Source organism: Delphinapterus leucas, chromosome 15 (assembly GCF_059928025.1).
Source record: "Delphinapterus leucas isolate spDelLeu-1000000601 "Yukka" chromosome 15, BTC_Dleu_Yukka2, whole genome shotgun sequence".
In the NCBI taxonomy this organism is placed as follows: Eukaryota; Metazoa; Chordata; class Mammalia; order Artiodactyla; family Monodontidae; genus Delphinapterus; species Delphinapterus leucas.
The window spans coordinates 35,800,405-35,933,245 of record NC_143143.1 but is presented as its reverse complement, the minus strand read 5'-3'; the positions used below and the strand labels follow the sequence as shown (position 1 = coordinate 35,933,245).

The following is a 132,841-nucleotide window of genomic DNA, read 5'->3' as shown; positions in this document are numbered from 1 at the left end:
GCACCTGTGGCGGGGGAGGGTGGGGGAGCACCAATAACGAGGGAGGGGCCAATGGCGAGGGCTGGACCGAGGGTCGGGGAGGGACCAATGGCAAAAATGCTGCGCCCTCAGGGATGCTGGGCGGAGCGGAATCAGTAGCTTTGATGAGCATACTGAAAGTTCTTCCCTCTGCTCGCTCAGAAGAACGACGGAGACGATCGAGGCCTTTAAACAAATGCTGTGACTTCCTCTGCGCGGAGCCGAGGTCAAACACTGGGGGAGGTAGGGTGGTCTCAGTTAAACCCACCCCCCTTGTCCTGGGAGAGCCCCGCCCAAAACTCGAAGTCTGGCCACTGGAAGGCTGAACCCCGCCCCCCGGGGGCCACTGCCCAATAACGACATGGTCCTGCCCCCTCGCGAGCCCTGGCTCCGCCCCCGCGCGGGATTGGTCAGGCCGCCAGTTCTGCCCCGCGAGGGGAAGACCCGGAGAAATCGAGTTAGCCCAAGGAATGGGCCCCCCACAAGCCCTGCTGCGCATGCTCGCTCCGTGACCCCAGCTTGAGGTGACTGCCCGAACCCAGACGGGGGCCCCAGGCACGGAGGCTGAGGGACCTGCCGCGGCTCGGTCTCCGGAGAGGGAGGGCCCCGCTGCCGTCGCCGCCCGGCCGGTGCCCGGTGAGGACGGGCCCCAGCGGATCGGGGAGGGTCTCGGGTCCCTGCCGGGCTCCTCTGGGGATCCCCAAGGGCTGCTGATGCTGGGGGGTGCCCCCCAGCTCTGCATATCAGCGCTCAGGCCGCCTCCTTGTCCTTCACCAGCGATTCAGCTCTTCTCCTCGCTCGTCCTTCCCCAACCCACCCTACCCCAGGACTGAGCCCTCACACCCCAAGTCAGGGAGCCCCACATTGGTCTGACTTTCCTTGACCGTGTCCGCCCCGCCCAGTACTGCCCCCGCCCTGCACCCATCCCCAGTCCTGTCCCATCCTTGTGGCTCTAGAGATGCTCGCAGGGATGGCAGTTGGAGGTCTGAGATGTTGGGGCGGGGGAGGCACTCCGGAGGCTTAGGAGGTGGCGGTAATGATGCGAGAGGAGAGAGGCGGGGAGCAGGGGCCATTTGGGCGCAGCAGAGACAGGTCTTAGGACAAATTGCAGTGGGTAAGGAGGAGTAAAAGTAACTAAGATTCCAAGCCATGGTGATTAGGGTAAGGAGGTGCCATTACATGAAATTCCCACTTTGGGGAAGCTGTTCCCTGCACTCTATAGAGTAGCAGTTCTTGACCCATTCTGGGTCTTACTGCTGCTTTGAAAATCTCTCTGTAAGGATGTGTACCTGCATATCTAAGTGGGTCCATCATCCCACCAGCAGCCCTCCAAGAACCACATGGGACAGCGATTATAGAAGGGGCATCTGTCAGTATCATTGGTAACTTGAAGACTTCACCCTTGCCTGCCTGCCTGCCTGCCTGCTCTTGAGAGCCCCTGCGAAGTTCACCACTACTCCCATTACATAGGTGAAACAAGCCCAGAGAGTGTAAGGGGTTGGCCTCTTAGCTGAGAATGCAGGTGTTGGTGGACATTGATGGTATTTCTCTCCCATACATATGAAGGTAATGGTAATTCTGTTAATCCATCATCAGTTTCCAGGCAATGATCCTGGCTTTCTTTCTTTTTTTTTTTTGGCCACGGCATTTGTGGGATTTTAGTTCCCCAATCAGGGATCGAACCTGCGCCCTCGGCAGTGAGAGCAGGGAGTTCTAACCACTGGACCGCCAGGTAATTCCCATGATCCTGGCTTTCAGAACCTCACCATCAAGGGATTGGACCTCGTATTAGTTACCTACTGCTGCCATAACAAATTACCACAAATTTAGTGGATTAAAACAACACAGCTTTGTAAAAGTCATGCAGTGCTGGAGGTCAGAGGTCTGACATGGGACTCACTGGGTTAAAATCAAGGTGTGGGCAGGGCTGTAACCCTTCCAGGGGACTCTAGGAGAGACAGTCTGTTTCTTTGTCTTTTCTAGAGGCCTCCAGCATTCCTTGGCTCATATCCCCCTCCCTCCACCTTCAATGCCAGCAACATCGAATCTCTCCTCTCGCTGACCCTGCCTCCATCATCACACCACTTTTTCTGACTCTTTTACCTGCGTTTCCTGCTTTTTAGGATCGTTGTGATTGTGATGTAACCACCTGGACAATCCAAGATAATCTCCTAGTTTAGTAACCTTCATGCCATCTGCAAACTTAATTCCCCCTTTGCCATGTAAGGTAACATATTTACAGGTTCCAGGGATCAGGACCTAGACAGCTTTAGCGATGGGCAGCGGGGAGGCATTATTCTGCCTCCCAAGGTGTCTAAGAGGCTCCTGCCAGTTCTTAACATTGTGTGGTTTGGGGTTTACACTGAGCCATCTTACAATATCATGACAGCTGGCTAGGGTAAATGGGTGACTGGAGACCCATAGCAATATCAAACCATCCGACTGGGGATGCAGGTGGAGGGTGTAAAGTGAGTGAAGTAAGGTAAACTATTAAGCCTTTTGATCTTTTTAATTCATTTCTGCTTCACTTCTAAAAATTCTGTTAATTCAATGAACTTTTATTGAGTAAAAAGTTAATTTTCAAAATAGATGTTTTAGGCTTAAAATAGCTGCCTGTCAACTCTTCCATTCACATCTCAAAAATAAATTGCTAGAAGGTTAGGGATGAATCCAGAAAAGAGACTGATCCAGCCTGAGGAACTGTCCACCCCTGTACATGGAGTGGTGGAAAAACAGTTCAGCTATGAACTAGAAATTAGAAACTTCTTAAACAGAGGGCCCATGGCATCATCCATTTTTCACAAAGTATCAGAATCAAATAGGGTACTGGTAAAAAAAAAAAAAAAAAAAATGTAGATTCTCAGGTCCCTCTCCAGACCCACTGAGAAAGAAGTCTGGGGGTGGAGGAGTCCAGAACTGTGCATTTTTAACAAGAATTCTGGGTGATTCTTAGGTATCATGAAGTGGGGAAACCACTGATTATAGACTTAATTTCTCTTTTCTCAATACATAAGTTTTATTGAGATAATTTACATACCATGCAATTAACTCACTCACAATGTACAATTCAATGGCTTTTAGTAAATTCACCAAGTTGTGCAGCCATCACCACAATCAGTTTTAGAACTTTTTCATCACCCCAGAAACCCCATACATACTAGAATTCACTCCTCACTCTTCTGGTCCCCATCCCTCCCACCCCCAGCCCTAGACAATCACAAATCTACTTTCTGTCTCTATGGATTTTTCTACTCTATAGATTTTCTATAGACTCCAGGTCATTTTATAGAAATGGAGTGTATAATATGTGATCTTTCATGACTGGCTTCTTTCACTTAGCTAATCTTTCCAAGGTTCACCCATGTCGTGGCATGAATTTTTTTAATTATCAAAAAATATTCCATTGTGTGGATACATCACATTTATTCATTTATCTGTTGATAGATATTTGGGCTGTTTCACTTTTTGGCATCTATGAATAATGCTGCTGCAAATATTCATGTACAAGTTTTTATGTAGACATCAGTTTCCATTTCTCTTGGGGATACACTTAGGAGTGGAATTGCTGGATCATATGGTAATTCTATGTTTAACCTTTTGAGAAATCATCAGACTGTTTTCCAAAGTGGCTGCACTATTTACATCCCCAGCAGCAGGGTATGAGGGTTCCATTTTCTCCTCATCCTCACCAACACTTGTTATTGTCTGGTTTTTTTGTTTTGTTTTATTAGATCCATTCTAGTAGTGTGAAATAGTATCTCATTATAGTTTGATCTGCATTTCCCTCATGACTAATGATGTTGAACATCTTGTGCTTACTGGCCACTTGTATATTTTCTTTGGAGAAAGGCCTATTCAGATCCTTTGCCCATTTTAAAAATTGAGTTATTTGTCTTTTTATTACTGAGTTATGTGTTCTTTATAAATTCTAGATACAAGTCCCTTATCAGATGTATGATCTGCAAAAATGTTCTCCCATCCTATGGGCTGCCTTTTAATTCTCTTGATGGTGTCCTTTGACTCACAAAAGTTTTAAATTTTGATGAAGTCAAATTTTTGTGTTTCTTTTTTGGTTACCTGTACTTTTAGTGTCGTACTGAAGAAAGCTTTGCCTAATCCAAGGTCAGGAAGATTTACTCATTTCTTATTTTTTTTAAGAGTTTTATCACTAGCTCTCATAATTAAGTCTATGGTCATTTAGAGTTAATTATTTTTATGATGTGAGAAAGGGGTCCAACCACCTGGAGTTTCATCCCTGGACCACAGAGGTGTGGGCTGCTGGCCAGGGTTGTACACCAGGCCAGTCAGGGTGTGGGGGCAGGGTCCTGTGGGTGGGGCTTCCCACCATAACCCTTTCCTGCCCAGAGTGGTTCTCTGGGTCGTGGTGGGGGGGGGTAGGCAGTGTCTTTTCTGCTGGGCCCCATGTCCCCCCAGGTCCCAGGTACCACCATGTTGCCTGCCCTGTGGGGCAGGATGGGCAGAGCTGGGAAGGACCACATGGGAGGAGTAGGGGTTAGCTTATCCAGGGGCTGGACCAGGGACAGAAGGGATAATGAGACATCAATCCCAGGGGTGCCTGTGGTCAGGTGACTTGCTACCAGGAAGCATTTACCTGAGGCTACACCCCCTGGAGGTGGGGGTCCTCCTCTGTCGCAGTTGGGAGGTCTCTGCTTTCGTGTCTAGTTGTCAGGTCTCTGCTTTCATGTCTAGTTGACTGAGAAGGGGAGCTTGCAGGGGGCAAGGCACCCCAACCATGCACTGGCCTTGCACCTCAGGCTCCTCTCATGGATGAAGGGGTCTTCGAAGACTTTGGGGTGCGGGGCATGGACACCTCAAGCCATGTGCATTGGAGGGGCCCAGAGAAACACAACTAAAAGCCAGGTTGGAGAAACAGGTCTAGGGGGCCAAGTAAGAGTGTACGGGCCTCGGTGCTGCCTGAGTCCTGGACAGGGAGGGTGAGATGTCTGCCAAGGCGGCAATCTTGTTTCTGGGCTAAACTGGAAACTGAGAAAGACCCCGCCATCTGCCCACCACCCAATCACCCCCAACAGACAAAACAGCTAGCCCACACTGATGCCCCAGAGCCCCGGTCTCCAGGCCAGCGCTGCCCCTGTCATCCATTTTTTTCTTTTCTTTTCTTTTTTTTTTTGGCCATGCCATGTGCCTTGTGGGATCTTAGTTCCCTGACCAGACGTTGAACCCGGGCCCCCGGCAGTGAAAGTGCAGAGTCCTAATCATTGGACCACCAGGGAATTCCCTGTCATCCATCCTTTCTGCTTCTCCAGACCAGAAGCCAGGGAGCCCTCAGTGACCACGGATTCTCTGGACACCTCCACAGCCCTGTACCCACTCAGCTGAGGCAGAGCTAGCACCAGCTCAGACACAAGGTCACTGCCCTCGTGGGGTCCTAGTGTCCCCTAGCACTGGGTGCCCTGGGGCCTCTGGCCTGGGATGGGGGCTGGATCTAGTTGTAAATCTGGAGAGCTCTGCCTCCCAGGGCCCAGCCCATGTTCCTGGTGACACAGTGTCAGGGTGAAGGGCACCGGGCATTCTGGGAGTATCAGTGACCTGAGCTCATGTCCCCAAAGTACTTTTCCCTGAAGACTGGTGCTCAGGAAGATGGGTGTCCATTATCCTGGACAAGGTACCCCAGGTGCTGTACGGGCGGGCTCTGGACCCACCTCGACTGGACTCCCAGCTCTGCCTTCATGGCTGCATGCCTCAGTGTCCTCATCTGTAACCTGGGTCAATGAGAAAGATCAACTTTCATAACATGGGGGCTGAAGGTTAAGTGGAAACACCTGTGGAAGCACTTCACCCCGTGCTCAGTACCTGTGGGCCTGGATTCCTAGTAACTCAGCTGTCAGCACCTTGGTCACCCCAGTAACCCCTTGAGAGCCCTGTTTTGGGCACATTTTGTAGATGGGAAAGTGAGGTTTGGCTGGGGGAGGTGACGGACCCAAGGCTACCAAGAGAGCAGAAGCACCAGCCCAGGGTTCTCTGGCTCCATTCAGGTCCTTTCCCGGGGGCACCAAGGCAGCCCCATCTGCCCCAACCTCCAGCCCAGATTCTTCCTGAACCCAAGCCTAAGGGCACCTCCACTGATGAGATTTTGCCTCCTGCCTTAGGACAGAGCTCTTGAACTGCTGGGTTCCTTCCAGGGAGGTGGAGGAGAAATCCATCTGCTGGGGCCTGAGCGTGGCCTGGGGGCCAGGCCATCGGTCCCGGAATGCCCCTGCCCGAGCCCAGTGAGCAGGAGGGCGAGAGCGTGAAGGCCGGCCAGGAGCCCTCCCCTGAGTCCCCTGAGCCGGGCACAGATGTCGTCCCCGCAGCCCCCAGGAAGCCCAGAAAGTTCTCCAAACTGGTGCTGCTGACGGCCTCCAAGGACAGTGCCAAAGTGGTGGGGGCCAAGCGCAAAGGAGTGCACTGCATCATGTCCCTGGGGGTGCCCGGCCCCGCCACCCTTGCCAAAGCCCTCCTCAAGATCCATCCCGAGGCTCAGCGGGCCATCGAGGCCGCCCCCCAGGAGCCCGAGCAAAAACGCAGCAAGCTGGACACAGGTGAGGCCCCAGCCCAGCGAGCAGGGCGGGAGCAAGACCTTCCTGGGGCCGAAGTCCCCTGTCACCTGGGCAGCCAGGGGGACAGCAGGCTTGGCTGGCTCAGGGGAGTATGTGTGTGCTGTGAACATTTCTGCGTGCATCTGTCTACATTATCTCAGTGTGAATCTCTGCGTGTCTATAGGCCTCCGTGTGTGTGTGTGTGTGTGTGTGTGTGTGCGCGTGCGTGTGTGTGTGTGCGTGTGTTTCTCTAAGGTTCTGTCTCCCTATGTGTGTATTTGCCTAGGAGAGTAAGTTTGTGTGGGTTCTTATATGTCTGTGTTCCTGGGCCTATTTCTCTCCGTGTCTACTCTTATGTGTTTTTCATGAGATAGGGGCATCCCCAGCCACAAGCCTAGAGTTCTCAGGGGACCTGAGGGACCCCTCAGGCTCCATTGCCTGCTGGAGTCAGGGACCCCAGAGCCTGGAGGCCCCTCTGCAGTGGGCCTGGCTCACCCTTGAGCCCTTCCACCAGCCTGTTCTGCTCCAAGCGCCTCCTCATGTCCACCTGCCTCTGCCCAGTGCAGAGAGGGTTCTGTCCTCAGTACCTGTGTGGAGGCAGGGCTCAGAAGGGCCAAGTCACCACCCTGAGGCCACCAGCTAGCTCACTGCAAAGGATGGGGGGGGCCCCCTCTGGCTCAGAGCCCATTCTTCCAGCTGAGCTGGATGGGACAGGCCATTTCTACCCCAACTGAGACCTCTGCTCACTTCTCAGATCAGGCAGGCTCTGGGGCCATATGGACCCCACCCCATATGGCACCTTTGTGAGAATCAGGACAAAGTCACCCTTCCTCAGATGGAGAGATGAAGAGCGGAACAAGGGCTGCAGCTTGGCCCCATGGGCTCCCCTGGGCAGGTGCTCATGGGCAGTCAACACCTCTCAACCTGCCTCTCTGTCTTTACCTCCAGACCTGTCCACGGCCCTCCCCACCTCCTGCCCCGTCCTGGGCCAGGCAGCGGGGAGGGAGCAGCAGCTTCCTGATGCTCAGCCCAGATTTGGCCCAAAGTTTCCTGGAAACAGCCTCTGTGTCCCTGGGCCAGTGGCCTTTGGGAGCATGTCTCTGGAGTCAGCAATCCCTGCCCCTGCTCTGGCAGCTGGGACCCCCAGGTTTGCCCCCCACCCCTTCCCCCTTTTCCTTTGACAACAGCCTGACCCATCCCCTTCTCTTCCAGACGGAAAAGAAGATGGAAGGTTGGCAGGACAGCCTGCCCCCAGTCCCTTGGTGGATGGGGAGGAGTCCACCATGGGCCCCATCGTGTCCAGGGAGGACCCGTAGCCCTGACAACTGAGGGTGCATCCTGGCTGGGTCAGTGAACTTGGCTGCAACTTCTACACGTTCCACTGGGCTCCTGTCTGCGGCCCAGCCGCTGACTGATTTTCACTTTCAACATTGTAATCTTTTTCTGATCAAGCATAATTTACTTTTGTAAGCAGAAAAAAATAATTAAAAAGAGAATAAAAGAAGCTGTACACTAGATCCCACCACAGGTAGGTTTTTAAAATTCCATGATTCTGGGTCCTTTGAGGTCCCAGCTCCAATCCCCACCCCCCTGCTCCTGGGCCTCCCCAACCCCCACCAGCCCTTACCTGGCCCTGCTCCAGGGCTTCCTGGCCTGGGCCATCTCTCAGGCCCAGGAGGGCTCTCCAGCGGCCTCCATCCCCCAGGGCCTCCTCAGCCTGGAAAACCCGACCACTGACTCAGAGACGAGGTGGAGTCTCTGAGGTTTCCACTTTCTGCTGCCTTTGGTGTCCAGCCCTGAACCCCTGGGAAGCCAATCCTGCCCCTCCCTGGCTCTCCTTCCAGGGCCAGTTCCCAGGAGGCCTCAGCCTGCTTCTTCCTGCTGGACCCTCATAAAGGCCACCTCCTCCAGGGAGCCACACAGGACTGACAGCCCCTGTGCACAGGGGCCCTGATGTCCATGGCAGCCCAAGGTTCTGCTGAGGAGGTGAACCTGCGGTGTGAGGGGGCACGCCTGACAGAAGTGTATTGTGCCCCTGCCATGTTCCTTCTGGGTGGTTTGGGGGCTGAGGGAGATTCCTGGGAGCCTGAGCCCCTCCTCAGGTCCCCTGGGTGCTGCCCTGCTGGAGGGAAAGATGAAGAAACACTGTTCCCCTCCTTCAACCATAAGTCGGGGTCCCCTGAGAAAAGGCATCGGCCTCAAGTTGCTTCAGCCCACGTGGTCCTCATCATTTGAAAACTGCCTTTGGGCAAAAGGAAATGGATTATTTTTTAAAAGTAGAGTTTAGAGGACTTATGTTTTCAAACATTTTCCAAATTTAATCAGTATCTGTTGACTCCCTCTTGGGAAAAGTGAGTTACGCAGCACATCCGCAGCGCCCAACTCTCCGTTTTGCTGTTATTTTTACAGCATGGTTGTCTGTAACAATTATATTCTGTAACCATAACTTGAAAAGTTGTTTTGTCTGAATTCTATATTTAAATAGATTCCCATCCCCCACAAGATTTCTCCTTTCCTGAGGCTCTGAGTCATCCTGGAGGGCTGGTTCTGTCAGTTGAGGAGACCGCCTGAGGGCTTGCTCTGGTTTAACATTTGGTGGTGGAGGAGGCATGGAGTAGAGGAGGTGGGGAGAGGGGCTGGCCAGCCTTGACCCCTGCCACTCATCCTGGACTCCAGGCAGTCCTGGCCTGGGCAGGGTCACTGCGGGCGTCCACTCCCCTGCATTTTGCTGTGGCACCATCGACCCCTTCTGCAGCTGCCATGGGAGCCTGGGGCGGGGGTGGCACTTGGGTCCCCAGTGAGGGGGCCTGGTTGACTAGGTGGCCCCTGGAGGCTGGGTGGGGGCACAGGAAGGGTGTACCTCCCTCCGGGGGCTCAAGCGGCCTGTGGTGCCTGTCATTTGCCAGGAGGGTGGGAAGCCACTGCCAAGCCAGGCAGGGAGCTCATACACTGGATCCGGAGGTGTTAAGCTTTTCTTATTTTTTAAATTTTGAAACATTTCAAACTCCCATAAAAGTTGAAGGAACATGCAGGCAACACCACATATCCCTCACCTAGATTCACCCTCCCTCTCCCTCCTAGTCCTGCCGCTTTCTTGCCTCATCACTTCTTGAGGACCTTAATGTCTGCCCAGGGCAGGGTACACAGGACCTAGTGGTAAACAGGTCACAACCCCAGCCTCCCAGAGGTAGACAGGAGACACAGGACGTCCTGCTGATGAGTCCATGAAATCTGGGGCTAAGGGCTGCCCAGGAGAGGACCAGGAGCTCCTCAGCATATGACAGGTGCCTGAGGAAGCCCCGTGGAGGGAACTGAAAGGTGAAGAGGGCGGGCTTAGGAGGAGTGAGCCCAGACGGAGTAGGACAGGAAGGCCACGAGGCAGGAATGGTTGGCAGAGGCTACTGGCCCAGGGCCTTGAGGCCACAGGTAGGTTCCAGGCTCATCACGGGTAGTAGGAGGTTGGGACGGATTTATGCAGAGGAGGAATGTGGTCAGTGTCGTTTTACAAAACTCCCTTGGTGCCCTGAGGAGAACAGACTGGAGGGGGTCCCAAGTGGGAGCGGAGAGGCCGGTGAGGGCACCACCACAGCCCGGGGGAGAGAAAAGGGAGGGGAGATGGGAGATGCTAGAAGGGGACTGAGAAGGGCTCAGTGAAGGCCTCTTTTGGGGGACAGTGTTTGAGGGAAGACTGGCCTGCCCAGTCTGGGATGACAGTGCCATCCACCAGGAGGAGAATCCAAGGGGAGAAGGCAGCTGGGGGCAAGTGGCCTTCCAGTTCACACAGTTGGCATCCTGCTGGACGGGTGTGTTCCTGTCGGTCAAGAGTGGTTCCCACCAGTGTCAACGGAGCAGAAATCCCTCAGAAGTGACAGATTGATACCAGTTCTGAGTCTCTGCACTCAGTGAGTGGTTGGGTGGGGGCATTAATTATGATGGGGATAAAAAGTAAATAGGATGACTACTGTACACTTATTTTTTAAATATTTATTTACTTGGCTGCACCGGGTCTTAGTTGCAGCACATGGGCTCCTTAGTTGTGGCATGAATGTGGGATCTAGTTCCCCAACCAGGGATAGAATCCGGGCTCCCTGCGTTGGGAGCGCAGCGTCTTATCCACTACGCCACCAGGGAAGTCCCTACACTTACTTTTTTAAAATATCTTGCATTGGTCTTTCCTTCAGGCTAAAAAACAAACAAAAAAAGGTAATTCATGGTCATGAAAATAAACAGAAAATATTGATTATGAAAAAATATTACAAAATCTACAATAATTCCACCATCTAGAGATAAGTCTATGATAAATATTTTTTATATTCAGAAAATTGGGGTGATAAAGTGCCTTTTTTTTTTTTTTTTTGCCGCACTGCGTGGCTTGCGGGATTTTAGTTCTCGACCAGGGATCAAACCCCGACCCCGGCAGTGAAAGCACGGAGTCCTAACCACTGGACCACCAGAGAATTCCCTATTTTTTTCTTAATGTATTACAAATGTCTCTCCAGCGTCCATTTTACAACGTACCACTACAGGGGTGGATCATTTATCCAACCAGTCCTGATTGTTGGACGTATCCGTTGTTTCCAGGTTGGTAACAATCCTTTCAAAAGCCTTGGGTGAGATTCCTGCACACGGGTTGGACACAGCCACTATCATTCCACCCGCGGCCCGTGAATACCCGGCTCTCAGGCATCCTTGCAAACATCCGGTAATATCATTAAGAAGAAAATATTTAAAAAAAGAAGAAGAAGAAGAAAATATTGATAACGCCCCGCGCTTCATCTTGTGTGCACAACCTCTGCGTGCTTTTTCCTGGGGGTTGCATTTTCCTTGGTTAGCTTGGAGAGCTGGTCCAGGCACGCCCCGGTTCCCCCAGCCGCCGCCAGGCTCAGTGCGGCTGATTCTCCTGGAGGCCGGGAGGAGGCGCGCGCGGACGCCGTCAGGCCCAGCAGATTCCGGACGCCCACCCAGGCCTTTTGAGGCCCGGGCACCGGCTCTAACTTGCCTTCTGCAGGGGCCAGGGATGATTCCTCAGTGACAATCCGGCAGATGGCCGGCTATCCGAAGAACGCGGGTGAGATCCGTACTCCTCGTCATCCTCAGACACTCCAACACAAGTCGCAGCCTCTCCTCCTCCCTGTCTGATTGCCCCACAGCAAGTACCTCTTCTAAGAGCCCATGTGACTCATTGTTTATTATTATCTATTGCTTCTCCCCAACCCACCCCCCATAACGTAAGCTCAACGCCACCACGGCAGGGGTCTTTGTGGACTTGGGCTCCTAAGGTGCCCAGGGTGGAGACCTGGCAGGGGAGCGGGCGGAGAGGCGCAGGGTGCGGATGGGGTACGGCACTCGGAGCCCAGGCAGGGGCAGAGGTGCGGGGACCCAGAGCGCGCAGTCGGAGTTGGGCGGAGCGTAGGTGCGAGAGGAAGGCGCGGAGGATGAGGCAGTGGGAGGCGGAGGACTGAAAGCAAGGATGGGAAAGGGGGCGGGAGAACGCGGGAAGGAGGGGATTCGACGGAGGATGCGGAGAACGTGGAAATGCGGAGCGGGCGGGGGACCAGGGCAGGAGGGCCCCATGGGACCTGGACCTGCACCTGCCTGGAGCCCAGGGGCAGGGGGGCGGCGGGGACTTCCAGCAGCAGCTTTAGAGCGAGAGGAGGAAGGCGGAGGGGAGGGGTGTCAGGGTAGTGGCGTTTTCTAGAGAGGAGCAGCGTCTTCACTCTGCCAACTGGGAGACTGGGGGCTCCGGCTGGGCAAAGGAGGGCGGGCGGAGGGAGGAGTCCGCGGGGCTGCGGAGGGTCGCGGTGAGCTGAGGGCCCGGGGCGCCCTGCAGGAGGGGAGGCGGGGGCGTCGTCGCGCCTGGGCAGGCGAGAGGCAGGGCGGGTGTCCGCTCGGAGGATGCTGGGCCGCTCCGGTCGCCACCCGCCAAGTGTCCAGGAAAGCAGCCCCCAGGCCCCGCAGCTCCCCGCGCCAGAACAATCCCGGTCCCCACCGCGCAGGGTGATCAGAGAATAAGTGTGCAGTGATTGTGCGCTGTGAGAGGGGGCTGGACCGATGGGCGAGGGCTGGATAGATGGGCAAGGGTTGGACCAGTGCAGAAAAAGATGCTTTCCCCGCACGGAATCCCCTCAAAGGGGCAGATTTTTTTTTTCTGACGTTTTATTTTGACATAATTTCACACCTACAGAAAAGCTGCAAGTGTACAAAGCATGCCTATATACTTTTCACCCAGGTTCCCCAAAAGTTAGGAATGAAGCCAGCCACAGCAGCAATAGTGAAATTTAGAAACGTGTCCACAACTGCTGAGCCCGCGTGCCGCAACTACTGAAGCCCACGCTCCTAGAGCCCGTGTTCCACAACAAGAGAAGCCACCACGATGGGAAGCCCGCACACCACAATGAAGCGTGACCCTCACTCGCCACAACTAGAGAAAGCCCTTACGCAGCAACGAAGACCCAACGCAGCCAAAACTAAATTAATTAATTTAAAAAATGCTTAAAAAGTTTTTTTCTTCAAATTGAGTTGGAGGATTCTTCTGGTTAGAAATTCTATATCAGATCATGTGATCTGAAAAACGTTTAAATGTTTTCCCTGAATTTATATGATGTATTATGATGGAAAAAAATGAGATCTGGGCATCTTATAAAATACATTTGCCTATAAAAAAAGAAACTAGTGTCTAATAGGAAAATAACTAAACTATGTAGCCAGCCATATGTAAATACGGTTATAATATGGGGGCGGTGAGTTTTACAATATACAGTTAGGTGGAAAAAGCAGGAATACTTGAAAATAATTGCCATGGAGTGTGTTTGCAATGATGTAAAATTTAAAAGAAGATTCATTTTCAAAAAGATTGACAAGAAAGATGACAACTGGAAACTCAAGGGACCCAAAACGAAAGGGAAAGAACGAAGTTGGAGAATTCACACTCTCTGATTTCAAAACTTACTGCAAACCAACAGTAATTGAGTCAATGTAGTGCTGGCACAAAATAAACACAGACCCATGGATAGAATTGAGAGTCCAGAAATAAACCCTCACATTTATGGTTAACTGTTTTTCAACAGGGGAGCCAAAATAATCACAGAGAGGAATTAACAGTCTTTTCAACAAATGGCACAACTCAGATATCCATATGCAAAAGAATGAAATCAGAGCCCTACTTTGCCCATAAAAACAAACAAACAAACAAACAACTCAAAATGGGTCTAAGTCCAAAATGTAAGAACTAAACTATAAAACTTTTTAGAATACATACAGGTAAATCTTTGTGAACTTGGATTAGGCAGTGGTTTCTTAGATGTGGCATCAAAAGCACGAGCAACAAAAGAAAAAACAGATAAATTGGACATCATCAAAATTAAGAACTTTTGTGCTTCAAAGGACACCATCTTAACTGGGAACAATAAAGTGAAAAGATAACCCACAGAATGGGAGAAAGATTTTGTAAATCATATATCTGACAACGGAAGTGTATCTAGAATATAAATATAAAGAATTTTTAGGCTTAATAATAAAATGACAACTCAATTTTAAAATGGGCAAAGGATCTGAATAGACATTTCTCCAAAGAAGATAGGCAAATGTCAAATAAGCACTTGAGAAGAGGATCAACATCATTAGCTATCAGGGAAATGCAAATCAAAACCACAATGAAAAGCCACTTCATATCCATTAGCATGGTTGTAATCAGAAAGACAGATAATAACAACTGTTGACAGGGATGTGGAGAAATTGGAACCCTCACACACTGCTGGTGGGAATGTAAAATGGAGTAGACCCTGTGGAAGACAATCTAGCAATTCCTCAAACGGTTAAACATCCACCCAGCAAATCCAATTCCAGGTGTATACCCAAAAGAATTGAAAACATCTGTCCACACAAATTTGCACATAATGTTCACAGAAGCATTAGTCATAGTAGCCAAAAAGTGGAAACAATGCAAACGTCAGTCAACAGATGAATGGATAAACAAATTGGGGTATATCCATACAGTGCAATACTATTTGACGATAAAAAGAATGAAATACTACTGGCACGCTACAACATGGATGGACTCTGAAAACACTAGGCTAAGTGAAAGAAGCCACACACAAAAGATATATGATTGTATGATTCCATTTAAATAAAATGTCCAGAATATGCAAATCTATAGAGACAGAAAGATTAATAGTTGCTTAGTGTGGGAGGATGGGGGACTTGGGGGTGATCGCTAAAGGTTTCTTTTGGAGTGATGAAATTGTTCTAAAACTGAGTGTGGTGATGTCCGCATCTCTGTGAATCTATTAAAAACCATTCAATTGGTACACTTTAAATGGGTGAACTGTATGGTATGTGAGTTATATCCAATAAATCTGTTACCAAAAGATACAATAATAAACCCTTTATGTGTTAGCATAACATATTTTTATGAAAATCACTATATTTTCCAAATCAAAGAAATTTTATAAGAATGGCGTTGTTCTTTTTTTTTTTTTTTTGCAAATCTCTTTAATGTAGGCTTAATGGAGGACTACAGGTTCTCATCTGTGCTTTGGCATTCAACCTGTTACACGTCATGTAACCTTTGGAATATCCCACAGGGACTTCCAGGAACCCCAGACTACACTTTGAGGACCATTTGCCTACTGTAAAATTCATATTTTTCCTCTTGTAATTAATAAATGTATTGTGGGGAAATATGTACTTTGGGAATATGTAAATACTAGTTCCTTGTTAAACTTCCACCCTCCGGTCTTAGCGGCCATTGATAATTTTTGCCCGAATCAATTATTACTTACGATGGTCGCCAAAGGGTGATTTTCCGCATCCTTCCTTCTGCATCTATTAGTTGGCATTCTACTGTAAGAGCTTTCCCATCTCCCCATTTACTTACTTACATCACTATCGATCATGGCTTCTTATTTTACTCAGTTATAATCTGTTATTATCATTATTTAGTTTGAATCAAATTGACCCAGCTTTGGGGTAGGTCATTTTAAAGTTTCTGTGAAGTCCATAGGAAATTTCCTTCTGCTGGCTAACGAAAGTGACGGGCCTAATGATGCATTTAAATGACCGCTTCCGTAGTAAGTCAGAAAGAGAAAAACAAATATCGTATATTAACGCATATACGTGGAACCTAGAAAAATGGCACAGATGAAACGGTTTGCCCGGCAGAAATAGAGACATAGATGTCGAGAACAAACGTATGGACACCAAGGGGAGGAAGTGGCAGAGGGGTGGTGGAGTGGTGGTGGTGAGATGAATTGGGAGATTGGGATTGACATATATACACTAATATGTATAAAACAGATAACTAATAAGAACCTGCTGTATAAAAAATAAATAAAATTTAAAAAAAAATTTAAATGACCGCTTCCGGGTTTCCCTGGTGGCGCAGTGGTTGAGGGTCCGCCTGCCGATGCAGGGGACACGGGTTCGTGCCCCGATCCGGAAAGATCCCACATGCCGCGGAGCGGCTAGTCTCGTGAGCCATGGCTGCTGAGCCTGTACGTCCGGAGCCTATGCTCCGCAACGGGAGAGGCCACAACAGTGAGAGGCCCGCGTACCGTAAAAAAAAAAAAAAAGACCGCTTCCGTTCAGTGAGCTCAGACTCAAATCCTGGATCAGGTTTGGGGTTCTCAAGCCCCCCAAATCTCTTCTTCTCTGAGGGTCCACCGCCCCGAAGGCCACCCCCCCGCCCCCGCCCCCGCCGTCCAAGCCTCAGGTCAGATCAAAGCTCGGTCCCCGGCTGCCGCAGCCCAATCCTGGGCTTGCCCCGCCTCTTTCGCCAGCCCTGGCCCCGCCTCCCAGCGCCGATTGGTCCGGCCGCCAGCTAGGCACCGCGCACGGAAGACCCGGAGAAATGGTGTTTGCCCAAAGAATGGGCTCCCCGAGGCCCCGCTGCGCATGCTTGCTAGGAACTCTCTAGTGCGCTCCTAGAGGCTGGCTACCCCGCGGGGCGGTGCGCGCTCCCTACGGCCAGCGGGGCGGCGCGCGCGGCACGGAGCTCGCTCCCGAGAGGGCAGGTGGGGGCGGGGAGTGGGCACCCGGGTTGCGGTGGCCGGAGGGGCCTGGGCCGCGAGGTCGGCGCCTGTGGCTGCGGCGGCCCGAGGCCAGAGGACCCGCCGCGGCTCGGTCGCCGGAGAGGGAGGGCCCCGCTGCCGTCGCCGCCCGGCCGGTGCCCGGTGAGGACGGGCCCCAGCGGGTCAGGGAGGGTCTCGGGTCACTCGGCGTAGCCGCGCCCCCAGCCGGGCTCTCCCGGGGGTCCCCAGGACTGCTGATGTTGCGGAGGGGGGTGTCCCCGGACTCTGCGTCTCGGCGCTCAGGCCGCCTCCTTGTCCTTCACCTGCAATTCGCAGCCTCCTTTCTCCTCGCTCCTCCTCACCCCCCTCCACCCACCCGACCCCGGGACTGAGCCCTCACACCCCAAGTCAGGGAGCCCCACATGGGTTTGCCTTTCCTTTACCGTGTCCGCCCCACCCAGTACTGCCCCCGCCCTGGCATTCACCCCAGCCCCATCCAGTCTTTGTGCCTCTGGAGGTCCCAGTGACCTTGCACTTTTTGCTGTTGTTACACCTGCTTCCACTCCTGCATACCTAGGTTACCTGTTGGGGCTTTCAAACTTTTTTGACTCAACCTACAGTGAGAAATATATTTTACACGCCTGTAGATGCAGATTACTGAGCGATAAGTTTAAAGGGAGATTTTTACCCCAACCTCACATGACGCAGCCAGATCTACTCTACGTGGGTTCTAATTCCAACCTATCCTATCCTGTCCTGTCCTGTCCTATTCTATTCTATTCTGTTCTGTTCTTTCCATTCCAAAAGTCTGTTGCTAACCCATTAAACTGATTTCAGGACCTAATGAATCTGCACAGTTTGAAGCCCTTGCTTTAACGACCAGTCTTTTACTTCCGTTACCCCTTACCTTTGGAGGATGCAGAGGTCCAATAACAGATAATCACGTGTAAACTTAAATTCCAAAGAAAGGGTATATTTTTATTATTTTGACATTAATGCTTTTCGGGGCCAAAATCATCTCCAGGACTTGGTGCGATTCAGGCAGGTTTACCTTGTTCCTCTTCCCAAAAGCTCCTAGTTGGACTTGGGGAAGAGTTCGTATGTGGAGGCTAGATTATAGAGCGTTTATAATGGAGACGGACGCTACTTTTATTGGAGAGGGAAATGTTTCAGCTTTAGGAACTCAGCACTGCGTAGGGAGAATCGGAACAGCTGGATGCCGGGCAGAAAAGCCATTTGGGAGGTGGTGGGTATCAAAGCCTTGAGGTAATGTGGGGTGGGAAGGCGTGGAAGATGGTGTGACCAGGTGCCCAGAGATGTGAGGACGAATTAGGCCTGATATGGGAGGCATGGAAATAGCCACGATTGTGCTCTAGGGGCGTTGGGGGATCTGGGGCTGGGAGTACTATTAGCTGGAATCTCCCTTTCTGTGTCCTCTGCCTCTAGTTGCTTTGGAGCAGTGGTTCTCCAGGGACATGCAGCAATGTTGGTTGTCAGGATTTGGTGGCTGCTACTGGCATCTCGCAGGCAGAGGCCAGGGATGCTGCTAAACATCCTTCATTTCACAGGACAACCCCCCACAACAAAGAATTATCTGGTGCAAAATGTCAGTGGTGCCAAGGTTGAGAAGCCCTGCTTTGGAATATAATTTTTATTTTATTTTATTTATTTTTGGCTGCCTTGGGTCTTCATTGCTGCGGGCGGGCTTTCTCTAGTTGTGGTGAGCGGGGGCTACTCTTTGTTGCGGTGCGCGGGCTTCTCATTGCAGTGGCTTCTCTTGTTTTGGAGCACCAGCTCTAGGCACGTGGGTTCAGTAGTTGTGGCTTGCGGGCTCTAGAGCGCAGGCTCAGTAGTTGTGGCGCACGGGCTGAGTTGCTCCGCGGCATGTGGGATCTTCCTGGACCAGGGCTCAAACCCTGTCCCCTGCACTGGCAGGCAGATTCCTAACCACTGCGCCACCAGGAAAGTCCCTGGAATAGAATTCTTAATCTTTAGGGAGATCACTGCCACCTTCACCTCTCCCAGGACTAATGCCTGTATGCACACTCAGAGACTTTGCACATAATGGTAGGAGGGTCCGTGAGCCAATCAGTGTGCACCTCTAATTTTCATAGCTTGCTGGGGGTGGGGGGCGGGGCAGCTTTTGGAATCATCCAGGAGCTTTTTCAAACATCAGGATATTCGCTCCTCCCCCTTCCACTATTCAGAACCTCTGCTGGGCCTGGACAAAGTACTCCTTGTTCTTACATGATGATTCACAGTTTATGGAAGAATTTCACATACAGTATCTCATTTGCCACTTTTCCTGTTTCACAGATGAAATCAGCCCAGAGAAGTGATGGGATTTGCCCCAGGTCTCCCACCCAGCAAGTCAGCGCTAACGACGGGTGTTGGCGGACAGTGATGGTGGTTCTCACTCTTGTGTATGAAGGTAATTCTGTTGATCTGCCATCAGCTGCTGAGCGAGGCTCTGCCTTTCAGGATCTTAGGGCTTGGACCCACTGGTGTCTGAGAGGCACCTAACAGTTTGTAATATTGTGTGTGTCTTGGGTGTTGGGTTTATTTGAGCAGGCAGTCTGAGTATTGCACTCAGATTGCTCTGTACCTCAATTTTGGGGGAGGGGAAACAGCATAAGAGAGTGACCAACTGTAAACTGTGAGGCTCTCCTACTTTCCATTTACATCTGCCTGACTTAAAAATATTCTAGCCAACTCAATAAATCTTTACTGAGTAAAAATGGAATGTTATGAAAAAACATATTAGGGCCCAAGTATTTACCTCAAAACAATGATCATCCAAAAATTTAAAAATACATTTAAATCCACTAGAACAAATATATAAATTTATTGCAAATAGAAGTTTCATAAAATAATGCTCACTTCTGTTACACACAATGCAGATTGGTTATTTCCTATGTAATTTTTGAAATTGCTGCCTGGAACCCAAAGATTATAAGAGCAATGACCAGGGAGATTTGAAAAGCAGAGGCTTAGACCAAAACAAAGAAAATAAAACTCTTTCATACAGATACTAAATGAACACGTGTGTAAGCTTTTACTTAACTCATCAATCAAGGAAGCAGTAAGATCTTACAACCAGTTTGCAGGAGACTCCAAAAAAGATTCTGGAAGACTGTAGATTAGGCATATTGACATGAATGTGCAAATGGAGGCAAAACCAGAGAAGTTACTTACTTATCTGTATTTATTTACATGGCAAGAAAGAGAGAACGTGTCTACAGAATAGAATTATTTTACCTTGTTCCGTTATCTGTGCAGAGCTGCAGAAGTAGCTCAAAGGCAACAACAGGCTAGAATCGTATAACCTGAAAGGCTGTGTTCTAGACAAAACCCAGTTCTCCATTGAAGCACAAATTTTCCCTATGGCCTCATAATCTCAATGAAAGATATTTTTTGCATGAAATAAGGCTGGTCCAGTAAGATTGGGCCTGATTATTTACATAGGTGTGGCAGGCATGCTAATTCACCTCGTAGGCCATCTTGAGTTTGTTTTGCTGGAAGTCTCTGTGAGGAACCTCAGATTGGATTTCTAAAAGTCTGGTATTTGTTATCCCAAGGTACTAAAGCCGTGCCCAACGAGCTTTCTCCCCCAGATTTCACCTGTACTAAAAATTTGGACAAATTCCACTCTTCTTGAGGTCCCCAAAATATCCTAAGGTGTCTGAAACTTGCTAAATTGTTATTAAAGGATCATTTAAAAAGATGCAATCATGACTCTCCCACCGATATAAAATAAACAAATGTTAATGATTCTGTTTAATGCATTAATGAGGGAACCTGTACAATGTGACAGATTAAACAAGGTAATGTATGTGAAACACTTCATGTGTTGCCCTGCATAAAGAAAACCTCAAATCCTTATTAAGTTGGTCACTTAGCCTCTGGCCACCTAACCTCAAGGGCATCTATTCCAGTGTTTCTCAAAGCCAAGTCCATGATCCACCAGAACCAGGGTCTCAGGGGGTACTTATTAAAAATCCAGATTCTTGAATTTTGCTCCAGACGCACCATCAGAATTTTGGATGGGAAATCCAGGCATCTGATTTTTTTTTTTTAATATCAGAGAAAGGGTTATTGCAGGGCCAAGCAAGGAGAATGGGTGGCTTGTGCTCAAAAACCCCAAACTTCCGATGATTTTCAGGGAAAAGTTTTTATAGGCAAAATTTAGGGTGAGGCTGCAGGGTGTGTGATTTTCTTCTGGTTGGTTGGTGGGGAGGTAACAGGGAGGGGCTCCAGGAATCCTGTGCTCTAAGCATCTACATTTTTACCAAGTGCCCCGAGTAATTCTTATGGAGACCAGAATTACGTATACAAATAATTGAAATAAAGGCTTCATGAAAACTGTACTTAACCCCAGTATATGGGTGCACTCTTTCTGTTCTGTTTTATTTTTCAAGCACTGCTTTTAAGCAGGTTTCTCAACCTTGACCCTGATGCTATTTTAGACCAAATCCTTCCTGGGGAGAGTGGGGGTGGGGGGCTGCCCTGGGCACTGTGGGATGTTGAGCAGCATCCTTGGCTCCCACCTACCAGATGCCAGTAGCCTGCCCCACCCCCTAGTTATGACAACCAAAAATGTCTCCTGACCTGGCCAGATGTCACCTGGTGGGCAGATCACCGTGACTGAGAACCACCAGTCTTAACCTACTGCGTTGATTCCTATGGGTTGGAATCCTCAAATTAAAAAGAACCATTTTAACTTATATTAAGAGTTTAGGCCCTGAAAACAGACACAGGAGTTTTGAATGCTGACTCTGTCCTTTAGTGGCCTGGCTCTAGGTCACAGAAATCTAAGAGTGAGCCTTAGTTTCCTCCTCTGTGAATGAAACAACAGCAGGCCTAATGGATGAGGGTATTTGGGAGATAAAATGGAATAAAGCATGCAAAGCCCTCGCCTAGTGCCAGGCACCTCATTGGTATTTGGTGAACATGAAATGTGTGATCACAGTCCTTTGGACTCTTGAAGCATGTGTGATCAGAAACCATCTGAGAAAACAGAAACTACCGTAAGGTTTCACTGGGAATTTCATTGCTCTCCCTGGTGGTGGAAGAGCTGAGAAGCCACATGGGAAATGGTGAGCGACCCAGGGATTAGCAGTGGTGGGATGCCACCCCCACAGTGAGGCCCGGCAGAGCAGCCAGGGTGGCAGGCGGGACCCAGCAGAGCTGGAGCAGCCACCCCAGGCAGGTCGCTTCGGGGACACCCTCCAGTCTCCCATGGTGCCTCCGGTTGGCCAGATCAGCTGGAAGCCACAGTGCTAAGCCATAACATAGCTGGTTTGTAGGGCTGATCAATGCAGCTCTGAAGGCCTGACTCTCACTACCCGTGTGGTCCTGGGCCACTCGCTTCAGGCCCGAGCCTCAGTTTCCCCAGAAGCAGAGCGGGGATGATGGTGAAGGGAGATTGTTGGGTCCCCATACTTGAGGTACACGTGATGTTACAGGATTTTTGTTCCTGGCTCAGGTGCCAGCTTGAGGACCAACCACATGGCTCTGGGTCAGAGAGTATCCCTTTTGTGTCCCCTCCTCTCCTCCCCGACCCTTCCACCCAGGAGGCCTATGGGTCATTTATTTTCTCTGTCAACTTTCATTGTGTCTGTAAGTTTGAAACTTGGGTTTTCAAAATCCTTTTATTTTGAGTTAATTTTAGACTTTTTTAAAAATTGCAAAAAAAAGTACAAAGAATTTTCCTATACTCATCACCCAGTCTCCCTGAATGTCAGCATCTTACCTAACATTGTGCAGTGAGCAAATCTGGGAAATCCACGTTGGTACAAAACCATTAACCTAAACTATTGACCGTATGCAAATTTCACCAGCTTTTCCCCTAATGTCCTTTTTCTTTTCCGAAATCCCATGTTGCATTTTGTCCTTGTGTCTCCTTAATCTCCTCCAGTCTGTGACAGGCCCTCAGCCTTTCCTTGTCCAAGATGACCTTGACACTTTCAAAGTGTCCTGGTCAGTTGTTTTGTAGAATGTCCCTCCATGTGGGTTGGGGGTGCCACATGGGGGTGTGCGTTCTGGGCAGGAATATCACAGAGGTGTTGCTGTGTCCTCCTTGGTGCATCTTATCAAGGAGGTCATGGTGTTGATGTGTTTTATTACTGGTGAAGTTGACCTTGAGCACTTAAGGCTGTGTATGCGAGATTTCTCCCCTGTCAAGTCATTATCTTTCCCTTTGTGGTTAATAAATATCTTGGGGGAAAGGTCTTTGAGGCCATGCAAGGCCCACAACACAGACTGCAAGGTACTTGATTTTCACTTGTTTTTCTGTCCCATTATCTATATCACTCTTTTTTTAAAAATTTCTTTGGATTTTATTTTATTTTAATTTTTTTTGGTAGTACACGGGCCTCTCACTGCTGTGGCCTCTCCCGTTGCGGAGCACAGGCTCCGGACGCGCAGGCTCAGTGGCCATGGCTCACGGGCCCAGCCGCTCCGCAGAACGTGGGATCTTCCCGGACCGGGGCATGAACCCGTGTCCCCTGCATCGGCAGGCGGACCCCCAACCACTGTGCCACCAGGGAAGCCCTGGATTTGATTTTATTTTATTTTTTGTCTGCACTGTGCAGCATGTGGGATCTGAGTTCCCTAACCAGGGATCAAACCCATGGCCCCCTGCATCGGAAGTGTGGAGTCTTAACCACTGGACCATCAGGGAAGTCCCCTGTCTATATTACTCTTTATTTTCCTGTATGACACATCTTGCATAGGACTGGAATCCCTACTCTTCCTGAGAATTATGGAGTTAAAGAAAAAAATTACCAAGCAAGGAGATGCAGCTTATCTTTAAAGTGTTTACTATTTTCCCACTGTAAACTGTTCATGCACCTTGTAAACAATTTTGAGAAAACAAAAGAAATTTAAGGGAAAAAATTAATTGCTTTCCTTACTAGTTTTAACATTTTGAGATATTTCCTCCCAGTTATTTAAGGTTTTTTTAAAGTCACAAATACATACAATAAAGTTAGTCAATAAACAACAAATGTGACCAGACTTGAGACTTGAGTTGAGACAGAAGAAATGAAGTGGATTGAGGTCTAGAGGCAGTGTCATGGTCTAAGGAATATTTTGGTGGTTTTTTTTTTAAACCTTAGCTTAGAAAACATACTCTTTGCCGATATGTTAACTGGATTTTGCTTTCTACGTAATATATTTTGTAAATACAAACGTTTTCAGAAGTCTTCCTGAATTATTTGTCTGATATGGAAAAACTCCCAAATTCTAGTTTTTAAACGTTGTGATACGTCTAATTCTACCAAGGATGCTTTACGTGCATTTCAAGGAGCAAGATTGCCATCTTGTGGTCATCTTTTGGTATTACTGAGGATTTAGACTTGTGTTCATGTTAGGGGCCTGCGTTAGGTAATGCTTTGGTCCTTCACAAGGGCTCCATCTGGTCTGCAGGTGCGGGCTTCCCACTCTAAAGAGGAATAAAATAGCAAACATGTTGAACACATGTGTGTGCAACAGAAAATTAAGTGTATATTAAAGGCACTAATACAAGAATGGAAACAGCTGTGCATGTGAGTGGCAGGCTCCTGGGTGATTTATGAGTGTCAGTTCTCAACATTTTAAAATGTTTTCTATGTAGTTTTTACAATATGATCTTAGCAACTTACAAAATATCTCAGTATATAGTCCATGCCACCCCTCTCCTTTGGTGAGGAAACCAGGCCCAGGAGTGAGAAGCCTGTTTCTGATGGAGAAAACTGTTTTTTATCCAAGTGACCCTGGGGACATGAGTCATACCTATGAGGATTTTTTGTTTGTTTGAGATCTTAGTTCCCTGATCAGGGATTGAGCCTGGACCCTGGCAGTGAAAGCACCAAGTCTTTTAACCACTGGACCACCGGGGGATTCCCTATAAGGTTTTTTTTGGGTTTTTTTGCGGTACGCGGGCCTCTCACTGCTGTGGCCTCTCCTGTTGCGGAGCACAGGCTCCGGACGCGCAGGCCCAGCGGCCATGGCTCACGGGCCCAGCCGCTCCGTGGCATGTGGGATCTTCCCGGACCAGGGCACGAACCCGTGTCCCCTGCATCGGCAGGCAGACTCAACCACTGCGCCACCAGGGAAGCCCTTACAAGGTTTTTTTTAAACAACCTTATTAAGATATGATTCACATAGCATACAATTCCCCCAACTAAATTGTATAATTCAATGTTTTATTGTATTCACAGCCAATTTTATAACATTTTCATTACCCCAAGAAGAAACCCCACACGCCTTAGTATCACTCCCTAATCTCCTCCTCCCTCCCCTCCAGCCCCTGACAACCACTAATCTACTTTCTGTCCCTATGGATTTGCCTCTACTGGACATCTCACTTAAATGGAATTATACCACATGCTGACTTTAGTGTCTGGCACCTTTCACCGAGCCATACTGTCTTCAAGGTTCATCCACATGGTAACATGTATCAGAACTTCATTCATTTTTATGGCTGAATAAATTCCACTGCATGGATAGACCACATACAGGCCAGAGCAGGTATTTCAGAGGGAAACACGGATTATGGATTGACCCAGCAGGTGCTGATCCTGCACAGTGGCCCAACAGGAGAGTGGTGTCTGCAGAGTTGGGGGGCAGCTGCCAGGCGGCCTGGGTGAGAAGGAAGGGGTATGGACTGTTCCTGCAAAGTCTAACTGTTGAGGGAAGGAGAGAGTCTTGTGAGGTTTTGTTTTAGGATATAAGAGACCTAAGAAGATTAGGACCTGAGAACTCTAAATGCAAAGACCCAGAGGAGGCAGAGAGGTTTGGAGACCAGAGAGAGCAGGATATGAATGATGGAGAAAGGGCCCCCGGGGGGTGGAGTGCCAAGGGAACTGGACGGGACACTTCATTTACCAAATCAGGATAAAAATTGTATGCTGTCTTTATCCAGGCAGTGATGATGAGTCATTAGAGCTTAGGCAGCATCCATCCTCAGTGGATAAATTGTGAAAGAGGGAGAAATTGTAAAATTCAGAATCATGGAGGGATAACTTTAGTTAATCAGAAATCTGCATTGTATGGAGAACCTCATTCACCAGTATGGTAGGTGGAGCATTACTATGTATGGTTTGTTATAGTTGGGTTGTTTTGTTTTGTTTTGTTTTTGTTTTTTTGCGTGTCTGTTAAAATATACCTTACAAAAATGTACTACTTTGATCATTTTTAAAAAAAAATTTTGGAGTATAGTTCCTTTACAATATTGTGTTAGTTTCTACTGTACAGCAAAGTGAATCAACTATACGTATACATATATCCCCTCTTCTTTGGATTTCCTTTCCATTTAGGTCACCACAGAGCACTGAGTAGAGTTCCCTGAGCTATACAGTAGGTGCTCATTAGTTATCTATTTTATACATAGTATCAATAGTGTATATATGTCAATCCCAATCCCCCAATTCATCCCAACCCCCACTTCAATCATTTTTAAGTGTACAGTTCAGTGGCATTAAATACATTTGCACTGTTGTGCAACCATCACCACTATCCATCTCCAGAACTTTTTCATCTTCCCAAACTGAAACGCTCCCCACTAAACACTAACTCCCCATTTCCACTCCCCCCAGCCCCTGGCAACTACCATTTGACTTTCTGTTTCTATGAATTTGACTACTCTAGGTACAACATATACGTGGAATCATACAGCATTTGTCCTTTTATGTCTGGCTTATTTCATGTTACAGACTTTTTAAATAAGTAATTCTCATTTGCTATCCTTTATACTTAATATTTTTATTCCTTTCACTGGGTTACCAGCCCTTTAAATGTGATAATCTGAGGGATTTAAAATTTGTGTAGCATGGCCCCTAGAGTTCAAGCGTTCAAAAGCACTTTGATATTGGATATTTCACAACCATTAGTATTAATTCATCTGTCAAAAAGCCAAAACTGACTAGGTTCAGTCACTTGCCAAGAATATCAGTTACTGCTGCATAACAAATGAGCCCTGATCTTACTGGATTAAAATAACAGTAGTTTATTACTGATCAGGGTTCCATGGGGTGCCTGGGCTTGTTTCCCCAGGCTCCTTCTTGTGGCTACACAGAGCTAGAGGGTCTGCTGGACTGGACACTGGAAATGGCCTCCCTCCATGCCTGGCAGTGCCTCCATCTCTTGCATGTGGCCCTTCATACAGCTTCCTTCTCTGGCAGTCTCAGGGCCCCTGTCCATGAGGGTGAGGGCATCCAAACCCCCACAGCGAGCTTCTGCCACTCTCTATTGGCTACAGCAAGTGACCAATGTGGGCTGGAGGCCAGTCCAGATTCAAGACCACATGGCAAAGGGGCCTGCATACTTTATGGGAGGATCTGTGGTCATTAAACAGTCTACACTTTAAGGCCCTTTAATGGTTGAGAATGGGAACCCTCAATCGAATCTAAATTCAAGCCCACTGGCAAGGAGCCAAGCCTATCCACAGTCTGTAGTCAGCCACAGTTCAAGGTCTTTTGTGGCGCTGGAACTTGTTCCATATCCTTTGAGGTACAGAGATTTTAGTTGAGAGAATTACACTGACTCGGGGTACACATGACTCTGGGTACAGTTTCACGGGAATGTGGGGGGTCTCTGTCATGCCAACCCCCAGTGGCCTGAAGGAGGCCGGGCTTCGGCGTCTGATCGCTTGAGACTGAGGCCATTGGTGTGTCGGGGTCCCTGCAGCCTCAACTCCTGTCCCTCTGCACGGCGGGGACCAACCGCATGGTCCTGTAGGAACATGCATGCTGGGTGGACAGTGACCGCAACGTTTTGGGGGCCTGAGTTGTCTGAAAGGCCTGTGGAAGGGAGGGCCAGTTTCTCTGCACCCTCTCGCCCCATTGAGGAGAGGACGCAGGGTGGAGACCAAGTTCATTCGCCCGGCAACCCGGAGCGCGCAAGCCCCGGAGGCGGGCTGCCGGCGGAGGGACGTGGGCAGAGACCAATCAGCGAGCGGGGGCGGGGGGAGTGGCTTCCCGCGTAACCCTTTCCCGCCCGAGCGGCTCTGCACGCGGAGGCGGAGGCGCCGGCGCTGTCTTGCTGCGGCCGGTCCCCATGTACCCCCAAGTCCCCAGTACCGCTACATCGCCCTGTGGGGCGGGATGGGCAGAGCGGGGAGGACTGCACAGGAGGAGCAGGGGTTGGCTTGTCCGGGGGCCGGAGGAGGATGACGCTGGAGGACAGACCTGGCCGGGGACTCCCAGTCCTGTGTCCTGTTACCTGTTATCTGGATTTCCTAGAGTCTCGCCCCTCAGGACAGGGCTTTGGTGCTGCCCGGGGCTGGGCGTGCAGGCGGTTTGGGAGAGGTTGTAGGGGACACGTCGCCCCCTGCACCGTCGGCCTTGGCTCCGTCTCCACGGGGACCCAGGAGCCCCGCGCTTGGGCTGACAGGCCTTGGAGAACTGAGTGTGGGCCCCAGACCAGGAAATGGCGGAGCAGGAATGGGGGACCCAGGTATTAGAACCGTAGAGCTTGGGATGGGGATGACAGCTCACAGGTGGGGAAGCTGAAACGTGCTGGGAGGCCACATCCTGTTTCTGGGCTAGTACTGATAGATGGGAAAGACCCTGACATGCACCCACCACCCAGTCCCCCAGGAAGACAAAACGGCCACTTATGCCCCCACACTGATGCCCCAGGGCCCCGGTCTCCAGGCCAGCCCTGCCTGTCATCCATCCTTTCTGCTTCTCCAGACCAGAAGCCAAGGAGCCCTCAGTGACCACGGATTCTCTGGACACCTCCACAGCCCTGTCCCCACTCAGCTGAGGCAGAGCCAGCACCAGCTCAGACACAAGGTCGCTGCCCTCGTGGGGCCCTGGTGTCCCCTAGCACTGGGTGCCCCGGGGCCTCTTGCCTGGGATGGGGGATGGATCTAGTTGTGAATCCAGAGAGTCCCTCCTCCCAGGGCCAGGCTCCTCCTTTGGGGTCTGCAGAGTGCCAGCAGGGGCCCAGCCCATGCTCCCAGTGACACAGTGTTAGGGTGCAGGGCACCAGGCATTCTGGGAGGGTTGGTGACCTGAACTCATGTCCCCAAAGTGCTTTTCCCCAACGCCTGGTGCTTAGGAAGACCGGTTCCTGTTATCCTGGATGAGGTACCCCAGGTGCTGTACAGGCGGGCTCTGGACCCACCTCGACTAGACTCCCAGCTCTGCCTTCATGGCTGCATGCCTCAGTGTCCTCATCTGTAACCTGGGTCAATGAGAAAGATCAACTTTCATAACATGGGGGCTGAAGGTTAAATGGAAACACCTGTGGAAGCACTTCACCCCGTGCTCAGCACCTGTGGGCCTGGATTCCTAGTAACTCAGCTGTCAGCACCTTGGTCACCCCAGTAACCCCTTGAGAGCCCTGTTTTGGGCACATTTTGTAGATGGGAAAGTGAGGTTTGGCTGGGGGAGGTGACGGACCCAAGGCTACCAAGAGAGCAGAAGCACCAGCCCAGGGTTCTCTGGCTCCATTCAGGTCCTTTCCCGGGGGCACCGAGGCAGCCCCATCTGCCCCAACCTCCAGCCCAGATTCTTCCTGAACCCAGGTCCAAGGGCACCTCCACTGATGGGATTTTGCCTCCTGCCTTAGGACAGAGCCCTTGAATTGCTGGGTTCCTTCCAGGGAGGTGGAGGAGAAATCCATCTGCTGGGGCCTGAGCGTGGCCTGGGGGCCAGGCCATCGGTCCCGGAATGCCCCTGCCCGAGCCCAGTGAGCAGGAGGGCGAGAGCGTGAAGGCCGGCCAGGAGCCCTCCCCTGAGTCCCCTGAGCCGGGCACAGATGTCGTCCCTGCAGCCCCCACGAAGCCCACGGAGTTCTCCGAACTGGTCCTACTGACAGCCTCCACTGAGAATGGGGATGGAGTGGACTCCCAGCCCAAAGCAGTGCACTGTGTCCTGTCCTTGGAGATGTCTGGCCCTAACACCCTGGCTGGGACCCCCCAGATCCTGCCAGTAGAGGAACAGCAGGGGGCAGTCCAACCAAGCCCCCAGGCCCAGGAACTGAAACACAGCAAGCCAGACACAGGTGAGTTCCGGGCCAGCTGCCCCTGTCTGGCCACTTTTGTGGCCCTGCATGCTCAGACTTGGGCTTCGCATACTCCCCTTTCCAGTGAGGTGACCTTAGCCATCTCTTCCCTGCTCTGAGCAGGGCCTCCTGGACCTTGACCCAGGCTGGTGTGACGATCGCAGGACGTCATGCAAGGGCACCCCAATCCCTGTGTTCCCATCCGTGCCCCTGGCTCAAGCCTTGCTCTGTGTCAGCTGACCTGGCCCTCCCCTTGCCTTCAGCAGCCCCCCAGCCCCTGGAGTTCCTGAGGACCCCATTTGGGGGCCGCCTGCTGGTGCTGGAGTCCTTCCTGTACAAGCAGGAGAAGGCTGTGGGGGACAAGGTATACTGGAAGTGCCGCGAGCACACCGAGCTGGGCTGCCGGGGCCGGGCCATCACCCGTGGCCTAAGGGCCACGGTGATGCGGGGCCACTGCCACCCGCCCGATGAGGAGGGCCTGGAGGCCCGGCGCCAGAGACAGAAGCTGCCCAGCCCAGCCCTGCCAGAAGGCTTGGGGGATCCCCAGGGCCCCGGCGGCCGAGTGGAGGAGCCCCTGGAGGGGGTGGGCCCGTGGCTGTGCCCCGAGGAGCCGGAGCCGGCCCCGGGGCCAGTGCTGAGCAAGCCAGCTCCCGAGGAGGATGAGGGGCTCCGAGCCCTGTCGCTGCTGAGCTTGCCTCCCAAGAAACGCCCGACGCTGGGGACCGGTGAGTGCCCCCCCACCCCGGCTCTACTCTCAGGCAGGTGGGAACCACAGCCCTTTCCTCTGCCCAAAGATAAATGTGGGTCCCACGTGGCTTCTTAATGTGCTCAAAGTCAAAACGATTTTTAAAATATAAATGTGTCCAAGTAATCATTAAGCCCAAGGGGTAGAACTAGTGCTCGTGAACCAGGCGGCCTAGGTCCTTCTGGAGCTTCCTGATGCAAAAACCTGAGGTTTATGGACCCCACGTGATTCTGGTAACCTTTGAAGTTTGGGAAGATCGGCCTGGTGGGAGGCTTGAGCTTTGTGCCCCAGGTTCAAGATCCAGCTCTGCCTCATGTAGCTGGGCAGCCTTGTTGAAGCGCTGCAGGTCAGGAGGTCGCTCCTAAGATGTGTGATAGCCTCGCCATTAGGGGATCTGGCGCTGCAGTGCCAGCCCTGGTCCAGCGTGTGTTGTCACTGAGTAACTGGTAGATGGAGTCTTTGCAGAGGTTCTTATTCTTTGTTTGTTGGGTTTTGTTTTGTTCTTTGCGGCAGTTTTTATTACCAGTAACTGGGAGGTGGGCTTGGTCCCATAGGCTGGGTGCCTCCAGACCTGGAAAGGATTGAAGGATTTAGGGATTTAAGGCGGCTGCTGTGCTGGGTGCCGGGGGCTGGGTGAGAAGGACTTGTCTTTCACTGTGTATCTTTTGGTCCCATTTCATTTTATGGCGTGTGCGTGTGTTATTTGATAATTAGATACAATTTTCAAACAAACCCTAAGAAAAAGTATGGCCGGGAGTGACTGAGCAGGCAGGGTGTGGCATCGGAGGCAGCTTGGCCCTCTCCAGTGTGTGACCTGGGACGTGGTGCTTGACCACCCAGAGCCGTGGCCTCCTCACCGGCCACCAGGAGAGGAGCCACACGGCCTCCTTGGGGCACTGGGTGGGCAATCAGTGGGGATGCACCCAGGGCCCTGCCCTGCACGGTAAACTAAAGGAGCAGAGCTCTGCCAGCCTGCACCTGCCCAGCCCCCTCCCCACTTCCTCCTCCAGGAGGGCCCCCGCCCCTGGAGTTCCTGAGAACCTGCTACGGGGGCAGCTTCCTGGTGCACGAGTCCTTCCTCTACAAGCGGGAGAAGGCTGTGGGGGACAAGGTGTACTGGACGTGCCGGGACCACGCGCTGCATGGCTGCCGCAGCCGGGCCATCACACAGGGCCAGCGGGTGACTGTCATGCGTGGCCACTGCCACCCGCCTGACGTGGAGGGTCTGGAGGCCCGGCGGCAGCAGGAGAAGGCCATGGAGTTGCTGCGGGCCAAGCCGGGCGGCCCCGGGGGCCAAGTGGACAAGCTGCTCCAAGGCGTGGACAGCCTGTTCTACCGCAGGGGGCCGGGCCCCCTGACTCTCACCAGGCCCCGGCCCAGAAAGCGGTCAAAGGCCAAAGATCAGGACCTCCTGGCCCAGCCGCAAGGCGAGGAGGACCAGGACGAGGACCTGGGTGAGTCCACACCCGCTGGCCTGGTGCTCTGCCTGCACTCCAGTCTTGCTCCTCGAGGTCCCAGGAGGTGGGAGGGGGGCGACACCAGGCCTGGCCCAGCCCCAGGCCCTGCTCCGGCTCACACCCCAGCTTCCAACCTCCCTCCCCTGACCCCCTCTCCCATTTCTCCCCAGGAGGCCCTGAGTTCCTGAGGACCCCTCTGGGGGGCAGCTTCCTGGTGTATGAGTCCTTCCTCTACAGGCGGGAGAAGGCGGCCGGGGAGAAGGTGTATTGGACGTGCCGGGACCAGGCCCGCATGGGCTGCCGCAGCCGAGCCATCACCCAAGGCAAGCGGGTGACAGTGATGCGAGGCCACTGCCACCCGCCCGACCTGGGGGGCTTGGAGGCCCTGCGGCAGCGAGAGAAACGCCCTGGCACGGCTCAGCGAGGGAGCTCTGGTAGGCCAGACCGGGGAGCAGCCTCAGGGGACAGTCAGAAGACCCAGACTGCCCACCCCATTCCCTCTTGACCTCCAGCAAGCATCCTCCCCGTCCTTACTGGGGACCCTCTGGAAGGTTACAGCTCCCTCCTGTCTCATCTCCCTACCCCCACACCCCCTCCTGGTCCACCTCACCTTATCCCCAAGTCGATTAGGTGACTTGGGGCGTCACCCTTTCTCTTGGGCAGTGGGCCTCACTCTCCTGCTCAGACCAGCCCAGAATCTCTGCAGCACTTGATCAACCCAGGCTCCCTTTCCTCCTTCTCATCCTTTCTTTTTTCTTAAGAATGTATAGGATTCATAGAGAAAGCTAATTGCACAAGCTGGTTTCTCATTTTTCCAGTGTGGGTGGCTGACACCGTGCCCAGTAATAAGCACGTCCTACAGATGTGGCTTAAGGGCTGAAGGTGACCCATTCCTGTCATTGACTTCTGTTCTCCTCCAGCTGTTCTGCCTGATCATCTACCATCGTCCCTCTGGGCTCTATGACGAGGGCCACAGCCCCCCTCCTCCCACCTTTGTCGGCCCCACAGTGCTTATGTTTGACTCTCGTGGCCACAATAACGTGCATATTCCGGCTCATCTTGCTAAGAGCAGCCTCGGCCCAGCCTTCTCTGCTCCCTGCTCTCCCTCGGGGATTCCCAGTCCCATACTTTTCTGAGTCATCTGAGTCGCCTTTAGAGCCTTTTTGGCCCTAAAATTCTCTCAAACTCGAGATCTCTGATTTTTTTTTTTCTGACTCTCTTTTTATCCCATTTCCTTATAACTTTTATGTACCTAGGGATGATCTAGCCTCGCCCCGTCCTTACCCCCAACTCCCACCCCGAATAACCACTCAGCCATTGTTCATTTTTTTGTTTTCTTCCTTCCTTCCTTCCTTGCTTCCTTTTTTAATTTTTTGGCTGTGCAAAACGGCATGCAGGACCTTAGTTCCCTAACCAGGGATTGAACCTATGCCCCCTGCAGTGGAAGCGCTGAGCCTTAACCACGGGACCACCAGGGAAGTCCCCTTTCCGTTGTTCCTTAGGGCATCTGCTGCCCTCTTCCCTAAAGCGTGCTTCCTTCCATTGCTGTCAACTGGTTTTTTATTTCCTGTTGACTTCCGACCAGAGACGGCAAGGACCCAGCAGTTACCCACTGCCCCCTCCTCTCGAGGCAGCTGTTGCACTTTTTTTATTTAATAAATTTATTATTTATTTATTTATTTTTGCCTGCTTTGGGTCTTTGTTGCTGTGTGCAGGCTTTCTCTAGTCGTGGCGAGCAGGGGCTACTCTTCATGGCGGTGTGCGGTCTTCTCATTGTGGTGGCTTCTCTTGTTGTGGAGCACGGGCTCTAGGCACGCAGGCTTCAGTAGTTGTGGAACGTGGGCTCAGTAGTTGTGGCTCGCAGCTCTAGAGCACAGGCTCAGTAGTTGTGGTTCGCGGGCTTAGTTGCTCCGCGGCATGTGTGATCTTCCCGGACCAGGGCTCGAACCTTGTCCCCTGCATTGGCAGGCAGATTCTTAACCACTGCGCCACCAGGGAAGCCCCACTGTTGCACTTTTGTTCTATAAATCTGTCCACGGCTGAGTGGGAACACACTGCAGTGGAGGTGTGGCTGTTTGTGGCTCCTTTTCCATGGTTGTCTGGTGTTTGTGCTCAAATGACTGCATCTTTCCAAGGTGCATACAGGGGGTCTTTGCTTGAAGGTATAGGGTCGTGTCTCCATCCCTGTGGTACCTGGCTCTGCTGAGGGCACTTGGGGCCTTTTCAGGCTGGAAACCATGTCCTTCACTCGTGAAAATTTCCTCATGTTCAATGACTTTCGAGTCCCCATTTTTCTGACATTTCCTTGATTTTGCTTTCCAGTCCTTCTATTTAATTTTTAACTTTCACTCTTGTATTTGAACTCCTTTGCATTCCGTCCTCTGAGGAGTGCAGCGGCCCTGCCGTCCAGCCTCTGGCAGTGGCCTTGTTTTCTCCAACTACCTTTTCTCTATGAGTTTCTTTAGTCTCTGCCATTCAAGGTGAAGCTTCTCTCTCTTTTTTTTTTTTTTTTGTCAACTGGTGAAATTTTCCAGCCAGGTACATGCCATTCAATTTTCTGTCGATCACACAGTTGTATAAAGCAGCAAAACTAAAGGGGGAATGATTGTTGTATACACTTTAAATTGCTTTGCATGGTCTCATTTGTGATACTTGGTGTAAGAGTCTTGACTTTTTCATCATGTAAGATGGTGTGAGAACCTTTGACCCACATGGCCAGTGGTCCTTAGCCAGGTTTAAGGAGAGACCCACACGCTCCGTATGTGGGTGCCGACCAGGCGACCCTTGAGACCCCAGGCCTCAGAGCCCTAGGACCAACCTCCTGCAGCGATTTCAGCCTGGCTGCCGGCTCCAGGGACTTGGGCAGGGAAACAGGGAGTTTCATGTCAGTGCAGACTTCCTCCTCCTCCCCAACACCCCAGACTCTTCCTCCCCCAGGGCGGGCACCTGTCTCATTGCTCTTCACGCAGACAGTCCTCGTCAGTCCCCCTGTTTGGGGCCTGCCCTAGACCCCTACTTCGGAGGGACCTCGGGCCTCCCTAGGCTTGGCCACTGGACTCTGCTTGTTCTGAGAGTCACCCCCTGAGGCTGGGCGAGCTCTTGCTTTGCCAGGTCTGTGACCAGGTGACCCCCTTTGCCCAGCGTCTAACCTGGGTCAGCATCTCTGCCATCTCCTCTCCTCTCTGAATTTCTGGCCTCACGCCCTGTGCCTTTTTCATCCCTCAGTGGACATTTTCATTGGGTGCTGGGGGAGCAGAAACATGCCCCACATCATATACCTCCCCTTCGGCCACTCACCCCCCACCCTGGCTCCCCCTTCTCCAGGGCATTCTCACCAACCCCCCACTATGGTTGCCATCCCTGCTGCTGTGCTGACGGACCCCCGAATCCCCCTCCACCCCCCCTGTGTGGTCCTGGTGCCTGGGCAGCGGGAAGGGAGTCCTCAGAGCAGAAGGGCGTGGCCACCTTCCGGGTTCCCCCTCTCAACACGTCAGGACAGTGGCCCAGGCCGCTCCCTGCCTCCCCTCCTGCCCTCAGGTCAAAGCCCACCCAGCCTGGCTCCCTGGGTGAGTGGACCCTTCTACAGCCCCACTGCCCACCACGCACAAGGGGCTGCACGCAACTCCCATTTCGCTCCTGGTTGCTTATCCCCCGTAGGGCCTGTCCACTAATTCCTCCAATTTAGCAGGGGCAAGAGGCCCTTGTGCCATCCCATTGCCGGCACCTCAGATAAGACACCGCCTTCCAGCAGCGCCGCGAGGTGGAGGAGACGGACTCTGCCTTCAGCGATCTCCACCTCACCAGTCTCCCGCCTCCCTTCTCTCCCAGGCTTGGGAAAGGAGCCCTGGGAGCTCAGGCTAGGCTGAGTCTGGGGGATGGGGGGCCTGTGTCCTGGGCTGTGAGGAGGTAGATGCAGCGTGGGGTGGGGTCCGTGGGTCTCATGTCAGGAGCCATGCTGCTCTAGGCTCTGAGAACGGGGTCACGGCCCCCCTCATTCCTCGTCTCCAGGCCTGGCTCCAGGCTCTTCCTCCCCCGACCCCCTCTCCCATTTCTCCCCAGGAGGCCCTGAGTTCCTGAGGACCCCTCTGGGGGGCAGCTTCCTGGTGTACGAGTCCTTCCTCTACAGGCGGGAGAAGGCGGCCGGCGAGAAGGTGTACTGGACGTGCCGGGACCAGGCCCGCATGCGCTGCCGCAGCCGAGCCATCACCCAGGGCCAGCGGGTCATGGTGATGCGCAGACACTGCCATCCGCCCGACCTGGGGGGCCTGGAGGCCCTGAGGCAGCGGGAGCAGCTCCCCAGCCCAGCCCAGAGGGAAGGCTCAGGTGTGGGTGAGAGGGGCATGGCAGGGGCCGGGCCCCGGTCTCCCTGCTGGCCCAGCAGCCCCTGGGGACAGCTCAGAACACAGGCTGGAGGCTGCCTGCTGGGACATTCCTCCTGTGGCCCATGTCCAGTGGTGTCTGTCCTCCTGGTCTGTGGGCTCCCTTAGGGCAGGGGCCACATCTGGACTCCACACTAATGGCACTGGTCCTCATCTGGGATGCGCTGTCAGTGGGAGAAACCCACTCAGACCACTGGAGAAAACGGGGCCAGGGGCTGCAGTGGCATTACTGGCAGCTGCAGGAAATGCTCGGCACCCATTTGTGGGGCAGTGCTCCTGGACCTGGGGGACCCTCTGTCTCCCCTCTCCCTCCGCACCCCTGCCAGTGCCTTCAGCCACCCCAGCCCCAACATGTCAGGAGCTTTCAGTTCAGAGTCTTAAAAGTCTCAAAAGGGAGAATTTGATTGGTTGCCAGCGGGCCAAGGGGAGGGTGAACAGGGAGCCGGGAGGCCCCTAGTGCACTGTCCAGACCAACCACGGCCCTTCCAGAGTATTCCAGTTCAGCCCAGTCCCTGCCCTGGGGTGCTTGCTTGCCAGCCAGCATGAAGGCCGAGCAGGGTCAGGAGAGGCCTGCAGGGAAGCTCAGTGTTTGGGCGGCTGCAGGGCCAGCCTCCCCGATAGCACTACAGCCATCAGACAGACAGCCAGTCTGCACTCCAGGGCATCAGGGCCGTGGTGGCTTGAGCTTCAGTCCCCAGGGCCCTGCAGCACAGGCTGGGGTGGAGGGCAGGGACCAAAGAGGGACCTGCGGGGGTTGGGGGGTCTGCAGTTTCCTGGCTGGAGCTGGCTGGTGGGACAAAGGAAGCAGTCTCCATCCCTGGCACCCAGGCTCTGTCCCCTGCTTCCAAGGCCCGGCCCAGGCACCCCACTCACACGTCATGTTCCTTCCAGAAACCCTCCAACCCCTGGAGTTCCTGAGGACCTCTCTCGGGGGCAGGTTCCTGGTGTACGAGTCCTTCCTCTACAGGAAGGAGAAGGCGGCCGGGGAGAAGGTATACTGGATGTGCCGGGACCAGGCCCGCATGGGCTGCCGCAGCCGGGCCATCACCCAGGGCCAGCGGGTGACCGTCATGCGCAGCCACTGCCACCTGCCTGACCTGGCGGGCCTGGAGGCCCTGAGGCAGCGGGAGCGGCTCCCCAGCACAGCCCAGCAGGAGGACCCAGGTACAGACAGGAGTGGGGGCGAGAGAGCTATGGGTATCTTGGTCTCTGCCAGCCCGAGGTTCAGACACCTCAGGCGACAGGCACTGTCTGGGTACCTTTGTTCCCTGGTCTTCCTGCCTTTCCAGTCTTCTAAGCTTCCTCTCTACTGGCTCCTTCTCCTGAGCCTAGAAACACACCTAAATTGGTCCCATCCTTAAAACCAGCTCCCCTTGTAACTGCCATTTTTTTCCTCTCTTTTATACTAAGAGGTCCTAACTTTTTATGGGTGGTAGTATCTTTTGAAAATCTGATGAAAAAATATAGACCGCCCTAGAAGAATATACTAATGTGTGTGCACACGCAAACATGAGTGCTCCCGTGCGTGCACACACACACATAGTTTTGCAAATAATTAACTGTATCAAACTGAAAATGGGTTCCCTTCAGATAAACAGAATGTAAAACCAGTCTTTTTTTTTAATTTTTGAATTTTATTTTATTTATTTTTTATACAGCAGGTTCTTATTAGTTATCTATTTTATACATATTAGTGTGTATATGTCAATCCCAATCTCCCAATTCATCCCACCACCACACACCCCCCGCCACTTTCCCCCCTTGGTGTCCATACGTTCTCTACATCTGTGTCTCTATTTCTGCCCTGCAAACCGGTTCATCTGTACCATTTTTCTAGTAAAACCAGTCTTTAGAAAGCATTATGTGTCTCATATTAATTCATGGAAATATGAAAGGCCACATCTTATAAAATACGGGAATGAATCCAAGTTGCATCAAACAAACAAAAGAAACTTGATTTCTGTTTTAAAAAATTTTTTTTTCCATGAGAAAGCCACTGTTCAGCTTAACCAAGGAGGAGGCGCTGTGGTTTGCCTTTGTTGGGGTGAAGGGCATGCCATCTTTGAGATTGTTGCCTCCCAGTCTTTTTGGTGACAAGGTGAAGACTGACTCAGGATCTCCAGCAGTTTATTTTACCAGGCATAGGTAGTTTTGGCATCAGAAAACCAGAATTCCCCTAATGACTCCCCCAATCAGAGTCATTCCACCTGGTTTTCATCCTCAAGGCCTTGAAGTCATCGTTCCAGGAGGTGTGCCTTTGCCTCTGGCAGCTTCAACAAGAAAAGAATTATTAATCCATGTTTTCAATGTTTTTTCCTCAGAAAAGACAAAACTTCTGCCTGAAGTTCAACTGTGCTTCGAGACTTGTGCTCCTGAAAGCCAACAGAGCTATGGGTAACTGTATTACCATAATCACAAATTACACAAAACTTAGTGACTAAGAACAATAAATATTTACTGTCTGTCACAGTGTCTGTGGGTCGAGATTTCAGGAGTGGTTGGGTGGGGTGGTTCCGGGGTTGAAGGAAAGATGTCAGTGGGGGTACACCCATCTGAAAGCTTGAGTGGGGCTGGAGGAAGTGCTTCCAAATGGCCTGTTCACTCACATGGCTGTGGGCTGGAGGCCTCAGTTCCTCACCATGTAGACATTTCCTTAGGGCTGTTTGAGTGCCCTCAAACATGACAGCTATCTGCCCTCAAAACAAGTGATCCAAGGGATCCAAGGGAGAATGCAGAGCAAGAAGGAGGCCACCACCTAAAGCAGAATTCACGTCCTTCTCAAGCACATGTGGGACAGTCCCCAGGATGGATCATAGCTAGGCCATGAAAGCAGACCCCACAAATTTTTTTATTTATTTTAAATTATCTATTTATTTGGCTGCACTTGGTCTTTAGTTGCGGCATGGGGGATCTTTGTTGCAGCATGCAGGATCTAGTTCCCTGACCGTGTACCAAACCCAGGCCTCCTGCATTGGGAGCACAGAGTCTTAACCGCTGGACAACCAGGGAAGTCCCCAGACCCCACAAATTTAAAAGGATTGAAATCATGCAAGGTATTTTGTCTGACCACAGTGGAAAGAAATTAGAAGTCAATGACAAAAAAATTTGGGAAACTCACAAATACATGAAAGTTAAACAGCCTACTTATAAGTATTACCAGTGACTCAAAGAAGTTACAAGGGAGATTAGAAAATACTTTGAGGGGCTTCCCTGGTGGTCCAGTGGTTAAGACTCTGCGCTTCCATTGCAGGGGGCACAGGTTCAATCCTGGTCAGGGAACTAAGATCCCGCATGCTGCATAGTGCAGCCAAAAAAAATTTTTTTTAATAAAAATTAAAAATAAAGATCTTGGGCTTCCCTGTGGCACAGTGGTTATGAATCTGCCTGCCAAAGCAGGGGACACGGGTTCGAGCCCTAGTCCAGGAAGATCCCACAAGCCGCAGAGCAACTAAGCCTGTGCACCACAACTATTGAGCCTGCGTTCTAGAGCCCGCGAGCCACAACTACTGAAGACTGTGCACCTAGAGCCCATGGTCTGCAACAAGAGAAGCCACTGCAACGAGAAGCCCGTGCACCGCAAGGAAGAGTAGCCCCCACTTGCCGCAACTAGAGAAAGCCTGCACACAGCAACGAAGACCCAACACAGCCAAAAATAAATAAATTAAATAAATAAATTTTTAAAAATAATAAAAAAATAAAGATCTCAAGTCAATAACTCAAACTTACATGTTAGAAAAAGAATGCTAGAAAAAGAAAAACAATGTAAGCCTAAAGCAAGCAGAAGGAAGGAAATAATAGCTATTAGAATAGAAATTAATGGAATAGAGAATAGAAAAGTAGGGACTTCCCTGGTGGTCCCGTGGTAAAGAATCCGCCTTCTAATGCAGGGGACACGGGTTCAATACCTGGTCGGGGAACTAAGATCCCACATGCCACGGGGCAACTAAGCCCGCGTGCCACAACTACTGAACCCATGCGCCTCAACTAGTCAGCCCACATGCCGCAAACTGCAGAGCCCATGCACTCTGGAGCCCGTGCACCACAACTAGAGAGATGCCTGTGCGCTGCAATGGAGAGCCCATGCGCAGCAACAAAAGGTCCCACATACTACAACAAAGATCCTGTGTGCTGCGACTAAGACCCAACGCAGGCAAGAATACAATAAATAAATAAATAAATAAAATATATATTTTTAATGTTAAAAAAAAAGAAAATAGAGAAAACTAACAAAACCAAAAGTTGTTTCTTTGAAAGGATCAACAAAATTGACAAACCTTTAGCTAGACCAGAAAAACCAATTATAAGGAAATACTGTGAACAACGGCATGCCAACAAATTAGATAACTTAGATGAAATGAAAAAATTCCTAGAAAGCTACCAAACCTGATTCATGAAGAAATAGAAAATCTGAATAGACTTAAACCAAGTACAGAGATTGAATTAGTCATTTTAAAACTCCCCACAAGTTAAGACTCTGTGCTTCTGCTGCAGGGTACACAAGTTTGATCCCTGGTCAGGGAACTAAGATTCCCACTTAGGCCTAGATGACTTAATTGATGAGTTCTACCATATATATATGTTATATATATATATATATAATATATATTTATAGATATAATATATATTATTTACATACTTATATACATTATATATATATATATATATATATATATATATTCTTTTTTTTTGGCCACGCGGCATGTGGGATCTAGTTCCCTGACCAGGGATCGAACCTGGGCCCCCTGCATTGGAGGCATGGAGTCTTAACCACTGGACCAACAGGGAAGTTCCAAGTTCTACCACATATTTAAAGAAGACAGATACTCTTCCCAAAAATAGAAGAAGAGGGAACACTTCCCAACTCATCCTGTAAGGCCAGCAATACCCTGTTATCAAAACCAAGCAAAGACATCACAAGAAAAGAAAACTAGGGACTTCCCTGGTAGTCCAGTGGGTAAGACCCCGTGCTCCTAGTGCAGGGGCCCTAGGTTCGATCCCTGGTTGGGGAACTAGATCCTGCATGCATGCCACAATGAAGAGCCCACGTGCCTCAACTGAGACGTGGCAGAGCCAAAATATATAAATTAATTAATTAGTTAATTAATTAAAAGAAATAAAACTATAGAGCAATGTCTCTTAGGAACATAGACGTAAAAATTCTCAACAAAATGCCAGCAAACTGAATCCAGCAACATAAAAAAGGATCATACACCATGACCAAATGGGACTTATGCCAGGAATGCAAGATTGCTTTCCCAGCTGTAAATCAATATCATACAGCTTGTGTACAGAACGGATTTAACACAGCAGGCCTGCAACTTCTGTCCTTAGAACAACCTGCTTGCAAGGCTGACCCTTAGCTTCCAGGGTCAAGGTCAAGGATGTTTCCAGGACTTGACCCTGATACTATCCCTAAGTGATAACAATTGCTCACTCTTACCTTTTTGTACAAAAAAAGCAGCCACAACTACTGAAGCCCATGCTCCTAGAGCCCGTGCTCTGCAACAAGAAAAGCCACTGCAAGGACAAGCCTGTGCACCACAGTGAAGAGAAGCCCCCACTTGCCACAACTAGAGAAAGCCCACGCGCAACAACGAGGACCCAACGCAGCCAAAATTAAAAAAATTAAAAAAAAAACAAACTTTAGTGCTTCAAATAATACCATCAAGAAAGTGAAAAGACAATCCACAGAATGAGAGAAAATATTTGCAAATCATTTCTGTTAAAGGACTTGTATCCAGAATATATAAAGAATTCTTAGGGAATTCCCTGGGAGTCCAGCAGTTAGGACTCAGAGTTTTCACTGCCAGGGCCCGGTTCAATCCCGGGTTGGGGAACTAAGATCTTGCAAACCGCAACAATAAAAAGACAAATAATCCAATTAACACGTGGACAAAGGATGTGAATAGACAGTTTTTATTTCAAAGATTTTATTTCTTTTATGAAGTTCAAGATATACTAATGGCCAAAAAGCACAATTAAAGATGTTCAACGTTATTAGCCTTAGGAAATGCAAATCAAAACTACAATGAGGGGGCTTCCCTGGTGGCGCAGTGGTTGGGAATCTGCCTGCCAATGCAGGGGACGCAGGTTCGAGCCCTGGTCTGGGAAGATCCCACATGCCGCGAAGCAACTAAGCCTGTGAGCCACAACTACTGAGCCTGCAAGTCTGGAGCCTGTGCTCCGCAACAGGAGAGGCCGCGACAGTGAGAGGCCTGCTCACCGCGATGAAGAGTGGCCCCTGCTCGCTGCAACTGGAGAAAACCCTCGCACAGAAACGAAGACCCAACACAGCCAAAAATAAATACATAAATAAATTAAAAAAAAAAAAAAAAACTACAATGAGGGGCTTCCCTGGTGGCACAGTGGTTAAGAATCCGCCTGCCAATGCAGGGGACACGGATTCGAGCCCTGGTCTGGGAGGATCCCACATGCCTCGGAGCAGCTAAGCCCGTGCACCACAACTACTGAAGCCCACGCACCTAAAGCCCATGCTCCGCAACAAGAGAAGCCACCGCAATGAGAAGCCCACGCACCGCAACAAAGAGTAGCCCCTGCTCACTGCAACTAGAGAAAGCCCGTGTACAACAATGAAGACCCAATGCAGCCAAAAAAAAACAAAAAACAAAAACTACAGTGAGCTAGCACTTCACACCCACTAAGATGGCTAAATCAAAAGGACAGACAATAACAAGTGTTTACAAGGATGTGGAGAAATTGGAACCTTCATACACTCTTGGTGGGAATGGCACAGCTACTTTGGAAAACAGTCTGGCAGTTCCTCAAAATGTTAAACAGGGATTTCCATGGCGGTCCAGTGGTTGGGACTCCGCACTTCCAGTGCAGGAGGTGAGGGTTCAATCCCTGGTCGGGGAAACTGCATGCTGCGTGATGCAGCCAAAAAAAAAAAAAAAAAAGTTAAGCATAGAGTGTTTGTTCACCCAGTAATTCCACTTCTAGTTGTACACCCAAGAGAATTGAAAACATGTGTCCATAAAAAACTGTACACCAATGTTCATATCAACATTAAACATAATAGCCAAAAAGTGAAAACCCAAAATATCCATTAATGGTTGAATGAATAAATAAAACACGGTTCATTCATACAATGAAATATTACTTGACCATAAAAAGGAATGAAGAACTGACACACACTACAACACGGGTGAACCTCAAAAGCGTGATGATAAGTGAAAGAAGCCAGACACAAAAGACCACAACTTGTATGATTCCATTTCTATGAAATGTCCAGAATAGGCAAATCTATGGAGTTAAAAAGTAGATTAGGGACTTCCCTGGTGGTCCAGTGGTTAAGAATCCGCCTTGCAATGCAGGGGACGCAAGATTGATCCCTTGTCAGGGAACTAAGATCCCGCATGCCGAGGCGCAATTAAGCCCGCGCTCTGCAACTGCAGAGCCCACGCACTCTGGAGTCTGCATGCCACAACTAGAGAGAAGCCCATGCACTGCAACGAAGAGCCCACACTCCGCAACGAAAGATCCCACACTCCACAACGAAAGATCCCACGTGACTCAACTAAGACCCGTCGCAGCCAAACATAAATAAATAAATATTTTTTTAAAAAAAGAAACTAAATTAGTGGTTGCCTAGGGTGAGGAATGTTGGGGGGTGTAGCTAAAGGGTATGAAGTTATTTATTTATTTATTTATTTATTTTGGCCACACCGCATGGCCTGTAGGATCTTAGTTCCTCCACCAAGGATTGAACCTGTGCCCTTGGCAGTGACAGCTCGGAGGAAACCATAAACAAGACCAAAAGACAGCCCTCAGAATGGGAGAAAATATTTGCAAATGAAGCAACTGACAAAGGATTAATCTCCAAAATTTATAAGCAGCTCATGCAGCTCAATAACAAAAAAACAAACAACCCAATCCAAAAATGGGCAGAAGACCTAAATAGACATTTCTTAAAAGAAGATATACAGACTGCCAACAAGCACATGAAAGAATGCTCAACATCATTAATCATTAGAGAAATGCAAATCAAAACTACAATGAGATATCATCTCACACCAGTCAGAATGGCCATCATCAAAAAATCTAGAAACAATACATGCTGGAGAGGGTGTGGAGAAAAGGGAACCCTCTTGCACTGCTGGTGGGAATGTGAATTGGTACAGCCACTATGGAGAACAGTATGGAGGTTCCTTAAAAAACTGCAAATAGAACTGCCATATGACCCAGCAATCCCACTACTGGGCATATACCCTGAGAAAACCATAATTCAAAAAGAGTCATGTAACCCAATGTTCATTGCAGCTCTATTTACAATAGCCCGGAGATGGAAACAACCTAAGTGTCCATCATCGGATGAATGGATAAAGAAGATGTGGCACATATATACAATGGAATATTACTCAGCCATAAAAAGAAACGAAATTGAGCTATTTGTAATGAGGTGGATAGACCTAGAGTCTGTCATACAGAGTGAAGTAAGTCAGAAAGAGAAAGACAAATACCGTATGCTAACACATATATATGGAATCTAAGAAAAAAAAATGTCATGAAGAACCTAGGGGTAAGACAGGAATAAAGACACAGACCTACTAGAGAATGGACTTGAGGATATGGGGAGGGGGAAGGGTAAGCTGTGACAAAGCGAGAGAGAGGCATGGACATATATACACTACCAAACGTAAGGTAGATAGCTAGTGGGAAGCAGCCGCATAGCACAGGGAGATCAGCTCGGTGCTTTGTGACTGCCTGGAGGGGTGGGATAGGGAGGGTGGGAGGGAGGGAGACGCAAGAGGGAAGAGATATGGGAACATACGTATATGTATAACTGATTCACTTTGTTATAAAGCAAAAACTAACACACCATTGTAAAGCAATTATACCCCAATAAAGATGTTAAAAAAAAAAAAAGAAAAAAATCAAAAAAAAAAGAAATTAAATTAGTGGTTGCTTAGGGTGAGGAATGTTGGGGGGTGTAGCTAAAGGGTATGAAGTTATTTATTTATTTATTTATTTTGGCCACACCACATGGCCTGTAGGATCTTAGTTCCTCCACCAGGGATTGAACCTGCGCCCTTGGCAGTGAAAGCTCAGAGTCCTTGGCAGTGAAAGCTCAGAGTCCTAACCACTGGACCACCAGGGAATTCCCAATCTCACGTTTTAAAGGAACTGCTGTGATGCATGTATATGAGTGTGTATAAAAATGATCTGGTTGATGGTGATCTCTAGGGGAAAGGGATTACAGGAATCCTTAACTTTCTTGATTATCTCTTTCCACCACGTTTGGATTTCATGGATATCATGAACGTGTGTTTCTTTGTCATCAGGAAGGTGGAAGATACACATCTGGACAGTGAGTCCCAATGAGGCCAGCCTCCTCCCGGACTCAGCAGAGGAACCTCACGTGTCACCTGCGTCAAGGATGCTCCAGGTCCACACAGAACCCCGGCATTTCCCACCCGGTTAGATTTTGCTCAACAAAACCTCTTTCACTCTTCCAAAGCATCCACGGCCTTCACATTTCCTCAAGAGGCCTCCCAGGAGGAACGCTTCAATGGTGTCTCCCTGCCGACAAAGAAGAGCCCCAGGAGCTGGTGGCCCGCAGCTGTGTGTGACGTGGAGTGACGTGGGGAGGGCCACGGCCACCAAAAGCTCTGAGGAAGGAAGCATCGTTCACAAAGACACCTGCTCCTGCCCTGGTGCAAATACCCATTTGTTTTCAGAGCCCACGGCTTTGCCAAGGGCTTTCCTGTTGGGTGTGGTCCTGCTTCAGCTCCACAACGTGGAAAATCATCGTGGAGGCCACTTCAAGACGAAGGTGGGGCACGTTTGGGGAAGTTCCTGCTTCCTCAGGCTGAGCTGCCCCTGCGGTTCCAGCCACCCCAGGTGTTTTCCAGGCAGGTGCCAGGTGGGCCTTCATGCTCCTTGGCCATCTGCTGCCGGGGTGTGGCTGTCCCATTAACAGAGCAGGCCGAAACCAGAGGCCTTGCTACACCCTCTGTTAGAGTTCCCTTTGCTGTCTTCCAACTTAAATTAGACCCAGTGTCCACGATCCCCAGGGCAGGTGTTGTTCAGGCCCTGGAAGCCAGCCTGATGGCTGCAGGAAGCCAGCACTGGGCAAACTCCACTGGGGTCGCCCACGTTCGCCTGATGCAGGAGGAGAGGCAGACCCCGATGACAGCAGGCGCAACCCCTTCTCCTGTCTGATGGCACGGCAGGGAGACAGCCTGCAGGGAGCAGTGAGCCCATGTTCCCCACGAACTCCAGAGACTGCTGCTTGCTAACAGGGCCGCATCCTCCCCAGCGGGCTCCTTGAATTGCAGGGGGAGCACACGGTGCAGGCTCCCTCCCACCAAGCTGGCCATGCAGCCTGCCGTCCAGCCATGGGACAGTGACAGCTCAGACACCCCCCACTGTCCTTCTGCCTATACATTTCCTGCAATAAACCTGATTTTATATCTTACTGTGTAGAGCTGCTGTGCGTCCACATGCCCTTTGCAGCAACAGATGGCCACCAGAAAGGCATACACTCCACATGTCTCAGTGCCACGTGGTGGGAAGTGATGGAGTTTGGCTGGGCAGAGGGAAGCCTCCACACCTGGGGCAGAGTCTGGTCACCTGGCCCAGGTGCCCGCTGGACTAGGACCCACCTAGTCCTAGTGGTGGGAGTCCTCAGAAAGGTTGCTGAGGGGTCTGCTCCCAGCGCACGGGGGGACAGTGCAGCTTCTGCTGGCCATTCCCCAGCCCCCGTGGAGCTGAAAGAGAGGCCTTGATCCTCTGCTGATTCATCCCAAGTCCTCCCTGACTTGTTTTCATAAGCTGTGGCAAGCTTGAAGTGGAACTGGCACCCCCAAGCCAGGGCAACCTTGACCCCCAAGACCCTGGCTACCTTCCCAGGCAGGTAACTGTCCCATCTCTTGACCCGACTACCGGCTCCATGGGGCCCTCACCCACCAGCCTGGCCAGCAGTCATGGAGATGGTCCAGCAACGTGACAGCCCACCTCCCAGGTAGGAGGCAGGCACCTGCCAAGAGACCCATCATGCTGCTGGCCGCCTGCAGTGGACACGCAACACAGGGGCTATGTTTCGGGCAGTGCTCTTGGCCATGGAGCACGCTGCCCCGAGAGAGTGAACTGCCCATGGCCAAGGCCAAAGACAGCCCTGTGGGAACAGATGCACCCCAATCCCAGACCCACAGATGTGCACATCCACGGGAGGCGACCACACTTATAGAACGGCACCTGAACTTAAAAGGACAGTCAAGTCTGTGCCAGCACCAGCTGGGTCTCTGCTCAGTCCCACACAAAGAGGAACCTCACACAGGCCTGAAGTGCCCAGAGAGAAGCACCGAGTCCCAGCAGCCAATGTCACCCAAACGCCTGCAGGATCACTGGTTTCCCACCCTCCACAGTAGGGCTTCCACGGGGCGCAGGGTAGAAGACTCCAAATCTCGAGTCCCATGCCTGTCACCTTGGCTGGGCTCCAGGCCCAGAGTCAGAGGAAGGACTCAGGCTTGTCCCTCTGCCCCCATGCTCACATTGACCAGGGCCCAGCCACTCATTCTCATCTCTGCACCTGCTTTGACCTTAGAGGGCAGGTGGATGGTCCATGTTGCTCGGACCGAGGACTCCCCAATGGACATGAATTTGGATACTGCTGCCACCTTGGGTAGCCCCATGGCCACTCACCACCCACCACCAAGCCCCAGAGGCTCCCCATCATACAGCCACTTCCTCCACGGTTCCAGAGCCAGCGAGATGTCCCCTGCCCTATCCCTGTCACAGAGCAAAGTGCACAGAGGCAAGTCCCTCTTGGAAGCTGGCCCCTGGTGGACAGCGACAGCTGGGCGTGGTCCCGCCCTCCTCCTTCCCTATTTCCACTCCGCTGCTAGTTCCCCCAATAAACCCTGTTTCACTATGTCTGCACCACGTGGAGCCACTAATATATCTCTGTGTCTCTTTGGGTGATGGCACAACAACATCTCAATTATGAAATCTGAAATAAAAAGTTCATAAGGAGCAGCGAGACTGCCAAAAATTACTCAAATTTTAAAAATGGGCCAGCGGCTGGCTCTAGGGTCCCCAGCCCTCAGTCTTGTCCCTGGGGTTGTGAGATGAGTGTCACTGAAACTCTTCTCCTGGCCCAGCTCCCCCTGCCCACCTAGCCCAGCCTCCTGTCCCCATGTCCTCTGTCGAGATGGCTCCTGCTGGGTAGCACCAAGGACTTCCTTGTCACTAAATTCAGCGGGTGCATCTCAGAGTTCACCGCCTGCACTGCCTGCCCCTCCTTAATCCCTGCAGACCTGAAGGTGGCTCCCAGGTTCTCTGCATCTCCTTTGAGGGCTCCTTGGCTCCCACCCAACCGATAAGCAAGGTGGTTGGTGTTCTGGGGACTGGACCTCAGCCCTTTTCTGCCCAGCCATTTTCAGGGTTCACGGTTTGTCAATCTGCAGCCCCAGCTCTGCCCTCCCTTCTGCAACCAAACCTGTGTGTCCAGCTGCCCCCAGGACTTTGACCCTGGATATCCCATGGTCACCAGCAGCAAAGGTGGAGAAGGGGAGTGTCCTCATCACCCCCCTCCTCTGACAGCTCCACCACATAAGTAGAAACCCAGAGCCGTCCTTAACACCGCCCTGCCTGTCCCTAGGTCCCGTCAGCTATCAGTGCCACCAGTGCCACCCTGCCTAGTTCTTTCTTTCTTTAGTAACAGCTTTATTGAGATACAATCCACACACCGTAGAGTTCACCGACTCAAGTGTATGATTCAGTGACTGTTAGTACATTCAGAGTAGGGCCTCTGTCACCTCTATCTAATTCCAGAACATTTCATCACCCCGAAAAGAAACCTCAGACCCATTAGAAGTCACTGCCTCTGTGGTTTCTTTCCCTATGTGTTAAGGCTGATGGGGTTCCTTCCTCTGGTGCTGGGAGAATTTGGGGAATCCAGGTGTCTTAGTCCACTCAGGTTGCCATAATATACCATAGGCCCCAGAGGGGGGATCTTAAACAACAGACACTTATTTCTCACAGTTCTGGAGGCTGGAATTGTGAGGTCAGGGTGCGGGCATGGTTGAGTTTTGGTGAGAGCTCTCTTCTTGGTTTACAGTTGGCCACCTTCTTACTGTGTCCTCACATGGGGAGCGGAAGGGGAGTAGGCCTAGCTAACTTTCTGGCCTCTTCGTATAAGGCACTAACACATCATGAGGGTTCCACCCTGACCGGAACACCTCCCAAAGGTCCCACCTCTTCATGTTATCACATTGGGATTAGGGTTTCAACATGTAAATTTGGGGGGGACACAAACATTCAGTCCATAGCACTAGTAAGGCACACATATGGTAAAGAAGACTGTTAGTCAATCCTTGTATTAATAAACATCCCCGGGCTTCCCTGGTGGCGCAGTGGTTGAGAGTCCGTCCGCCTGCCGATGCAGGGGACACGGGTTCGTGCCCCGGTCTGGGAAGATCCCACATGCCGCGGAGCGGCTGGGCCCGTGAGCCATGGCCACTGAGCCTGCACGTCCGGAGCCTGTGCTCCGCAATGGGAGAGGCCACAACAGTGAGAGGCCCGTGGACCACAAAAAAAAAAAAAAAAAAAAAGAAAAATAAACATCCCCATCCCTAGGCCCCTGAGTCACCTAGAGCCCCAACCCTTCACCTTTGTGACCACTGCAGCATCCAGTGTCCCCTCTGCAATCTGTCCCCATGATAGCCAAGGGCTTTTCTAAAATGCAACCCCAGCATACAACACCTGCCCCAGGTGTTCTCTCCCAGGTGTCCATATCAGGTATGATTACCTGGTTCAAGGACCAGAAGCCAGAGGTACCCAAGGGAGTCTCTGGAGACAAAGGTAAGGGCGGCTGCCAGACTCAGGCTGCATCCTCATCACAGCTCTGCAGAGCCCAGCCTCTCCTGGCTGCCCACCCTACTGTTCCCCTGAGGGCTCCGAGGGCACTAGAACAGCCCCTCAGCCTTCTTCCATTAAAAAAAGACTCTGGCTGCTGGAAGGGCTGTTCAGGGTAACCATGGGGAGTTGGACCTCAGTTGAGAGAGCTATTAGTCCAAGTAGGAGATGGTGGTGGCTCGGACTAGAGAACTAGCAGCAAGGATGGAAAAGTGACAAGAAATAAGTAACACATTATGAGTTGAATTGTGTCCCCCCAGAATTCACATGTTGAAATCCTAACCCCTAGTACCTCAGAATGTGACCTTATTTGGAAATAGGTCGTTGCAGATGTGATTAGTTTAGACGGGATCCTACTGCAGTAGGTTGGGCCGCTAACCCAACATGACTGGTGTCCGTATAAAAAGGGGAAATTCAGACACAGACATTCACACAGGGAGAATGCCATGCGGAGGTGAAGGCAGAGACTGGGGTGATTAGTGGCTTCTATGAGCCAGGGAATGCCAGTGACAGCCAACAAGGCACCAGAAGCTAAATGAGAGGCATGGAACATTCTCCCTCCCAGCTCTCAGAGGAACCAGCCTTGGAGACAAGAACTGTATGAGGGTGGGGGGAATGTATTAGTCCAGGTAAGTTGTGCCAGCTGCTGTAACAAGCAAGCCCCTGATCTCAGTGGCTTAACACATAGATGTTTATTTCTCCACTCATGCAGAATCCCACGCTGATAGTTTTAGTTGGTGGGCTCCTTCTACAAGGTTGCTAGGGAATCTGGCTCCTTCCACCCTCCCCTAGGCCCTAGGTATCCCCTCCATCTAGTTGGTGAATGAAGGAGATAGAAACTGAGGGTATTGTAGACCAGACCTGGCAGGGGTCTACATCAGTGCTTTTCAAACTTTAACACCTGGGAATCTTGTTAATGCAGGCTCTGATGAAGGAGGCATGGAGTGGGGTATGAGAATCTGCATTTCTAACAAGCTCCCTGGTGATGTCAATGCTGTTGATCTGGGCCCTTTCTTTGAGAATTGAGGAGTGAGAGGCATCACTCCTGCCCATGCCTCATAGCCAGAGCTCACTCCTGTGGCTATACCTAATGCAAGGGAAGCAGGGAAATGAAATTCAGCTGTTTGTGCAGGAGCTGGAGGAGCCAGGGTCAGTAAACAGGCAGGGGGCAGGTAGGGGCCAGGCAGTAGGGACCCAGCCCTCCCACGACAGTGGTACCATTGCTGCGGGGAGACCAGGGGGAGGTCCTGACTGAGACCATGGGTCCCTCGGCAGGCAGCCTTTCTGAACTCCCCGGAAGTGGTGGGGGCGAGAGCCCAGGCCTTCCTTAGTTCAAGGTTCTGTGAGCCACCTGGGACTGGAGCTTGCAGTGGGGATACTGCCTCTCATCTTGGTGCCTGAGTCCTGGAACTGAGCACCCCCTTCTTTTCATCCAATACCCCTTTTGCAGGAGATCAGCCTGGCAGTGGGGGCCCAAAGTACAGTGGACCAGATGGACAGCCCTTTTTAGTCAACCCTCCTGCCAGAAAAGGGGTCAGTTCTTCCTCCACTCCACCACTGAACTTCCTTCTGCACGAGGGGTCCTGGTCGTCTTTGTCCCCCACCCCGCCCTTTTCTCAGGTGACTCCTGGGAGCAAGGCTCCCCATGCACCCCCATCACCCAGGCCTGCTGCCCCAGGATGCTATCCCTGGGCCAGAGCCTAGGACAATGCCACGGAGCCACAGCAGCCCCCAAGCTCACAAGCAGAAGGGAGAAGGGGGCCAGGTCCATGGGTTTTACTACTCCCTCCTTAGATGGGTTCCCTGCGCTGGGCTAGCCTGCGCTGGTGAGACTCCCAGTCCATTGCCCAGCAGGGCCAGGAAACTGGGAGGTGATCCCGGGCCAGCGTGGCAGCTGAGAGGGTCCCCCCAGGAGGCAACCTGGGCACTGGCCTCCAGCCTCAGCCAGCCAACTGCGTTGGGATAACGCCTCCCCAACACACACACCTCCCCCCAGCCTGTGTATGAGGCACAGGCTCATTCGAAGCGAGGTCTTCGAGGGTCCAGTCACCACCACCAGCACTGTGGCTTTCCTAGAATCTTCTCTGCGCCCCCGATCTGGGGCGGGGGAGGAGTATGGCGGGTACTGACAGAGCGGAGACAGGTCCTTGCAGGCTGGACAGCCTGGTGGGGGACTGGTGAGGGGTGGGCAGGCTGGACTGGGAGGCAAGATATCGGGGCCGGGCGGGCCGCTCTGGGCCCCAGGCCACCACCCATCTCCTTCCCGGTCCCCGCCCCCGCCCTCCCACGCACCTGCGCTGGCCTCTCCCCAAGCCCTGGGGGCAGCCGGCGGGCGCTGCTGGGAGATCAGAGGACTCGGAGGAGTCGGGCCCAGGGGGAGGGGGCGGGGAATTTCCCCCCACGCCTGCCTGGGCCTGCTCCCCTCCCCCTTCCCCGCCAGGTGGGGGGGCACCGCTGGGGGAATTCCATCGCGCTGCGAGGGCTCCGGCGAGCCTGGGCTGGGGGTCCTAGGGAGAGGAGGAGGAGAGGAGGGAACAGGCTGGGACCAGGGGCGCAGCTGCCTTCCTCCCCAGACACCAGCTGCCCCTGCCTGTCCCAGACTGAGTGGCCACCATTCCAGCCCGTGGGGCGGGTGCGGGGGCAGGGAGTGGCGCTTCCTAAGGCCAGAGGCATCGGGACCTGGGAAGGGAGAGGCGTGAAGATCCGAAAGAGGGTGTGCGTGTGAGCGTCTCACAATGAATGGGTGACTGAGTGGGAGAGCGTGCCTGCACTTCATTCAAGGGTGTCTGTGAGCTGGGGACTCCGGGTGCCCCGGGGACGTGTGGCCTCAGGAGAGGGTCCTGTGTCTCCCCCATTAGGGTCGTTCTGTCTACCAGCCTGGCCGGGCCTCCTCCACACGCTCCCGCAGGAACCTTCACCGACCCTGAGAGGAGGAAGGGAGGGGAGGCGCGCTCCGGGACACAGAGGGTCCCAGAGATGGGGGGCGGGCGTGGGAGGTGTCTGGACCTGCTGCCTCCGCTCCAGTCTCGGGCGGGGCTTCCCTGCCTCGGTGTGGGGGGGGGGGGAGGGACCCGTGGGGAGGGACGCCAGGGGGGCAGGAGACAGCGCGTCGGAGACCTGGGCGAGGGAGACTCAGAGAGCAAGAGGTAGAGGGAGGGGGCGGGTGTGGAAGCCGAGGCAGGACCCCAAGCCCGGAGAGGCAGAGACGGAGAACATCCCTGGCCAGAGATCGTCCCCCCGGGGAGACTCCCAGTAGGGGCCGGGGCAGAGAGACGCCTTCAGGGCCAGAAACCCTAGGAGGCAAATACCCCTGGGAGATATTACCGCCACCCCCCGCCCCAGATAGAGAGCGCCTCGCAGAGCGGGGACGAGGGCAGACTGTCAGAGGACAACGCCCCCCAGGCCTCCTGGGAGACCCCGGAGCGACCCCAGGGGCGACAAGGGCCTTGTGCGGGCCAGGGCGACCTCTTCTTGGCTGGGGACGATGGGGACACGGGCCCCGCAGGGCCTCCTCCTCCTTCTCTTGCTCCGGCTGCTGCTGCCACGCGGGACCTCAGCTGGGAGCCTGCATAACCCAGGTGAGTCGCTGCCCGGCGACTGGGCCGAGGTCACCATTCCCTCCTCGGCCTCCGCGCCTAGAACCCGAGTCCCACTGGCGAGGGGGCAGAGCAGGTGGTGGCAGCAGCTGAGCAGCCCGAGGGCCCCGTGGGCGCCGGGGGCGCTGGCTGGGGAGCTAGGTGGGAGTTGGCATCGAAGTGTGGGGTGAGGATGCCCGGCAAGGGTCAGGACCTCCCAGGCCCCGCCGTCGCCGTGCAGGCCTGTCCGAGTGCTTCCAGGTGAATGGCGCAGACTACCGCGGCCACCAGAACCGCACAGGCCCGCGCGGGGCTGGCCGCCCGTGCCTCTACTGGGACCAGACGCAGCAGCACAGCTACAGCAGCGCCAGCGACCCCCACGGCCGCTGGGGGCTGGGCGCGCACAACTTCTGCCGGTGAGGGGCGGGGCCTTCGCTGGGGCGGAGCTGGGTGCACTATTACAGGCGTTGGCCCGGAGCTGGGCCTCGGCATGGGCGGAGCGGAGGTCTCTGCTGGGCGGGCACAGGGGCCATCTCGAGGGCCTGGGGGCGGGGCTTAAGCGTGGGGTAGAACCTTTTCTGACCTGGGTTGGGCCGTAGGCGCATAACTTCTGCAGAGCCTCAGGTCAGGCCTGGGCACTCAAGGCGCCCATAAGGGCGTGGCGTAGTCATAGGGCAAGCCCTGGAGTGAGGGGCCGGGCCCTTGGCTCACATCTTCTTTTGAGACACATCTACTGGTGGTGACGGAGGGATTGGGGGTTCAGAGCCACAGTTTCGGTCTGAAGCGGCAGGGACCGAGCTGCGCGGGAGGACACTTCCCTGCTGAACCGCAAAGCTTAGGGCTCATCACTTCTGCTTTAAAGCAGGATTCCAAGACAAGGGACTTGGCTGAGGCCCATGGCTGGGTGGAGGACTAATACTACAAATGGCCTCAAAGTCTTCATAGCCTAGCAACAGCTGAAGACCTAAAATCAGCCCCCAGGGCCCTTTAATGACTTCCCACCGTACACTCGGAAGTCGACATCCATTCTGGTGGGCAAACCAGAATTTGCTCGAACACACACGGTGGCCATTTTGAGAATAAGCCGTGGGTCAGGGCTGGAATTTGCCATTCGTGGGACAGGAGGATCCCAACTATTTCTCCTGTACCAACAGTAACCCAGATGGTGATGTGCAGCCATGGTGCTACGTGGCCGAGACAGAGGAGGGCATCTACTGGCGCTACTGCGATATCCCAACGTGTCATAGTGAGTGGGCCGGACTGGACAAGGGTGGAAGCCGGGCTGCCTGGGCAGAGTTCGCTTTTGGAGGCGCCTCACTGAGCCTGACTCTGCTGCCCCCTCAGTGCCTGGGTACCTGGGCTGCTTCGTGGACTCCGGGGCACCCCCGGCCCTCAGCGGCCCCAGCGGCACCTCAACAAAGCTCACGGTCCAGGTGTGCCTTCGCTTCTGCCGCATGAAGGGCTACCAGGTATTGCCCACCTGCCCAGACCGGTGGTGACCCCTGACCTTGACCTCAGGACCAAATCAACTTCGAACTCTGAGGCCAAACCTTGACACTAATTTCTGAACCCCCAGCCCGATTCCCCCTTCCGACCCCAACCCCTGGCTCCCACTACCCCACCCCCACCCCAGCCCCTGTCTCGGTGGTCACCCAGTCTGTGCTCCCAGTTGGCGGGCGTGGAGGCTGGCTACGCCTGTTTCTGTGGCTCTGAAAGCGACCTGGCCCGGGGACGCCCGGCTCCGGCCACCGACTGTGACCAGATCTGCTTTGGCCACCCGGGCCAGCTGTGCGGCGGTGATGGGCGCCTGGGCATCTACGAAGGCGAGGAGTGGGCAGGGATGAGGGGCCCGGGTGAGGGGAAGAGTCTGAGTGAGACTCAGCGATGCCGTGACAGGGGGCGGGATCTGGGAAGGGAAGGCGGTAGGTTGGGGGCGGGGCCTAATAAAGGGATTGGGTTGAGGACTGGGCCCGAAAACGGGACTGGGCTGAACCTGGGGCCAGGGGTCTGGGTCTGAGGACGGGACCTGAGAAAGGAATTGTTTGAGGGCGAGACTTGAGGAGGGAATTAATAGTTTGACAGCGGGGCCTATGGAAGGGGTTGGACGGGGTCGGAGGAGGGAGTTGGGCTGAACCTGGGGTGGAGGCGGGGTCCGAAGATGAGGCTGGTCTGTCTGGAGCGGGGCCTAGCTGGGAAGGGGCGGGGCTCTATGTAGAAGGAGGAGCCCGCCGGTCTCCGGGTTCTGACCGCCGGCCCCGCCCACAGTGTCCGTGGGCTCCTGCCAGGGGAACTGGACTGCACCTCAAGGTGTCATCTACTCCCCGGACTTCCCGGACGAGTACGGGCCGGACCGGAACTGTAGCTGGGCGCTGGGCCCCCCGGGCGCCGCGCTGGAGCTCACCTTCCGCCTCTTCGAGCTGGCGGACCCGCGCGACCAGCTGGAGCTGCGCGACGCCGCCTCGGGCAGCCTGCTCCGCGCCTTCGACGGCTCCCGCCCGCCGCCGCCGGGGCCGTTGCGCCTGCGCTCCGTCGCACTGCTGCTCACCTTCCGCAGCGACGCTCGCGGCCATGCGCAGGGCTTCGCGCTCACCTACCGCGGTGAGGCCCCGCCGCGTCCCCCCTCAGCCCGCTCCCCCGCCAGCCTGCCTCACACCCCTCTCCGCAGGGCTGCAGGACGCCGACGACCCTGCGCCCCCCAAGGGCTCGGCCCAGACCCCTGCAGGGCCCCCCGACGGGGCCAACGTGAGCTGCAGCCCCCGGCCTGGGGCTCCAGAGGCCGCGATTGGGGGTGAGACGGACGTGGGAGGCGGGAGAGAGTTTGGGGAACAGACCCTTCCAGCCCTGTCCTCACCGCACTCGTGTGCCCGCAGCCCAGGTCTTCTTGACGGTGACGGCCGTCTCAGTGCTGCTGCTGCTGCTGCTGTCGCTGCTGCGCCTGCTGCGCGGACGGTGCGCGCTCTGGGGCAGGACCTGAGGGCGGACCTTGCCGGGAGCCTGACGCCCCACCCCGGTGCCCCGGGGCGTGGGGGGCCCTGGTGGGAAGCTAGGGCCCACGACGGGAACAGGGCTGGAAGGAACTCCTGGGTTCGAGGGACGAGGATCACGCGTTCGAGGGACGCGTCGGATCACAAGCGAAGCAAGGTGCTGGAGGTGAGGTTGGTTGGGGGTTCGGCTGACGTCTGCTCCCTCTCTAGGAGCTGCCTGCTGGCTCCGGGTAAAGGGCCCCCAGCGTTGGGGCCTTCCCGGGACCCCGCAAGAAGCTGGGCCGTTTGGTACCGCCGGCCTCGAGGGGTCGCCCTGCCCTGTCCTCCTGGGGACCCCCAGGTTGAGAGTCTAACCGCGAGTTACCGGCCATTGAGCGCCTCCAGCCAGAGTTCCCTGCGCTCACTCATCTCTGCTCTCTGACTCGGGACCCCCAGGGTCCACTGGACCCTCCTGCAGCGGGATAGACTCCTGAGACCCTTTGCCACACACTGCCTACCTTGGCCTTCTGCCCCTTTGAAGTTTGGCAGCTCGGCCTCTAGTCATCTCAAGGAGGCCAGACGTTGGACAGGAAGCATCTGGTGCTATTATTGGGAACTTCACCTGACCCTCGGGGTCCAGATGGTCAAGGCCAAAGGGCAAGAGGAATTCGACTTCCCTCATAAACCTGGATACCTGGGTCTTTGAGCCCCTTCTGGGGTGGTTCTGGACTGCTGCCCAAAGTGAAATGTGAGAGGTCAACAAAAGTGGTCAAAAGACTAATCATAGATTTTGAATAAAAGACCTATTTTGGTACAGGGCTCCGGAATTTCTTATGTGTGGGAAGAGCTATGAGGGTACAGTGCCAAGAGTGGTTGTGTACATGCAAGTTAAAGGCGTTCATCGCAAAGAGTTTCGTGTAGCAGCCTGGAATGCAGAGGAACCGCGGAGGCGGAAGGATGAGTGGGCGGGGTCCTGGAGAAGGGGAGGAAGTGGAGGCCGGTTGTCAGCAGGGTTAAGCAGAAGAAGGGATGCCTTCGTGGACCTGATTTAGGATGAACCCTGGTGGGGACTGAACTTCCTTCCCTGGCCTCCTGCCCTCTCTCCCTCTCCGTTTCCTGCCCGTCCTGGGCGGGGCCGAAGATGCGCCTTTGGCTTGAACAGTGAGCGACTTTGGCCCAGCCCAAGCTCGAAGAAGCCTGGCCCGAAGGGCAGGGCCTCACTGGAAGGCTCCGGGCACGTCAGGCACACCCCTATAGGCCCGGGCATCTCGGCACGCCTTGCTGCGCTCCGGGGAAGTCGGGCGAGTGGAGATATCACCCGTGGAGTAGGGGCGCGCCGGCTCTAGACCTGACCCGTCCGAAAATCCCGGGTCGGCAGCACCTTGGACAGAGCCCGGGCTGTGGGGTGCTGCAGGGTGGAGGGGCTGTGCCCGGGAGGGTGAAGGCCCAAGGGTGAGTCAACCTGGGGGTAGCGCGAAAAGCCCGGGCGCAAACTGCAAGGGAACGCGAGCCACCGGGACCCAGAACGTCGGGTCCCAATCCAACAGGCACCCCATGCAAATGAGACTGGGACCGCATATATTATGCTAAGACGCTGAAGGTCTGGGCGGCTGCCGGGAGGAACCTCCCAGTCGGCCGCGCCCATTGGCCCTCGCAGCCGCGACGTCAGGAGCCCAGAGCGCGAAACCCTGGCGGGATGGCGGGGGCGAGCAGCTGGGGCGGAGCCTGGCGTCCCCTCCCGCGTCCGGCCGCGCCCGTCCTCCCGGCAGCCCAGAGACTACTACTGGCCGCTGCCGCCGCCACAGCAGCCGCCGCGAGCTGTCCCTGCACAGCGCCTGCCAGCCGCACTGCGCTCCGGATTCCTGTGCGTCCCCGGCCTCCGCCCAGGCGTGGGGGTCGCGGGGCCCGCGCGTGCGCAGCGGGGCACGGGCCGGGACCCCCCGGGCCAGCGCGTGCGCGGACCGAGCACTGGGAGGTGGGCGGGCGCAGGGATGAGGCTCCGGGTGCTGTTGGCCCGCTGAGGAGACCCGGGGGCAAGAGGAGCGCGGACCGACTTCGCCCGGCCGGGCCATGGCGTTCCTGGCCGGGCCGCGCCTGCTGGACTGGGCCAGCTCGCCGCCGCACCTGCAGTTCAACAAGTTCGTGCTCACCGGCTACCGGCCGGCCAGCAGCGGCTCGGGCTGCCTGCGTAGCCTCTTCTACATGCACAACGAGCTGGGCAACATCTACACGCACGGTGAGCCGCGCCCCGCATCCCCCATCCGCGGCAGCCCTGCCCGCGCCGGGCCGGGGGCCCGAAGGCCGAGGAGAGCCCCAGCGCCCAGGTCCTGGGCTGCCCCGGCCCTGGCACGGCCAGGAGCCGTGGTGACAAAGCTGCCATTGTGCCGATCGTCGCTGCCCGCTTCTGCTCCCCCGGCGGGGCCCCCGGGGCAGGCGAGGGAAGCAGAGTCGGAGACCGAATCCGCTTAATCCCTCTGAGCCCTGGGAATAAGGAATCTGGTTTCCGGCCGCTTCGTAATCCCTGCGCCCTGGCACCCTCTACCGCCAGCACCCGTCCCGGAGATGGGTGTTGACTTTGGCGAGGAGGGGCCCAGGAGGAGAAACTAGGCCCCGGCCGCCCTGCCGCCCCCGCCCGTCCATAGCAGCCCAGCCGCCGGGCTCCGCCTGGTGGCGGCTCCTCCCCCCCTCCGACCCCGCCCCGGGCCCCTCCTCCGCGGCCCCGCGGAACTGTGCTGACACAGCCCTGCCCGTCCTTGGCCTACCCGGGTGGATAGAGGGGCCCTGAGTGCGCTGGGACCAGCCTTGGTACCTGCCCCCAGGGGGACTGTGGCCTGGCTAGACCCTGCCAACAGTGGGCAGTCAGCGGCCACAGCCTGCCAGTGCTGACCTTTGACCCATGTGAGGGCAATGCCAAAGTGCCTGCAGGAAGTGGTAGGAATGGTTCTGAAGGCCTGGACTGGGAGCACTGGAACTCCCTGAAAAGGTGCCTGGGTAGAAGATGGAACAGGGTTCTTTCAGCCCCCTGCCCTGCCTGGCCTCACCTGCTCTGGTGGACAAAAAGGCCCACAGCCTCCATCTGTCTGGTCCCTTCTGGAGAGGAGAGGACATAGGGATTGGCAGGAGCAAGATAAGTGGCCCTGGGATCTGTTGTCATTGCCTACATGTCGGATTCAGAACTCACCTTGGGATCATGCCCCCTCTGGCTTCTGCTGATATACCTAGGCCAGATTGGGGAGTGGGGGCCCCCTGCTTTCCTGGGAAGTGGTGTGGTGGCTGCAAGGGTGAGACCAGCTTGGGAGTCAGACTGCCCAGGGCTCTGTGCTGCTTCATTGCTTACTTGCTGGGGTCCCCTGGGGCAGGTTACTCAGTTTCCTCACCTATAAAGTGGGAATAATGGTCTCCCCTTCCCAGAACTATTGTGAGCTCTGCTAAATAAAGTTACTGAAAGCCCAGAGCCTGCCTCCGTCCAGGGCCGGCCAAGAGTTGGCCAACAGCCTTGTCAGGACCTGTCTTGCTCCCATCCCTCTAGCCTGTGGCCTCATTGAGGACATGACTTGTCCTCACTGCTGAAGCTGTCTGATGGAAAACTGTCTCCCTCCCCCAGGGCTGGCCCTGCTGGGCTTCCTGGTGCTGCTGCCCATGACCTTGCCCTGGGGTCAGCTGGGCAAGGATGGCTGGCTGTGGGGCACACACTGTGTAGCCTGCCTGGCACCCCCTGCAGGCTCTGTGCTCTATCACCTCTTCATGTGCCACAAAGGGGGCAGCCCTGTGTACACTCGGCTCCTTGCCCTGGATATGTGTGGGGTCTGCCTCGTCAACACCCTCGGTGAGCCAAGGGATGGGGTGGGGGGCGGAGGGCTTGAAGGATGGGAGCTGGGGGTTGGGTACACTCACATGAGCCTGAGATAGAAAGGGCAGGTATCAGGGAAACTGGAAGGAAAAAAAAAAGGGACAAGGGCAGGTGGATCCCCAGACTGATGTGCCCTCTCCTGCCTCTCTCCTCTGTGCAGGGGCCCTGCCCATCATCCACTGCACCCTGGCCTGCAGGCCCTGGCTGCGCCCAGCTGCCCTGGTGGCCTACACCGTGTTGTCGGGTGTGGCAGGCTGGCGGGCCCTCACCGCCCCCTCCACCAGTAGCCGGCTCCGCGCTTTTGGCTGGCAGGCTGGCGCCCGCCTCCTGATGTTTGGGGCCCGGGGAGTGGGGCTGGGCTCTGGGGCTCCAGGCTCCCTGCGCTGCTACCTGCGCATGGATGCACTGGCACTGCTTGGGGGGCTGGTGAACGTGGCCCGCCTGCCAGAGCGCTGGGGACCGGGCCGCTTCGACTACTGGGGTAACTCACACCAGATCATGCACCTGCTCAGCGTGGGCTCCATCCTCCAGCTGCACGCTGGCGTCGTGCCTGACCTGCTCTGGGCCGCCCGGCACATCTGCCCCCTGGACTGAGCCACCTCCCGCCCGCCATGCCGGCCTGCTCACAGTCTTCTAGGGCCAACAGCACCATGCTGGCTCCCTGGATGCTTCCAGCAAATGGGACTTCCTAGCGGGGAGCCCTCATCTGTTCATCCATTCTTCCCTGTGGACTAGCCTCTTTTACTCACACGTTGGATCTCCATTTCCCCTTCCTGCCTTCTTCCACGGGACTTATAGGCTGAAAGGAAACCTTCCCTTCTCTGGGCCTGTTTTTACCCTCTGTGACCTGTGAGGTTTGGGCCAAAGGGACAGTTGGGATCCTGCCAGCCCAGAGCCATCACCCACCCTGACCCTCACATAAGGCACCTCACAGCTGCCTAGCCCAGCCTCCTGCCCTCTGTCTGTCCACCCTGCATGCTGGCCCTCCCAGCAGCCCGTTCTCCCTGCTGTCAGAGACTGTGGAATGAGGGGTCTGGACAACAGGACTAGCCTCTTATCCCAGGACCTAGGGGCGGGAGGGTGGTGGCTGCTGCTTTTTCCAAGCAACTGGCACAGAGATGTAAAGAGCTGAATGGCCCTGGACCCAAGCCCCACTGGACTGAGGGCACCCTCTACCTTGAGTGCTCTGAAAGCTTGACCTGCCCAGCAGGGACATGCCTGCTCAGGAAATCTTTGCTCCACACAGTGGGTGACTCCCAGCTCCAATCTGCCAGCCTGGGGCTTGGGGCCTTGCAGCAGAGCTCAACCTTGGGCTGTCGCAGGGGCCTCAGACCCTGGGCAACGTCAGTAAGCGCCGTGTTGCCATGCAAGCAAGCTTGGGTACTCCCAAGATTCAAATACCTTTTATTAGACACGGCCAGGCAGAAGGGACCACTGGAGTTTCCAGACAGACCCCAGCCTCCAGGAGGATGGAGGGAAGGGGCTAAGAGGTTAAAAGTGCCGAGCCTGGGCCCGTGGGCTCAGGTTGGGCCCAGTGAGTCCTCAAACAGGCTGAGGAGGTTCCGAGGCTCAAAAGCGGGGAAGGTGCCCTGTGGAGGCTCTGAGTCAATGTCACTTAGGTCCAGAGAATCCCTAGGGGGAGAGAAGAAAGAGAAATGACTCTCAGGATCCAAAAGCTGCCCCCTCCCACCCCCTGGGACCCTGGGCCCGCTCACCTCAGCGTGTACCTGCCCCGGGAGGCAGGGGAGCCACTGCAGGGGGTGGAGGTGCTCCCGGCAGCCCTGGCCAGGATGGCCTCTGGAGAGAGCGAGGGCCTGCGGGGGGTAGGCAAGACAAGCAGGGTGTTGAGGGGAAGGGAGGAGGCCACGGCTGGGTGGGAGCAGCAACACCAATCCTGACCCTGTGTGGGCTCCGAGCTCCTACCTGACACAGGCAGGTGCCATTCTCAGACAATGGGCATTGGTGGACATTGAAAGAACACTCTGACAACTTCTAAAGTCTACCTGACCACACTCAAATGCCACCTCTGTCCCTTTTCAGAACACATGGGCTCTGACTGAGCTGACTTTGAAATGACCTTGTGGTAACTGAAGCTCATCTGGCACTTTGCCTGCTATAAAGCGCCCCCATGGCAATGGGGTGACATTCTCGTAAGGAAGGGGTTAATGGCGTGATTCCTTCTGAGAACTGTCTGCCCTGAGCTTGTGGTTTCCTTTGCAGTAGTTTCTTAATTACAGCCTCTCACTTGGCCACCAGGCACGTGGGACTAAGGAATTCCTCCCAGGGCGGGAGCTCACCAGGCTCTGGGGGTTTTGCGCCCTAAGAGGAAGGATAATACCTTGCCCTTGGGTACTGGCAGCCTCTGGGGGGTGGGGGCTGCACCGCCTGCCTTTCCCAGCAGGTGCTGTGGCCCCTGTGCTGCTCCCCAGCATGGCAGCACCCTCACTGTGAGGTTGCCAGTTCGCCCTGCTCCGTACGGCCCCTGGTCCACACACTGAGATTGGAAGAAACTACTGCATTCAAACTAGGCCAGGCCGCAGCCCCACCAGCCTTGGTTTCCTTCCCGGCGTATGATGGGGGCCAGGTTTGTGGGAGGGATGCCGGTTCACTACTAATTCCCATGGGGCTGGGGCCTGGGCCTTGGGCATGGGGTTTGGCCATGCTGACGGCCCGTCTCCCCCAACTCCCAGCCGCCTGCCCAGAGTCCTCACCCACCCTATGCTGTCGTCATCCCAGTTGCTGGCAAGGCTGCTGTCCAGGAGGAGGCTGCAGGGCGGCGAGCCAGGTGGGGTGGCCGGCGGACCCAGGGGCTGCAGCCAGCTGGCAGGGTGTGCCAACCCGTGCCAGAGCCAGCATAGCAGGGAAAGCAGGGCCTGTGGGGACAGGGGGCCGAGGGAGGCTAGGTAGACCCTGGGCCAAGGAACAGAGCAGGGCCACCCATCACCTTCCCTGGCTTACCTGCCACAGTGCCCACCCTCGACTGAGGCCCTCGGCAGCCATGTACCACAGGACGGTCCAGGGCCGCGGCTGCCTGAGCATGGGCAGGGCCAGCAGGGCCTCGGCTGTGGCCCGCAGCTTGGGGTCAGGTTCCAGCATCATGGTGAGGACAGAATGCAGCTCAGAAGACAGGCCTGTCCCCGGGGCAGGGCCACATCAGGGGTGATGGGGCCTTGAGCCTGGCAGTCCCTTGCCACCAGCCACCCCCCATGAGAGCCTGCCCTCCCTGTGGCAGTGCATCCCCTCCAATCCTCTCCTCCCACTCACCAGCAGTGAACTCAGGGGGCAGGTAGCCCTGGCGCAGCTGCTGCCAGCCCTCCCCACCATGGGGCAGCTCCATGTTGCACGCCACCTCCAGGATGGTGAGACCCAGGCTGGGAGGGACAGGGACAGAAGAGGGGCAGGGTTGACCTCGAGACACAGAACCCAGAGCCCCAGGCTACCCCCAAGAAGAAGGGTAGGAAAGGGATGCTATCTTCCACCATGAGCCAGGGAGGTGGGGAAGGAGGGGCTGGGGGCCCTAAGAAGGTCTCGGCAGAGCTGATGATGGGGACTATATCGTGGAGCACAGACCCCGGGCCCAGCGTAGCTCACACACCACCTACCCCCCCACCCCGCTCCCACAGGACCGGCAGTCTGGTCGCTGTTGTTAACAGGGATGTTCTCATCACCCTGTTGATGTGACTGGATGCGACTGTCAGAAGCAGAGCAGTGGTGACCAGCATGGACCTTGGAACCCAGCGCCTGGTCCAGGCCCAGCCTCACCACCTGCTCACTGTGGACTGGGGGCAAGTCCCTTAACCTGCTGTGCCCAATTCCCCTGTGAATGGAGTAATAATAGTCCCTCCCTTGGAGGTGTGGTGAGATGAGTGAAGAGACAAGTGAATCAGGTAAAGTGGCTCCAGAGGGTTCTCTGATTAGCTTAACTCTCCAGACCCCTCTCAACTAGAGGGCGGGACCCCCAACCCCTTGGGGAAGCATCTCCCAGCAAGTCTTCCTGACTTTGGGCTAGGATGGTGACCCTCTGCTGACCACTCCCCCGCACACCAGGAAGAGCCTCCCACGTCGAGCCCTACCTGAACACATCTGCCGCTGTCCCATAAGCGCCTTGAAGCAGCTCGGGGGCCATGTAGCGAGGGTCTCCCTCCTGGGCCTCGCTAGCTCCGGATGCACCCAGCTCCACCAGCAGCCCAAAGTCACCCAGCTTGCAGCGGTCCCGGGGCCCCAGGAAGATATTGGAGGGCTTGACGTCAAGGTGGACCAGGCCTTGGCTGTGCAGGTGGGCCAGGGCCAGCAGGATGTCCCGCAGGTAGCCCCAGACCTGGGCCTCGGGCAGGCTGGCGCCCCAGGCCTCACAGTGCTGCTGTAGGCTGGGCCCACACAGCTCTGTCTGCAGGTATAGGATGCCGCCCTCCTCCCAGGCTTGCTCCAGCCGCACGCAGCACGGGTGCTGCCCCACCTTCTCATGGCCGCCGACCTCGGCCAACTTGCGGGCCCGGTCTTTGGGGCCCCGGAAAGGTGACATGCAGCGCTTCACGGCATAGAGCCGGCCGTCTTCCTTGGAGCGCACCTGGAAGCGAGGGGGAACAACCACTCAGGAGGACAACCCAGATGATTCTGTTAAGATTTCACGTGTGCGGAAGGTATGGCATGGCAGCTACCTTAGAGTGACCCCCACGTGTGCAAGAGCAAAGCTGGACAAACCTCCACCCCAGGTGCTGGTTTGCTGGAGACCCAGCGAAAGAAGAGACAGGGCAGACCTCTAAGTACAGGCCCAGGAGAATGCGTTAAGTAAAAAAGCTGCCTACAGAACAGCACAGGCAGTGTGGTCTGCCATGCGGCATATGAGATGGGTTTGTTTCTATCTGGTCAATTCCAGAGAAGTACAGAGAAAAGTCTGGAAGGAAGAACGCCCACCTGAGAATCACCGTGGTTTCCCCTGACCTAGGGGCCTCTGTACTTTTTAACAAAATTGTCTTCATGTAGTACTTGTGTAAGGAAAACTACCATTTTAGAGGAAATATACATGATTGGAAAATATATTTTAAGAAACAAAAGGTGGCATGGAGGTGTCGCCTGAGTGCTTGCAGCAGGAGGGAGGTGGGGTGGGCACTGCACTGGGGGCGGGGGGTGGCCTGGCTCCGGGGCCTTGTGGAGCTTGCCAAGACCCCCACACGGCTGGCACCAGGCAGGAGGAGGTGGCAGGTGGGAGCCATCGCAAGGCGTGCCAGGCTCTGGACAAGGGGAGAGTGTGTACTGAGGGGGCCTCAGAGGGGCCTGCATGTGGGGTTATGAGAAAGCGGCCAAGTCCAGCACTGAGGGGAGCCTGCCAGCCCAAGAGGTGGGCCGTCAGGGGAAAGGAGGGGAACAGGCTTCCCAGGACACTGTCCCATCCCAGCCGGGGTGGCGAGGCGGCAGGGGGTTACCCCAGACAGGCCTGGGGAACTGTCACTGACTCACCTTGAAGACCTCTCCATAAGAGCCGTGGCCCAGGCGGCCGAGCCTGTGGAAACTCTGCTGGAAGAAGGACTCCGGCCGGCTCGGGTCATACCCGGGGCTCTGCAGGGGCTCGGAGGCTCGGCCTTGGAACGACACCCGCCGGGGCTGGGGCTGGTGCCAGCCTGGGGTCCGAGGAGGGAAGAGGCGGCTGATGGGGATGCTGCCCTTGGCAGGGGGCCGGGGTGGGAGGCTCCGACTGAGACCCCGAGACCTCTTGAGGGAGAAGCCAGGTTCTGCATGGCGGAAGTAGGCTGGGACCGGGACGGGGGTGCCACTCAGGGGTGGCGGGGTGCCCTCTTCGGGCACAGGCATGTCCAGCACAGGAGCCCCCAGAGTTCAGGACAGTGTGTCACTCAAAACAGCACCTGGTCCTATGGCCCCAAAGAGGCTGCAGAAGAGAGCCGAGTCTACGCCACACACACACACTCTGCTTTAGGCATGGAGGCGGTGGGCACAACAAGCACCTGGTGGGAAAAGGTATACAAATGTATGCACGCCTGCAGGTGGTCACCTGCACCTTGGGGGTTAGAGACACATAGACTGAAAACCACAGGGTCGTGTCCTGGAGGCTCCCACAGTCCAGCAGAGGTTAAACCAAGGCATGTCCTGGAGCCAGACCATACCTGTGTGCACATCTCTGCCTTGTTTGGCCCTAAAATATCCCACCTTGGGGAATTCCCTGGCGGTCCTGTGGTTAGGACTCGGCACTTTCACTGCCATGACCCAGGATTCAATCCCTGGTTGGGGAACTAACATACCGCAAGCAGGGTGGCATGGCAAACAAACAAACAAACAAATAAATAAAACATGGCCAAAAAACTAAATAAATAAAAATTAAAACTTAAAAAGAAAAAATCCAGGGACTTCCCTGGTGGCACAATGGTTAAGATTCCGCACTCCCAACGCAGGGGGCCTGGGTTCAATCACTGGTCAGGGAACTAGATCCCACATGCATGCCGCAACTAAGAGTTTGCATGCCGCAACTAAGAGTTTGCATTCCACAACTAAGGAGCCTGCTGGCCACAACTAAGACCTGGTGCAACCAGAAAAAAAAAAAATCCAACCTCTTCCAAGACTGTAAGGTAGAAATATTAACACAGGTCTGCTATCCTTTATCTCCAATTCCAAAGGAAAAAAGAAAGTCTAGGGCTTCCCTGGTGGCACAGTGCTTAAAAATCCACCTGCCAATGCAAGGGACATGGGTTCGATCCCTGGTCTGGGAAGATCCCGCATGCTGCGGAGCAACTAAGCCCATGTGCCACAACTATTGAAGCCTGCGCACCTAGAGCCCGTGCTCCACAAGAGAAGCCACCTCAATGAGAAGCCTGTGCACTGCAATGAAGAGTAGCCCCCGCTCGACGCAACTAAAGAAAGCCCACGTGCAGCAACGAAGACCCAATGCAGCCAAAAATAAATAAATAAATAAATTTATATATTGAAAAAAAAAAAAAAAGGGCTTCCCTGGTGGCGCAGTGGTTGAGAGTCCGCCTGACGATGCAGGGGACACGAGTTTGTGCCCCAGTCCGGGAAGATCCCACATGACGTGGAGCGGCTAGGCCTGTGAGCCATGGCCGCTGAGACTGCGCGTCCGGAGCCTGTGCTCCGCAATGGGAGAGGCCACAACAGTGAGAGGCCCGCGTACCGCAAAAAAAAAAAAAAAGAAGAAAGTCTGAATTTCAAATTTCTTTCTTGCTTCCTTTTTCGTAGTTAAGGTGCTAAAACTCAGTTAGTGGGATTTCGCTTCCAGCTCCATGTAGCAGAGGCTAAATTTCAGCTGAGTGTAGCAGAGAGGCTGGGGGCTTCCTCGTTTCACCGGCCCCTACTCAGAGAGACAACCACCACTGTCCCTGTCCCCAGCTCCAGAGCTGTGGCTCAGGAGATTCTGCCCGGGGAGAGGCAGGTCGTGAAACAGAGAGCTCCAAAGCTCTCCCTGCAAAAATGTGACTTGATTAGAAGTAGAGTATGAGAAGTTCAAGCTTAAAGACCCTCTCAAAATCAGTGGAGGTTTTGGTACTAAGCAATTAGGAGGAGGCCAATACCTCCATTTGCACTACAAGTGAACCACAGGACAACTAGTTTACCAGAGAGAACTGGGGAAAGAGACAGCTAAGAAGAGGCTTCCTGAGGTTAGAACAAACCTTAAACACTGAACTCCAAAGCTACCCCTTTAGGGACTTCCCTGGTGGCACAGTGGTTAAGAATCTGCCTGCCAATACAGGGGACATGGGTTCGAGCCCTAGTCCGGGGAAGATCCCACATGCACCACAACTACTGAAGCCCATGCACCTAGAGCCTGTGCTCCACAACGAGAGAAGCCACGGCAATGAGAAGCCCAAGCACCGCAACGAAGTGTAGCCCCTGCTCACCGCAGCTAGAGAAAGCCCACACGCAGCAACAAAGACCCAACACAGCCAAAAAAACAACAAAAGCTACCCCTTTAAAGCCCAAATTTGACTGGATCAGTCTATGGAGCAATTGATGTTCCAGGGCATTGTCAAAAACAACAGAGCAATCATCCAGCAATTGGTGGGGCCTGACAGCTGGGTATGATCAGGGAGAAGACAAATAGAGCCCCCCTAAAACCACTAGTGTCCCAGGGTGACTGTGCACATGCCCAAGGCTGGGCTCTCTGAGGAGCAAAGTCAAAGGCTTCACATTGTTTAGGAAAGAGACATCACTACAGTGGTCCAGCCAGTCACTAAACAAGCAAAAACAATCCCAAGCCCCCAGGGGTAGGGTGAGGAACCAATATTCACAGTTGCTACAACATATTATCTCAAATGTCAAAGAAAAATTACAAGATATGCAAAGACGCAGGAGAGTGTGACCCATACACAGGAAAAAAACATACAGCAAAAACTCCCTGTAAGAGAGACCAGATGTCAGATTTAACAGACAGACTTCACAGTAGCGACTATAAATATGTACAAAGAACCAAAGGAAACCACACTTGAAGAAGTAAAGGAAACACAATGACAACATCTCATTAAATAGAGAATATCAATAATGAGATAGAAATTATAAAAGAACCAAATGCATAGTTGAAAAGTACAATGTCACTGAAATGAAAAAATTCACTGGAGGGGTTCAACAATAGATTTGAACTGGCAGAAAAAATAATCAGTGAACTTGAAGATAGTTTGATAGAAATTATGCAATCTGAAATACAGACAAAGAAAAGGGAACCAAATCTCAGAGAAATGTTAGGACAGCATTAAGTGAATCAACATATGCATGATGGGTACACCAGAGGAGAGAAGAGAAGGAGCTGGAAAAGTATGGATTAAAACTTCCCAAATGTGATTTTAAAAATATTAACATAGCCAAGAAGCTCAATGAACTTCAAGTAGGATAAATGCAGAGATCCACACACAGACACACCATATTAAAACTGCTGAAAACCAAAAACAAGGGGAAAATCTTGAGAGGAGCAAGAGAAAATGACTCATCACTGACAACCCCCCCCATAAGATTAACTGTTAACTTCTCAAAAGAAACAATGGAGGCCAGAAGGAAGTGGGATGACATATTCAAGCACTAGGGGAAAATTTGTCAACCAAGAATCCTATATCCAATGAAACTATCTTTCAAAAGTAAATGCAAAAAACAGGGCTTCCCTGGTGGCGCAGTGGTTGAGAGTCTGCCTGCCGATGCACGGGACGCGGGTTCGTGCCCTGGTCTGGGAAGATCCCACGTGCCGTGGAGCGGCTGGGCCCGTGAGCCATGGCCCCTGAGCCTGCGTGTCCGGAGCCTGTGCTCCACAACAGGAGAGGCCACAGCAGTGAGAGGCCCGCATACTGCAAAAAAATAAATAAAATAAATAAAGGCAAAAAAGAGATATTCCCAGATAAACAAAAACAGAAAGAATGCATTGCTAGCAGACCTGCTTTACAAAGAAAACTAAAGGAAGTTCTTCAAGCTGAAACCATGTGATCCCAAACAGTAATTCAAACATACATGAAAAAAAGAAAGAGCACCAGTAAAGGTAATTATGTAATATAAAAGACAGTATAAACGCATATTTTTCTCCTTTCTTCTTTTAACTGATTTAAAAAGCAACTGTATAAAACTATGTATGTAACTGTATTGTTGGGCATATAATATATAGAAATGTAATATACTTGCAAATAACAGCACAAAGATTTAAGTGTGTGGGAACAAAATTATATTGGACTGGAAAATGACACCAGATGGTAACTCAAACCCACAGGAACAAATGAAGAGAACCAGAAATGGTAAAAAAGAAGGTCAATGTAAAAAAATTATACATATACACTTGCTTTTCTTTCTTCCCCCAACTTCTTTAAGAAATTAAAGATGATCTAAATAAATGGAAAGGCATTATATGTTCATAGATCCAAAGACAATATAAATAAAATGATAATACTCTCCAAATTGATCTACAGACTCAGCACAATCACTATCAGAATCCCAGGTAGCTTTTTACAGAAATTGGCAAACTGATCCTAAAAATCATATGGAAATTAACAGGACCCAAAAGAGTCAAAACAATCAAAACAAAGTCGGAGGACTCACACTTCCCCATTTTAAAACTTACTGCAAAGCGGGACTCCCCTGCTGGCGCAGTGGTTAAGAATCCGCCTACCAATGCAGGGGACACGGGTTCGATCCCTGGTCCGGGAAGATCCCACATGCCGCAGAGTAACTAAGCCCGTGCACCACAACTACTGAGCCTGTGCTCTGGAGCCCACGTGCCACAACTACTGAAACCTGTGCGCCTAGAGCCCACGCTCCGCAACAACAGAATCCACTGCAGTGAGAAGCCTGCGCACCACAATGAAGAGTAGCCCCCCGTCGCAACTAGAGAAAGCCCGCACACAGCAATGAAGACCCAACAAAGCCAAAAATAAATGAATAAAAATAAATAAATGAATTAATTTAAAAAAACTTACTACAAAGCTACAGTAATCAAAACAGTGTGGTACTCACATAAGGATAGACATGCAGATCAATAGAATAGAACTGAGAGTTCAGAAATAAACCCTCACATTTATAGTCAATTGATTTTGACAAGGGTGCCAAAACAATTGAGAAATAAAACAGTCTTCTCAACAAATGGTGCTGGGACAACTGGATATCTACATGCAAACCTCACTTAGCAGAAAAATCTGACCTGGCCTATTCTTCCCTCTAAGTGTAAAATAATCATATATTTCTTGACAGAAATATTAATGTGTTTGATTATGAAATGATGTCCCAGGCCCATGAATGGATGGTGTTACATATAAATGTTACACATACCCTATTAGCTTTCTAAAATGGGAGACATTTTGAATTCTGAAACACACCTGGCCTCAGGGGTTTATGGACCTGTAATGCTAACTTCATGGAAGCCTTAGTCTAGTGTCTGGCATGCAGATCCCTCAGTAACTGTTATATAGTAAATAATATATAATAAATAACGCTCTGAGTAGTAATTGAAAGAACACACAAAATACAGTGGTCCCACGGGTGTAAGTGACTTTTGTATTGGAGCAAAGAGGGCTACTGTGTTGCTATAATGTTATAATTGAAAGAATAACAAGAGGAAAAAAGGAGAGAAGTCCAATTTTGAGAGGAGCCACAGTGTATCAAAAGATTCCATACTTAGCAGGGGGTGAGTCAGTGACTGAAACTGGAGGGAGCAGTCATCTGAAGGGTACTCTCCAGTGCCTAGGAAAGTAAGGCATGAGGGGAGGGACCCCACAGGGGCCTGCATGGGAAGACTCACCCTACAGCCTGTGGGTACCCTCCCTCTGCCTCTATGCATCTCAGGAATCCCATCCCAGAGTTTCTCAAAGTGAGGGACCAGGGTGTCAGGAACCCCTAGGGTGTTGGTTAGAAGTAGAGCCTCCGGGCCCAGCCATATCACATTCAGGGACATTGGGCACCTGCATCTTAAACCAATTCTCAGATCATCCCAATGTCACTTACGTTCTAGCACCATTGGCATGGCCAAACAGCTTTGGGGGTGGGATGGGGAGGGAGGAGAAGCAGGGGCTCCCGGTGAATCCAGGGTGGCCCTGAGCAGAAGCAAGGCCGGGATGAGCTCTGCAGCTTTCAGGGGCCTCACCCTCTCACTGGGCAGGACACATCTGCTGACCACGGTCTATCGCACTAGACTGTGAGTTCCTCCTGGTCAGGGCCACAGCTGATTCACCTCCGTGGGCGTGAGGAAACCCTGGCGAATAAAGTTGAGCAGACCAGCTGTCACGGGGGAGGGGCTGTAGATGGAAGGTCGGTGGGGCTTTTCCTGGGGAGGGACGAGTAAAGGGGGAGCAGTCGCTGTGGAAGGGGGCTCCCAGAAAAAGAGGGAGGCCGGGAAAGGAGGAGGGCAAGGACTGTCTAGGGGCAGGAGCCGCTAGAGGGGAAGTGGGCGGAGCCGCCCGCGGCAGGGCTGGCCCAGGGAGGGGTGGGGCTGTCGGAGAGGTGAGGAAGGAGGCGGGAGGGGTTGGGGGTGAGGCAGATCCGGGGAAGGACTGTCAGGGGGCAAGGAGTTGCTCGCGAGGGAGGTAGAAGGGAGGAGAGGGCGATCCCGCCCGAGAACCTTCAGGGCCGGGTATGGGCTCACCTGGGGCGGGAGGGCGGGACGCAGCTCAGCAAGGTCCCAGATTCCGGGTCGGCGGAGGGCACAGGAGCCCTCGGAGCGGTCCGGGGTCTTCGGCCCACCGCTCCGCAAGCCAGGGCGGGAGGACTCTCCGGAGGGGGAACGGCCCGTGAACGCGCGCGGACACGGCTCGCGCCAAAAATTCCAAACCGGCCTCGAGGCCCCGCCCAGGAACGCCTCTTACCCCCGGTGCAGCCTGTCAGAGGCGCACAGCCTGCTGGGGCTCCGCCCCAACGTCCCTGCGTGCGCGCCTCCGACCCCGCCCCGCCGGCTCCGCGGCCGAGCGCTCTCACTGCGCAGGCGCGAAACCTTCTCTGTGCTGGCCCAGGTCGGGTGTGGCTACGCGGTGCCGCCTAGAGGCTGAGGTGCCACGCTGGGTCTGAGCCTGCTCTTGGGTACTCCCGCCTGGTTCCCAGGACCCCGAACGACCTCCGGACGTCGACCGACCTCCAGACCCAGGTGCCGGCACCCACGGCCCTCGCTGGGCTGCCTTAGTTTTCGCATCTATAAAGGGAATGGTCACTGCGTTTCGCCCCGGAGGTGTAGCCCCAAGAGGCGGTCACTTGGGGCTGCACAGGAAGTCGCTGCCGCCTCCGGGGTCCCGGCGAGGTGGAATGCCCTGGGCTCAGTGCTCCCTCCTCATGCCTGCCTTGCACCGTACTGGGGATGCGGTGGGGATCACACACTCACACACACACACACACACACACCCTCCACCTGCGGAACGCGCGGCTTCGTGAACCAGAAAATTCTGCCTCTTCCAGGAAGCCTCCCTGTCTCCAGGCCTCGGCCACCTCCGAGGCAGCCATTCCCATTCTTTGGATTTGAGACTTAAGCACAGCTCAAACCTCCCTCAGCCCCTTCCTGGCTGAACGACCTTGGGAAGGCCCTGGGCCTTTCTGAGCTTCGGACTAGTCTCCTCTCCTGTAAAAGTGGAGCTGATTATGCTTCCTTCACCGAGCTGGAGGTTCAAATAGCATGATCCCCTTAAATTTCTTAGCAGGGGGGTTGCTTCTTCCTCCATCGGAGGGGACTTTTTATCTGTTTAACAGGATCAAGGGGAGTCACTCTTCCAGGCCACCCTCCCTAGAAAGCTCCCTATCTCATCACATCTCCTTTCCCACCTTCTTTTCTTCTTTTTTTTAAAAATTTTATTTATTTATGTATTTTTGGCGCACTGGGCCTTTGTTGCTGCGCGTGAGCTTTCTCTAGTTGCAGCGAGCGGGGGCTACTCTTCCTTGCTCGGGCTTCTCACTGCCATGGCTTCTCTTGTTGCAGAGCACAGGCTCTAGGTGCGTGGGCTACAGTAGTTGTGGCACGCAGGCTCAGTAGTTGTGGCGCATGGGCTTAGTTGCTCCACAGCATGTGGGATCTTCCCGGACCAGGGCTGGAACCCGTGTTCCCTGCATTGGCAGGCAGATTCTTAACTGCTGCGTCACCAGGGCAGCCCCCCACCTTATTTTCATATAGCATTTATCTCTATCTGAAATTCTGTCGTCTATCAGTTTATTTGTTGATCTTCTGTCTCCCCAAGTCTCTGAAAGGTCATGGACTGCAGGGCTCCCAGTTCACTGTGGTGCTTATACCTTCAGGGAACACTCTCCACTGCATGGACCAGCACTGGAGGGCCTGGAATCCTGGGTTAGGCCCAAGACCCAGAGCTTTTCTGGGGGCTGCAGCACCCCCTCCATGTGCCCTTCTTTGCATTAGCATATCTGGTAGCCACGGGCCAGCCCCTGTCACTCAGGCTGAATCCTTGTTAAAGACCCCAGGCTTGTCCCCAGGAGACCCCGGGAGCAGGCAGGCCCCTCTCCAGCTGCCAGCCCCTCTGCCAGCCCCATCTCCGGGAGTCCTGGGCTCAGGTCCGAACGTCTAATTCACAATGACTTAAAAAATAATTTTTTAGGGACTTCCCTAGTGGCGCAGTGGTTAAGAATCCGCCTGCCAATGCAGAGGACACGGGTTTGAGCCCTGGTCTGGGAAGATCCCACATGCCGCGGAGCAGCTAAGCCCATGCGCCACAACTACTGAGCCTGAGCCCTAGAGCCCATGAGCCACAACTACTGAGCCTGTGTGCCGCAACTACTGAAGCCCACGCGCCTAGAGTCCGTGCACTGCAACGAAGAGTAGCCCCCGCTCGCCGCAACTAGAGAAAGCCTGCGTGCAGCAACAAAGACCCAACACAGCCAAAAACAAATAATAAATAAAATAAATAAATTTTAAAATAATAATTTTTAAATTCACAAACATGCTTTAATATAAAGTTAAGTACAGATAGCAGGTAAGAGCATCGACCATGGAGTCAGGGAATTTAAGGCTCTAACCCAACTCTGCCACACAGAAGCTGTGCAATCATGGGCAAGTTGCTTTATGTCTCTGGGCCTGTTTCCACATTTGTAAAATGAGGATAATAATAATAGTTCATTCCTCCTTGGGGTGTATGAGCACTAAATGAGAAAGTGCATGTGAATAAAGGACAGGGTCAAGCACACAGTAGGAACTTACTCACTGTTTGATAATAATAGTAACACTCCCTCGTGCATATAGTGTTTTGCAGTTTTTAAAGCACCTGCCTGGACCTAAAGGAGGCCCCTGGAGGAGACTCAGACCCAGGACCTCTGCACCCACCTGGGGGGGGTCACAGGTTTGAGACCAGAGCACTTGGCAGAGGCTCGGTCCAGGAGGAAGCCCCCCAACCCCTGCCCAGGCTCTGGACTCCCCGGGTCCTGGCCGCACATACAGGTGATACCCAGCTTGAACAGCGCGCCCCCGAGTGACCTGTCACAGAAATAGCACCGAGGGCCTGCCAAGACCGCATTCACCACTCACCAGGGATGGGGCCACAAAATTGGAATAATGTGACTTTAGAAAGGCAAGGGACTTCCCTGGTGGCGCAGTGGTTAAGAATCCTCCTGCCAATGCTGGGGACACAGGTTCGAGCCCTGGTCCGGAAAGATCCCACATGCCGTGGAGCAACTAAGCCCGTGTGCCACAACTACTGAGCCTGCGCTCTAGAACATGTGAGCCACAACTACTGAAGCCCACGCTTCTAAAGCCCGTGCTCCGCAACAAGAGAAGCCACCGCAATGAGAAGCCCGCGGACCACAACAAAGAGTAGCCCCTGCTCTCCACAACTAGAGGAAGCCCACGAGCAACAACGAAGACCCAATGCAGCCAAAAATAAATAAATAAGTAAATAAATTAACAAGAAAGAAAGAAAGACAAGGAAAAGACGGCCACATGTGCAAACATGGCTACCCTAACAGGAAAGAAGCGATTGTGATGGACACTTCTGGGGAGCTGGCTGTGTTCTATTTCTTGACCTCTGTGCTGGCTGCATAGGTGCTTTATAGGTACTTATTATACTGTATGTTTCTGTCTTGTGCACACTTTGCAATGGCATAAGTTTTGTTTGTTGGTTTTGGCCATGCTGCACGGCTTGTAGGATCTTAGTTCCCCAACCAGGGATTGAACCCAGGCCCACAGGCTGTGAAAGTGCTGAGTTTTAACAACTGGACCACCAGGGAAGTCCCTGGCATAGGTTTTTTTTGTTTTGTTTTTTGGTTTTTGGTTTTTTGCGGTACGCAGGCCTCTCACTGTTGTGGCCTCTCCCGCTGCGGAGCACAGGCTCCGGACGCACAGGCTCAGCGGCCATGGCTCATGGGCCCAGCCGCTCCGCGGCATGTGGGATCTTCCCAGACCGGGGCAAGAACCTGCGTCCCCTGCATTGGCAGGCGGACTCTCAACCACTGCGCCACCAGGGAAGCCCCCATAGGTTTTTTAAAAAAAATAATCTGAGGGCTTCCCTGGTGGCGCAGTGGTTGAGAGTCCGCCTGCTGATGCAGGGGACACGGGTTCGTGCCCAGGAGCGGCTGGGCCCATGAGCCATGGCCGCTGAGCCTGCGCGTCTGGAGCCTGTGCTCCACAACGGGAGAGGCCACAACAGTGAGAGGCCCGCGTACCGCATTAAAGAAAAAAAAAAAAAATCTGACAGGAGAGGGAGTTAATAGAAGTCAGCTTTGCACAGTGCACGTGCTTGGGGGTGACAGAGGTGTCCTAGAGGTGGCCAATGCAGGGATCTGGGCTGAAGCCACCAGCACCTCCCCCTCTGCCCCCCCCACACACACGCTGGGCTGCACCCTTGCTGCTCGCTTCCCACAGGAGGGCCTGCACCCTGGGAGCACACTCACATGAGAGCACATGTGATGTGACTATGCCTGGGGCACCCACCTCCCCCCGACAGACCCACCTGTGAACAAGACCCCTCTGTTTGAGCTGGGTCCCCTCAGCCAGGCACCCCGGCACAGCACCCCACAGGCCCACCTCCTGCCCCACCTGGAGGCTGGACCTTTACTGGCTGCTGGGAGGGGCTCAGGGGTGGCCCCTAGCCTCAACCACTCCTGACAGCCGGGGGGCAGCTGGGATGGTCCACTCAGGCTCCCTGGGGAGGGCTTTCCTGCCAGACCACCTGCTCTGCCCCATGGCCACAGGCACCGGCTCCCTGGCCCACTCACGGACGGTGACCAAGTGGCCTATGATTAGTCGACTGGGCGCTGGGTTCAGATGCAGATCGGGTTCACATACCAGCTCCATCTGGCTGGGAGCTTGAGCAGAAATCCCACTTTCCTGAGTCTGTTCACTCTCCTCTAAAATGGGGGAACTACTTCTTACCCCATTTTGCAGATGGGGAAACAGAGGCAGAGAGAAGGGACTTGGCACAGATTTTACAACTAAGCAGCGGGGCTGGGATTTGAGGCCGGGCAGTACACAGGCCTCCACCCTCTGCTCATCCACACACTTCTGGGCAGCAGCAGCCCCTGTTACCTCAGATGCCACTTCGCTGTCTGCCCACCTTGCGCCAGTCTAGGCCCAAGGTGTCTGCTTCAGACCTGGGATAGCTGAGGGCCCCCTGCACAGACCCAGACACACAGACACATGGCCCACCCTGCAGGGCGCCAGGGAAGCTTGGCCCAGGAGGAGGCAGGCGGGGAGACTAGGAGAGGCCTCGCAGGAGGTACAGTCTGGGCGCCTGCTTGGCCACTGCCAGAGGGAAAGCCAGTGCCCGCCACCACTGCCAGGCTGCCTGGGTGCTGGCATGGGCCTGTGAAAAATGCCAACCAGTCTGGGGCTTTGGGCCAGCTGACTCCGCTCAGGACTAGGGCCTGGCCCAGTTGGGCACCTCCGGCCCCTGCAATGCCACCACCCCGACCCCCAGCAAGGCCAGTCCCCTCAGCTTACCCCCAGCCCCGCCCTGGCAGGACAGCCTGAGAGCACATGGACCACTTAGAGTGGGTTGAGAGAGCCCCTGATGGAGCTAGGTCCTGGGCTACCTTTTGCCCCTAGGTGTGAGGGGACATGGCCCAGCCTCCGAATAGAGGAGCAACTTTGAGGCGCCAGAGCTGGGAGCCCAGGGCAAGGTGACAGCTGGGGTGTCGGAAGTGCAAGTTGGAGGCCCAAGGAGTGCATCGCCTAAAATGGCACAGCCCATGTCAGTAGGCTCCCTGCCAACTGCTCACAACAGCACCACCTGCCAGGGTGGGAATTTGGGGGAGGCCAGTTGAAGAGGAGGCCAGGCACCTGCGGGTCAGACATCTTCTGAACATGCAGCTGTGCTAAAGGCCCCTCAAGCCACCCCCTCAGCCCTCTACCTGGGCTGGGGTCCAGGCCCCAACTCCTGGCATTTCCCAGGCCTACCTCTCTGGGTCTCCTGTACTCGGCTCCCCACCAAGCCCCCTGCGCCCAGGCCCCACCTCCAGGCTCATCCGCCCACCTGAGGAATGGAGAGTGCTTACTAACCTCCAGGTACCCTTTTTGCACTCCTGCCCCCACCGCACCCTAAGCAGCTCCCCCTCCCCCAGATTCTGTCCCTAAAGTTAGAGTCAGTGCAGATGGAGCAGAGCAGGAGATGGAGGTGAAGCTGGGAGGGACTTGTGCAGCAGGTGGACCCTGGCTGAGCCTTCAAGAAACAGCAGGGACTCTTGGACAGGCTGAACATGGGGTGACCCATCCCTGTGTGTCACCATCCTTCATGGAAGGGAGGCTCAGGCCCACTTTTGCAAGCCCAGACTCAGTTGGGGGCAAAGGGCCGTCTCCTGGTGTGATCCTTGCGGTCTCCAGGGTTAGATGGGTTAATAGCCCAGCTCCTCTCGTGGACACGCCTGCCTGTGGGATACAGTGATACAGTCCTGATACAGTCTGCTACACTGTCCCCTGGCCACTTGCCTCTGTAATACTGTCTCCTTCCTGTAACATAGTAACTCATTCAGAGCCTCCCCAGCCAGCCACGCCCACATTTCTGGGCCTGGCTCACCCCCACCCCCACACCCAGCTGTGTTTAGGCTGGGCCTGGGGTGCCTGCCTGCCCTCGCCAGCTGCTGGGGGGAGCAGCTGAGCCCTCCAGGCCTGGCGCCAGGGCCCCAGTCCCTGACAGGGGTGGAGGAGCCTGAGGGGCTAGGTAGGGGCCTGTCCCGGCTGTCAGCACCCATGATGGATGAGGGGTGAGCAGGGAAGAGGCCTGAGGGGGTGGGCGGGGGCTGCCCCCTGGGGTCTGCCAGCCCAGCGGAGCCTCTGCTACTCACAGTGGGGGGAAGTGGGTGTGGGCCCCCACATAGCAGAGGTGTTTAAAGGCCCAAAACGTGGGTGTCCTCTCACTCTGCCCTCATCATGAGCACCTGGGCCTTCCCCTCCACCCTTTTCCTGCTCTGCTTGACTTCTGAAAGCCTGCAAGGCAAGGCGGTGAGAGCAGGCAGCAGGGCTGCTGGCGGGTCTGGGCAGCTGAAGTTGGGGCTTGGAGTGTAGGTAGAGCATTGGGCCAGATGCTGGGGCTCCAGAGAGAAGGAGGGGAGGGTCTGTGTATCTGGGCTGGGCAGGGCTTTGGGAGACTGGGGGATAGATGCCTGGGGTGCCTGCCCTGAGTCAGGGCCCCCCTTCCTCCCCTAGGGCTACCTCCATTGTCTCCTAGCCTGGGGAAAGGTAAGTGGATCCTCCAGGCTCTGGGGTCAAGGAAGAGGGCCTGGTCTTCCCCTCGCCGGGGTCTGGGAGCTCTCTGGGGGAGCACCCCAGATGTTCCCTGCTCTGGGATCCAGATCTGGGGCCCAGGAGAACACAGGGTCATCCGTGTCTTCCTGGCAGGTGACCTTGTTCACGTCAGCTCAAGTGTGAGAAACAGACAGCTCGCACCCTTGGAACTGAGTTGAGATGGGGCAGAATCTCAACCCTGGGTGTGAGAACATCAGGGCTGGAGGAAGGCCTAGAGTTGGTTTTGCGGGGTGGGGGTGGGGCAGATTGCGACAGGAAAGGGGAAGGACATTGCTGGCAGTGACATGAGGCAAAGGCGTGGAGGTAGGACAGGAAGGGAGGAGACAAGGCGAGTTGGGGCGGGGCCAGGGGTGGGGTGTCCGGAAGGGTCTTCCCTCCAGGGACCTGTGGGGCCCTACAGGTGGGAGAGGGGCTTCCTCCTGAGACCTGACACACCTAAGCTGCAGGAGAGACTTCGGGGCTGGCGGATGAGGATGGGATTTCCAGGAAGGGAGGAGTTCAAGTAAGAATGGAGGCCAGAAGTGCAACTGCCCCTGGAAGAGGGTACAGGGGGATCTGCTCCCAGGGGTATGGCCCAGACGCCTCCCTCCATGCCAGGGACTCTTCCACTTCTCCTGCCCCTGCCACCAGTCTGCTCACCCTCCAGTGACCCCAGGGCACCTGAGGCCCAGAGACGGAGGTGTGCTCTCTCACTTTGCAGGGAGCATCCAGATTCAGCTCTTTGCTGCCTCCTAAGTCACCCTCTCTTCCTGACCCCACAGGCTTAGGAGGCTTGAATGGCTATCCATCAGGTAAAGCTGGCTGAGGGGTGGCGGGCGGGGCAGCTCTGTGTCCTCGGAATAAGAGCAGGGCACCCAGCTCCTGGCCCCTCCTGCCCCCCAGGCTCAACTTCCCGTTTCCCCCACAGGCTATGGCCCCCCCAGTGGTCTAGGAGCAGGTAAGGCATGGGCAAATGGGATTTGGGTCTGGGGGAGACAGCCATCTCAGAAACACTTGAGGACCACACTGCTGCACTTTCCCCCCCACCCCAGCCCTGGGTGGAGAAGCCCGCCCACCACCCTTCCTGCAGGCCTTGTCCTTTCCCTCCTACACACCGCTCCCCTGCCCCAGGAATCCACCAAGGCGGTTCTGTTGTCTCACCATGTACACGCCCCGGGGGTACAACTCTTTCCTGTCCCTGCTTGTTCCCCGGTTGCCCACAGAACCCAACTCCAGGGCGGGCAAGCCCAGCTCACTGCGAGGCCCTGGGCCAGCTCAGAGCCAAAAGAAGGAAGGAAGGGGAGTGAGCTCCCAGGAGCCAGGGCCCCTCCTGCGTCCCCCACCCTTCTTGGGAAGAATGGACTGGAGCTGAGTTCCCACAGGCCCTGGCTCAGAATGGCTATGGGGTGGAGGGTGTCCTGGGTCTCTCACTGGCTCACTGGGTCTCCCCCAGGCTTCCGAGGGGGTGTTTAACCTCAGAAGCCAGGTGGGCCCTGCTTGGCCCTGGCTCTCTCTCTGTCTCCCCACCCTTCTCTCACACCCCTCACCTCTATCTCTTCTCCCAGGATTCCGCACTGGGCATGGGCTAGAAGCCCAGCCAGGTGAGTGGTGGGGCTGGGCATTGCCCATCCCCCTGCTCACTCCCAGGCCTCGGAGCAGAGGGCAGGATTTGTGAATGATTCCAGGGGGTGAAGGGACAGACAGAGAGCCTTCAAGTTTGCTGTTTCTGGTGGGGTCCAAGGGTCCTGCACCCTCACCCCAAACCCACCCAGTTCATGGCTTCCTCTCCCCACAGGTCCTCCAGCTCCCAATGGCTAGGGAACAGGTGGAGGTGGGGCCAGGATTCTAGGGGCACCCCTGACATGGGATCTCCTGAGACCCTCAGTTGACCCCCATCCCCCTCTCAGGCATTGGAGGGGTCGTGAAACCCCAGAAGTCCGGTGAGCCTCGCCCTACCTGTCTCTCCTCATCTCTCTGCCCCTCTCCCTTACCCTCTCCTGCCCTGTCTCCCCAGGTGTCTCTCCAGAGTTTAGGAATGGGAATGGGCTGGGAGTCAGGGCCTTCCCAGGTGCTGCCACCCAGCCAGGTGAGGAGGTTCCCGGAAAAAGATGGGTTTGGATATGAGGGGTGGGGAGGATACCACTGGGTCTTCCCTCAGGCTCCCTCAGGGCACAACTGGTGACTCACTGGAGGCAAAGGGAAGGACCAAAACTGTTCCAGTTGTCTGGTTTGGGGAATGGAGACCAAGGGCACCCCTGCTCCACCCCTACCTCAGCTGGGACCACAAATGCCCCCCACCTTAGCCCTCAGCTCATGGAACCCCAGGAAGAGGCTGGTTCCCTGGGGCGCCCTCATCTACTGCATCTCTCTCCCCAGGCTTTTGAAGGGGGGTGAAACCCCAAAGCCAGGTGAGACCTGCTCCATGACCGCCCCTCTGCCCACCTCTCCATCTACCTGCCCTTTGAAGCCCCAGCCCCTCCCCCCATCCTTCCCTCTGGCTCTGTCTCCCCAGGATATGGAAATGGGCTGGGAGCTGGTGACTTCCCAGGGCCTGGAGCCCAGGCAGGTGAGGGCACCTGGGGCACCACCCTGTGGTCCAGGGAGGGGGAAGGCGTGAACAGAGCTGGAATCAGGGAACCCGGAGAGAGTTGCGTTCTGGGGGGAGGGCAGGGGCTCAGCCTGGGAGGGGGCATGAAACCTCCGAAGTCAGGTGAGCCCTGCCCTGCCCATCTTGGCACTCTCCCCATCCATTTCTATCCTGGCCCTTTCTGCCTGCCCCAACCTGCCAGCCCACAGCCAACAGTGCCACCTCTGTGTCCCCAGGATTTGGGAGCAGAAATGGATTCAGCATTGGTGCTTTTCCAGCCAGGGGGCTGCAGGGAGGGGCAGGCAAGCGGGGTTCAGGGTCCTGGCCCACATTCTTAGGGGAGGGGCTGGTAGGGGTCAGTGTCAATCTCTCTGTCACTCCCCAGGGCTGGGAGGGGGCATAAGACCTCAGAAACCAGGTGCGGGGGAGCCCTCTCACCCTGTCCCCAGCCCTGCCACTCTGCCACCCTCCCAGGGACTGCTCCCTTCATTACCCGCTGCTGCCACTCCTCTGGCTTGAGCTGTGGTCTTGGGGAGGCTCTTCCAGACTTCCAGGCCCCTCTCTGGGCATGCTCCAGGGGAATAACTTTTGGGGGGCACAAAGGTTGTGGGGTGAGGACACCACAGGAGGTGTGAGCCCACCCAGCACTGGCTGGGCTCCAGCCTCCACCCTCCTTCTCTCCCTCCACAGGCCCCGCGGCTCAGAACGGCCAGGGACCAGGTAGGGGAGGGGTGGGGGGAGCTGGATGCACGTACTTGGGTTCGGGGTTCACAGGAGCTCTAGGCTCCCTCACCGAGTCTCCGTCTCTTTCTCAGGAATTGGAGGGAGCGTGAAACCTCAAAAGCCTGGTGAGCCCCACCCTGTCCCTATGTCCCTGTCCTCTGCCCCCCATCGTCCCTCCACCCCCACCCCTGCTCCCCTTACTCACTCCTGCTCTGTCTCCCCAGGACTCAGGAGCAGGAATGGGCTAGGAGCTGGGGCCTTCCCAGGAGTTGGAGCCCAGCCAGGTGAGGGCACCTGGGGTCCTAGAAAGGAGGGAGGGAGAGGGCAGAAACTTGATTTCTTGGGGGAGAATAAGGGCTGGGAGGGGTCCACATTGCATGTGGCTCAGTTCTTCTTTCCCCAGGCTTAGGAGGGGGCATGAAACCTCAGAAACCAGGTGAGACAGAGACCCTGCCCTTCCGTCCCACCATCTTAATTCTGTCCCTGTCCATCCCTGTCCTTGTTCCCATCCAAAGTCCTCCCCCAATCCACTGCTCACATATGGCTTTTCCTCTCCAGGACAGGGCATGGACCGTGGCCTGGGGGCCCAGCCAGGTGAGGGTGGCTAGGGCCCAGGCTGCTGGGGGAGGGAGAGATCACTGCTGGCCACCACTCTGGGCTCCTAACAGGGGGCCTCTTAGAGGCTCACTCATTCCACCAACTTTCCCAAGTGCCTGCCCGAGCCCGATCTTGGCTGCACACTGCACACAGAGCCGGTCAACCCTGACCTGGCTGCAGACCCGCTGGGCCCAGTGCCCAAGCCGGGACCCCCAGGTGCTCTTGCAGGCTGTGGTCAGGACTGGGGGACAATCCACCAGAGTTGTGGAAAGCCAGAGGACACAGCCCGAGGCTGGAGGCCTGGGGGGACTTGAACCTGGCAGTGGGACACACCTTTGTGGTTTTAAGCAGGGAGCAAAAGACCTTGTCTACCTGGAGTAGGCAGGGGTTGGAGAACTTGGGGAGGAGTCTGCTGGCGTTTCTGGGCGGGGGGCGGGGCTTGGGTCCTGGCATCCAGAGCGGGAGCAGGGAGGAGCGAGGATGTTAAGACCCCAGGAATCTTCTGGGCCAGAGGGATGGAGGAAGGCTGGATCTGGGATCCCATCTCTCAACCGCCTCAGTCTCCCCAGCCCTTTTCCTATCACAGGTCCCCCCAGTGAGCTCCCCACCCCTCTTGTGAACCTAGCTAGGTTGAATGGAGGGATGTTGAAGGGGAGGGCAGGGGTCTGGGTAGGCGGGGAGGCTGGGGCTCACTCTCACTTCAGTGCCATCCAGATTTCCTGTGTCGCACCCCCCCCCCCATAGGTCTCATAGCTCTAAATGGCTTTGGACCAGGTAGAGAGGGGACCAGGGCTGAGTTGGGGGGGGCGGAGACCCAAAGGTGGGGGTTTATGGAAAGGAAAACCCCAGAAGCTAGGTGAGCCATGCTCTGCTCTGTTGGGCTCTGTCTGTTATCTCTGCATCTGTGCTCCTGATCTCTCAGGAGTCCTGAGACTCCTGATCTCGCCTGAGTCCCTGATCTCTCCTCAGGCCTCTTGCTCTGTCTCCCCAGGGTTTGGGACAGGGAATGGAGCCCAGCCGGGTGCAACCCCAGAGCTCTAGGGGTGCAGGGCTCACCGAGGGGGTGGCTGATGCAGGGGTGGAGGTGCTGTCCCTAGCTCTGAGGGGACGGGGATCCGGGTGGACTCACTGGACAGTCTCCTTCTCTTCCGCAGGCCTCGGAGGACTGAAATCTCAGAAGCCAGGTGAGACCCGCCGTCCCATCTGGCATCACACAACAAATACTCCTTCAACAAACATCCCCAGGGCAGCCCAGCCAGGTGGGGTGGCAGGCCTTCCCGAGCCTGGGCAGCAGGAGGAGGCAGGCAGGAAAGAAGCGTGAATGTAACGGGGGCACATTCTGGGGAGGTGGAGGCAGAGGCGGGGGCCTGCTGGCCGTGCCCCACTGAAAATCTTGAGCTGGGGCATCTGAGAGAGAGAGGACCAGAGAGGGTACAGGCTCTGGAAATGGCTGGGGGCCAAGGAGGCGGGAGCTCATGCCCAGAGCAGAGCATGTGGTTGGTAAGGGGACGTCAAGGTGTCCACCTTCCTGGCTGGTTGGTGTGGGTGGTGGTGGTGACACCAACCAGACGGGACTCAGGCAGCTGGGATGGCGTTCAGGCTCCACAGGGAGGCTGGACCCCAGGAGGAGGCCGAGGGCCCGGCTGGGGGTGGGGTGGTGGGGGAGAGCTAAAGGACCTTTCTTTGTGCAGGGGCCTCAGAGAGGCTGTACCCAGAGCCCCTGTCTCCTGCCCCCAGGCCCTGCAGCTCAAAATGGCTATGTAGCAGGTAGGGGTGGGCCTGCCTGGAGATGCTAGGGAGGTCCAGGGATGGGGCCAGGAGCCCTAACCTGCCCCCTGTCTCTCCACCAGGCTTCGGAGCTAGTGTGAGACCCCAGAAGCCAAGTGAGCCTTGTCCGGGCATGTCTCTCCACCTCCCTGCAAACCCTAATCTCCCCTCCCCCTATTCACACACCCATCTCCATCTGTCCCCCCAGGATTTGGGAATAGCTACAGGCTGGGAGCCCAGCCAGGTGAGACTGGTGGGCTCTGGGGTGTGGTCCACATCTAGGCATTCTCTCCCATCTCCCAGGCCTTCAAGAGGCAGGACTGGTGAAGGATTAAGAGGGAGTCGGGGAGAGCCTCCAGGGTTCTGGCTTGGCTCTGTACGGGGGATCACAAATCCTTGCCTCTAACTTAGCCAGGGTCCCCAACCCCCTGCTCATCCCTCCATCCCTCACAGGCCCCCCAGCTCAGAACTGAGGGGTTGGGAGAAGCTGGAGGCTGGGCGAGGAGGAGAGAGGAGGGGGCGAGGTGGTCCCCACTCAGACTCTGTTCTGAGGGTCCTCTCCTGGGCTCCTTGGAGAGGGCAGAGTTGGTAATGTAATGCAGCAGAGGAGGCTCCAAGTTTTCTGGTCCCTAAACTGGGAGGAAAGGGAAGCCCAGTTTCTGGCCTCCTGTGTTCCTCAACCTCTCCCCACCCCCCCACCTCCTGCCCATGCCCACAGGGTCTGCGGTTCCCATGCTACGGACCAGGTACAGGAGTGGGTGCTGGGGGCAGATGCCAGGGTTCTGGAGGAGAGGCTCAGAGGGGGGTCATGGGTCCCTTACCTGCTCCCATCTCTTTCTTCTCCAGGCATTGCTGAGGCCATGAAGCCTCAGAAGCCAGGTAAACCCTCCCTTTCTCTCTTACCACCCTGTGATATTGTGATTTATAAGAAGAAATATGTATGTTTAATCTTCCTCACATTCCTGGCACTATGCTCCTGAAAGCGTTGGAATTTCCTGGAGAGAGAAGAGAGAGAGAGAGAGAGAAGGAGGGAGGGAGGGAGAGGGATATGTCTTTTGTTATGTTAATGAGGTGACTTTTGGAAAGCCCCTAGGTCATCTGAGGGTGGGGGCTGGTTGCCAGGAGAAGCAACCATGTGATTGGAAGGTTGGAACTTTCAGTCCCACTCCGTGACCTCCAGGGAGGGGAGAGGGGCTGGAGGTCAGTCACCACTGGTCAATGATTTAATCAATCATGCCTGAAGCCTCCATAAAGCCCCAAAAGAACAGGATTTGGAGAGCTTCTGGGCTGGTGAACACCTGGAAGTGCTGGGAGGGTGGCTCTTTGTGCCTTCCCACGTGCCTTGTCCCTTGCATCTCTTTTAACTGGCTGTTCCTGAGTTATATCCTTTTATAATAAATCGATTATCTAGTAAGTAAAATGTTTCCCTGAGTTCTGTGAGCCGCTCTAGCAAATTAATCAAACCCAAGGAGGAGGCGGTGGTGGGAATCTCTGATCTACAACCAGTTGGTCAGAAGCACAGGTGACAACTTAGACTGGAAATTGGTCCTTGAAATGTGGGGTGGGGGTGGGGGGAGAAGTCTGAGCCTTTGACCTGTGGGATCTGATGCTGTCTCCAGGTAGACAGTGTCGGACTTGAATTAAATTGTAGGACACCCAGATGGTGTCTGAGAATTGCTTGGTGGTGTTGGAAAAACCCCAGAATTGGACTTGGTGTCAGAATTGGACCCCCCACTTCTCTTACCCCCAGAAACTGTCTACTCCCCCTACTTTATTCTTCCTCATAACCCCCACTCTGTCTCCCCAGTTTATAGAAATGGGCTGGGAGTTGGAGCCTTCCCAGGTGAAGGGCCCCAGCCAGGTGAGGGGGGCAGGGTCAGGCCCTGCAGTTCTGGGAGGTGGGGAAGAGGGGGCACAGGGCGCACTGGGCAAAGAGGAAGAGAAGGGGCAGGGTGGGGTCCACCTGTCACTCAGCCTCTGTCTGTCTCTCCCCAGGCCTGGGAGGGGGCTTGAGCCCTCCGAAGCCAGGTGAGTCCATCCCTGCCTCCCTTCTGCCCCTTCTGAAGTCCCCCCCACCCAGCCCCTGCCCTCATGCCCACACTTCCTCCCAGGATACATGTCAGGGAATGGGCTGCAGCTCCCTCCAGGTGAGCTCAGTGGTGGCCTCAGTAGGGGAGACAGAGGGCTCCTTTCTGGGGAAGGGCTGGTCGGGTCTGAGGCAGCCTCTGTCTCTCCTGCAGGTCTGGGAGGGGGTTTGAAACCTCAGAAGCCAGATGAGCCAGAGCCCTCCCCATCCCTGTCCCGCACCTCCTCCTGCTGTCCTTCCAGAACCCCACTGCCCAATACTGTCCCTCACATCCCTGCTTTTCCTCTCCAGGATATGGCAATGGCAATGGGCTGGGGGCCCAGCCAGGTGAAGGGGCAGGGAACAGAGGGAAGTGGAGGGATATTGCTGGGAGGTGGAGGGCAAGGTGGGCAATAGCAGGAACCACATCAGGTGGCTGAGTCACCTTGTCCCCAGAGCAGATTGTGGCCCGTGGGAGCTGGGCTTTTTCTGGCCTGGCCACTCTCTCCCCTGGAAGGTGTGTCTGCCCTAGAAGCCACCACAGGCGGGTGGCTTGGCCATGTGGAGGCCAGGAGGGCAGCCTGGGGGCGGCACTGGCCTGGGCTCACTGCCCCCTCCCTTCCTCCCCATCTAGGTCCCTGCAGTGGTGGGGTCCCTCCGTGGCTTCTTGCCAGGCCTCCCACTCCAGGAATCCCTTCAGATAAAGCAGGTGGCTGGGGCCTGAAATCCCAGCCCCCTCCCCCAGTGCAGAACGGCAAGTTCCCAGGTCAGTGCGGATAAGGGACCTGAGGGGCCCTGGTGGGTACCTGGTCCCAGGAGGGGCTGGGCCTGGCTGGGCCACTCAGAATCCCCCAGGCCTGATCTCCAGCAAGTCAGTGAGGAAAAGCCTGAACTCTGGCCCTGAGACCCCACATGACCCCCAATATGACAGCTCCCCCAGCCCCTTCCCCCATGGCAGTCTGCGACATTCCACACCTGCCCCACCCTGGGCTCACTCCTGTCCCCTGGCTTTCCTTCTAGTACCTACTCCAGCCATCCAGTGGGGGCCGAAACCTCAAGAAGCAGGTGTGCATCTGCCTTCCCTGCCCCACCCCATGCCAGATCAGATCATTCCTCCATCTCCCTTGTTCCCTGGGTCATCTCAGGTGTTCAGGCACCTTAAGGCCAGGAAGTCCCTCTCTGAGTCTACCCTTGGTATCTCTTGCTGCTTTCATATCTCATTTCTTCTGGTTCCATTCCCTGTGGATGAGGAGAGTCCCTTCCTCCTCAGAGTCTGGAAGGTCCATACTGGGCCTCCAAGGAGTTTGGGAAAGTCTGGGTCCTCCCTGCTCATCTCCATTCCCCTCACAGGGTACCAGCCTCCGAATGGCTACAGACCAGGAGCAGAACTGGGTGAGGAGGCCCTTCGCCTGAGTTCTCCCTCCTCTCCCCTCCAACAGCGCAGGAAGCAGGGAGGCGAAACCGGCTATCTCTGACCCCTGTTTCCTCTCCCCCAGGCTTTGGTGGTGGCCTCAAGCCCCAGAAAGTCGGTGAGCCCCCGGGTCCCCATCTTGGGCATGAGCTATGTCTCCCTCACAGTGAGTGCTCCTTGTCTGTCTGTCAGTCTCTGTCCTTATCCACCCAGCGATTATGTACTATGCACTGGACCACAGTGGTGGCCAGAGCCAGGGGGATCCTGTCTCAGGTGAGGGCAGAGTGACAGACTCAGCAGGCAGAAAGGGAAGTGCCCAGAGGGAGGGAGGGACAGCTTCCAGAAGGTGGGCTCCACTGGGTTAGCTGGATGATGGTGGGGGATTGTGGGAGGTCCTCTCTAGGCTGCCTCTGAGTCAGTCTGTCTGTCTGTCCCTCCCTGTCCATGAGCAGGTCACCCTGGCCCCCTCCAATGCTGCCCCCACCCCATTCCAACCAGCCCCTCTCCCACCGCTGTCCTACAGGTTTTGGTTACAGGAATGGTGGTCTGGGAGCCGGGGTCTTCCCTGAGGCCCGTGCACAGCCAGGTGCCTGGGGCTGCTGGGTAGGGTGGGGTGGGGGTTTCTGGGCTCAGGGGCTGCTCCTGCCTCTGACCTTCCCTTTCTTCCTCCAGGGTTCCCTGGGACTGATGGCTTTTGGAATGGTGAGTTGGACCCAGGGGACACCGTGCAGCGGGTGGGGGAAGGGATGTCCAGGGGCGGGGCAGGAGTCAGCCGGGTCTCTTGCAGGGTATGAGAAGGCAGCAGTTGTGCGCCCCAATGTGGCTGCTCCAGCCCCTGGAGGAAATGGTAAGAAACGTTGGGGGAGCAGAGGGAACCCTAGCAAGGGTGGCGGGGACCAGGCCGAGTGGGTGAGGGACTCTGAGACCCTGGAAGGACTGGGGCATCCTGAATGTACAACTCCAGTGGGCAGGAGTCCCAAGCCGGCTCTCCTCCTTCAGGTCAGGCCGGGGCCCCGAGGGGCTCTCCCTGGCCCTCCCTCCAGCCCTGGAGGGCCAACTTGAGGCCTAGATATGGGGCCAGAGGTCAGGAGCCAGCCAGGTAATGGGGTGTGTGGGAACGGGTCATCAGGGGTCGGGTGGCTGTGGAGAACTGGGCTCTGGGCCCTGGGCCTAGCCGTACAGCCCACCTTATAGCCCTGCAGAGATGGAGGGAGGGCACTCCTGGTGGAGGGAGTAGCAGGGGGACAGGAGGGACTCAGTGTTCTCACCTCTGCCCCTCCCCCCAGGGCCCTATGGGCAGCTGAGGCCAGAGCTGGGCCCTGAGCCCTTAGGTGAGTGGGGGTCCTTTACCCCAGGGCCTGGGGTAAAGCTGGGGTGGGCAGGAGGACTGTGAAGTCCTCTGGCGACTGGGGTGCCCTGGCTTGTCTGTGTGCCTTAGGGGGCCCTGAGGTGAAGCGAGGCAGCAATGGCCTGATGGGAAATGGCTATGGAGGTGAGAGGGAATGCAGGGCCCCTGCCCCCACTCCCATGCCACCATCGTTGCCCCTCCAGGCTGCACTGGGGGACACCCCCAGCCCTCGGGGGGGACATATAGCCAGCTCTCAGGCTACCTGTGTGTGTCTGCTGGGTGACTGGCCTCAGAGCCCAGGGGAGGGAGAGGACTCATGTCCCCCAGGAGGTAAGGAGGGAGACAGGGCTCACCACGGCCCTGCTCTGCCTCTTCCCAGGCTGCTGCCCTCTTGGGAAATGCTGAGCTCCAGAGCAGATTTACTGCCCACTCTGAGCTCCTCTGTATCAGAGCCTGGTCTGCCTGGCGAGGCTGGCCAGACCCTTGGGCTTGGCCTCTGGCCTGGGGTCTCCTGTGGGCTGGAACTATCAATAAAGGCAATGTGCTTCCCTGTTTGCCTCTGTGGGCTGTGTGCAGGGGATCACTGGCTGGGTTGGGGGCCAGCTGGGGGCCCCTTATTCATTCCTTCAACAAACATCAACACAGCTGTGTGCCAGGGGCTGTGCTCCAGATGGGAGAGATGTGAGAACTCAGGCCTGCCCTTGGGGAAGGGGGCATCACGTGGTCACAATCTGGCGATGGAGCCATGTCCAAGTTAGGGGACTTGTGTGTCATTTGTGTTTTAATTTATAATTAACTTATTAAAATGATCCAACTAAAAATCTCATTTTCCTTAAGCCATTATACTTGCTTCCAGACCTCATTTTATTGATTGACCTTATAATTTGGATGTAAAACTCACTTCACATTCTTTGATTAGTACTCAATTAGATTATAAATTTGACAGATCAGCTTCTCCCTAAATATTTAGCATGTTTTACAAGCTTGATTAATTCAATTCCCTTAGACACTTCAAACAATTACACACATAATCTACTTGATCTCTTAACAGGGTGAGGGGGTGGCGTACGTGTGTACAAATCCAACTAGCAACTTCTTCCTAAGCACTTAAGGGGCTTTTGGAAATGAGCCCCTCTTGGAAATGAATAAATCAGACATTTAATATCTCAGATTACTGAACACTTTCAAACATTTTAAAAAGCCAGTTACTAATCCAATGTCAGTAATCAGTGCTACTGGATTGCTTCATTTTCTCATCCCGTGATTATAAGTTTAATCACCCAGAAATGTGGAAGCAAATTACTCTCCTAGGATGGGTCCAGAATGGAGGTTGCACAATTGGGGATTGATCTGCTGTTCTGAACTTTGACCAAGGGCTTGGCTAGTCCTGGAACCAGTCTCTTTGAGACTCTGTTCTGAGCTGTGCCTTCCCAAGCCTACACCTTTTGCAATCTGGTGAAGTTTTGTCTTAACTGAAGAATTCCAGCTGAATAGAGTTGATGGGATTTGGCACCCTATGAGGAACTCAGCTTGTCTTTCTGTGGCCTGATTTAGGATAACAAGTGTAGACCAAAATCTGACTGCAGTATGCACAAGGTTTTGGGTTGAACAACCTTGAGGAGGTTGTGTAAACATTATTGGAATTCCAGACTGATTTCTCTTAGCCTACCTCATTTAATTTGCTCTATTTGAGAATCATTATAGACTTTTGCTTTTTCACAGAAGTATTGATTCTTTAAAAATATAATCTTGGGCTTCCCTGGTGGTGCAGTGGTTGAGAGTCCGCCTGCCAATGCAGAGGACATGGGTTCAAGCCCTGTTCTGAAAGATCCCACATGCCGCGAGCAGCTAGACTCATGTGCCACAGCTGTTGAGCCTGTGCTCTGGAGCCTGTGAGCCACAACTGCTGAGCCCACATGCTGCAACTGCTGAAGCCCGCGCGCCTGGAGCCCGTGTTCCACAGCAAGAGAGACCACAGCGGTGGGAGGCCCGCGCACCACAACGAAGAGTGGCCCCTGCTCTCCACAGCTGGAGAGGGCCCGTGGACAGCAATGAAGACCCAACACAGCCAAAAATAAACTAAATAAGTAAATTTATTAAAAATAAATAAATCCTGGATGTCATTTATTTTTGTCATTTCTTTAAAAAAAAAAATCATCTTGTGTTTCTCTGACCTGAGGTGTGGAATAACCCACATCGTCTCTTTACTGGAGAACAGAATTAAGAGGAGCATTTGGGCACAGGGGCCACAGAGAAGATGGTCTCAGTGAGGGCAGTGGATGATATCCTTTCTAACCCACTGAGAAATGTTCTAATATATTTTTAAATTAATTTATTTTATTTTTGGCCGCACTGGGTATTCATTGTTGCATCCAGGCTTTCTCTAGTTGCAGCAAATGGGGGCTACTCTTTGTTGCGGTGCTCGGTGTCTCATTGTGGTGGCTTCTCTTGTTGCGGAGCAAGGGCTCTAGGCGCGTCAGCTTCAGTAATTGTGGGTAGTTGTGGCTTGCGTGCTCTAGAGAGCAGGCTCAGTAGTTGTGGTGCTCGGGCTTAGTTGCTCCGCGACATGTGGGATCTTCCTGGACCAGGGCTCTAACCCGTGTCCCCTATATGCACAGGTGGATTCTTAACCACTGTGCCACAAGGGAAGGCCTCTAATATTGTTTGTTTGTTTTTTTAATATATTTATTTATTTATTTTTGGCTGCATTGGGTCTTTGTTGCTGTGCATGGGCTTTCTCTAGTTGTGGCAAGCAGGGGCTACTCTTTGTTCCGGTGCACAGGCTTCTCATTGTGGTGGCTTCTCTTGTTGTGGAGCACAGGCTCTAGGCGCACGGGCTTCAGTAGTTGTGGTACACGGGCTCAGTAGTTGTGGCTCGCGGGCTCTAGAGAGCAGGCTCAGTAGCTGTGGCGCAGGGGCTTATTTGCTCCGTGGCATGTGGGATCTTCCCGCACCAGGGCTCGAACCCGTGTCTCCTGCATTGCCAGGCGGATTCTTAACCACTGTGCTACCAGGGAAGCCCTCTAATATGTTTTAATAAATATTTCTATATTCCAATTTTAAATAGATTGACCATTTCTCATTTTTTCCTGATTGTCACCCATCTGTGTTGTTTACAACCGTTCTTAACAACGTTAACACAAATGCTGCATGTCAAACTTTGCTTTTGAATTGATATCGTTTCATCTTTTCTGTAAGATCATTCATTGGGAATTTGCGTAGATCTTGACCTACACCAGGAGCATCATTCCAGAACCCCTAAGGGCAAACCCCCCCAAAAAAAGAGCTCCATACACTCTCCACATTGGCTGTCGTAGGGAGGGCGGGCGGGGCTGTAGAGGGGGCTGCGTGGCTAAATGGACCCTCAGGCCAGTTGGGGGCGCCCACTGCACACGCAGCGCCTGGCCTCAGGGATGGTGAGGGGTGGAGCCTGCGGCAACTCGGAATACTGTGATTGGCTGGAACTGAGGGAGGGGCGGGAAGAAGACGTTGACAGAGAGTGCTCCTGCCTCTGATTGGCTGCCAGTGACAGCTCGTGCCAGCCGGCGGGAGAAACGCACAGGTCGCCAGCGCATTGGCCTTTGATTGGGTGGAGCGCAGTGGCGCACGGCTCCGATTGGTTGGGTCTCTCGCAGGGCGGCGCGTGGCCACCTGCTGGAGAAACAAGGCCTCCGCGGGCTATGCGCGCTCGGCCCTGGCGCGGCGTTGGTGGCCAAGCTGGCGTCCCGGCTTCCTCGCTCCCGCTCGCATCCGCGGCTGGCCCGCGCCCGCGCCCACGCCCACTCGCGGTTAGGCCGGGCCCGCGCATCTCTATCCCTGACCCCACCGCCTGCTCCGTCCCTGCCGCACCCGCCGCTGCCCGGACTGCCGCCCGGCCTGAGCCCCGCGCCGCCGCCGCCGCCTCCCTCGGTGCTCGCGCTGGCCGAGCTGCCGCCGCTGCCCGCGCTCCCGCTGCGGCCCAAGCCGGTGGCGCCCTGGGGCCCCGGCGCCCACATGGCGCTGCCCGACCTGCCGCCCGAGGCCTGGTCTTCCGCGCCGCCCGCCGCCGCGCTCGCCCTGCAGGACCTGCCGCGCCTCCCCGCGCCCGCGCCACCGCCCTCGCATCTGCCGTTACCGCCTCTGCCCGAGACCGCGGTCGCCGCCACGCCAGGGCCCGTGGGCGCGCGCGGCCGCCCGCCACTCAACGCCGAGCCGCCCCCGCAGCCGCTGCCGCCGCTACCCGCGCGGCCCTCGCCTTTCAACCTGCAGGCGCCGCCTGCGCCGCTAGACCCCTGGCCGCTCGACCCCTGGCCGCTGCCCGCCTTTCCCCCGCCGCTGCCACTGCCGCCCCCGCCTCCGCACTTTTTCCTGTAGCCGCCGTGCTGAAGGCCCGGCCCTCCCCGCCCCGGAGGGGCTGCGGGCGGGTGAGTTGGCAGCCCTGCCTGGATTCAGAGGCTATGCCCCTCGCCGCCTTCCCCGCCGGCAGGTTCAGGGGCGTGGGTCGGAGCCCGGCTTGGGGAAGAAGGAGGGCGTGTCGGGAGCAGCCCAGCTTTGGGGGAGGAAGGAGCAAGTCTGAAAATAAGCTCGTTTGAAAATTGGGGCCATTTCTTCCATTTTTTCCTACTATCCTACAGGAAGCCTTTTGCCTGGTCATTTGAGAATGTAACTAATTCCTTGTAGTGATAAACTGGCTGGTGATCTGGGCAGGTGGGGCTGGGAGCCCACAGCACGCGGCTTGAGGAAATGAAAACAAAATTTAAAAATACTTTTACTAGAGTACGCAAAATGTCTCATTTTCCCTTGTACAGTAAAGGGTTTGGATGCCATCGCTAAGATCTTTCTCTGCTGAAGTTTGTATGGCTTCTTGGAAACTCAGAACCTGCCTTCCAAGTCTTAAGAAGTCAAACTTTCAGCTGAAATAGATCCTGGGGTCCCTTGGGCCTGGGCGCACGGGGAGAACAGCGGTGTTGATGGACAGTCGATACTGGGCCTTGGAACAAGAGTGTCACATGCAAGGGCTCTGAAGTCATCCCCAAGGGACAGGAAAGCTCCCAGGGTGAGTCATGAGAGGAAGCCCCTGTTCTCTCCCCATCCTTACTACCTCCCTTCACCACCACCCACCTGCCTTTCTCCCCAGCATGTACAACACAGAATAAAGTTCCCTTTGTTACTCAGGTGGCTTGGGCTCAAGTAACCAGGCAGACGTCCTATCTCAGTGGGCTCTTCTACAGCAGCTCAGGAGTGGTATCAGGAAGCCAAATTGACCTTGGGAGACCTCTGAGAGCCTGGGACCTGCCAGCAAGAAAGGCAGTGTATGAGTTTCCTGAGACTGCTGTAGCAAATCACCACAAACTGGGTGGCTTAAAACAGAAATTTAGTCTCTCTTGGTTCTAGAAGCCACAAGTCCAAAATCAAGGTGTCCCAGGGCCATACTCCCTCCCAAGGCTCTAGGGGAGGATCCTTCCTTGACTCTTGCAGCTTCTGGTGGCTCCAGGTGTTCTTGGTTTGTGGCTGCATCACTCCAATCTTTGCCTCCATCTTCATATGACCTTCTCCCTTGTAGCTGTGTCTCACATCTCCCTCTTGTTTTTCTCTTATGACACCTGTCATTGGATATAGGGCCCACCCTAAGTCCAGAATGCTCTCATCTTGAGATCCTTAAGTACACCTGCAAAGACCCTTTTTTCAAATAAGGCCACGCTGACACGTTCCAGGGCTTGGGACTGGACATAGTGTTGCGGGCCACCATCCAATCCATACAGGCAGTGTGCTCTCCCTTGTGGGGCTGGCCCACCTGCCACGCTGTCTTTCAGCTTCCCTAAAGCCTGTGTTAGGCCCTACCCCTTGCTGAATCTGAGCCTTGGGTGCCCTTGGAGTACTCACGCAGGATCCAAAGGCGCTAGTGCCTTGATAAAGCTCTCACTGGCACAGGAAAAAAAGTAGACTGACTTTCCCCTTTGCTGAATTGTGGCCGAGTTCGCATTCCTGCCAGCTTGCTGCTTCCTCTATGCTCTTTATGTCCTGTAGCCCTCCCCACTCTGAGCTGAGAATCAGACAGTAAACAGGAAGGACAAGACTGAATGTGGGCTCCTAAAGAAGACAGCACTCTCAGAGCTTCAGATGGCTAACTGCTGCTGGTTGTAAGCTGACAATTACGACTGATAATAAAGTTGTTACCCAGTCAATGGAGTCGGCCCCAGTTTACAAGTGAAACTGTCGTTGTGCTCTTGATGAAATACTCCCGTCCCAAGTTAATACCTACAATAATACCTAAGGTGTGCAGGGCACTTGCGGCCCAGCCAGTGCCTTTGGCAACCCTGGAGGTAAGCAGGGCAGGCTTCTCCCTCTGGTTTATAGCCAGGAGACACCCGAGATTAGGCAGACGTGACTTGCCCAGCAAGGTCCCGGGGTGGGGTTGACACCACGTCTGACCCCAGAGTTCACTGATCTGCGTGCTGCGAGTGGAGAGCACTCTTTGCTTTCTGAGACGGGGACATGGACACGGTGAAAGTGAACCTGGGTGGAGGGTGGCTTCCCGTGTAATCAGATACAGATGTTGTTCTGTGCAGAGACTTCCCCATGACGCAGGGAGCCTCGAGGAGTGGGAGGAGGAGGGGATGGCTGGCTCTGGAGGAAAGGACAGGATGCAGGGAGGATGGCTTGAGGGAAGCTCAACGTGGTGCGGGGTGGCCCGGCTGGGCTGCGGGCTGCATTGCCTTCGGGGAAAGAGGCACCAGGAGGCCCAGCTTACCCTCAGGAAGCTCAGCCAGCGTTGCTGGGCAAGGAGCCGGAGGCTTTGAAGTCAGTCTGGGGTTGCATCAGGCTTGTCCTGTTTCCCACGTGTTCTCTTGGCCAAGTTCCTTAGCTCTCTGAGCTTGCTCCCTTGTCTGTAAAATGGGGGCGTGAGTCCCTGAGAATTATTATGGGATGTCAGTGTTTCCTCTTTTCCTTTTGGTTCAGGAGCCAGGGGCTTTCTACCTGCAACTTCGGGGCCTCAGGTGCCTCCCCAGGGAAACGGGCAATGCAGCCTTTGGGGTTGTTGTGCAGCCCCCATAGCTACCTCCATACCCTTCCTGGCACCATGGTGGCCACAGTCAGTTCCCCTCTTTTGTCCTGTTCCCCTGTAAGGGGAGCGAGATGGACAATAGGATTGGAGTTAACCCCCTCCCACTTCACCTTCATCTAAGCTGAGCTGCAGTCTCTTCTGCCCACCTGAGCCTCCCACCCCTCCTCCCTCCCAGAGAGAACAAAGGTTAGTTTCGGTTCTGTCACTCCCTGAAGGGGTGAGGAGGACAAGCCCCCCTCCACTTCCTTGGTTTCCTCCCTCAGTGGTACAGCGGGGAAGGTTCTCCTCCCCCACCTCTTTCCCAGGAGGTGGCGGATGAGGTGGGGCTTCCTGCGGACTCGGTATAGTGTCATTGAGATGGTAACTACACAGTGGGGGTCCCGGCCTCTCCTGTCCATAGCTTTCCAGCCCGAGTCCCAGGCCCAGCCTAGGCCCCAACTTTAACCCTTTGGTTCCCAGATCCAGCTGAATCCAGGTTGACCAGAGGACCTAAGAGAGGGCCTGGGGCCTCCCAGCCGTGGCCTAAGGAGGGCTGAGAGCTGAGGGTGGGCAGTACATTCCTGCCCAGGTGCCCTGGGACTCTGACCTCTGCTGCCCATCCCCCCCCCACACACACAGTGTGCCTCTCCTAGTTCTCTGACAAATGTCCCCACATTTACTCTCCGTCTAGGCTGTGGAGGAGGCGCCTTATCAAGACGGGGAAAAGGGAGACAGGTGGGAGGAAGCTGAAGCTGCCCCGTGCCCGGAGGCAGGTCTGGCTGGGATTGGTTTCTGGGGGCGGCGGCGAGAGGGGTGTCTTCATCCTCTGACCGCCCACCTCCCGTGTGGCAGTGCAGGGGTAGAGTGTAGACATGTCGGGCCGAAGAGGAAATGGGATCTAAGAAGTTTAGGGTCCTCATTGTGCCATCTCTGGGCACCACGTTTACCTGGTGTGTAGTGCCCACACCAGGCCCCATCACGACGTTGGGGGGAGGGGGTTGGAGCTGCCCGTGGAACTGGTGGGCCCTTAAAGCAAGGCCCAATTGCAGGCTGACCAACTGTCCCCATCCCCCGCGACCCCCCTACAAAGGACTCAGTGCTCAAACCAAGAATGTACTAGGCAAATCAGGATGAGTTGGTGACCTAATGCCCAAGGCAGGAGGCAGACTCTCTCCAGGCCTGGGGAAGGAAAAGGCCCTGGGCTGAGGCTGACCAGGATGGGAGGCCTTTTGTGCAGTTCGGTGGGCCCTCCAGAGATCCGGGCTGGCTGCTGCTCCCTGACACCTGCCTGCCCAAACCTGTGTGACTGGATTCCTGGTGGCCCCAGAGGGAGCCCACTGAAGGCTTGCCTCTATTTGCCCTTCTTCTCAACCACCCACCTACCCCCATGAAATCTGAGGCCTGGGGGCGTGAGGGGGCACTAGATGAGCTGGACAACCTGCCCAGGGTTCCCCCTGCCCATCACAGCCAGCAGGGAGCTCTGGCCGTTTCCCAGCCAGCTAGCATCAGCACCCTCCTCCCGTCTTCAGGCCGGGGCCACCAGGTCAGCCCATACCAGTTGATCTCTGCCCCTCTCTGGGGAGGCACCCAGTGTGGAGAAAGCTCCAATCATTGGCGTCCGCCTATCAGACCCACTGGCTGGCACTGGCCTCAGTTGTTCCATTTTAGGGGGAGGGGTTCTTGTGCTTTTCTGGGGCACCCACCCCTTTGCAAATCTGATGAAGTTATAAACCTCTCTTCCAAAAAATTGCTAAAACCCATTCCCAGAAGCAATGCAGCCACTTGAAATTAGAATCCTTTATAAATGAAGCCCCACTGGGTAGGTGAGGAGGCACCTAGCACCCCTCCCCTCCCTCAGGGTCGTAGAGTGGTGCAGCGACCAGGTGTGCATTGGGGGGCCTCCCACCCCTGCCCCCACAGGCCAGGTGAGCTCCAGCTTCCTCAGGAGGAGGGCGGGTGGAGAGGCTCTCCCCCGGGGGTCCTCTCCACCACCCTGGAGAGTGGAATTTTCATCAGCCCCCAACTCCCTTTTCACACAGTAATCCTCAATTCTTAGCACCCAGGGAGGGCCTTGAAGGAGCTCATGGCCTGCCCCAAATGAGGGGCTCCTGTTTGTGCGCTTCTCAAAGGGACCTTTGACCCAAGGAGGCTAAGGACCTTGACCTTCCATGAACTGGCCCCGGGTTGGGGGCAGGATTTGAGCCATGGTCTGTGTGACTTCCAGGCTGCCCCCACGTGGGGAGTCACAGGCTCTGAGGGGGTCTTCAGGAGGGGTGTCTTTCCTGAGGACTGTGGGGCAGGGCTCAGGGACGCCCTCCTCTGTGGTGTCCCACTCCCCGAGGAACAGAGTTGGGTGCTGGGGCTGCACCCCCACGGAGGGCTCACGCCCCTGCTACTCTCCCCCTTCCCCCTCCCCCACCTGCACAACGGGCTCTTTGTCCCTGGCCCCCAGACACCCTCAGCTCAGCCCCCAGTTTCAGCAGCAGGGGTGGGGATGGCACACCTGAGCTGATGTAGAAGTTGGGGGTGGTGGTTTTCTAGGCCATTGCCTGGGTGATGCCACCTGAGCTGAGCGCCAGGCACCTGTTGCTGGGGAACAGTGCGGGCAGGGCCCCTCCCTCGGGAGCCGCCAGCGCCACTGGGCTGAGACGGGGAGACGGATCAGATTCCAGAGAGTCCCCGGTTGGCGGGCAGCTGGACAGGGGCGGGGTGTGTGATACTGGGGAAGCTGGTGCGTTTGCATCACGGGGTGGGGGAGAGCAGAGACAGCGGCGGGCGGGGGACAGGAGGCTCCCCAAGATACCCTCCCACTTCTGTCCTGAGCCAGTTCCTTTATGGCCCCCATTCCTTCCTCCACAGCCGGTCTTCAGTCTCCCCATTCCTTTGTCCATGGGTTCCTATGGCATGGATGTTCTTTCTTCCCCTGTTCCATCCTGGTCATGACCCACCCCCGCACTGACCCTGAGGCCCCCATCCCATCCCCAGCCCCGCCTCCTCCCATCACTCTGGCTTCCCCAGTCTCGGCCTCTCTGCTCCTCCCCTGCCTTGGCCTTAAAACCCCGCCTGCAACCGGGAGCCAGCAGAGTCCCCAGGTGGCACTGCCAGGTGAGCCGCTCAGCGTGAACCTGCACCAACTCTGGGGACACATCTCTCTTCAGCCTGAAGGTGGGTCGGGAGGGTCCGTGCAAGCTGGGTCAGACAGGCGGCGGTGGGACCTGACTGCAGGGTGGCAGGAGCAGCCGCTGGGCATCTGAGGGGCGACGGGCCCCTCGAAGGGACACCAGCCGCTCAGCTGAGCAGGACTTGAGGTTGATTTGTGTTTGTGGAGGTTCAGAGACACATCTGTGAGGCGCACGGAGCGAGGAGGTGCCTTGCCAGAGGCTCACAGATGTGAGGACTGTCTTGGTCAGAGGACGCTGACTTAACGCTCCGCAGCATCGGACCCACTCCTGCAAATCAACCAGGCCTCCTAGAGTTGGGAAGACCTAACTGAGGGGACAGATGGCTTCGACTGCTCTTGAACTCCTGGGCATGACCCTGGCTGTGCTGGGCTGGCTGGGGACCCTGGTGTCCTGTGCCCTGCCCCTGTGGAAGGTGACCGCCTTCATTGGCAACAGCATTGTGGTGGCCCAGGTGGTGTGGGAGGGGCTGTGGATGTCCTGCGTGGTGCAGAGCACCGGCCAGATGCAGTGCAAGGTGTACGACTCGCTGCTGGCGCTGCCCCAGGACCTGCAGGCTGCCCGAGCCCTCTGCGTTATCGCCCTCTTGCTGGCTCTGCTTGGCCTGCTGGTGGCCATCACGGGTGCACAGTGTACCACCTGCGTGGAGGATGAAGGCGCCAAGGCCCGCATTGTGCTCACCGGGGGGGTCATCCTCCTCCTCTCAGGCATCCTGGTGCTCATCCCTGTGTGCTGGACCGCCCACGCCATCATCCAGGACTTCTACAACCCCCTGGTGGCTGAGGCCCTCAAGCGGGAGCTGGGAGCCTCTCTCTACCTGGGCTGGGCGGCATCTGCCCTGCTTATGTTGGGCGGGGGCCTCCTCTGCTGCACATGCCCCCCGCCCCAGATCGACCGGCCCCGGGGACCGAGGTTGGGCTACTCTATCCCCTCCCGCTCGGGTGCATCTGGACTGGACAAGAGAGACTACGTGTGAGGTGAATGTCCATGGAAGCCTGCTGCTTAGAACCTTGACCCTGTGCTGAATGCCCTGCCCTAATCCTTGCCTTCTACTGTCAATCCCTCCCCCAGGTGAAACCCACTTTCCAGATGCTGGAGCCCAGCCCGGCTGCAGGGCTAGTCTCAGCGGGCCTGACTGAGTCTAGACCCTCCTCAGTGGGGTCCCCACCTCCATCCAGGCAGGGTGCCCTGGCCTGCCCCTGCTTCCCCCAATTTTCTCTCTTCTGCTGTCTCCTTCTTCAGGCTGGCCCTCCTCTGCCCCCAGAACCTGGGCCTCACCCAAAGGGCAGTAGCTCCTTATGCCCTCCCTGGCCTGGAGTTGGTCCCTTCTGACCTGGCCACTACCAGCATCCAGAGGCCCAGGACAGGTCATCTGGGAGCAGCCACTCTCCTCCAGGCCTGGAGGCCCTGCCCATCATCAACCCCCCTCACCCCAACCCTTGAGTAGGGAATAAATAGACCATTTGTAACCCGGCTCCTTTGATCTGTGGTTGGGCCGGGAAGACCTGATGGCCTCTCCTGGGTTTGTCTGGCCAAGGCCTGCTCCAGGTCCTGACCAGTGGGTAACCTCACTCAGGCCACGCAAGGCACGGGGCCAACACGGGAGGTGAGTGACTTGTGCCCACCTCCTCCTGCCAGGCTGGCACTCAGCAGACCCCCAGCAACACCAAAGGCAAGTAACCAAACAAAATGTGCTTTATTTAGTAAAAACTGGTGAGTGTGGGCAGGACATGGCAGAAGTGCACAGGGGCTGGGGATGGGAGGGTCAGGGGTCAGCACAGGGGGGACATGACTCAGGATGGAGGAGCCAGAGGTCAGAAGACTTGGAGGTGGGTGGGTCTTTGGTAACTTATCACCTGCTCCTCTAGAGGCTACACGTGGCTCAAAAGCCCCTGCAGGTTCCAGAGGCCTGACCAGCAAGGGAAGGCTTGTCTCTGCAGGCCTAGGGAGGCCCTACCCCCAACATCAGCAGGAACTCTCGGGGACAGGATGAAAGCACCTGGACAGCAAACACCCTTCACATGGGACCCAAAGCTCCAGGTTGGTCTCTAAGATGGGGGTGTCCAGGGTGGAGAAAGATCCAGAAACTCTGAAGCATCACCTCTTTGGCTCCATCATCCAAAGGTGAGGAACGCCAGTAGCAGAGCCCAGGTGGGTTATCAAATGGATTAACCACCGCCCCCCCCCAATATAAAGCAAAAACAACACCAAAGCTGTCATGGATCACCATTGCCATGGCTCCAGCTCAGAGGGTTAGGCTCCACTCTCAAGGGAGCCCACGCTCCCCTTCCCGAATTAGACGTAATTCTTAGTGGGGTACTCAGAGGGACCCCGAGAGGCAGTATGCGGGGCTGAGGCCGAGTATCGGGCCATATAATGGCTGGAGCCCCGGGACCCCCCAGAGGGGCAGGTGCAGCACAGTAGCCCCCCACCCAGCAACAAAAGGCCAGAAGCTGCCCAGCCCAGGTAGAGGGAGGCTCCCAGCTCCCGCTTTTGGGCCTCGGCCACCAGGGGGTTGTAGAAGTCCTGGATGATGGTGTGGGCAGTCCAGCACACGGGGATCAGGGTCAGGACTCCTGAGATGACAAAGATGATCCCAGAAATGAGCACCAGACGGGCCTTGGAGTCCTTGTCCTCCACACAGGTGGTGCACTTGGCCCCTGCGAGGTAGACCAGCAGGCCGAGCAGGACCACTAGGAGAGTGATGACACAGAGGGCTCGGGCAGCCTGCAGGTCCTGGGGCAGCGCCAGCAGCGAGTCGTACACCTTGCACTGCATCTGGCCAGTGCTCTGCACCACGCAGGACATCCACAGCCCCTCCCACACCACCTGGGCCACCACAATGCTGTTGCCGATGAAGGCGGTCACCTTCCACAGGGGCAGGGCACAGGACACCAGGGCATTCACCCAGCCAAGCAGTGTCAGGACGATCCCCAGGATTTGCAGACCAGCAGAGGCCATGGTGAGGTTGAGGTTGAGGAGCTGCACTGCGGGACAGAAGCAGAGTAACGTTAAGATCAGCTGGCCCAGCCTCTGGTTCCCAGTGAATGCTAACCCCCATGCCACATGCCATGGCCACCACACAGGACACCAAGAGTATGAACCCTGGGAATCAGGACACCGTGTCCTGTAACATGGGCAAGGCATGCTCCCTGAGCCTCATTTTCTCATGGGCAAAATGAGCATTTAATGCTTTAGTATTTTTTTTCCCCCAGACAGGCACTAGTTTATAAGAGTGAAAAAGTAAGCAACCCAGTCCTAGTTGTTTTGAGTGCAAATGAAATATAAAGCCTATGCACATGCTTGCCCATGGCTTCAGCTACTTTGGGTACAAAGGGGCAAAAGGGATGAAACAATAGAATGCAGTTTTTTGGTGGTTTCCACAGGGTTAATGGGTGGTAGGTTTGCTCTAGCCATGAGTTTCAGGCTTAAAACTTAGTTTTAACACCAAGAATAGAGATACAAGTTTCCTCCCAGCACCCAACATAAATGTCCAAACCCTTCACCCCAACTTGGTTCTGTACCCCATACAGGCGGTTGCCAGTTTGATCTTAAGATCTTGTGTACATGGTGGCCAGTCAGCCCTGGCCTTGCCTGCCACTGCCTGGCCCAAACCAATCCCACCCAGTCAGACCCTGGATGGGGCAGGAGAGATGGAGGGAAACAAAAACAAAAACAGCCCTCCCACCCCAAAGCACTTCCTTTCCCAAGGCCACCGGCTGCCTCCCTGGTTCCTGCCCTTCTGTCCTCCCCTAGGGGGGGCCACAGAGCAGACCCCCAAGGTTGGTGACATTTTTTTGTGTATTCTTGCCCCAAATGCCATTCTCTCAGGACACAACTTCCCTAAAAGAAGTTACCACCCTTGGGGTCTGTCCAGTGAAACATCTCCTCTGGGGCAGCCCTGGCCCCCACACATCCCACTTCGTGTTGGAGGTCGCCGCGGGGGATCCCTTCCGTTCAGGGTCCCGTTGTGGCTCTCCATTGCCCAAAGTTCCCGCGCACGGCTCGGACCTAAATTTAGCACCGGCCCCACCAGGGTGGCCAGAGGGCAGACTCTCCACTCATTTGCACCCGCCCATAACCCGGGCCGAACTCATGACCTGGGGGGAGATAGGACGCGGCGGGCCGTACGGCACTAATCCCAAACCCAGTGTCAGCCCTCCAGGACTCTGGCCGGGTTAGGGCCGGGGCCACGCCAGACTAGGCACCCAGCACCTCTCCCTTACAAGCGTGTCCCTGCTCTCGACCCCTTCCCTTTCCACGCACTACAGGCCTCGGCTCATCCGAGGGCGTCCCCTCCCGCTCTCGATCCCTATTTCCCTTCTGAGTCTGGCCCGAAGGAGGGTGTCCTCAGCCCCCCGGCCTGGAAGCCGCGCACCCTGGAGGGTTCTAATGGCGGCGCTAGCTGCAGGGTCCGCTCCGCAGGTGAGGGGGAAGGGAGCCCCGCCCCAGAGGGAAGCACAGGTGGGGGAGGGGCGCCTGGGTTTCGGTGCCTTTGTCCCCGGGCTGGGGGGAGGGGCGTTTAACCCTTCCGCCAAAGGACCCCATTAGGGCTTTGGTGCAGCCCCCCGCCCAGGGGCTCCTGGCCCTGGGTGGCTGCCGCCCAATCAGTTCAGGTTCTTCACGCGCACCCCAACCCAACTCCGCCACTCCCCCTGCCCCCCTATCTTCGAGGCACCTACCCCCTCCCCCACGACACGCACACTTCCCCCAGGCTCACCTGCAAAGGAGTCCACCAAGATTCGGAGTAGCAGGCGGAGTGCTGGGACTGGGGCGGAGGCGGGGGTCTTAAAGAGGCAATGACGTCACCGGACCACCGCCCAGGGGAGGGGCAGAGACCCCAGTCCAGACCGCGGCGGACGCGCGAATCCCAACCTCGTCAGTGGGGGGCGCTCGAGCCTGGAGCCGCTGCTCCCCCATCTGGCCCGGGTGCAGAGCATCAACTGGCTGAAGTCCGGCAAGCAGTGGGTCAAGGGGCAGGGTATGGAGCCGAACAGAGCTTGGGGCTCGACTCCGGAACTCACCTAACCTTCCCGAGCCTCATTTTAGTCTGAAAAATGGAGACAACAAGCCCACATTTTACTATGTAACTATGTCCTAAGATACAAATTAAAGGGCACAGTATTATTATTTTTGTTGTATTGTTATTATCATACCCTCGGGGCCCTTAAGAAACAGCTTTCTCTGTGCTGGGTTGTTTCGTGTCAGATCCGCCCTCTCGCCCAACACGCACCTCCTGGGCTTCCGCACCGAGAAGGCAGGGCCAGATCTGCATCCCTTTGGCGTTCTGGCCGCTCCCGCACAGAGACAGCGTTTGTTGAGCGAATAACTGAACTTAGAGGTCCGGGCGGGACCCGGCGTCTAGGGGTGGATCATGGGGTGGGCAGAGGCTAGGGATCCGCCCCGGAAGGCGGGGGCGGGGCCGCTGCTGTCTGCCCCGGTACGCGGGCGGCCAGCGCAGACTGCAGCCGCCGCCCGACGAACAACACCATGTCTCCCGGCCCGCTACGCCCGCTGCCGCGGCTCTTCGTGCTGGGGCTCGGGCTGGCGCTGCTGCGCGCCGCGGCCGGGGAGCGAGTGCCAGGTATGCCCGGCCCGGGCTGGGCGGGAGGGCGTGGGAGACGGAGGACTCCCAGGTCCGGGATCGGGGAGCCGTCACTGGGGGCCTAGAGGAGTGGGCAGAACTGGGGGGACTAGGCGGACATGGGGATCCCGGGTCAGGTGGTCTCCAGACACCGCGCTCCCTGGCCAGGAGAGGTCCCATCTCGCTCCCAGCTTCATCCGTAGTCCGGGCCTCAGTTTCCCGCCTGTCCAACTTGGGGGGCGGGGGAGGCTTCGGTCCTGAGTCTGGACTCGGAAGTGGAGAGAGAAGAAAAGTTTGAGGGAGGGATGTCCCGTCCGGTAAGGTGGCACGCCCCCAGCCTGATCAATACCGGGTCTGCCCACCCCCCCTTGACCGAAGAGTTGGGGGGTGTTGAGAGGCACGGAGGTCTGTGCCCCCCATACCATGTGGGGTGCCCCCTTCCATCCGGTGACTTCAGTGCCCAGCTATGCGGGGGGAGGGACCGGGGTCAGGCCCGGTGCCCAGGAATGAGTCACCCGCCGGCGGCGGCGGGGGGGCTGTTATGGGGACCTGACCCACTCCCCCGAGCGTCCCGCACTACGCCCCCCTCTCCCCCGCGCTGCCGTGTCCCGGTCGGGCCGTGCGGTCACCTGTGAGGAATGTGGAGGGAGGGCGCCGGTGACTCACGTTATTCGAGCCGGCCGACCCTGACCTCAGCCCCAAAAATAGCCGCCCCCCGCCTCTGACTCGCGGCCCCCTCCCCAGGCACCACCCCCTGCTCTCGCGGCAGCTCCTGGAGCGCGGACCTAGACAAGTGCATGGACTGCGCATCGTGCCCCACGCGACCGCACAGCGACTTCTGCCTGGGCTGTGAGTGGGGGCGGGGCCAGAGGCGAGCGGACCCCAGTCTGGGGGGGAGGGTTGCTGGGTGGAGAGGGGAGCAGATCTGTGGAATTAATTGGGAGAGGCTGGAGTGAGGAAGGGGCTCTGACTGGGGTAGGGACCAAGGTGGAGGAAAGGCTTAAGGCTCCGATCTAGGGGGCGGGGCTGGTCCCTAGAGGGGCGAGGTCTGACTTGGAGTCCCGCCCCCAGGTGCTGCGGCCCCTCCAGCCTCCTTCAGGCTGCTGTGGCCCATCCTTGGGGGTGCCCTGAGCCTGGCCCTCGTTCTGGGGCTGCTTTCCGGATTCCTGGTCTGGAGACGGTGCCGCAGGAGAGAAAAGTTTACCAGTAAGTGTGCCCCTGCCCGCCCGACGGCCCCTCATCATTCCTCAACAACTCCCCGGCTCCTGATGCCCCTCTTCTTATCTTGCAGCCCCCATCGAGGAGACCGGCGGGGAGGGCTGTCCTGGCGTGGCGCTGATCCAGTGACAGTGAGCGCCCCCTGCCAGCAGGAGGCTGCGCCCACTCATCATTCATTCATTCATTCTGGAGCCAGCCCCAGCCTCCCAGACACAGCCAGAGCCAGGCTGCTCCAACCACAGGGGTGTGGAGGGATGGGGGACAGCGAATCACCTCTCTGAGGCCTGGGTCCAGGCTTCAGAAGGGCCTTCCAAGGTGTCTGACTGCCCTGACTCTGGCTCCAGAATAGAAAAGGAGACCCTGGCTGGCTCATGCCAGACAGCTGACACTAAGGAACCACAGCATTTGCACAAGGGTCCCCCCACCCCCACTATGGCCTGGGGGCCAGGCTGACCTGAGAGATAGACACAACATCAGGACCCACCCACTCAGATGTACTGAAATTCCACCACGGGGTCTCAGCTTGGGGCGCTAGGGACCTGTTCCTAACACTAGGGGGCTGGCCCTCTAGCACGGCTGGCCCTAAGACACTGCCCCTCCAACCCCCAAAAGGGGGGAGATATTTATTTTGGGAAGAAAGTTTGGAGGGGGAGAGAATTTATTAATAAAAGAATCTTTAACTTTAAATGGTTTGGAGAGTGGCATGATCCCAGCCTGACTTCCCAGAGCTGGAGGGAGGAGTGAGTCAGCCGCGGGGGTGGGGGTGAGGCTCTGACTCACACATTCTCAATGCCTGAGCCCAGCCTGCCAGGACCTGGCTGTGCCCTGACCGTTTTCCAGGGAAGATCTTGAGGAGAAACCCCAGCATCCAGCACCCCTGCCCTGCCCTCCCTTTCCCAAAGGCCCTGGGTTCCACACTGTAGCCTTCATTTGCTCAGCAATCTTTATTCAGTTCTCTGGGGAGGGGACGGCTCCCTTCCCATGCTCCTGCGCCTCCCACCCCAGGGCTCCGTGGGGCTCAGTGTCCTCTGTTGGGGGAAGGTCCTGGTGCCCAGAGGCCTGGTCTGGAGGAAAAGCAGGGCAGCTGCTCCCTTCTTGGGAGTGCTGGCTTCCCCTGCTGTGGGGAAGAAGGAAGGTGGGCAGGGGCACTGCCCCCCAGCACTCAGAGCTCCATTAAGTCCCCAGCTGGGGTTGCAGGATAGTGGGGACTAGAGGTGTCCCCCAGCCTCAGCAACCGGAGCGCCTCAGGGATCAGGTTCCCAGGGTAGCACCAGAGAAGCAGCTCAGAGCAAGGGCTTCTGGAAGAGGAAATGACAGTCACGGCACAGGGCTGAAGCTGGACTGGCAGAGCCACACCCCACCTGGTACAGGTCCCCAGGGGCTCCTGGACTGCTGGCACCTTCCAAGGAGCCAAGTAGGGAAACAACAGAGGTTGGCTAGAAGCTAAAAATAGCAAGATGAGGCAGAGCCTGGAGATTGGCTCTGAGGATTGGGTATGATCCTCCAGAAGGCCCAGCTAGTGGATTGTGCCTACCTGAGTGGGGGCAGAGCTGGGGGGAAAGCCATGGGGGGGCTGCAGTAAGGGTGGTCATTGTGCAGGCTGAGTCTAGAGAAATGGGTGACCATGTTCTCCTCAGACAGGAACTGCTTGCGCAGGGGCTCCCTGGGGAGAGACGAGGAGGCAGGCAGCCTGGGATATTCAGAAGAGAGGTAGTCTGATGGGGACCTGAGGTGACAGAGAGCTTGCTGGGAGTCCCTCCCTGCCCCCAAACTCACTGCTCCTCCTCCAGGCGACGCTTGGTACTCATGGGCACAGCTCCTCGGAGAGGGGAGCTGGGAAGAAAAGAGAGCCAGGAGCACCCCACCCTCTTGGACCCATCCCCAGGATCTGCCCAACTAAGCCTGCAGCGTCAGCCAGGAGCCCCCAGCCCAACCCTGTCTCAGCTGACGCCTAAGTCACCTCCTCTCTCAGACCATCCAGAAGCCTGCCTCGGAGTGTGTCCCGAGTCTGCAATCCTGTCTTAACTCATGCCCAAGCCCTGCCGATAAACCCCACCGCGTGTCATCCTGCAGACCAGCCCTGAGGGCCCAGCAAAGCTCCTGGGCCCCCGGGCCAGGCCCACCCAGGGCCCCCACACACACCTCGCGTCCATGCCTCGGGACGCCCCTGAGTCAGCCCGCGGGTCGCGCCGGGCCCGACCCTGGGGGCTTCGCTCCAGGGGTTGCTGCAAGATCATTGGGGTTCGGGGTCCTGCGAGCGGAGGGGTGGGATCCGGGCGACAGGGGCGGAGCCTCCGAGGGCGTGGCTCAACGCGTGGGCGTGGCTTTAGGCGCGCGCGCGCGGCCAGGTTCCGCGCGGGCGCGGAAGACGGACGGCACGCGACTGGAAGGCGGGTCGGTTCAGCGGGGTAAGGGAGGGGAGGTAGGGGAAGGGACCTGGCGTAGTGGCGTTGAGGAGGGCGCCACTTAGTGTTGGGACCTTCTTGGCGGTCACCTCCGCTCCTAGGACTCGGGTTACGCGGCGGCCGCCTTCACGCCAGACCCGCCACCGGTGTTGGGTAGGTGACGCACCGCGAAAGGGAGGCGCTCGCCGGCACTTCCGGTCTCGTGAGGCTTCGTCGCGCGCGGAGCACTCTGGGACTTTTATTTCTCGAGATGGAGCGAGCCATGCCGCAAGCGGTGCCTCTGGGTCAGGTGAGGGGGCGCGATGTGCGGTGCTTTCTGGGGTTTGTAGTCCATGCCCGGCTCCGAAGGGGCCGGCAAGGAGTCGTGCGCTCAAGACCTGTTTTGCGTGGGCTGTTGGTGGGACTCGGATTCTGACCCGAGGGAGGGAGAGTAACCCAGAAATACCTCAGGGGCCTAACATGAAAGTCAGGATACGGATTAGGAGTCAGTACGTTTTTCTGTATTGGAGTAATAGAGCCACTTTTTTTTTTTTTTTTTTGCGGTACGCGGGCCTCTCACTGTTGTGGCCTCTCCCGTTGCGGAGCACAGGCTCCGGACGTGCAGGCTCAGCGGCCATGGCTCACGGGCTTAGTTGCTCCACGGCATGTGGGATCTTCCCAGACCAGGGCACGAACCCGTGTCCCCTTCATCGGCAGGCGGACTCTCAACCACTGCGCCACCAGGGAAGCCCCTAGAGCCACTTTTTAAGCGGTTTCTCCGAGGCAGCCCTGTGCGAAGCTTTTTATATACAGTAGCTCATCCAATCGTGACGAAATCTCCCGTGGGCTCCTTTTGACAGTTGAGGAAACGTGGAGGAGAGGCTGAGTCCTTGGTCAACAAAAGTTCCAATAGGCATCAAGCCTCAACTCTCCCCTTTCTCACCTCCTCCTTTGAGCCACCCCTGGGACTATATGGACAGGTGCCTGCTTGGTGGGCTATAGAAAGGAGAACTGAGAAGTCAGTGCGGTGGGAGGCCGGACTGCGGCGGGAGGCCGGACTGCAGCAGGGGAAGCAGGAAGGAGTGTGTGGTTCAGGGGTCCCAGACGCCCCAGACAGCCTTCATCCAGCCTCTCTCCACAGATGGAAGTATTTCAGGCCCTGCAGCGGCTGCACATGATCATTTTTTCCCAGAATGTCTCACCCTGTGGGAAGTTCCTGGCAGCCGGCAACAATTACGGGCAGATAGCCATCTTTAGGTACCCTTGCCCCTGCTCCCCACCATCCATTAGTTCTGGCACTTGGTCCTCCTGGGGCTGATGCCCCCTTCTTCTGACTCTCAGGCCCCTCTCCTTTCAGCTTGTCTGCTGCTTTGAGCTCTGAGGCCAAAGAGGAAAGTAAGAAGCCCATGGTGACCTTCCAAGGTGGGTGCAGGCATTGAGGCCAGCTTAGGGAACCCCCGGGTGGACGAGAGGAGCAGGACAGGGTCACTCAGGTTCTGTACTTCCATTTAGCCCATGATGGACCCGTCTACAGTATGGTCTCCACTGATCGACATCTGCTCAGTGCTGGGGATGGGGAGGTGAAGGCCTGGCTTTGGGCAGAGATCCTTAAGAAGGTGAGTGTGGAGCTGGGGGAAGGGTGAGTTGCCCAGACCCAGAGAGAGCCTTTGAGGTCACCCAGTGTTTTCCTCCATGAAGGGCTGTAAGGAGCTGTGGCGTCGTCAGCCCCCATACAGGTGAGCCAGGCCCATGTGGGCAGAGGGCATGTGGGGGTGAAGGTACTGCCTCACAAGAGCTGACTCTGCTTTTCCTCTCCCAGGACCAGTCTGGAAGTACCTGAGATCAATGCTTTGCTTCTCGTCCCCAAGGTTTGAGCCCTTTTTAATCGGGGCTCTGCCCTGCCCTGTGTTGGGCCCAAATTTTAATCCTTCCCCTCTCTCTGTTTTGACTTGACATTCTCTTCTGACCCCATCCTACCTTCTGCAGGAGAATTCCCTCATCCTGGCGGGGGGAGACTGTCAGTTGCATACGATGGACCTTGAGACGGGGACCTTCACGGTGAGAGGGCTGTGGAACTGGAGTGGCAGGGGCGGGGTGGGGGAGCAGGGGCAGCAGCATCCTTCCTGGATCTTGTCCTGACACTGCCCCTTTCCCTGCAGCGGGCCCTCTGGGGCCACACAGACTACATCCACTGCCTGGCACTGCGGGAGCGGAGCCCCGAGGTGCTGTCAGGTGGCGAGGATGGGGCCGTGCGGCTTTGGGGTAAGGGAATGTCTGATTGGAGGGAAAGATGGTGGTAAGGGAGGCTGGGGCAAGGAGGGTACTTTTTATGGTTCTTCCCTCACAGACCTCCGCACGGCCAAGGAGGTCCAGACGATTGAGGTCTACAAGCACGAGGTGAGAGCGCACCCCATGCTCTGTCCTTCTTCCTTCCTGGGCATCTCCTGTGTCTTCACCTCCTCCTCTATTCTCCTCTTCCCTCCCAGGAGTGCTCGAGGCCCCACAATGGGCGCTGGATTGGATGTTTGGCAACTGACTCCGACTGGATGGTGAGCCGGGCAGAGTGCAAGATGGGGTGGCAGCTCCGGGCCCTGTCCAGCTGAGGGCCTGTGGTTCATGGCGGCTGGGGACCCCCACCTTTCTGCCCAGGTCTGTGGAGGTGGCCCAGCACTAACCCTCTGGCACCTTCGATCCTCCACACCCACCACCGTCTTCCCCATGCGGGCACCACAGAAGCACGTTACCTTCTACCAGGACTTGGTGAGGCCCTCTGTCTTGCTTCTGCCAGCCCTGCCCCGCTCCTCCTGCAGCCCTGAACTCTGAGGCCCCTCCTTGCCTACCACAGATTCTATCAGCTGGACAGGGTCGCTGTGTCAATCAGTGGCAGCTGAGCGGGGAGCTCAAGGCCCAGGTGCCTGGCTCCTCCCCAGGGCTGCTAAGCCTCAGCCTCAACCAGCAACCAGCAGCCCCTGAGTGCAAGGTGGGTTCAGCAAGGGGCAGTGGGGATCCTGGGAGGCCAGGGCGTGTGGGCAGGTCAGTCACTCCCCTCTTGCCTCTAGGTCCTGACAGCCGCAGGCAACAGCTGCAGGGTGGATGTCTTCACCAATCTGGGCTACCGAGCTTTCTCCCTGTCCTTCTGACCTCCAGCAACACCCCCACCTCCATCTCAGGGGTTCGGAGTGGTTTGGTTTTTTCTTTTTTTTATACTAATAAAATTTGGGGCATTTTTTTTTCATGTGCTTTTTTCCCAAGAATGGAGGTCGAGTCGGTGCAATGATTTATATATTACTCTGTCTGAGCTTGATACATAAATACCCACCCTCAACCCTGTCCTGGAGCATGCCGGGGGCCAGGGGGCCTAGTCCCTGGAAAAGATAGACCTATCTAGATTCGAAAAACAGCTCTGCCACACCTGCCCCTGCCACCCACCTGGGGTCCCTGGCCCCCAAAGCTGGCCCCTGTTCCCGGTGAGCCCTTGCCCAGCCTCTCGGGGTGGAGAGGGCACCAGCCGCCTTTGGCAGACAGTCGGGGCCCGTTGCTCCGTTGGCTAGAAGAGGAAAGTGAGCCAAAGAGGGCAAAGGTGGCCCCCTCGACCAGGCACTCAGGTCCTTCGGAAGAGGTTGCTGAAGAAGCCGCCGGCGGGCCCAGGGCCCAGGCGCAGCGAGAGGCGCGGCGGGTTGCGGCTCGGGGCGGATCCAGCCGCACTCAGCTCTTTCTGGCGTTGTGATCGCAGCTGCTGCCCGATGACCACCTGCATGTCGTCCTGCGGACAGGGCGGCCGGGCCGGCGGGTCGGGTCAGCGTGCGGCACCGCCCCCGCCGGCACCGCCCCGCCGGCACCGCCCCTCACCTGCCAGGCCTCCAGCTCTTGCGTCAGCGCCACCTTCTGGCGGATGGTGCGAAGCAGCTCCCGGGAGAGGGAGTCCCGCTCCAGAGAAACGCGGCTGAGCTCCAGGGCCAGGTCCTGGGACCTGCAAGAGAGAGGGGCAGAGAGCAGGTACGAGGGCGCTGGGGCCTCAGCGAACAGTGGTGGTTGGGGGCTCCCGGACCCAGGCGGGAGTGAGGCCGCTAATACCGAAACCAGGGAGGTTAGAGGGCCCTTGCATCGGAGTGGGGACAATTATAGCACTCGCGGGAGGGAATCCGAGACCCAGAAAGGCCAGAGTGTCCTGGGGGCCTGTAGCCCCCCCTGGGGCGGTGGTGGATGGTGGCAGATGCTCACTTGTTCACAGCCTCGTCCCGATCCGAGAGGGCACCGCTTAAGATCTCCTCGGGATCCTCCTGCGCCCGCAGTTCCTTCTGCCTTTGCAGCTCCTCCCGCAGGGACTGTAGCTCTTCCCGCTGCAGCGCTATCTGCGGACAGGGTAAGGTGCAGAAAGGCAGGTAGGCCCCTGAGTGTCCCAGCTCTTGCTCTTCCAGGCAGCCTGGACTCCAGCTCGCCGCCCTCCCGCTCCCTCCCCCACCCCCCATCCCCGCCTGCTCCACAAACAACCCAGACAGTTGTGGTCCTGTGCTGGAGATGAATCTTCTGAGCGCCTAGAGGGGTGGGGCTGGTCGGGGCTAGATGGGTGGTATAAGCCTGCAGGAAGGATGCATGGAGAAGCATTGGGAGGTGGGACTAAAGGGGCAGTGTAGTCCAGGAAGTCTTCCTGGAGGAGGTGACATACAGGCTGACTCTTCAAACACGATTGCAAGTTTGTTGGGTTGAAGGGCTATCCAGGTAGAGGGGAATTCGTGGGCAAAGGTTCGGAGATGTAGATAGGAAAGAGAAACTGACATTGAGAGGGGCTTTGCGTCCAGTACTATGCTCCCCCCACCTCATCCTGCAACCGGACCACTTCCGCCTCCTTCTCTTCCAGTATCTCCGCTGGGCTCAGGGATGCTCGCTTCCTGGGAGGCTCCAACCTCTCCTCCTGGGGTGAAGGCTGGTGGCTGGATGCCTCTTGGGTCTCTGGGGGCAGAGTGGCCTATTCACCAAAGAAACTGGTCAGTGCAGTGTCAAACCTTGTGGGAAAAAAAGGAGGGACAGAGTCTGCAGCCTTCCTGGATGGTGCATGTAGGGGCTGGTGGGCCGAGAGCTCACCAGAGCATCTCCGCCTCTGTCCGCGTTCTGGTCTTGGTCCTTGCTGTCGAGGCTATGGGCAAGCTCTAACTGAAGCGAGGCTCCTGAGATGTTGGCGTCCTGGAGGCGCGGCTCCTCCTCCAGCTCCGAGACCCGCCGCTGCAGCCTCCGCAGCGCACTCAGTGCCTCCCCCGCCTCGGAGCGCGCGAGTTCCAGCTGCGACCAACCCACCACAGAGTGAAACAAGGGCGGTCAGCCAGGTGCTCCCGCCACCGGCCTCCCGCGGCCGGCCCACAGGGGGCGCCGGCACACCGCAGAGAGTCAGGCAGCCCCGCGCGTCAGCGCAGCCCAGCGCTAAAGTTGGCTCCCACTCCCGGATCGCTGGGCTGCCTTGGGCCGCGCAGTTCCCCTCGGCAGACACCAATTTCCTCCCCTATAAAGCAGGGCGCCGATGGGCGCCCCGGCTTCAAAGTCTCCCATCACCCTCCCTCCAGTCCCACCCCACCAGGTCACCTCGAAAAGCCCCACCCCCTCCCCCGACCATACCAGTCTACCTTCTAACTCTCTCACTAATGCTATCATCCAGCATTGACTAATCCTTTCTTCTAAACCGGGCAATGTGCTGAGTGTCTCACACCCTTACCACAGCCATGTACCATTACCATCCCATCTCACAGATGGGGAAACTGAGGTTGGTGTTCCACAATAGTAGGAAGGGACACTGAAATAAGAACCCAGGTAATTTGACCACAAAGTGCAAACTCCTGAGATCTCAAACATCAAGCCATACTGCCTCTTTTCATTTCCTTTCCTCCATTTTCACAGCCCAGACCTGGTCCAGGTCCCTATCATCTCTGCCCTGAGTTCTGGCCTCAGCCCCATCCCTGGCCTCCCAGATGCCAGTCTCTGATGCATTCTAAGAGTACTGCCCCTGCTCAGTAGCTTATGGCTCCCACTTGCCCTTGTGCTAATGCCTGTGCTCTTCTGGCCCAGCTGTTAGGGCTCCCAGTGACCCAGCTCTGGTGTCTTCTCCCAGGAAGCCCTGAGGCAGTGGCCAAGGCCCTGGCTGGATGCACCTGCCCACCCCAACCCTACTACTCACCTCCAGACTGTGCTCCTGCCTCTCCCGCCGTAGCAGCAGCAGCTCCTCATGGGTTGCCTGTAGCCTGCCCTGGCCGTTTTCCACCTCCTCACACAGACCTCGAATCTGGGCCTCCAGGTCCTGTCGGCGACTCTGGAGCATCTGATTCTGGGGAAAGGCCTCAGAGCTGGAGTGGAAGGGCTAGGCCAGGCACAGACAGCTCCCAGCCAGCCTTCCAGGCTCAACAGACCCAGCTGGCACTCACCTCCCCCTGCAGACACTCCAGCCGTGTCCTCAACTCTGCCCCAGCCAAGGCCTGGGCCTGGCACTGACCCCGAAGGCCATCCAATTCTCTCTGAAGCTCCTGCTCAGTCTGGGAGGCCTGAGGGTGTGGGGAGGCAGTGGAGCCCTCAGCTGGCCCAAGCCGCAACACCAAGCCCAGTGCACCCACTCCCACCAGGACCCAGGTATCTGCCACTCCTTCCCAGGGACCCGGGGTCAGGGCCGTCCCACCTGGGCCAGCTGCTGGCTGAGCCGGAGGTTCTGTTCACTGAGGTCACTGAGGGCGCGTGCCCGCTCCCGTCTGCTGTCCTGCTGCTCAGAACGCTGCTCCCCAAGCTGGGCCCGAAGGGCCTCCACGTCCCCCTCCAGCTCCACAGTCCTGGCCTCCCACTCGGCTCCCCGGGCTGCCAGGCCTCGGCGGAGCTCATGGTTCTCCTGCTGCAGCCGCTGTGGGGGCCGGGACAGAGGGTGGAGACAGGGAGAGGTGAAACTGGAGGGGACACAGGGAGACAGAGACCCAAAGAAAGTCCAAGGGGGGTCTGAGACAAGCCTGAAAACCAGAAACGTGAGAGAGCCGGGGAGGAAGTGGGCAGAGGGCAAGACACAGCCTCAGACAGTAGAGGAGGAGGGGGAGCAATAGAAAGAAGCTTCCAGGAGGGGCTGACCCTGGGCCAGAGTTGGGCGGGGCTCCCTGATGCCCACTCACCTCTGGCTGCCACCAGGGCTTCTGGACCTTAGGGCGTAGGTGCCGTTTCTGGCGCCTGAGTCTGGCAGAATTGAAGCCTCGGCCCATGGCCTCACATACCTGGGTTCCAGGGGCTTTGGAGGTTCGGCCTCCCTCTCCCCCAGCTCCTCCTGGCCAGCTCCCTCTAATTAACCCTGGTCAGCCACACCCTGGCCCCAGGCCTCTGCCTGCCCTCCCCCAAACCTGTCTAACCAGCAGGGGGATGCTCCTGGCACACCCAGATGCCCAGCTTGTGGAGGCAGGCAAGTCAGGGGGCCAGCGTCTCCTGCCTCCCCGTCATAGACACTCCACGCAGGAAGGTGAAGCTAACCACAGCTGCTACAATGATTAGCAGGCATTTCTGCCAGGGCCTGTGCTAGCACTTTACCTATATTATATTATTTTATTTACTCCACGAGACTTAGACTCCTTAACACCCTCATTTTACAAATGAGGAAACTGGGCCTCAGAGAGGTTAAAAGCCTTGCCCAAGGACACACAGTGAGTTAGTGGAGCCGGGATTCTAACCCAGGCAGCCAAGCCCTTAACCAAATACTGTGGGGGCAACACAGCTCTAGGATGGAGCCCACAGGTTCGGGGTCCGATTGTCCTGGCCGTTGTCCTGCTCTGCTGCTGCTTTGTGGTAAGGCAAGTTCCCTAATATCTCCAAGTCCCACCCATCCATCCATCCATCCATCCAATATTTCCTGAGCTCACCCTGTTTTGGAGTCTTTGTCAGCAGTGAGACCACCAAGTTCCGTGCCTGAAGCAGCTTAGAGTCCAGAGGCAAACGGACACTTCATTGAACCAGGTAGTTTCAGAGGGGGGACATTAAGAGCTCTAAAGAAACCCTGGTAAGTGATGAAGAGGAGCGGGGTGGGGTGGGGGATCCTTCAGGAGGAAGTGATGTCTGTTGACTCCTGCAGGGCAAGAAGGAAGAGGGCTACAGCAAGGGACAGCAAGTGCAAAGGCCCTGAGGCAATAAGCGTGGGTTGCTCAGGGAACTGAAAAAAGGCCCCCTCTGAGGAGGGACTGCGTGGCTGAGATGACTGACTGACGTCAAGGAGGTCACATGGGGAGGAGTTTTGGTTTCATTCTAAATGTGAGGGGGAGCCACTGAGAGATTCTGGGCAAGGACTGAAATGATCTGATTTGCAATTTTTGAGGATCCCTCTGGCTTCCCTATGGAGAAGGGGCTCAGGGGGCAAGAGCGGAAGCTGAGGACCAGTGAGGAGGCAGCTGCAGTGTCTGGGGCAGACGATGGGGCTGCGGCCAGCTTGGAGAGACGGTGAGAAGTGGGTAGACTCACAATCTAGTTTCGAAGAAGAATCAACAGGGCCTGCCAGTGTGGGAGGGAGAGGTCACAGAGATGTGCAGGCTCTGGTCCTATGGTGGGAAGCTGGGGTGGGGACAGCAGGGGATGGGGTCATGGAATCCAGTGCCACTTATGTTGAAATGCCCATTAGGTGGCCAGGTGGGGAGGGTGTGGGGCTGACGACATGGATACAGGAGTCAGTGGTGTCTAGGGTGTTTAGGGGACTAGATGTGACCCCCAGGGTGAGAGTGTGGCTGACCACAGCCTGGGCAGAGGGAACTTCATATCTCCCAGAGCCGGGTGAGAATTGACCGAGATGATGCATGGAAAGTGCTTAGCCCAGAGTCAGGTAGGGAGAGAGCCCAGGATCTGTTGGCAATACTGCTGAGGAGACAGACCCAAGATTCAGAGAGGTCCAGCAGCTTGCCCAAGGTCACACAGCCAGGCAGGGATCTGAACCCAGGTCCTGTGTTGCCCTCAGAGCCCATGTTCTTAACCACTGGGCAACACTGCCAGGGAGGCTGGTCTCAGACCTGAACTGCTGTTCCAGAGGCATCCCCCTGCCTGGCTTTCCTCTCCCTGCCCCCCTGCCTGGTCCCCCCCCTGTCCTCCAACCCCCCAGCCCTGCCCTCTGCTGTCAGCTCACTTCCTCATGCTCAGAGTGCTGGGCGCTCAGCATCTCCAGCCGCCGCTGCAGCTCCTCATTGCGCTCCAGAAGCATCTTGCCAAGCTCTGCGGCCAACAACAGGTCTTTCTCCTTCTGCTGCAGCTGCAGGGCCAGGTCCTCGGGCTCCTCAGGCCTTGGGCCCCCTCCCAGGAATGAGTCCCGCCGCTCCAGCATGAAGGGGAAGAAGCCCTCATTGCTGCTGGGGGAGGTGCCCCCGGAGAGCAGCCCGGATGGGAAGCTGGGCCCTTCTGGGGAGCTCATGGTGCCTGCAGTGTCTGTGGGGACAGGTAGGTCTGTGGGGAGAGGTAGCTGCATGACACTCTACACCGCAGCCCAAAGGGGTTCACTGCCCTGCCCCGCACCCCCCCCCCCCCACACACACACACTGGCCAAGACGTGGCTCTCCTGCAGTTCTTCACCTGCCTACTGGCCCTCTCGGTCCTGCAGCCAGGGCCTCCCTGGGCCATGAAGGGTTAATGATCTGTGTCTTGGCTGTCCAGCTCCTTTAATGTCCCCAGGGTAAACTGAGGCAGGGAGAAGCAGGAAAAGAGATGTCCAGGCTTCTGCCTCTAGCAGATGTTTTCTGCTCCCAGGAAACCTTCTCCCAGTGCTCCAGGACCACACGCCACCCCAGTGACAGTCCCCACCCCCCTCTTCCCATGACCCAGCTGTTCTGGCTCCCAGCCTCTTACCAGCTGGGAAACTACTCCCAGAACCCAGGCTCTTGGGACTCAGGACTCTGCGATTAGTCCAGCCTCTTCTCCCAAGAATACAGGGCCTTGGGAACTTACGTGTCCTGAGCCCTTAGCCCCCAGAAATCCAGCACCCTCCCTTTCCAGAAGCCCAGGCCCAAGTTCCCTGCCCCCCAGCCCTCCTGGCCCTTGTTTTCCTATTTTCTCAGATCCCCATCCTGAACTTAGGTGCCCAGACCCTCAGCCCACCCCTTCTGGATTGCTGGCCCCAGTCCCCCAGTTTCCAGGCCCTGAGTGGGTGGGCGGGCCGGCGAGGTAACAGGTTGTGCCGGCACTGCCGCCCGACCGTCCACTCCAGGTTTCTGTTTACTTCCCGCCCGGCTTTGGGGATGGGAGCCTGGTGGCACTCCCCTAGGGCCGCCAGGGCCCGCAGTTCAGGGGCTCCAGGGCTCAGGAGGGAGGGGACACACGGGGCTTTCCTGGCATATTACCCCTCTCCAGCACTCCTGAGGTTCCCCACCCCCAACGCGCGCACACACATCTGTCCCTTCCCCTCCTCCCCTCGCCATGTGTCCGACCCTAGGCCTACTCTCAGGACCCAGGTATCAGCGGCAGTCCCAGCCCAAATGCCCCCCCGGCCAGGCTGGGGGTCTCCCTGACGTGGCCTCTGCCGGCCCAGCACCGCTCTGGGACTCAGGGGTATCCCTCCTCCTCACCCCTCCCGGCACCGAGCTACCAGTTATTAGCACGTCAGCCCAGGCGTCAGGGTCCCCACGCCTCGACCCCCAGCCCTAGGCGTCGTTAGCCCAGCCACCGCCTTCCTGCCTTCCTTCCTGCCCGCGTCCCCCGTTTCCCGGCCCCGGGAGTCCGGCCCGGCCGCTCCTGCCCCGCCCCATACCCCACTCGCCCACTCTCCCCGGCCCGGTCCGCCCGAAGCTCGAAGGGCCCCCGTCCTCGGCGCCCCTTAGGCTCTCACCCGACGACGCCGGGCTCCCTCCGAGGTACCCGCGGCCCCGGTCCCCTCTTCCGGAGACGGCGCCAGGTGAACTGCCCGCACAGGTGAGGGGGCGGTGCCACGGGCAAGGCTGGGGCTCCCCCTGGTGGCCGGAATGGCCAGGTGGGGCCCAAAGAAAGTCGCCTCCACCCAGGTCAGAGCCAGTGACCCATCTTGCCGCCATCGGAAAACGACAGGGCCCATTAACTGAGCACCTGCTGTGTGCAGACCCCTGAGTATATATGTTAGCTCCTTTTCCTTCACAACTTCCCTTGTGGGATAGGAAATTATTAACAATAACAACAAATCTAACATGTATTAATGCTAAGTAATATGCTAAGTAATAATATCCTCTTATATGGGGATAACTTCTTTACTTTCATGACATCCTAATGAAGCAGGAACTACTATTATCCCCATTTTACAGATGAGGAAACTGAGGGCCAGGGAAAATCTAACTTGCTTGGGGTCACATGGACAGAACTTGAATGTGAGCAGCAAAAGTGTGACTTCAGGGTGTGTGCTCTTATGCTGATTCCTGTGCTGTAGGTGACAGCTAAAGTGACTTGCCCGTAACCACACCTTAGCCTGTGCGCCTCCCAACTTGAGGCTCTCAGTTCCCAGGCTGCACAGAGGCAGAGGCAGAGGTCTGGGTATGGAGACTGGGAGGATCCAGGCCTGGCTTCTGGGGTCCAGCCCAGTGCAGCCTGGGCATGCGGGGAATGCCCCTGCCGTGGCCTGGTGGCTTGTCAGGAGTCTCCTCAGACTTCCAGGGCTCCCTGGGTCCCTGTAAAAGGGGTTCCTGGCCTGGTGAGTAGGGACAGATGGAGGGCTGGGAGCAATGGTATGCTGTTAACACTTTAACAACAGAGTCTCTGGGGAAAAAGAATGCCCTGAGTTGTTGCTTTTGCCAATTTCTGTGCTGTAAGTACTCCCTCCAAAGCTGATTTCAAGCTACTGATGTGACATCCTTGAATGTGGAGATGGGCAGAAATGTCCATAATCAGCTTTTGCCAGCCAGTATCAGCTGGGTTCCCTGCCCCTCTGGCTGGGGTGGGTCAGGGCTTCTGAGTCTTGGAGGACTGGAGTCCTATCTGGCTGAGTTTTAGAAAAACAGGAGGAAGATGGGAGCTGGGACTCCTGATTTGTGGGGAAATGGATGCAAGAATTCCTTGGAGGGGTGGTTCGGGGGCTGGGACTACTGTGTCCGGGGCTGGGACAAGGTTTCCCGCCAGCACAGAGCAGGGGTACCAATTACATTGCAAAGGGGTCTGTGGGCTGCCTTGCCTGGCAAGGCTACTACATTCTCCCACAGCACCTGTGGGACAGCCTGGCAGACTTCAGAGGGCTGGAGACACCCCAGCCTTGCCTCGGTGCTGCCACCTAACTCCCTCCAAATACCAGGACCACCCGGGGCCCCAGGTGTAATGCACCCACACTCCACTCCCTGAGTCCCCCTCCTGCCAGGCAGGGGGTGGGCTTACCTGGAGATGAAGTGCTCAAGGCCCTACTCCCAAAGGAGGTTCACAGTCCACCCAGGAAGTTGGAGGAGGTGTAGACCTATAAACCAGAAAGGCACCAATAAAACAAACAGCAAAAGAGCTTGGCTCTCGGGTGCTGGCATCACATGGCTTCAGTCCAAATTCCAGTTTGGCCACATGTCAGCTGTGTGTACCTGTGTCATTCAGCTGACTGGCCTCTGCAGCCCGCAGTTTCCCCATCTGTAAAACAGAGGCGATCACAGTTCCCTAGCTTATGGAGTTCTGAGAATTCAATGAGGGTGAAGTACCAGCGCTTAGGCTGTGCTTGTGATCCTCAGCAGGGCCCTAAGAAATGACACCACACGTATTGCAATGCATTTCATCCTCACAGCAACCCTATTAAGTCATTGCCATTCACAGACAGGTTACCAGCTCAGGGAGGCAAAGTGATTTGTCTGTGGCTGCATGGCCGACCTCTCATCCCAGCTTGCCTGGTTCCCAGCCCCAGTCATTCTTTGGACATTTGAATCTGGCCTCCAGCCTCCCTGCTGGACCTGAGTCCTGGCCTCCAGCCCCTCCCCTGTCCCTCAGCTCCCCTCTCCCCAGCCTCCCTGCTGATCACAGGTGAAGATGGATAAGAGCGACAGAGTGGCCCCAGAGAAGCCCTAGGGATGCTGGGACATGTCCAGATAAGAGCAGGGATGATAATAACCCAGCCCTCTGGTCTCCAGCCACCCCCCAAGCAAGCCAGCTTCCTGGAGCCTCCAAGCTCTGGCTCGGCCCTGAATGCTCTCCCCCGCCTTCCTAACCACCTGGTGAGTCCTGGTGTCTCCTCCCTGGGGAAACCTCCACAGACTTCACAAGGACTTGGGCAGCCTTTGCTGGGTGGCGGAAGCCAGCAGAATGCCCCACCCCCTCCAGTGAGGCAACCCAGGGAATGGCGCACTTCCAGACCAAGGCGCCTCTGGGCTTTTACGACAGATACAGAGTCTATGAACAATAAGTAGTATTGTTTGGGGCATTTAAAACTTTCCTATAAAATGTTTTGCACTGAATACATTGTTCTGTAACTTGCTTTTTTTCATTTAGCCTGATATTTCCAAGTTTTTTCCCAACTTAAAAAAAAAATTGACTGTATTGGTAGGTATTCATTTCCTAGGGCTGCCATAACAAATTTATGGCTCAAAAAACAGAAATGTATTGTTTCATAGTTCTGGGGGCCAGAAGCCTGAAATCAAGGTGTGGGCAGTGTTGGCTCCTCCTTGAGCCCCTGACGGGCATCTCTCCCACACTGCTCTCCCAGCTCCATGGTCCATCACCCAGAGCTCCCCGTGCTCCTTCTGTAGGTCTTATCCCCTGGAAACCACTGATCTGCTTTACTTTGCCTCTTCCAGATTGCTCTCTGAATGGAGTCGTGGCAGTGAAAGCACCAAGTCCTAACCACAGGACCGCTAGGGAAGTCCCTGCTCCTGGCTGCTTTGACCCAGTGTAATGCTGCTGCGATTCATCCATGTCATACATATCAGTGGAATCAATAGGGTTGAGAAGTTTCAAATCTAAAGGAAAGTTGCTGAAATAACACAATGAATACTCTCCACTTAAGCTCCCAATGGTGGACATTTTGCCACATTTGCTTTCTTGCTCTCTTACACGACACACACTCGCACACATTTTACTAAAGCATTGGCTACTTCACCTTGCATCTCTGAGGACGCAGATATCCCTCTACATAATCATGTACCATTATCACATGTGATCGACTGAACATTTCTCTTTAGACCCCTTTCACCTGAAATACTCCCCTTGCCGCCTTTTTTTTTTTTTTAATATTTATTTATTTATTTTGGCTGTGCCAGGTCTTAGTTGTGGCCCACAGGACCTTCTGTTGCGGCATGCATGCGGGATCTAGTTCTCTGACCAGGGATTGAGCCCAGGCCCCCTGCATTGGGAGCATGGAGTCTTACTCACTGGACCACCAGGGAAGTCCCACTCCCCTTGCCTTCTTATGTGTCTTTTAGGATATTGACTTTAGGGGGAAGAATACAAGCAGCTGTTTTCCAAAATGTTTCTCAGACTTATCCAGGATAATGTATTTAGATTTAGTTTGTTCTTAACAGCTGTAAGGTATTTCATCCAATGTTTATGCCCCGATTTGTTTCTCCACTCTCCTATCAATGAACACTTAGTCTTCTGGCACTTCTTCAACATTATAAACAATGTTCTAATGCACATCCTTGTACGTAGATCTCCATGGACACTTGGATGGAAATTTTATGCTGTCATCATTCTAGAAGTAGAATCAGTGGGGGGAGGTGTTCCAGTGATCTCTTGCTGGGTAATAACTATCCCACCATTTAAAGGCTTGGAACAGCAAGGTTTTTTTTTTTAATTATTCTTTAGAACTTTTTTTTAATTTATTTTTGGCTGCGTTGGGTCTTCATTGCTGCACGCAGGCTTTCTCTAGTTGTGGCTAGTGGGGGCTCCTCTTCATTGCGGTGTGGTGCGCGGACTTCTCATCGTGGTGGCTTCTCTTGTTGCAAAGCACAGGCTCTAGGCACACAGGCTCAGTAGTTGTGTCGCACAGGCTTCATGTGGGATCTTCCCGGACCAGGGCTTGAAGCCGTGTCCCCTGCATTGACAGGCGAATTCTTAACCACTGTGCCACCAGGGAAGCCCAGCAATTTGGTTTTCTCTCTCACAGTTTTGAGGGTTGGCTGGGCTCTGCCAGGATCTCATGCAGTTGCAGGTAAGATGGTGGCCGGGGCTGGAGTCGTCAGATGGTTTCTCCGCTCCCAAGTCTGGCGCCTGGGCTGGCTGGCTGGGTCAGCTGGGACGAGATAGCGTTTCTTTCTTCACGCAGCCTCTGCACGCGTCTGCCTGGATTTCCTCCCAGCGAGGCTATCCCAGACTCCTCACGTGGCAGCCGACTTCCCCAAGAACGAGGTTCCAAGAAGCCTGGGCAGAAGCTGCCAGGCTTCTTAAGACTCAGAAGTTCCCAGAACCATCACTTCTACAGCATGCTACTGGTCAGGTAAGGCACTGAGTCAGCCCAGGTTCCAGGGGAAAGGAGTGGATTCCACCTCCCCACAGGAGGTGTAGAGAAGAATTTGCAGCCATCTTTTACCTACCACAGAGGTTATACTCTTCAGTTTTATTAAATATCGCCCAACCGGTTTCCAAAGCGTAGATATGAATTTACACTCTGTAATCAGAAGTCCAACTCCATTTCTGATGTTTGCTGATAGCCTGAAAGCCTCAGGCTTCCCTCTTCCCTCTTGTGTCCCACATCTGGGCAAGCTGATAAGAAGGCCCTGATGCTTGCTCCCTTGCACAGGCAGGAAATTGAATTCAGGAAAGCCCTGGCCAGTGTGGAGGGGCCCTCAATCCAGCCTCACCCCCTAACCACAGTGAAAGCCCCTCCTCACTCTCTCAAGCCATTTCTGACCTGCTTGGGAACCTGCCCTGCTCCTCCCAGGAAGCCTCATTATGTGAGTCATCAATCTTATCCTACTCTCTGGCTATGTGTGACCTCATCAGTCTTCACCTCTGAACCAAATTTTGTGTGGAGGGTTTGATCCCATCACGGAGCAACCAGGAAGCACACTCCTATCGGCAGAGTGTGAGTTTCATCTAGCCCGTACCTAGCTAATACTTGGCATCATCAGACTTTTTAATTTTTGCCAATCTGATGACAAACATGGTGTGAGATAATAGAAAAAATATATATCGGTCTCTGCCCTCAGTTCCTGGTACAAAGCTCCTGAAATCCTTGTAAATAGGGATGCCAGGAGAAGTGAGGTTTTCATTAAGTTGGTGTCAGTGAAGTGGGATTTCCTAGAACTCATGGAAGCATGTGGCTTGGGAAGAGAAAGGATAAAAGGGCAGGGGATGCGGAGATTTTGATTCCTGGTGGCCACGTGGTCACCCATGGCCTGGAGAAGCAGCTGTGCTGTATTCAGGTACTAAAGGTAAAAGCTGGCAATGGAATTTAGGGATGGACCCAACTCCCAGGGAGTTGGTTCAATTGAGGCAGAAGGAAATGAAAACTAATAAGAAAACGGCAAACGATTCAATTGTTTATTGTTATTGGTAATAGCTAAAATGAAATTAAAAGAGAGTGCTGGAACCTTGATACTGATCAGATTTTGGTGAGTCTGAGCTTTGGCCACTAGCCTAATGCCACCCACTGAGGGAAAAGTCATGCAGGTTCAACCATAAGTACCTCTGAGACCTCAGGTCACCAGGAAGGTAGTTAAGGTGGGGGAAGGGCAAAACCAAGAAACTGCTGAAAACAGGGGGACAGTGTGGAGGGTTTTTTCATTTTGTGGATCAGTATCATCACTTTCTTGAAATGGATTGTGAGAGTAACTAGCTTAGGGGCTGTTCTTTGGTTTTGAGTCTGCAGAGTGGAAGGGCATGTCTGGGTTGTTCAGGACCCACAGCTCAGTATGAAAGAATCACAGATGGTTATAAGTGATCCAGACCCACAGGAGGTTATTCCCGAGGGAACAACCAGCCTGGTAGACTGAATAAAAGCCACAGTAAGGTCTGATTACCCTGAGAAGGAGAACTATCCATCTCGCCCCATAAATGCCAAGTGGAACACTGCAGATGAAGTGGCTGACAACTCTGTATGCTAGCCACCTGGGGCTGGCTTTAAAATGACTTGAATATTCACCCACAAAATATGCCCCTTACCCCGACCACCCTCTGGTTGGGGGGTGGCCCTTTTGCATGGGTACCTCACGTAACCTGACTGCTGCAAAACTGAAGGACAGTTCAGGAAGCCTTATAAATCTGCGGTCCCAGCTCCCCCTCGTGGGTCTTACTAAAGAAAAAAAATTAGGTTAGTTAACAAGAAAATGGGGGGACTTCCCTGGTGGCGCAGTGGTTAAGAATCCACCTGCCAATTCAGGGGACATAGGTGTGAGCCCTGGTCCGGGAAGATCCCACATGCCGCGGAGCAACTAAATCCGTGCGCCACAACTACTGAGCCTGTGCTCTAGAGCCTGCGAGCCACAACTACTGAGCCCGCACGCGCCTAGAGCCTGTGTTCCACAAGAGAATCCACCACCATGAAGAGTAGCCCTCCCTCGCTGCAACTAGAGAAAGCCCAGCAACAAAGACCCAACGCAGCCAAAAATAAATAAATAAATTTAGTTATTTAAAAAAAAAAAGAAAATGGGGAAAGGCAGAGGAGAGAATCAAGAGACAAGAGGCAGGTCTTGGCAGGGTGAACATTTTTAAAGGGTTATTAAGAAATAAGGTGAATAAAACGAATATTGATAGGAATGAAACAAAGAGGAAAACGCGAGGAAAGAAGGACTTCCTTGGTGGTCCAGCGGTTAAGACTCCACGCTTCCATTGCAGGGAGCACGGGTTCAATCACTGGTTGGGATCCGGGATCCCACATCCCGCATGATGTGTAGCATGGCCAAAAAACAAAAAAAATTAGGGGGCTAGCAACCTGGGGAGAAGTCGGACTCAAGTCCCAGAACCAGCTCTGGAGATTCTGCTTGGCCATGAAAGTTTTTAAAGGGGAAAAAGGGGAGGTAATCTCAGTTAATCACTGACTGTCAGTTTCTTTTTCTTTGACCGCACCTCGCTGGCAAGTAGGATCTGAGTTCATTGGAAGAGTGGAGTCTTAACCACTGTGCCACCGGGGAAGTCCCCTCAGTTAATCACTGAGATAGGGGGTCAGAATCATCACCATCTCCCGTTGGGTGCAGCCTTGTCGACTCCTTGTGATCTTTCTTTAGATGCCACCTTGTTCACACAGTTTCTTCACGAGATTACTGAAGGGGAAGCTAGGAAAAAGATCTAGTCATCTGTTAATTCCTTATTCTTCATTTCTATTTCTTTGATCTAAGAAAAGAATCAGGTTAGGCTAAGTATTGTGTGATCAAAAGATTTGAAAGGTGTGCTTGGGCCGGAGGTTAGTTACAATATGGCTTTGCTAAAGTGACAAGACAAAAGGGACCTCCTGCAGAGAGCTCTTTCCTGCAAAGAGCTCTTTCCTGCAAAAAGCTCTTTCCTGCAAAAAGCTGCTTACAGATCCCCATTGTCAGACATCACTCCATTTCTAAGGGATTAGGGGCGAAGGTCCATCTTCTGTAACTTCTTCCTGCTGACATAGGGTGTCGTAGTCTTAGAGTGGAAGATACTGACATGCTTCTATAACATCTCTTTGCTGACAGTTTTAGTTGCCCACTTATATATACGGGCCTAGCGAGCTACAATTATTTTGATGCCCACAAAGATACAGATTATTATGAGCAATAGTGTTAACCGCATTCTCTTGAGGCCATTACTTGGAATTGTGCTAGCCAAAGAGTCAGTACTGCTCAAAATGGAGCAGCTTATGTCATGGCTGCAGTCTGGTCATCATGCTTTTTCCCTCTGGGGGACAGTTACAGCATCTGTAAAGCAACTCAAGGATGTGCATCAGACACTGAAAGATTCTATGACTCTATTGTCCTGATCATTAACTGCTTGAGCCTGCTCTTTTGTGACTCAGGGAGGCTTGGGAGACTTCAGCTTTTCTACAAACAAGAGGCAGGGGACATTGGAAGGGCCTTTGTACTTGGGGGGAGGCGGGGGTACCACAGTGTTCTGCTCGGTTTCAATTCCTCCCTTCTGCCTCCCCCTAACCCCACCCAAGCAACCACTGATGTGCTTTCTATCCCCCTAGTTTGGTTTGCATTTGCTAAATATAACTGGAATCATATAGCATGATCTATTTTTTTGTCTGCCTTCTTTTGTTTGTTTTCCACATTAACTTTTTTTTCTTATTGTGGTAAAATACACATATATAAAATTTACTATCTTAACCTTTTTTTCTTTTTTTGCGGTACGCAGGCCTCTCACTGTTGTGGCCTTTCCCATTGCGGAGCACAGGCTCCCGACGCGCAGGCTCAGCGGCCATGGCTCACGGGCCCAGCCGCTCCGCAGCACGTGGGATCTTCCTGGTCCAGGGCACGAACCCGTGTCCTCTGCATCGGCAGGCGGACTCTCAACCACTGCGCCACCAGGGAAGCCCTATCTTAACCATTTTTAAGTGTACAGGTTGGCGGCATTACATGCAGTCACAATGCTGGGCAGAAATCACCACCATCATCCCCATAACTCCTTTCAGCTTGTAAAACTGAAACTCTGTCCCCATTAAACACAAACTACCCCTTCTCCCCACCCTTGGCCCCTGGCAGTCACCACTGTACTTTCTGTCTCTGTGAGTTTCAGTACTCTAAGTACCTCAAATGAGTGGAATCCTGTAGTAGTTGCCTGCCATTAAGTCTTTTCAAGGACAGTTTCTGTTGATTTTTTTTTTTCCTTTGAACTGGCCATATTTCCTGTTTCTTTGTGTGCCTTGTGATTTTTTGTTGAACACTGGGACATTTAAATCTAATAATGTGGTAACTCTGGAAGTCAGATTCTCCCCCTCCCCAGGGTTTGCTGTTTTTTGTTGTTGTTTGGGGGCTTTTTTTTTTTTTTTGGAATGTTGTAGGCTGTCTCTGTGACTGAGGTGTGAACTTAATGTGTTCTTAGGTCTTTTCTGAGCCTTTCCTTGGGCACACGCGGTCACTTGCTAATTTTCCCCATAGATGCAGGTTTTTTGTTTTGTTTTGTTTTAATATTCTAGTCTTTAATGTCTGACTCCTGAAAGGGGAAAATCGTTAAAAGATGGGGATTAATACTCAATGCTCTGTGGTGACCTAAATGGGAAGGAAATCCAAAAAAGAGGGGATATATGTATACGTATAGATTCACTTTGTTGTACAGTAGAAACTAACACAACATTGTAAAGCAACTATACTCCAATAAAAATTAATTAAAAAAAAAAAAGAAAGGGGTTATAAAGGGGTCCGGGACCTTTAAATCCCCTGGCATTTACTTCAGCCAGATGGGCGGGGGCTGCAGCAGCAGGGGAGCTGCCACAAGAATGGCTGCCGCCCCTCGGTCTACAGCTCCCTGATCAGAAGCATTGATCAGTCTCAGCCGTCAGAGCCCAGATCCCCCATCTTCGGAGGACAGCGTCCTTTTTTGCTCACCTTCCTTCCTGCAAGTTCTCCAGGTGGGGGATGGGCAGCTACTACTGAACTGAGAGCTGAAATTGATGGCCATTTACTGTCCAAGCCTTCCCCTGGAAGTTGTAAGCCTTCAGGCTTCCAGAATAGTTCCATCAGACAGATTCTGCCAGTGCAATTGTTGTCCAGGTGGGGAGACAGATTTCTGGTGCTTCCTACTCCACCATCTTCCCAGAATCTTCTCCAATCCAAAGCCTTTTGCACAACAGTGGGTGAAACAGTCGGGGAGTGAAGAAGGGAACTTCCCAGGACTCCTTGACACAGGAGCCCCACTCACCACTCATTGTGGTACCAAAACCTGTTGGTGAAGCCCTGGCTTGGCGGCAATTAGATTGAGAAAACAGAACTAGAAGTGCAAGAGTTCATGAGACTATGGAAGTTGGAATGTTTAAACAGCCTTTATGTAAAGAAGCTGTGTCTCCTTTACCTATTGTTTTATGGGAATGGATATTATGTCCTGCTGGGAATATTTCCCCTACCTGGTATTGTAAACTCCAAACCTGTAGATGGAGTCCTAGCGGAGGCCACATCTAGGAATGTAAGGGTCGATTGAATTAAGGTAAAAGTTCTACTAACTGGAATTCTACTAATTGGAATACTCCATCAGACTTTCTGTGAAGTGCCTCTTTTACCTGAGTGCAATTACAGGGATTGACACTGTATCTGACTGGGGAATGTTTCCCTAACTAGTACTGTGAAACAGAAGGTGTGCAAATCCTCCCTTCAAGCAAGGTTACTTGGACGTGCTAAACAGGAACCAGTAAGATTGCCCGACTCTACACAGCGTTGAATAGAAGGTGGGGTGCTGGCAGGGACAGAGTCTCTGTGCGGTAGACCTATGTGGATTGTAGACTGGGGCTTAAGGCAAAAGCCTGTGAGCACCCCCCAGCGATGACTACTGGGACTTTCAACTGGAGAGTTTCCAGGGTTATTTACTATCTTGTTTTTAGACATTAATTTAAGCTACCCCATGACTGAAGGACATAAAATGATCTTAAAACCTGAAATACCCATTACGTCTAGGGTGATGTCAGAGAAATGCTCTAATGGGGATGGCAGAACCCAGAAGAGTTCCATCTTAAGATGGAAATGGTTTTCACAAGATGGTGCTGCCTGGGGAGACCCTCACGAGGAGGGAGCCTCTCTTCTCTGAGGACTGAATCCGGATCTGTGTGAGCAGCTCTGGATTCCACCACTTGGACAGTGAGTGCCCTATTAACAGCTCTCGACTGACCAACAAGAAGATGCTTCGTTTGTGGACAGCAGTTCCAAGGTGAACAGACAACCTCCTCTTTGGAAGGCCACCACTGTGATCAAAGAATGTGAAAACAGATCAGTCTGGTGGGCTGAACTGCAAGCTGTTTTCCTAGCCATGATGGGAGAATTGGCAGTGGTGAAATTCCATATGTTTTGGTTTCTGCGGACTCACGGTCAGGCAGGAGGGCAACGGAAACCTGGCCTGTTAAAGGGATGCCTAGGGAATTCCCTGATGGTCTAATGGTTAGGACTCTGCGATTCCACTGCAGGGGACACTGGTTTGATCCCTGGTCAGGGAACAAAGATCCCACATGCAGCACAGCGTGGCCAAAAAATAATTATAATAATTAAAAATAAATAAATAAAATTATGCCCACATGGGACACAGCCCCGTGGAAATAACTATGGAAATTTGAGGGGTGCTTGAAAGTAGGACATGGCACATCAATGTCCATCCTTGGAACTCCCTTCCAACTTAATAAGCAGAGATTCCTATGTGTTCCCTTAAGGTGGCTGCCACCTGGGCCCATGAGATAAATGGACACGGGGTCCCTACAGCAATGCCGAGTTGGGCTGAATCTGGACATGGTCCTCTTGTACCCCCTGAGGCACGAAATGCCAATAAGAGCTGTTTTGTCAACAAGCAAGAGACAGAGAATGGAGATAGTTATGTGGCAGATTCCCTGGGGGGAAGGCCTGGATCGTAACTGGCAAGTGAGACTAATGCTGGTATCCCTGAGGGGTACAGATGGGTCCTGCCGGGAATAGACACCAATTCTGGACTGGGCTTTGCTTAGCTGGTGGTAGATGCAAATGCTCAGAATAATATAAAAGAACTGGAACAGAAGATATTGTGACAATTTGGGTGGCCAATCATCATTTCTTCAGACCAAGGACCCCACTTTATAGCCCATAATGTCCAGAGTACTAGTTTGGTAGAGAATTGGAGCAAGCAGTTAAAGCATTAGTTGTTTAAAATGGGACAATTAAAGAGCTGGCTTATACTCCTCCCTGTGTAACACAGGTATGAGTGCGGCCAAAGGAGTGTCCCCACTGGGTAGATGTCTCTGTTTTTATGGTGGATCTGGGGAAGACAGGTGGGGAGAAATGCTGGTAAGACTATGTAGTTTTTCCCAAGGGAGGAGGATGCTCATATAACAACTCATTTTTTTTCTCTTTCTTTCTTCCCCACATCATCACAACTTTTTTTCTTCCTACCTGGTTCCATGACCAGGGCTGCAAATACAAGTGCCCCAAACAGTGATGATTCCTAAATAAGAAATTGCAACTATACTTCAAACCTTATGTCAGAATTCCTACGAGACTGATGGGGCAGGATGTGCCTTCACCTCCTCTGACAAAATTGGCATTGACAGTGAATGCAGCTATAGTGATGCTGGTAAAGATAGCCCACCAGTTCTGCACCTGTGTGACCTCAACCTCTGTGGACCGAGGGGGAGGCACCGACTAGACTAGTATAGCTGCCTGCAATCTGGACCAGCACAGTGGCCGAACCTAACGTCCCTTCCAAAGGTGGAAGCATTTGGGTGTCAATGTAGAGAAGGAGGAACAGTAGCTAAGGGTAAAGTAATGGATAAATGAATTATGTCATGAGGGAAATCCAGTATTACATTAACACCTTGAAAGAGGCTCAGAGCAAGAGATGATATTCTCTGTTATCTCGATTATACCAGATGCCTGGAAGGGTGAAGCCATATGTGCCAAGACCACTCCTGCTTTTGGAACCTGACAAGATCAGACGGAAACTCGAGAC

The 132,841-nt window shown here is 55.0% G+C and overlaps 12 protein-coding genes and 1 non-coding gene across 72 annotated transcripts in view; 8 read left to right on the top strand and 5 right to left on the bottom strand.

The window, feature by feature from the left end:
* The window catches only part of FLYWCH2 (FLYWCH family member 2), a 10,000-nt gene extending 646 nt beyond the window's left edge, over positions 1–9,354 (top strand). The window contains exons 1-4 of one of the 5 annotated variants that reach the window (XM_022594618.3): positions 1–654; positions 1,681–1,750; positions 6,147–6,578; positions 7,524–7,781. The exon at positions 1–654 is cut by the window's left edge and continues 646 nt beyond it. In XM_022594618.3, the coding sequence (XP_022450326.2) occupies positions 6,248–6,578; positions 7,524–7,756 (564 nt within the window). In that variant the 5' untranslated portion in view covers positions 1–654; positions 1,681–1,750; positions 6,147–6,247 and the 3' untranslated portion in view covers positions 7,757–7,781. The other 4 variants (XM_089896340.1, XR_002647486.2, XM_022594617.3 and 1 more) reach the window with 4 other exon arrangements.
* A 7,105-nt stretch (positions 9,355–16,459) lies between these two features.
* FLYWCH1 (FLYWCH-type zinc finger 1) lies at positions 16,460–45,686 on the top strand. Of its 3 annotated transcripts, XM_022594620.3 has the most exons (11): positions 16,460–16,744; positions 18,899–19,013; positions 28,258–28,359; positions 29,141–29,575; positions 29,839–30,300; positions 31,331–31,774; positions 31,948–32,211; positions 35,837–36,106; positions 37,048–37,320; positions 38,478–38,550; positions 45,459–45,686. In XM_022594620.3, exons 4-11 carry the CDS (start codon positions 29,242–29,244, stop codon positions 45,496–45,498), a joined length of 2,160 nt encoding a protein of 719 aa, XP_022450328.1. In that variant the 5' UTR covers positions 16,460–16,744; positions 18,899–19,013; positions 28,258–28,359; positions 29,141–29,241; the 3' UTR covers positions 45,499–45,686. The 3 variants fall into 3 exon arrangements, with proteins under 3 accessions (XP_022450328.1, XP_022450331.1, XP_089752463.1); XM_022594623.2 differs by lacking the exon at positions 28,258–28,359; XM_089896337.1 differs by having other exon boundaries at positions 18,899–28,359; positions 35,837–36,100.
* Positions 40,869–40,941, bottom strand: TRNAW-CCA (transfer RNA tryptophan (anticodon CCA)). The gene has a single exon. It is a non-coding gene; the product is annotated as a tRNA-Trp (tRNA).
* Positions 45,687–53,091: 7,405 nt separating the features above from the next.
* KREMEN2 (kringle containing transmembrane protein 2) lies at positions 53,092–57,470 on the top strand. The gene is made up of 9 exons (XM_089896339.1): positions 53,092–53,612; positions 53,851–54,025; positions 54,764–54,855; positions 54,954–55,078; positions 55,279–55,432; positions 55,875–56,207; positions 56,275–56,397; positions 56,480–56,558; positions 56,804–57,470. Exons 1-9 carry the CDS (start codon positions 53,519–53,521, stop codon positions 57,012–57,014), a joined length of 1,386 nt encoding a protein of 461 aa, XP_089752465.1. The 5' UTR covers positions 53,092–53,518; the 3' UTR covers positions 57,015–57,470.
* Positions 57,471–58,360: 890 nt separating this feature from the next.
* Positions 58,361–61,706, top strand: PAQR4 (progestin and adipoQ receptor family member 4). Of its 3 annotated transcripts, none has more exons than XM_022594628.3 (3): positions 58,361–58,808; positions 60,177–60,398; positions 60,583–61,706. In XM_022594628.3, the coding sequence occupies exons 1-3, from the start codon at positions 58,643–58,645 to the stop codon at positions 61,014–61,016; spliced, it is 822 nt and encodes a 273-aa protein (XP_022450336.1). In that variant the 5' UTR covers positions 58,361–58,642; the 3' UTR covers positions 61,017–61,706. The 3 variants fall into 3 exon arrangements, with proteins under 3 accessions (XP_022450336.1, XP_022450337.1, XP_089752464.1); XM_089896338.1 differs by having other exon boundaries at positions 58,723–58,808; positions 60,102–60,398; XM_022594629.3 differs by lacking the exon at positions 60,177–60,398 and having other exon boundaries at positions 58,364–58,808.
* A 62-nt stretch (positions 61,707–61,768) lies between these two features.
* Positions 61,769–72,421, bottom strand: PKMYT1 (protein kinase, membrane associated tyrosine/threonine 1). Its single transcript, XM_022594625.3, has 8 exons — positions 71,853–72,421; positions 65,880–66,382; positions 64,496–64,989; positions 63,687–63,793; positions 63,381–63,553; positions 63,138–63,295; positions 62,138–62,236; positions 61,769–62,054 (listed from the first exon to the last, which is right to left on the bottom strand). Exons 2-8 carry the CDS (start codon positions 66,228–66,230, stop codon positions 61,943–61,945), a joined length of 1,494 nt encoding a protein of 497 aa, XP_022450333.1. The 5' UTR covers positions 66,231–66,382; positions 71,853–72,421; the 3' UTR covers positions 61,769–61,942.
* A 6,914-nt stretch (positions 72,422–79,335) lies between these two features.
* On the top strand, positions 79,336–93,335 carry GREP1 (glycine rich extracellular protein 1). 38 transcript variants are annotated; one of them, XR_016387841.1, is made up of 26 exons: positions 79,507–80,354; positions 80,471–80,500; positions 81,338–81,950; positions 82,055–82,108; positions 82,820–82,849; positions 82,945–82,977; positions 83,077–83,136; positions 83,256–83,288; positions 83,411–83,446; positions 84,604–84,633; positions 85,300–85,460; positions 85,935–85,962; positions 86,063–86,095; positions 87,024–87,077; positions 87,212–87,244; positions 87,594–87,629; positions 87,916–88,047; positions 88,302–88,673; positions 88,778–88,858; positions 89,216–89,278; positions 89,365–89,394; positions 89,480–89,539; positions 89,692–89,791; positions 89,979–90,023; positions 90,131–90,184; positions 90,420–90,470. XR_016387841.1 is itself a non-coding variant. In XM_089896335.1 (26 exons), exons 3-25 carry the CDS (start codon positions 81,779–81,781, stop codon positions 90,013–90,015), a joined length of 1,335 nt encoding a protein of 444 aa, XP_089752461.1. In that variant the 5' UTR covers positions 79,507–80,354; positions 80,471–80,500; positions 81,338–81,778; the 3' UTR covers positions 90,016–90,023; positions 91,763–93,335. The 38 variants fall into 38 exon arrangements, 37 of the variants coding, with proteins under 37 accessions (XP_089752425.1, XP_089752461.1, XP_089752450.1 ...); XM_089896335.1 differs by lacking the exons at positions 90,131–90,184; positions 90,420–90,470 and adding an exon at positions 91,763–93,335 and having other exon boundaries at positions 88,302–88,346; positions 88,632–88,673; positions 88,778–88,810; XM_089896299.1 differs by lacking the exon at positions 89,692–89,791 and adding an exon at positions 79,336–79,497 and having other exon boundaries at positions 80,264–80,354; positions 90,131–91,755.
* Positions 93,336–100,565: 7,230 nt separating this feature from the next.
* CLDN9 (claudin 9) lies at positions 100,566–104,634 on the top strand. Its single transcript, XM_089896297.1, has one exon. The coding sequence runs from the start codon at positions 100,566–100,568 to the stop codon at positions 101,217–101,219; it is 654 nt and encodes a 217-aa protein (XP_089752423.1). The 3' UTR covers positions 101,220–104,634.
* Positions 101,695–106,399, bottom strand: CLDN6 (claudin 6). 2 transcript variants are annotated; one of them, XM_022594642.3, is made up of 3 exons: positions 105,400–106,399; positions 104,964–105,293; positions 101,695–103,230 (listed from the first exon to the last, which is right to left on the bottom strand). In XM_022594642.3, exon 3 carries the CDS (start codon positions 103,202–103,204, stop codon positions 102,539–102,541), a length of 666 nt encoding a protein of 221 aa, XP_022450350.1. In that variant the 5' UTR covers positions 103,205–103,230; positions 104,964–105,293; positions 105,400–106,399; the 3' UTR covers positions 101,695–102,538. The 2 variants fall into 2 exon arrangements, with proteins under 2 accessions (XP_022450350.1, XP_022450351.1); XM_022594643.3 differs by having other exon boundaries at positions 105,477–106,399.
* On the top strand, positions 105,684–109,231 carry TNFRSF12A (TNF receptor superfamily member 12A). The gene is made up of 4 exons (XM_022594650.3): positions 105,684–105,827; positions 106,572–106,676; positions 106,899–107,033; positions 107,119–109,231. Exons 1-4 carry the CDS (start codon positions 105,734–105,736, stop codon positions 107,172–107,174), a joined length of 390 nt encoding a protein of 129 aa, XP_022450358.1. The 5' UTR covers positions 105,684–105,733; the 3' UTR covers positions 107,175–109,231.
* HCFC1R1 (host cell factor C1 regulator 1) lies at positions 107,979–109,633 on the bottom strand. 5 transcript variants are annotated; one of them, XM_022594644.3, is made up of 4 exons: positions 109,188–109,633; positions 108,822–108,878; positions 108,580–108,735; positions 107,979–108,343 (listed from the first exon to the last, which is right to left on the bottom strand). In XM_022594644.3, exons 1-4 carry the CDS (start codon positions 109,280–109,282, stop codon positions 108,208–108,210), a joined length of 444 nt encoding a protein of 147 aa, XP_022450352.1. In that variant the 5' UTR covers positions 109,283–109,633; the 3' UTR covers positions 107,979–108,207. The 5 variants fall into 5 exon arrangements, with proteins under 5 accessions (XP_022450352.1, XP_022450354.1, XP_022450356.1 ...); XM_022594647.3 differs by having other exon boundaries at positions 107,984–108,343; positions 108,580–108,708; positions 109,188–109,630; XM_022594646.3 differs by lacking the exon at positions 108,822–108,878 and having other exon boundaries at positions 108,580–108,771.
* On the top strand, positions 109,382–112,687 carry THOC6 (THO complex subunit 6). 2 transcript variants are annotated; one of them, XM_089896296.1, is made up of 14 exons: positions 109,382–109,439; positions 109,552–109,739; positions 110,571–110,686; positions 110,787–110,851; positions 110,942–111,045; positions 111,128–111,165; positions 111,249–111,297; positions 111,416–111,487; positions 111,589–111,691; positions 111,777–111,826; positions 111,916–111,978; positions 112,079–112,189; positions 112,275–112,409; positions 112,489–112,687. In XM_089896296.1, the coding sequence occupies exons 2-14, from the start codon at positions 109,701–109,703 to the stop codon at positions 112,567–112,569; spliced, it is 1,026 nt and encodes a 341-aa protein (XP_089752422.1). In that variant the 5' UTR covers positions 109,382–109,439; positions 109,552–109,700; the 3' UTR covers positions 112,570–112,687. The 2 variants fall into 2 exon arrangements, with proteins under 2 accessions (XP_089752422.1, XP_022450349.1); XM_022594641.3 differs by lacking the exons at positions 109,382–109,439; positions 110,571–110,686 and having other exon boundaries at positions 109,534–109,739.
* On the bottom strand, positions 112,440–120,334 carry BICDL2 (BICD family like cargo adaptor 2). 9 transcript variants are annotated; one of them, XM_089896295.1, is made up of 11 exons: positions 120,228–120,334; positions 118,539–118,852; positions 116,560–116,658; positions 116,085–116,300; positions 115,837–115,953; positions 115,593–115,739; positions 114,512–114,706; positions 114,246–114,395; positions 113,651–113,781; positions 113,279–113,399; positions 112,440–113,192 (listed from the first exon to the last, which is right to left on the bottom strand). In XM_089896295.1, exons 2-11 carry the CDS (start codon positions 118,818–118,820, stop codon positions 113,031–113,033), a joined length of 1,620 nt encoding a protein of 539 aa, XP_089752421.1. In that variant the 5' UTR covers positions 118,821–118,852; positions 120,228–120,334; the 3' UTR covers positions 112,440–113,030. The 9 variants fall into 9 exon arrangements, with proteins under 9 accessions (XP_089752421.1, XP_030619482.1, XP_089752417.1 ...); XM_089896293.1 differs by lacking the exon at positions 116,560–116,658 and adding an exon at positions 118,979–119,083 and having other exon boundaries at positions 112,587–113,192; positions 118,539–118,834; positions 120,228–120,317; XM_089896294.1 differs by lacking the exon at positions 116,560–116,658 and adding an exon at positions 118,944–119,083 and having other exon boundaries at positions 112,588–113,192; positions 120,228–120,317.
* Positions 120,335–132,841: the final 12,507 nt, after the last annotated feature.

What these genes read in the sequence shown, in the direction of transcription:
- PKMYT1 (XM_022594625.3), bottom strand. Translation starts at nt 66,230, where the DNA reads ATGCCTGTGCCCGAAGAGGGCACCCCGCCACCCCTGAGTGGCACCCCC. An exon ending in CTTATGGAGAGGTCTTCAAG is followed by an intron (nt 64,990 to 65,879) that starts GTGAGTCAGTGA and finishes CCTCGCTTCCAG; the next exon opens with GTGCGCTCCAAGGAAGACGG. An exon ending in GCCCCCTGAGTTCACTGCTG is followed by an intron (nt 63,554 to 63,686) that starts GTGAGTGGGAGG and finishes CCCCGGGGACAG; the next exon opens with GCCTGTCTTCTGAGCTGCAT.
- HCFC1R1 (XM_022594644.3), bottom strand. Translation starts at nt 109,282, where the DNA reads ATGATCTTGCAGCAACCCCTGGAGCGAAGCCCCCAGGGTCGGGCCCGG. An exon ending in CGTCGCCTGGAGGAGGAGCA is followed by an intron (nt 108,736 to 108,821) that starts GTGAGTTTGGGG and finishes TGAATATCCCAG; the next exon opens with GCTGCCTGCCTCCTCGTCTC. An exon ending in CCAGCTCTGCCCCCACTCAG is followed by an intron (nt 108,344 to 108,579) that starts GTAGGCACAATC and finishes TTCCTCTTCCAG; the next exon opens with AAGCCCTTGCTCTGAGCTGC.
- KREMEN2 (XM_089896339.1), top strand. Translation starts at nt 53,519, where the DNA reads ATGGGGACACGGGCCCCGCAGGGCCTCCTCCTCCTTCTCTTGCTCCGG. An exon ending in CGATATCCCAACGTGTCATA is followed by an intron (nt 54,856 to 54,953) that starts GTGAGTGGGCCG and finishes CTGCCCCCTCAG; the next exon opens with TGCCTGGGTACCTGGGCTGC. An exon ending in TCCAGAGGCCGCGATTGGGG is followed by an intron (nt 56,398 to 56,479) that starts GTGAGACGGACG and finishes GTGTGCCCGCAG; the next exon opens with CCCAGGTCTTCTTGACGGTG.
- CLDN9 (XM_089896297.1), top strand. Translation starts at nt 100,566, where the DNA reads ATGGCTTCGACTGCTCTTGAACTCCTGGGCATGACCCTGGCTGTGCTG.
- TNFRSF12A (XM_022594650.3), top strand. Translation starts at nt 105,734, where the DNA reads ATGTCTCCCGGCCCGCTACGCCCGCTGCCGCGGCTCTTCGTGCTGGGG. An exon ending in CAGCGACTTCTGCCTGGGCT is followed by an intron (nt 106,677 to 106,898) that starts GTGAGTGGGGGC and finishes TCCCGCCCCCAG; the next exon opens with GTGCTGCGGCCCCTCCAGCC. An exon ending in CAGGAGAGAAAAGTTTACCA is followed by an intron (nt 107,034 to 107,118) that starts GTAAGTGTGCCC and finishes CTTATCTTGCAG; the next exon opens with CCCCCATCGAGGAGACCGGC.
- FLYWCH1 (XM_022594623.2), top strand. Translation starts at nt 29,242, where the DNA reads ATGCCCCTGCCCGAGCCCAGTGAGCAGGAGGGCGAGAGCGTGAAGGCC. An exon ending in ACGCCCGACGCTGGGGACCG is followed by an intron (nt 30,301 to 31,330) that starts GTGAGTGCCCCC and finishes TTCCTCCTCCAG; the next exon opens with GAGGGCCCCCGCCCCTGGAG. An exon ending in GGACCAGGACGAGGACCTGG is followed by an intron (nt 31,775 to 31,947) that starts GTGAGTCCACAC and finishes ATTTCTCCCCAG; the next exon opens with GAGGCCCTGAGTTCCTGAGG.
- GREP1 (XM_089896299.1), top strand. Translation starts at nt 81,779, where the DNA reads ATGGAGACCAAGGGCACCCCTGCTCCACCCCTACCTCAGCTGGGACCA. An exon ending in CATGAAACCTCAGAAACCAG is followed by an intron (nt 83,289 to 83,410) that starts GTGAGACAGAGA and finishes TTTCCTCTCCAG; the next exon opens with GACAGGGCATGGACCGTGGC. An exon ending in TGAGCTATGTCTCCCTCACA is followed by an intron (nt 88,859 to 89,215) that starts GTGAGTGCTCCT and finishes GCTGTCCTACAG; the next exon opens with GTTTTGGTTACAGGAATGGT.
- THOC6 (XM_089896296.1), top strand. Translation starts at nt 109,701, where the DNA reads ATGGAGCGAGCCATGCCGCAAGCGGTGCCTCTGGGTCAG. An exon ending in AAGCGGTGCCTCTGGGTCAG is followed by an intron (nt 109,740 to 110,570) that starts GTGAGGGGGCGC and finishes CTCTCTCCACAG; the next exon opens with ATGGAAGTATTTCAGGCCCT. An exon ending in CAACTGACTCCGACTGGATG is followed by an intron (nt 111,979 to 112,078) that starts GTGAGCCGGGCA and finishes CTTTCTGCCCAG; the next exon opens with GTCTGTGGAGGTGGCCCAGC.
- BICDL2 (XM_089896295.1), bottom strand. Translation starts at nt 118,820, where the DNA reads ATGAGCTCCCCAGAAGGGCCCAGCTTCCCATCCGGGCTGCTCTCCGGG. An exon ending in AGCACTCTGAGCATGAGGAA is followed by an intron (nt 116,659 to 118,538) that starts GTGAGCTGACAG and finishes CCTGGAACCCAG; the next exon opens with GTATGTGAGGCCATGGGCCG. An exon ending in CGGGACGAGGCTGTGAACAA is followed by an intron (nt 113,400 to 113,650) that starts GTGAGCATCTGC and finishes TCTCTCTTGCAG; the next exon opens with GTCCCAGGACCTGGCCCTGG.
- CLDN6 (XM_022594642.3), bottom strand. Translation starts at nt 103,204, where the DNA reads ATGGCCTCTGCTGGTCTGCAAATCCTGGGGATCGTCCTGACACTGCTT.
- PAQR4 (XM_022594628.3), top strand. Translation starts at nt 58,643, where the DNA reads ATGGCGTTCCTGGCCGGGCCGCGCCTGCTGGACTGGGCCAGCTCGCCG. An exon ending in GGGCAACATCTACACGCACG is followed by an intron (nt 58,809 to 60,176) that starts GTGAGCCGCGCC and finishes TCCCTCCCCCAG; the next exon opens with GGCTGGCCCTGCTGGGCTTC. An exon ending in CTGCCTCGTCAACACCCTCG is followed by an intron (nt 60,399 to 60,582) that starts GTGAGCCAAGGG and finishes TCCTCTGTGCAG; the next exon opens with GGGCCCTGCCCATCATCCAC.